At 46.6% G+C, this 109,790-nt stretch overlaps 2 protein-coding genes and 1 non-coding gene across 5 annotated transcripts; 2 read left to right on the top strand and 1 right to left on the bottom strand.

The window, feature by feature from the left end:
* The first annotated feature begins 7,284 nt into the window (after window positions 1-7,284).
* On the top strand, window positions 7,285-7,390 carry LOC113181562 (U6 spliceosomal RNA). Its single transcript, XR_003300602.1, has one exon. It is a non-coding gene; the product is annotated as a U6 spliceosomal RNA (small nuclear RNA).
* A 10,126-nt stretch (window positions 7,391-17,516) lies between these two features.
* Kat7 (lysine acetyltransferase 7) lies at window positions 17,517-47,137 on the top strand. Of its 3 annotated transcripts, XM_026386853.2 has the most exons (15): window positions 17,517-17,672; window positions 20,353-20,500; window positions 23,857-24,033; window positions 25,161-25,400; window positions 28,762-28,844; window positions 32,479-32,568; window positions 34,109-34,207; window positions 35,510-35,620; window positions 37,631-37,822; window positions 40,535-40,624; window positions 40,828-40,968; window positions 42,166-42,259; window positions 44,035-44,181; window positions 44,713-44,819; window positions 45,439-47,137. In XM_026386853.2, the coding sequence occupies exons 1-15, from the start codon at window positions 17,658-17,660 to the stop codon at window positions 45,538-45,540; spliced, it is 1,836 nt and encodes a 611-aa protein (XP_026242638.1). In that variant the 5' UTR covers window positions 17,517-17,657; the 3' UTR covers window positions 45,541-47,137. The 3 variants fall into 3 exon arrangements, with proteins under 3 accessions (XP_026242638.1, XP_026242639.1, XP_026242640.1); XM_026386854.2 differs by lacking the exon at window positions 32,479-32,568; XM_026386855.2 differs by lacking the exon at window positions 44,035-44,181.
* A 7,873-nt stretch (window positions 47,138-55,010) lies between these two features.
* Window positions 55,011-62,362, bottom strand: Tac4 (tachykinin precursor 4). Its single transcript, XM_077801274.1, has 5 exons — window positions 62,190-62,362; window positions 59,298-59,391; window positions 57,423-57,452; window positions 56,202-56,261; window positions 55,011-55,042 (listed from the first exon to the last, which is right to left on the bottom strand). The coding sequence occupies exons 1-5, from the start codon at window positions 62,310-62,312 to the stop codon at window positions 55,011-55,013; spliced, it is 339 nt and encodes a 112-aa protein (XP_077657400.1). The 5' UTR covers window positions 62,313-62,362.
* Between the last annotated feature and the right edge of the window lie 47,428 nt (window positions 62,363-109,790).

Raw genomic sequence — 109,790 nt, 5'->3', positions numbered from 1 at the left:
AGAAAGGAGAGGTCATTTTGGGATTAAATACTGAAAGCAGATAATACTCAAAGTGGAAATTCAAGAGTTGGTTGAATATTAAAATCAGCCTACATACACAGAACAAATCAAGCAATAAAACATTCTGTAGAAAGGCTTTCTTTGCAAAGTCAGTAATCTCATGGGTTTGAAGGATTTGCTTCAAGATCTGACATACAAATTCATTTTTCAGTGACTGAAGAAATTCTGTACTTCTATAAAGAGGACAGACTTATCAAAGATTTTATGTACAAAAACTGCTGAACTTACAAGAACTCTGTCTTCATAAACTTAGCTCAGTTTTAAAAATAGCCTGCATTCATATTGTTTCTCAATAATTTAGTTCAAAGTTTTTATACACTTTAAAAAAATCCTCATGATGATCTGGAAGAGAAAAAAATTCTTACTGTAGTGTAAGTAGGGAAACAGGTCCTTTTGATTCCTATCTCAAATCTCTAGTATCACTGGTCTTATTGAACCACCCTGCCTCACATCTTCATTAATAAAATCAGTAATGATAGTAACTAAGATTCACTGAATTTCTTTCTCCATACTAGGAACATCTTAAGGACTGTCTATACATTATCTAATTTAATAATGCCACACCTATAAGATGGGTTATTAGTTCCTCTTCAATGAGACTTCAGAGAGAAGTAGCATGCCCAAGGCTACCTAGGCAGCCTAACTCTAGAACTGAGTTCCTAATCTCTATGCTTGTAAAACTTTCTCATGAAACAGAAGGATTACTATTTATATTATATAAACAGCCTCCAAAGATGCAAATCTGGCTATGTTAAAATTAACATTTGTCTAGTACTTTACAGTATTCATGTACAGCATCTCATTGAATCCTCACAATAAATGTGTAATGTAGAAAAATGTAAATATTATATTCTTGTCTTCATTCTATAGATTAAATCACAGAGGCTAGATGACTTACCCAAGATTGTCCACTTAGTGGTAGATTTAGGACTTACTGTCTAGGTCTTTTTACTCCAGATTCAAGTTCTTTCCCAGTAAACACTCAATTTCTAGACATTAGAACTGCCTGAAAACGAAAGGGTGAATTTGATGGTCTATTGAAATCTGTTTTTTACTTGACAGCTTTTACCATTTTAGGATCTCTCAACTTGTAGAATTTTAGATGATCTTAGGAGATGAAGAGTGCTTTTTATTGGATGAGCCTTATGATGTGTGTCAGAGGGGAAAGCCCTGGGATGAGGAATCTTGAAATATTTTGGGCAGGTGGTTTCCTTTCTCTGTGCCAGAATCAGTCCTTCTCCATCAATCTGTTCTACAGATAAAATGACACGTTATTGTACAGATGTATTCTTGCTTTGGAGAAAGGAGAAATATGGTTGGTACTGAGGATATAGGGGTTAAACTTTATTCCAAAGCCTCTGTACCAGGAGTTAAGGACCTGGACAGTGGACAAGAGCCATTGGAGGTGGCACAGCTGAAAATTTGAATCTTCTGAGTTCAGAAAGTCATGGTCTTTCCTGATAAGTTGTTGGCAAAAGACATTGAAGTTGACCCTAGCTGCAACAGTTGAAGGCAGGCATGCAGAGAATTCTGTATCTCTTCACTAGGTATCATGCCCAGCCAGATGTCTCTTGTTCCCTTCTTTATTCCTGATAGCTTCTGGTGTGGGCATGATGGAAGGAGAAGGATAAGGACCTCATCTAAAGATCAGCTTCCATTCTCCTTTAATGAAAGAAGGCATAGCCATGACTTTCAGGAAACTGCGTGCGGCTGAGGGGAGATGTCATACGTTACAAAGCATCTTCTTGCTTTTAAGAAAATCTTTCTTACCATCCCCACTATCATTCTTATCAACATGATTGTCATTTTTTAATTCCCTTATGACAAATTTACTGAAATGACCACTATGTGCCAGACATTGAGCTAAGCACTAAGGAATGACAATAATGTTCCAGACATGCTCCTCAACTTGAAGTTAACAGCCCGGTAGGTCTAGAAGCTTGTATGTGGAAGTGGAACTGGGCTAGATGCTATCCAATTAAGCGATGTGACCTGGTTTCTGCTTTCAGAGACTTTGGGTCAGAGGAAGGCCCTCAAAAACATCAAAAGTGGAGGATTTCATACACCAAATATATCAATTTTTTTTTATCTACAGAACCCTTATTTGATTTATGGGGTTCCAATAGCAAATGTACTAGACCCTTGGTCCCAGCCTGCTCCTGGGATGTCTATAACCATCACAAATAAATGAGGACTCAAGGAATGATTTTCCCTATAAGTGTGGGTCAGAAGTACAGCCACTCCCCCAGCAGTCCCTATAAGGCTTGGTGCCTTAAAAATTGCAGGACCCGGGCTGGGGCTATAACTCAGTGGCTGACCCGCTCACCTCACATGCGTGAGGCACTGGGTTCAATCCTCAGCACCACATACAAAAATAAATAAATATAAATAAATAAGACAAAGATTGTGTCCGTCTACAAATAAAAAAAAATTCTTTTTTTAAATTACAGGACCCTGAGGGACTAACAAGGACAAAAGTCTCAGGGAATTGAGGTAGTTCAGTCAGCAGGAAGGCCTTCTTCTCCTTCTGGCCACTCAATCCAGAAAGGCCAGGGTTGTCATAGCTGAGAGAAGTTTTCAGTTCTGAAGGCTCTCTAGCCCTTACACTGGGGCACCTTGAATCTGCCCTGTGCATCTTTTATGCCACAATAACCCACAAGAATGAAAGCTCTAATTTTTTACCCTTTGAAATATGACAACCAGAAGCAGTTGCTCAGAGGAGACTTGAGAAGTCTTGATATTCCTTGGTCCCTGGGGGACTCTTTCTGAACTTCCTGGTAAATTTCTACATGCTTACGTCTTTAGCCCCCTAGTACCAAAATAATCAAACAGAAATTAAGATGACGCAGACACAGTGTCTCTTTCTGACCTACCTCCTTTACTCAGCCTCTGTCTGAAATGTCAGGCCCAGCTCCTCAGGGAACAAAATCCTGAGGAAATGGGGTCAGAACTGAAGGAGCAGAGCAGCCAGAGAGGGATTGGGAAGGAGGGCTGAGGGAATGAATGAGGTCACGGGAACAGAGTAGGGAGGGGTCCTATCCTTCAGCACTTCTTCCCATTCTGGTAGCCTCCCTCTTCGGGTACCCCTTCACTTTTACTCCCAGGGTGACCAGATGGCCTGAATTTTGACCTTCCATGCTTTCTGTGACACATTTTGTCCCTTGCTGTAGCCCACAACATTCTTTTTTCTTTAGTTCTTTCATTAGTTCTTCATTTGGATTGGAGGAGATTCACTCCTTAACTCTCCTTTTGCTCTCAGTAAGAATCTAACTTTCTTATTAAACTGCAGCCTTTTAAAACTGAAGACTCCTCATTCTTTTTTAAAAACATTTAAAAAAATTATTTTAGTTGTTGATGGATCTTTAATTTATTCATATGCGGAGCTGAGACTCAAACCCAGTGCCTCGCACACTGGAGGTAAGCGCTCTACCACTGAGCCCCTCATTCGTAACAGTAAATCATAGGATGGATGGAAATTTTCAAATGGGCAAAAAGTAAATGTGGGGATCCAATACACTGAAATTTTAGAATATTGGGCCTAGTGGCACTCCATGAAAAATACAAAGTAGATAAAAAAAAAATTGGTAGAGACTATATCTGATTCAGCCTCTCCCATTCAGTTGAGATGCTGAGACATGGGAAGGACTTATGGGTCATTTAGCAAGTCAGAGGCAGGATAAGGGACCAGAACTCCTGCATTCCATTCAGTGTTGCTTCAAAACATAAATAACTTCTAAAAGAATTTAAATGGAATACTATTATCAATAAGCAGGATAGATTACTGAAACATGCTACAACATGGAGGGAACTTGAAAACATTATGCTAAGTAAAAGAAGCCATTCACAAAAGACCACATATTGTACCATTCTGTATATAGACAATGTCCAGAAAAGGCATATTTACAGAGACAGAAAGCAGATCAGTGATTGTCTAGGGTTGGGGATGGAAACAGGAATTACCTGCAAATAGACCAAATGGAAATTTCTGGGGTGGTAAAATGGTCTTAATTTGCAAAATGGTGAACTGTGAACAATTCTATTAATTTCAAAACAAACAAACATAGAATCACATAAGTATAATGTGTGAATTTTATGATATGTGAGTTATACTTCCACCAAACTGTTTTTAAAAAAGGATTTATATAAACTTGTGGATGAGAAGCTGTGTGCAGTGGGGCACACCTATAACCCCAGCTACTTGGGAGGCTAAGGCAGGAGGATTTCAAGTTTGAGGCCAGTCTGGGCAATATAACAAAACCCTGTCTCAAAAAAAAAAAAAAATAGGGCTAGAGATGTAGCTCAGTGGTAGAATGCTGCCCTGGTACTGAAAAAAAAAATTATGGATGAGAGATCCATATGTGGGAGACCTTGCTAATCTTTTTAGGGAAATATCCCAGGAATTCCAGGAAACAAGTATACCTGCCCCTTTGATATTGCTAAAAGGTCACTGTGAGAGATGGAAGATGTGGCTCTTTGGACTATGGAATACCTAAGTTAGCAGTTCTCATTTTTAAAAATAGATAAGCTTCCTAAAGAGAACAGGTGTGTCCGGGTCATCACTCCACAAGCTAGTACTGTAACTAGCATACAGATGGTGCTTCACAGAAAAATGAATTAAAATACACTCTAGTCCATTGTGCCATGTGGTCTGTGTACCTTGGGGAGCCAGCTGGTTTCTAGAGCAGTGCCTTCGGGAAACACTCTGTACCCCCTACATCTGATTTTACCAGGTACCCCCCTTTACTCCAGAGATAAAAGTCTTTGGAGAGATATTGATTTAGCACATTCCCATCAGACTGCATACAAACCAAAAGACCTGTTTGCTTCATTCCCTCTTTAGATTTCTCACTTCTCTACTATTGTTCTCTCTCTTTTTTAATTTAAAATACTTTTATTTTATTTACTTATTTTTATGTGGTGCTGAGGATGGAACCCAGGGCCTCACACATGCAAGGAGAGCGCTCTGCCCATGAGCCACAGCCCCAGTCCCTATTGTTCCCTCTTAACTCCTTTACATCTGCCTTAAAAATATTTGCCCCTGGGGAAAATCAGCTACAATACCTTTGACATTCTCCATCTAATTTCACATCCAGTTCCTCTCTCTTCCCCACACCATGCACCAAGCCAGGCATCAAGTATCATGGAAATCTAATTCAAAGATGTTATAACAGAAGGACAAGTAATTTGAAAGTTGGCCTGCCCTCTGATTTGCTTTAGACACAGGACACAAGGCTCCAGAGCTTATATTCCAGAGCTTATATTCAGCTTATATTTATATTATCTATGTAAAGGTTTTTTTTTTTTTTTTAAATAGATACCTACAAAGTGCCACTACAGATTTCTTATTCAATTGTATGCACGTGTGCCTTGGTAAAGAAATTTTCCCCCTCCCTATAACTCCATCTTCTTCACCCTAGTAGCTTTAGTTGTGTTTTGCTTTCTCCAAAGTTCCCCAACCACCCAGTAAGACACTAGATGACTCTCTCAAGACTCATAGCCCATTGTTTTATATTAACTTGTAAAGACACTTATAATTCCTCCTAAACCATTTTTAAAAATATTTATTTTTTTAGTTTTAGGTGGACACAATATCTTTATTTTATTTTTATGTGGTGCTAAGAATAGAACCCAGTGCCTCACGCATGCTAGGCGAGCGCACTACCACTTGAGCCACATCCCCAGCCCCCTCCTAAACCATTTCATATATGTTTGTCCTTTCTCTCCAGCTCAGGACCTATAAGTTCTGGTATCACTTGTCAGCAACTAGTATAAGCACTGAATCCAGCAAGGCTGACTTGATGTCATTTGGTTAAGTATTTGATGGTTTTTCTGATTAGTATTTCTGATCACTCTTGGAATTTGAGGCTAAAAACCTTGTAAACTGAAAGGAGGAAAGGCTCCAGGTTTTGTCAGGCCTGATGCTGCTGCTTTTTCCTCTTTCTTTTTTCATGTGTGTGTGTTGCTGGGGACTGAACCCAGGGTGTTGCTCATGCTAGGCAAGTGCTCTGCCTTTGGGCTACACCTCCTGCCCTTCTTCTTTAAAAATAAATAAATAAATAAATAAATAATCAATCAATCATCTTGGAGTTCCTCTTTGAGTAAAAGAGTAAGCAAATTATAAACATACAATTAGATACAGGACCCTGGAAGAGGTCTGTGAAGGTGAGGGGTTCTGACTCTGCATTTCATTAGCTTCTTTTAAATCAGCTTCTGGCTGAGACAGCGAAGCCTGGTTATATCCTGGCCAACTCTCCAGCCCTTACTGAATTAGGTGTCTATTCCTGGCTTTTCCTGTGAATTTCCTGTATCCAACACATCTATTCCACAAGATGGCTCTGGTTTAACAAAATGGCCTTGACAACCAAGTCTCTCTATCTAAGGAAAAAGTCCCAAAGGGCTGGATTGACATTCCTCCCACTTAGAAACTTGGTGGCCCTTAGAATAGTGGTCCTTTTAGAGCAGGTGGGTTCTCTTGCTGCTCATGGTGCAGGGTGAGGAAATTGTACCCAATTCTGGAAGGCCCTAATGGCTCAACGCCTAAAGGTTGTGTTGTGCCACAAAAGGGCTTGGAATGTTCCAGTACATTCTACCAGTGACCTCTGTGGCTCCTGTTTCCATTCAGTTTTGGCAAAAGCGGCATAGTCTACAGAGTAGCTGGTATTCTGCTGGGATAGGAAACAGCTTGGCCTTGCTTCTTCTATGCTACTCTGATAATATCATACAAGTTGGCACCTTCCCTGGAAGTCCCACCCAAAAGCTCCATCCAGCTCTCTGGCCTCTGAGGGTTGGTGTAGAATGTCGAGTCAGGGCTGCCATACCAAATGGCAGTTTCTTGACCTTAAACACCTAGTTCAGAATTCTTCCCAAAGAGATGAGAAATCCTGGGATTCCTTAACCGGTGGTGTGTCTGCATTCCTCAGAAAGCCCAAGAGGCCTTCATCACCTGTGGAGATAGTAAGTAACACCAGGATTCCAAGAAAAAAGCAACCTAACCACAATATTACAGGCCATGTGCCCATATTGCATAGCTTATTAGAAAGCTTCCACTTACTGGGCTCTTACAATAGGCTAAGCAATTTGCACACATTATCTCATTTAACTACCCTCCTATTTTCATGACTACTTTATACAGGTGAGGAACCTGAGACACAAAAGAAGTTAGGAAATGTACTGAAAGTGACAGCTGGAAGTGACAGGTCCACCTGCTTTCAAAGCCTATGTGCAACACTCGCTTTGGCAGTACATATACTAAAATTAGACTTATAAGAGAAGATTAGCATGGCCCCTATGCAAGGATGACATGCCAATTTGTGAAGAGTTCTCTATTTTTTTTTTTTTTGTAAAGGATATGTACATAATTGCTACTAGAGGTCTCAGGTCCTGGGTCAGAGGGATCCAGACCTAGAGGTCCCTTTCTGAACCCAAAGGTTGAAGGTCAGAGTTAGGAATACAGACCAGACCAGTCACACCACAACCCCATTTCCCCTATGTCCCTCAGCCTTAAACTTCCTAAAACTCTGATTTTGTTTATACTGCTCAAATTATGGAGGTGGGTTGGGGGCATCTAGCTGCCTCTGGCATAGGAGTTGAAATCTGTGGAAACATTATTGTGTCTGCCTCCCATGGCTAGCCTAGGACCAAATACACACCTACCTTGAGCTTCCTACCTTGTGGAATAAGACAAGGATGGGGGAGGGGTGCAGGGGAATGGGGAGAAATCAGAAAAAAGGCAAAAAGAGGTGGTGCTGCCCTTTGAAAAAGCCTGCAAGAGCTAGGAAGCCAGGATTCTTAAGAAATAGCCAGTAGTAGTGTGCCAGGGCAAATGAGAAAGTTCTTTGTAGGGTAAAAGAAAAGCCACTAGAGGAGGCCCTAGGGGAAACCTGGCAGAAAAGGGTGGGAGAGGAGGTAAGAATCTATCAAGGACTGGAGGTGTGTTTTAATTCTGAAGCTACAAACAAAAGACTCATCCTTGACAGTCTCCCCCCCCTCTGGAGTAGGGCAGCCAAGCGAGGGGAGCTCTGCCGGACTTTGCCTCAGCGCCAGGATACTGGCTGCATCACTTGCCCAGCCCACCAGAATGCTGTTGGGAAGAGTGCCTGGCCACAATGCTTGGTTGATAAGTCATGGGCACCCCTGTCTGCTACCCATTCTCTTTTCTCCCTGCTTTTAGTTTGCAGCCTCTACCTGGCAGGGAGCCTCAGAGTAGGGGGTTGGGGAGCAGAGTCCTCCAGATGGTATTTAATACTCAGTGATTTATGGGTGCTGGAAAGGGGCGGGTGGAAAGCCAGAAAGAGGAAGGCCCAAGACTAGTTTCCATGAAGCACCAGTACCTCATTGACAAGAGTTGAGGTACCTATTTCCTTGATGCCTGTGCCTCAGCTTTGAGACTGAGTACAGACTTCACCGTTCCCAGGGCCCAAGATTCTGGTACTATTTTGTATCAGACCAGTGGAACTGGCTGGAATAAGGTTAATGAACACATGTCCAAATCCTTAACCTTTTCTTTAAGCTCCAGATTACTAGGAGAGGGAAGAAATAAGTGAGGTTGAGCAGTTCCATAGCTACTGTTTTTGGAGGATTTATTTTTTTTTTAATGCATTAAAAAAATTCTTGTACACAAGAATTCTTTTGAACCCTCCATGGCTCCAAGAAAAACTGTTTGAAATGTCCTTTCTTATGGGGCCAGGGGGTTAAGTGCCAGGGATGGAAGGCTAAATGCCAGGGATGCTGGTTGCAGGGATGCTTGGGACCGAGGCTAATGGCCTCCCTGCTGTGGGCTCAGGAATACCAGGCCCAGGCACTGGTTGCCCTGAGAGATGCAGCCATTTTTACTTCTGATTGAAGGGCACCACCTTCTGGGATTTTCCCTTCTGTTGTGGGAAACAGTAGAATATATCCGAGGGTCCAACAGATTCTGTGCCCAAGAGTGCAGAGGGCAGGGAAGGAGAGAACACTGAGACATTGGGGTAGGGTGAGACCAGTTAGTGATTTATACTGTTTAGAATTTGGTCCCTGCTGGTGGAAAGAAGATGCATTTTGTGAGAACCCCTGGTAATTGCCCCTCATGAGGATGATCTCAAAAGGTCAAGGGATGGGCCTTGAATAGCCCTAATGTCCCTGAAACAGTCCATTGTGTAGCTATTGTCTATACATGTAAAGGAACTCTTCTTGACCCTATTCATACTTTCTTTTCTCTCTCTCTCTCTTTGCCTCTGGGGTTTCTCAAGCAAATAATTGCATACTACCTTATCCCTAGATCTAATACTATCTTCTTTAAGATTCAACAACAAAAAATCCAACACATATTTCTTAAGTCCCTACTATATGCCAGACATCATGCTATGTTTCGGGGATATGCAGATGAATGGCACATGGTCCCCTCTCTGGACAGCATGCAGTCTGGTTTTCAAAAAAATTTCCTTAGCAATGACCTTTGGAAAACAAATCGGTGCCTATCTCCTTTCTATGTTATACACCTGGATCATGACCTCAGGCTCCATCTTTCACATTCCTTTAAAATGTGCTCATGTGGTAATATGCACTTTGATTATTTTGGATTGACTTTTCCTGGACTCTGATGTGTCTTCCTTAGGTATAATAACAAGAATTAGACACTATATTTCATATGCAAGTATCATATGAATGTGTGTACCACTGTGTTAGCTTTCTTTATCCACTTGCCATTCATTCATACACCCAATAGTTATTACATGCCTACTAAGTGTCATGCACTCTACTAGGGTCTAGGAATGGAATATAGGTAAAATGGACACTGCTCTCCTTGAGCCTACAGTCTGGGGTACATATGGGAGGAAACAGAAGGCAAAGAATCCATATACCACAAATAAATATAAAACTATAAACTGGGACAAGTGCTAAGAAGAAAAGTACAGAGTGCTATAAGAGTGTGCAAAAGGGAACCCCTATCTAATGTGGGAGGCTCAGGGAAAGGTTTCCAAGGAAATGGCATTTAAGCCTAGATCTGAAAGAATTGTTGAAATAGGTAAAGATGAGTATGGGGAAAAACACTTAAGGCAGAGTAAAGGGTATGTGCAAAGGTCCTGAGATAGAAGAAACCAGAACATCCCTAAGAATTGCAGGAGGCCAAGTGAGACTGCATCATAGAGAATGAGGCAGAGGGTCATATGAGTCAGGCCTGCCTGGAAGGTTAGTCAGAAGATTGACCAAGAAGGTCTTCAGTCTTTATCCCACCATTGATAGGCACATAAAAAGAAAGTCAGCCCATATGACTCTTTTCCCCAGATAACTAATGTAGTTCACACTTGTATTGAAGGAACAATACTGATGGTCTGAACTGCTAGGAACTTTCCCAGTGTCCTGCATGGTGTTGCTAGGCCTGATTGGCACTTAGGAGGCCCCCAAACTGATGGATAAAAACCAGCCTACAGTCTTCATGCAAGGTATGTGCTCTGCCAATGTGGACATAGGGGCAGGGTGGAGTTCTCTGCCTGAGTATCAGCTCCACAGTGATGTTTGGAACAACCCCAACACTATAGGCCTTGTTCCTAGATAACTCTATCATATGCACCCCCCACTTACATGGTTCGCTTGCCCTACCTCCCCTCCTACAGTAGCTGTGCTCTCCACCCAATCTGGAGAAGGTTTTTGGATAAGAACTCTGACTCTGCCGAGGCTTGGATCTTGACCTAGTAAGTTGAAGCCTCAGTACTATTGGGAAGCATGTATGCATACATAGCCTTAATAGTTTTCCAGAGGTATTAATGGAAACCATGGGAAAAGAGGGCTGGAATGGTCAGACCAGGCCTTTCTGAAGCCCTTCCTTTCATCCCAGATATTATTTGGAGAATGTGGCTTGGTGCAGTGACATCTGCTGGCAAGACTGGGCAGGTGATAAAATGACCAGATGCCTACTCATTCTCATGTTTTTTCCAGACCAACAAGAATATCTTTGTTAACCCCTGAGATTGAGTTGGGCTCAGCAACTTCAGTTAGAGAAAGGCTGAGGAATCCAAGATTGTGGATTTCAACCATGTATGAGCTAGTCTGCACTGAGCAGAGAAAATGTTTTTTCCTAGTTGTAGCTTGCACCTCTCATGTTGGTCAGTTGATTCACATTTGGGTATAGTTAGTCACAAGAGAGTTTGGGTAAACATGTATAAATGACTCAGGGAAACCCATTCCTAGGAAAGCATCTTTCAACAATTAAAAAAACTCATATTTTACAAATGGCAGAATGCAATGTCACTTTTCATCCTCCTGAAGTTGATTAGTTTGGGAAATTTTTTAGTTTCTTACAGAAAAATGGTGTCTATAGAACCATCTTCATGGTTCTTATGGTAGTTAAGAGTGACTATGGCTTTTAAAGTGGTCCCTCAATACTTTCTGGGGTAGGGCATAAACTGCCTCCTGTTTTTTATCAATGTCATCTATACAGTCTGTTCAAAATTTCACTCTTCTTCAATAGCATGTTTTTTCACCCATACAGTACCAAGGCCTTGCACAGGCTAGGCAAGTGCTCTGCCACTAAGCTACAGCCCAAGTACTTTTTATTTACTTATTTATTTTTTGATACCATGGATTGAACCTAGGGGCGCTTTACCACTAAGCCACATCCCCAGCCCTTTATTTATTTTTTATTTTGAGATAGGGCCTCACTAATTTGTTGTGGCTGGCCCCCAATTCATGGTTCTCCGGCCTCAGCCTTCTGAGTTGCTGGGATTACAGATGTGCGCCACCTTGATAGGCTTCTGAGTTCTTAATAACTGACTCTATAACTGAATATGGCTCAGATAAAGCATCTCTCTTTCTCAAACTTAAAAGAAAATCATCAAGACTCCATCAGAGAAATTAGTAATGTGTACATGTTCACAGAAAAGAAAAAAAAAATACACACACAGAAGACTGGGGTATATCCTCACTAGAAATAAAACCAGAAGCACAAGTGAGGGCAGTTTTCATTTTCAAGAAAAACTGCAGAAATTTCAAAAGTAGCTAATATTTAGTTCTGGAAACAATGTCTTAAGTTAGCAGTTGTGCACTAGTGATGATGTAAATTTGTTCAAGGTTTTTTTTTTTTTGGGGGGGGGAGAAATAAAGCAATAGATCAAGGGCAGAAATAAAGATAGAAGAGAGCTATAGATGCCTGCAGATACTGACTGCAGCATTATCTGACATGAAAGACCCACAAGCCCACAACGGGAATGAGAGCACTTTATATCACAGTACTATGGCCAAAGTCACAAAGCTATTACAGTTACAATCGTGAAGATTACAGTAGAAAATGTTAAGAGTATGCCAAAAATATGAAATCTCATGTAAACAATGAATGCATATACATAAAAATGTGCATAAATAATAAAATGTGTGCAGGTGGAGTAAAATTGGGCGGCTATGTAAAACAATAAAAAGAGCTTTGTGGTAGCAGTAAGATTAAGGATGTCTTATTCTCCTAAAAAATTTACTATTATTACAATGGACAGATAATTTTTGAAAAGTTGGAGGGCACTGAGGGCAGGTGAAAGTCTTATCCCTTCTATACACACTTGTCCCAACTTAGGGAAAGGACGGTGTTGGCTTATTCATGGTGCACACTCAGCTGCCGGCCCAATGCCTAACACATATCAGATGCTCAGTAAATATTTGTTCAAATAAATAATGAAAATGACTATAATCTAAAAAGTCTCAACCCATGGTTACAGGGTACATTGCATCCTGGGGAATAACGAGGTATTTGGTTTTGGTGGAATCAAAAAACAAAGGCCCATCCATAATCGCAATTCCCTGGTCTTCTTGGTAAGTGAATTTGGGCATGGAAAACCCAGGGAGAGACCTTCTGTTAAAGCAAACCCAATTATACCGAGGAACATATGTTGCCCTGAGGCCTCTGCTGCCATAACAACATCATGTAACTATAACTACAGCCCTGAAGGGCTTTGGCCCCGTCAAATATGGAAAAAGATGTCTTCATCATAAGACAGCTTTGTGTTCAGACTGACTTCCCTAGGGGGCTTGGATCATGGAAGGGAGGTAGATAAGTGGAGGAAGGGGGAGATGAAGGGTAGGGACGGGAGAAGAATTCCTATTGAAACAGAATAGAGTGGGTTTTTTAAAGCAATTTTCAAAATGTGTTTATTTGAGTGTTTAGCTTTGGTAGTTATTTATAACCCCAGCTGCAGAGGCGGGGAGCTGTGTCTGAGCCTGCTGGGATCTATCCAATAAGTTCCCCCAGGGTGGGCTGGGGGGAGTGCTAAGAGTGATACAAGTACCAAATTAACAAGTGGCCAGAAGACATGAGGAGCTCCAGGCCACCTCCAGCAAGAGAAGGAAAGAAGGGTGCATTAGGACTATGCTGACTCTATTTTTAAGGCAACTGTAAATGAAAATATTTTAATATGAGTTATGATCATATCAGCAACCTTTGAGATTCTCCCAAAGGGGTAGAATAAGCCAATACTTTTATTCAAAAGTTAAAAGCTGAACCTGGCTCCCCTACCTAGCATCATCTTAAAAAGGCCCCAGCATGGTTCTCCCACATTATAAGACAGTCATTTGCACAGAGGAAATGCCAATCCCTGACCCCGCTGGGCACAAAAATGGTCACAGAGAGGCGTAGAGGAGAGAGGATAGCTGGTCTATGCAAGTCTTTCCTAACTGTCAACACCTGGCAGTGGTGTCAGGACAATTCAGTATAGTGCCACCCTAATGACTGAGCCTTTTTAGGAGTCAGGAAGCAAGGGAGAAGCTGGAGACATTGTGACCAGCCAGGCAAGGATTCCAATCTTTAGGAGCTCCTAGGCCTTTGAGGAAACAATAAACAACTACACTTGAATTTGAAATATGATACCTATCAATTCCCTGGTAAGGGATCATCTCAAAGGAAATTGAAGGATCTTTAAGGGAGTTTACAAGACAAGACTCAGAAGTATGATTTCCTGCCTTGGTCTCCCTGACACTCTGATCATTCTCCTAACAGCTGCCAGAATGAAGTCTCTAAAATGCAAGTCTGATCACAGGACTCCTTAGCTTAAAGTTATTTAGAAACTGTCCACCACCTCCAGTCCAGTCTCCTTAGCAGGGCCCTGAAAGTCCTGCATGAACTGGTTCTCAACATCAGTCCTGCTTTTTTGGCAAACACCTCATCCCTACCATGCCAAGGCAGTCACCCCCAGACACAATGCTGTTACACACATGTATTTCTGCAAATGCTGTTTCCTTTGTACCTCATTCTATCAAATTCCACTGGCTTCACTTCTTCTGTGTAAATCTACAAATCAAACACTTCGCTCTTTCCTCTGTTCCACTTCTGGACCTTGTTTATCCTTTTGTTTTGCCATGTAATACTCTACAGCATTTTGAAATTCTGAGCTTACTGAAAAGTAAGGCACTGGTCTGTCTTCCTTACTGGACTCAAAGCTCCTTCAGTAGAAAGATGGTGTTTTGTCCATCTTGGTGTGACTCAGTGTCTGCCTTATAACACCTGGGTAATCACTCTGTTTCTTGAGTTGAAGTGAGGTTGAACAGACAAAAGCAATCAATCATTGAGATTATGTAAAGATACAGTCACAAACATTAGGATGTTATAGCCATGACTAGGGTGGCTGGAAATATAAATAACAACAGCCATTTATTGAGCACTTGCTCTATTTCAGCAACTGTGATGAGTGCTTTACAAGACTAATTTCCTTCATTCCTTACAATAACTTGAGAAGTGGCCATTAGTGTTCCTACTTCACAGATGAGGGAACTAAGGCACAGATAAACTTTAAAACATGTCCAAGAGCAGATAGAAAGTGGCAGAGCTAAAGCTCACATCAAGGCCCCACACTGGACATTGGTAGAGCTGATGAATAAAACAAGATTTGTGTTACTTCTGTCTATTTGAGAAATGGGGTGGGGAACATCATCTACCAATTGTACAAGTATAAATATAGCAGTCAATGAAAAATAATATATCACTAAGCTCTAATACTTGAATAAATGAGGAGGGCTGGGATTGTAGCTCAGTGGCAGAGAGCTTGCCTTGCACGCGTGAGGCCCTGGGTTCGATCCTCAGCACCACATAAAAAAATAATTAAATAAAAATAAAGATATTGTGTCCATCTACAACACACACACACACACACACACACACACACACACACAAAGAGTAAATGAGGAAAGTCTCTCGGAAGAAAGAAAAATTTCAAGAGCGTTGGGAGGTACATCCAGGCGGTAAGAAGAGCCTGTGAAGAAGCATAAAGACAGTGGAAAGTGCCTATGTGAAGTTTGGTGGGTGAGGATGACAGGGGCTTTGAAATCAATAGCTCCTGCTTATAACTGTGTCATGATGAAAATGACTCTAAAAGATTACATGCAGTTAAGGAGAAAAATAAAAATAAATAAATAAAACAGTTTTTAAGATTCCCCTCTCTCTGGGGGGCTAGGGATGTAGCTCAGTTTGTAGAGTTCTTGCCTAGCATGCACAAGGCCCTGGGTTCAATCCCCAGCACCCACCAAAAAAAAAAAAAAAAAAGGTTCCCCTCTCTCTGTTCTAAATACACCTAGCTGATCTACTGTTGTTTTCCTTATAATCATATTTCTATCCTGGTGGTATTATCTTTTTCATCTTTCCAACAGAGCATGTACTTTCTAAAAGTAAGAAACATGTCTAAATGAAATTGTAAACTCTTCAGTGTCAGCTGCAATGTTAGAGAACCCAGTATAAGAGATTGGTACCTAATGTTGAATATCTGTAATGCTAAAAACGATAATGATATTCTGATTGACTAGCAAGCATATACTGCAGGTAAAAACACGATTGGGGGGGCTGGGGATGTGGCTCAGGCGGTAGCGCGCTCGTCTGGCATGCGTGCGCCCGGGTTCGATCCCCAGCACCACATACCAACAAAGATGTTGTGTCCGCCGAGAACTAAGAAATAAATATTAAAAAAAAAAAAAAAAAACACGATTGGGCACTATTAGAAAGTATGGTATAAACTGAGATATGTTCTTAATATGAGGTTCTTACCACTAATCAGGGATCCAGAACATCCATGAGTGACCTCAGGAGAACAGCAGTTAGTATAAAATAACAGAGTGATAATGTAAAATTAAATGCATAAAGGGACAGAAAGAAGGGGCATAAAAAAGAAATATGAGATATCTTCAAATAAGTTCAACCCAGGTAGTTATTCTAATATACTAAGCAATTAAAGCTAAATACTAAACACTAAATCTGCCTGTGTCAATAATAGCCCAGTATATCCTCAAGAATAGTGCCTGTGGGCTAAATGTCTGGCATTTTAACCCTTCAGAGTCTTCTGTTTAGCATTTCAGTCAGGTTGCTTTGTTCTAAGTTCTGTGCCTGGGGTAAGTTATCTCAGCTGGTTGAAACTGGGGTCCAATACCCTAACTTAGTGCCTGAGCTTGCTTGGATTCCACCGAGCCACTCTCAGCCAAACCTCATTCCTCTCATTCCTTCAGGGAGGTTAAATCTTGAAGCCTGATCTCCACTTTCCAACCTTATAGCTCTTCTTTCAACCTAATATCCTTGACCATTTTCTTCCTAGAAAAAGAAAACGGTCAAGGATATTTCTCATTATTAAATACCCATTCTTTTTTGGACTCCAGCTTTACTAAAAAATATTCCTTCCTCTTCCTCCCTCCCCCACAAGCACTCTTGACTCATACATCGGGATTCCAAAGTCCATTTGGGTTAAATGGGGTTCAACGTTTCTCCTACACTCAAGAAATGTTTCCCACCCTGGCCACACTGCTCTCAGACCCAAACAGTGGGGGAAGGAGGTGGGTGCTCACCACAGAGCTAAACTGAGAATTCTTTGGAACTACAGCTTTTGGAGAATAGCTTTGCCTTCTCCGGTAACGTGAACGACAAACTTATTGCTGTTCGCTTAGGGCAAGGACAATGTCTCCTCTACCACACGGGGAAACTTCCTCAGGACAGACACCACTCTTTCGTTCCTTTTTTGAATCCCTATTCCCACCCTTTTGGGACACAAATTGACTCCTAAAAAACACAAGTTTCTTGTGCAAAATTATCCCTTCCCAACTTGAGTTTATGTGATAAAAGGAATCGTCTTTTAGGCAGTTAGGCAACGAATGGGTTAAATTTCGACAACCTGATGGATTCTGGGGATTTCCTTTTTCGAGTTCAGAAATTAAAACGACCGGGAAGAGAAATTTTGCCCAAGGTAAAGATGAAAACTGTTAACTTCAAATGTCAGGCTTCTGCCCCAAAGAAGAATGGCTGCCCACGACCACGAAGGGTGCCACTTCCCTAACTAAAAATGGCTGGCCGAAAGGTCCACTACCGGTACCACTTCCAGCCCAAATCCAAAATGGCGATCACTAGCCTCACCAAAGGAAGAGAACCTCCCAGCACCCTCTCTGCTCATAACGTCAGGTGACGCGAGCTCCAGCCGGAAGTGAAGGAAAAAGCGCTTCAGCCCGCCGCGCCTGCGCAGAAAGCTCTAGACGCTGAGAGGCAGGAGGCACTTGGGATCGTCCGCTGGATTGGGACTGCTACAGAGGCCGCCACGGAGCCCGCCGGAGCCACCGTTCCTGCTGCTGCTGCCGCCGCTGCCCGAATCGGAACCGTCGGGCCGCAGCCGCCGGCAATGCCACGAAGGAAGGTGAGAAACGGGAGAGGAGGGATGGCGGGTTTTTAAGGACAGTCGATGAAGCAACGTGACGCAGTTGGCCACGCCTTGAAGTGGTCGGGTTCCAACTTCCCGCTCCCCCAAACCTAGCTCAGCCACCCTCTCTTCAGTCGGTACCCAACAGAAAAATGTGGGCCCGACCCTGGCCTCGGCCTATGCTTGCAACTATTCCCGCCCTCTACTTGCCCGGATCGGAGGCGTTCTTATTGTTAATTGGTCTCTGAAACGTCTCGGAGCACATTGATTGGCTGGTGACGCCGCCTATTTGGGCCCAACGGTCACCTCCCCGCGTGCGGGGGCGGTGTCTGGGCCAGGCCCCAGCGTTCTGCCACTGGTTGTGGTGAACGATCCCTCCTCTCTCGATTGGATAAGCTTGGCAGTCTGTCCCGTGGGGGCGCGGTTTAGTAGGGCCTGGATTGGGTGACCCGAGTCCCCGCCCTTCCGGGAGTGGAAGCTAGTAGTTGCGGAGGCGTGGTTTGTTGTGAGGTTCTCCTTCCCAGGTGGGGGGCACAACAAAGCCGAGGACCCAGGCGGTGGAAAACCAGCGCCCACTCCCAAGGGATCCCTTTCAGGCCTGTAGTGTCTAAGCTATCATCTTCCTGTATTTGCTTAGTTTGACACAAATGCTGTTCGTAGGTTGAATAAAAACTTGGCTATAATTGGAATGGTCTTATGAGATCACACAGGAACACCCGCTTCTTTTTTCTACTGAGCACACAGAAGCTTACTGGAATGTCTCAAAGCTACTCATCAGGCATTAGCAGAGCCACAACTACAAAACAAATGTAGTGCAGTTCAACAGATTTTCATTGACTGGTTGCTGGGGAGTGAAAAATTCAATAAGACTTAATCCCTGACTTAAAGATATAAATCTGATGGGTAAAACAGACATACAAGTAACCATAGAAAGATGTAGTAAGTTATTTACTTGGGAATATAAACACAGTGTTAAGAGAAGGGAAATAAGGAGCAATTAAGTCTGCTCTGGAGTTAGTTGGAAAGTAAATTGGTGAAAACCAAAAAGAAGAGTTGAGTTCTATCTACCGTAAAGCCAGGAGGAGCAAGTCAGAGGTCAGGGATTCACATATCTGGATCATTGAACTAGGTGACCTTTAAGATTTCCTTTCATCCTAGTGATTTTCTGTGACCCATTCTGATGCCTTTGTTGATATCTGGTCAGGTTACCCATGAAATATTTGGAAAGCTGGGTGGGTGGTATTCTGCTCATTTCTGGAGAAATCTCTCTTCCCACAGAGGCTTACCAGGTTAAATGTTTACACATTTAATGTCTCCTAAAATGATCTAAGTTGTTAGATGGTATTTATGCAGGAATACTGTCAGTACTTTGGAATAAATCCACAGTCTTTCTGCAGTGCCCAAATGCAATGAGTTCTCTAAAATGCAAATTTTTTTTTTTTTTTTAAGTAACTAGTTTGGCAAATCTGTCCTAAACTATCCTGAGGCTACTTATGGGTTTTGTGTGTATACCCTTTGGTGTGACTGTTTACATATTTTTCCTGTAGGAATGCTAATGTGTTTGATTATGTTTTTTTTTTCCCAAGGTATATGTGAAGTATTTCTTTTCTAAATGTGTGAGAAATTATGAATTCCAAATACTTGGTCCCAAGGGGCTTATTCTTTGAATAGAGCATTAGGATTTGGGGTACATTTCAATGGTAAGAGTGAGTGCTTAGCAAGCTTGAAGCTCTGGTTTAATTCCCAGCACCAAAGGAAAAACAAACAAACAACCAACAACAACAAAAAAACCCAATCCAAACACCGGGACTTATAGTTTGAAGCTAGATGGCACTTTTGGCAAATATTCTTCTCTTTCTGGCTTAGTAAAATGGATAGGGATAATGCACAATTGATAAACGTAATCTTTATGCCTAATTACTCTTTAGGAGGCTGACAAATAATTCTTAACTGAAATGTGATTTTATTTTATTTTTTAAATCCTGGTTCTAAATATCTTTGAATTTTCAGTACAAGGATATCTTTTTCAGCACTTTTGTCAGTCACGTAGAGAAACTTCAGTGACACATGGCATAAGATAGAAGAAGTTTTATCTCTTTCTGCTTAAGTTCTATTGGGATCAGAGTTATAGGCTATGATATTTTGAAATGATGTATGGCTTTTTAAAAATGCGATACTAAGGGGCTGGGATTGTGGCTCAACGGTAGAGTGCTTGCCTAGCACTGTGAGCCCCTGGGTTCGATCCTCAGCACCACATAAAAAAATAAATAAATAAACAAAATTACCCGAAAGTTAAGTGGAACATAGCAGCAACATTTTTCACACTACTACGATTTGTTTGTTTTGGTGTGGTATGTCAGCCAGACCATTATGAGTGGGTACTTTTATTTTCAGTTTGATACTCATCTCCAAATGGACTTGGTTCAGAATTAGTGATAATACAGTTAGAATTCTTTCTTTACTTATTCAGCAAAGGTATCTTATTTGTAAGTTGCTCCATTTAAATGTCCTAAACAAAGGGAAGCTGGCTCTGGGGCAGAGAGGAGAAATACTTGTGGAGTCCTTTCTTGGTCTGAACTTTGTATTTCCAGCATCGTGGTTCATTTTATTTCCAGTACTTATACAAACCCACAAAGTGAATGCTTCTGTGCTAATGTCTGGATCTATGGTATTACAGAGGAATGCAGGCAGTAGTTCAGATGGAACCGAAGATTCCGATTTTTCTACAGATCTCGAGCACACAGACAGTTCAGAGAGTGATGGCACATCCCGCCGATCTGCCCGAGTCACCCGCTCCTCAGCCAGGCTAAGCCAGAGTTCTCAAGGTAAAAATCTTTGTTCTTCCTGACCACTTTTCACAGTGGACTCACTGGTCATCATATTATTGTGCTAGTTAATGTGGAAACTAGACTGGTGGCTTGTAGATGACAGAATCTGGTAAAATGTAAGACAAATACAGAAGTATTAGGCCTTTAAAATGCTTCTGTTGGGGCTGGGGTTGTGGCTCAGCAGTAGAGTGCCTGCCTAGCATGTGCAAGGCCCTGGGTTCGATCCTCAGCACCACCTAAAAATAAATAAAATAAAGGTATTGTGTTCAACTACAACTAAAAAATGCTTCTGTTGGGCTTAGTGCCCAAAGCAGGTATCATGGATGCAATATGTTTGCTTTGAGTCATTTTTTTTTTTTTTTTTAGACTATGGCATTAGCATCAATTAAGTGGGAATGTTGTCTCTTCACTGTTAGAAGAGCTTAGGAGCTTAAAAGAGTCTCTTGAAGTTGTTATTGTATGAGGTCCAGTGCTTCTAAAAGCATGTTTAATTCTGGAATGTAGTTAGATACACATTTGATGGATATAACTAGTTGTACCCAAATATTGTTTTAATACTCAGAATATTGCTTTGGTAGTAAAAAAAAAACAAGAATCTCAAAGTTGGAAGATAGTTTGAAGGTTCTCTAGTATATTTACCCATCTGGGCTTAGGTTTGGAGGATATGTCTGACCCCTCATGATTCTGCTCAGAGATTGCCTAGAAATGAAAGCAAGTTATAGTTAATACAGAAAGCTTCTGATCAATCTGCCTTGAGTACTTGACTAGTGTTGATTTGATTGCTGCTACATGAGCATGTTACAAAATGAGAAAAAAAACATGAGTTTTTTAAGTAAAAAGGTAGGAATATTCTCTCAAGAACTGTTCCCACTATTGTTAAATCTAGGATGCCCTCCCACTCAGCTACATACCAGTCCTTTTATTTTTTTGAGGCAGGGTCTTGCTAAGTTGCCCTAGACTGGCCTTGAATTTTAAATTCTCCTGCCTCAGCTGAGATTATAGGTGTGCTTTACTGGCCCTGAAATTCCTCAATCTTTTTTTTTTTTTTTTTTTGTGGTGCTGGGGGTTGAACCCAGGGCCTTGTGCTTGTAAGGCAAGCTTTTTTCTTTTTTTTAAACAACAGCAGGGCTTTTGATAAATGGTTCTTATAATTTAGGCACTCTGTTATATACTGGGCTATATCCCAGTATACTGGGATACTGTAATAGAAGAATCACAGTCCCTGCACTCAAGGGGCTTAGTTTATTGTGAGATATAGATAGCTGAAATGGGGCTGGGGATGTGGCTCAAGTGGTAGCGCGCTCGCCTGGCATGCTTGCGGCCCGGGTTCGATCCTCAGCACCATATACCAACAAAGATGTTGTGTCCGCCGAGAACTAAAAAATAAATATTAAAAAAAAATTCTTTCTCTCTCTCTCTCTCTCTCTCTCCTCTCTCACTCTCTCTAAAAAAAAATAGCTGAAATGTAATGGTAATAATGTAATGTGGACAGGGCTGTGAGAAAGATTTTTTTTTTTTTTTTTTAGTTGTAAATGGACAGAATGCTTGTATTTGTTTATTTTTATGTGGTGCCTCACACATGCTAGGGAAGCACTTTGCCACTAAGCAAATAAGTCCCAACCCCGAGATGAAGCCCAGAAGTGAGGCAGCCAACTGAAGACAGGTCTTTCAGAATGTCTTCTCATGGGATCTGTAGGAATTTATAAGTTGAAAGATGGTAAAATGTTATTCTAGGAAGAGGGAACAGTATATGCAAAGAACAGGGCAAATGCTTTTAAGAAGCATAATTTGCCATGCCTCAGATACTTGAAGATTGTAAATATTCAGAACAGCTTGGAGGGGCTGGAGCAGTAGCTTGGTGGTAGATTACTTGCCTCGAATGTGTTAGGCACTGGGTTTGATCCTCAGCACCACATAAAAATAAATAAATAAAGATATCGTGTCCATCTACAACTAAAAAATAAAAATAAAAAAAAAAACGGGTAGGAAATGCATGAGCTCTGGATCTTTTTCTAGTTATTTTACTTCATGACCAGAAAGTTCCACAGTTTGGGCTGCAGATGTAGCTAGGTTGAAGAGGGCTTGTTTAGCATATATGAGGCCCTGGGTTCAATCCCCAGCACCAAAAAAGATTGCACAACTCCTAGGAGCATCATTCACATTGTACTATATGTGAGCCCATTCTCTTTAAAGTGAAATGTAGACTACCTTGTGAGCAGAGGAGTCACATCCTCAGTGCATTTTTGTGTTGTATTTAGAGACAGGGTCTCTCTGAGTTGCTCAGGACCTCTCAAGTTGCCGAGACTAACTTTGAATTCATGATCCTCCTGCCTCAGCCTTCTGAAACACTGGGATTACAGGTTCGTGCCACTGTGCCCAGTTGTCCTTGAGGAATCTTTACAATTTATACATTATTCTAGGATTTATTTTGTTGTTTAGAATATGATTTAATTTCAGCTTTGAATTTCTTTTATTTCCCATAAGTATCATCAGGTTAGAGATGTAAAAGGCCTGCTGAGTGCTTCAGAATAGGTTTTGCCATCCAAAAGAACTTAAGAAGCTATTTATCTTTGTGTCTTGTCTTTCGGGTCTAATATGATTTTGCATAAGAGTCTGAGAGTAACTGGCATGCTAGTGGTGGGGCATGCCTGTGATTCCATTGACCCAGAAGGCTGAGGCAGGAGGATCACAAGTTCAAGGTCAGCCTCAGCAACTTGGTGAGGCCCTGTCTCAAAATAAAAAAAAATTAAAAGCATTGTGAACTGTGGATAGCTCAGTGCGTTTAGTCCCCTGTACAAAAAAAAAAAAAAAAGTATGGGTAATTAGAAAGAAAAAAACAAGCCCCTCCTATTGAAGGGGAAAATATACTTAGTAATAGAATGGTACTATAACAGTAGTATAGGATACTATAATATATAATAATATTATAATTAGTAGTAGAATGTCTGTTTTATGGTAGGTTAGAGTATGGAAGGAAAGAGAGGATGAGACCAATATATGTAGAGCACTTTCTTCATACCAAGCACTACATTAAGTGCTCTCTATGCATTTTTTCACTTACTCCTTACCACAAGCTATGAGGAATGTGTTACCAGTATTTTCTTTTTTTATAGGTCAGTAAACAGGTTTGGAGGGATAGTAGAGTGGAATTGAATCAAGTTCAGTCTTGAGTCCAGAACCTAAGCAATTAATATTATACAGCTAAACTGTTTTGTTTATGTTTTTTAGTAAAATGGGTATTTTTAAAGTTTTGTTGAATTTTGTAAAATAGGAAGAAAAGGAAACTACATTTTAATAAATTATATGTTCCCTTCTTTTTTCTTTATTGTATGGTCTTTTAAAATTGGGATCAGATTCCAGCCCTGTTCGAAATTTGCAGTCTTTTGGCACTGAGGAGCCTGCCTATTCTACCAGGAGAGTGACCCGTAGTCAGCAGCAACCCACCCCAGTGACTCCAAAAAAGTATCCACTTCGGCAGACTCGTTCATCTGGCTCAGAAACTGAGCAAGTGGTTGATTTTTCAGATAGAGGTGAGTAGGTATGATGTCACTTGTACATATTACAGAGAATCTGGGCAGTTGGCTTTTAAGGAGGGCTTGGGCATTGTAGATAGATACTAATACTGAAAAAAAATCAGCCAAATGAACTCTGCTTACTTGATTCTTTTATCTTGCTGAGAACAGTTTGGTACCTCAAATCTCCTTGGTCCAGAGTAGCTGGAGTACATATTAGAACCTGTAATAGGAACAAGGGAGTCGGGCCTTCTCAACCATAGATGAAGATGGCCTGACACAAATTTTCCTGTAATTATGCATGCCTGCCAGTCTGTTTATCTCTGAATTTCTGAGTAGTATTGACCTTCATAGGACTTTTGAGGTTATGATTCACCAGCCCAAAGGCCTTAGAACAAGAGGCCTGAGAGTAGAGCTTGAAAGATGCTGAGCTTCTGGTAGCTTACCAACATGGTTGGCTGGTTTGCTTGCACTGTGTTTAAATTTTTAAAAATCTGTTGCCAGTATTTTGAAATATAAAGATTTCATATAAAAACCTAGATTACTAGTTCATTAAGAAAATAGGAAGATCTGGAAACACTGCATAGCCATTTACCCATAGTAATAATTGGCTGGAGTTGAATGGTAGCTTTTTCCTTTTGATGGACAGTGATCTCTCTGTGTGATCTTGCCTTTCCCCTGTAAGATTTGATTTACAATCCTTGATTTTGAGTCTGGAATTTCAAGATTAGATTGTTAGACTGTCTGTAAGCTAACTCAAGAGTTTTAAGTCTTGTCATATTCATACCGCATTATTCAATGTCATCCAGAAAGAACCATTTTCATTTTGTGTTTCTTCTAAAAAGAAAGTGTGATGGTTATTTTTTAAAAAATTATTTCCGTCGAGTTTTGATTACCCATGACTGTCAACTTAGGAGAAACATAAGAGAAGTGAAATGTATTAGGCAAAGCCCAAGTTTAATTTTAATCAGAATTTAAAGTTGCACAAAAGGAATTATGTCAGTATCTTATAGCAAATACATAACTAATAAGAGTTACTGGTAAAGTCATAGAGACTTTATGAGAAGCCCATAAATTCTTCTGAATAGTAAACTTCTAAATGAATGAATCCCATTCATAAGTTCTACCAATTACTTTTGCTTTAGAAACTAAAAATGCAGCTGATCATGATGAGTCACCACCTCGAACTCCAACTGGAAATGCACCTTCTTCTGAGTCTGACATAGACATCTCCAGCCCCAACGTGTCTCATGATGAGAGCATTGCCAAGGACATGTCCCTGAAGGACTCTGGCAGCGATCTCTCTCATCGCCCCAAGCGCCGTCGCTTCCATGAAAGCTATAATTTCAATATGAAGTGTCCTACACCAGGCTGTAACTCTCTAGGTTGGTGTGCCCTGGCTTCACTACTTCTTCGTTCTTTGGTTTTGTCTTTCTGAGGAATTAGGATCAGCCAGAAATATATTGTGTTCTGTTATGATCTAGCTTCTTAGATTTTTCAGTGGTTAGATGTTGAGAGTAACAGTGTGTTGCTCACTTGAATGAAAGCATTTCTGCTTCTTAGCCTGCTGTCCATAACAGCAGATCTAATGCAAGGAAATTAACTATGATGAACCACTTACTTTATCAAGAACTTTTCCAAGTGAAAAATTCCCTTCTTTTCGCATCAAAAATAAAACAGAGCTGGGCGTGGTGGTGTATGCCTATAATCCCAGCGACTCCAGAGCCTGAGGAAGGATGATCACAAGTTCAAAGCCAGCCTTAGCAAAAGTGAAGTGCTAAGCAACTTAGGGAGACCCTGTCTCTAAATAAAATACAAAATAGGGTGGGATGTGGCTCAGTGGTTGAGTGCCCCTGAGTTTAATCCCTGGTACCAAAACAATAAATAAACAAAAAATGATAACCAGCTATCTCCAATTTTCTTATTATATAGCACATAGTTCACATTGAGGAGGACTGATAGATCATAAGCTAGTGGAGAATATTGGTTGCATGGCTATGGTTGTTAAGGAAATGAGAAAAACAGATTTCTTACGAATAGGCTGTGAAACTAATAAATACATTTGAGACCCTGGCCTTTTGTGACTTCAGTAGTTTTGAATCTTGTGGCTTGTGTACTTAATAAATATAAACATGATAAAGTATTTCTTTTCACATAAATATCTTATTTTTTCTTAAGACTTAATCCTTATTCTATAACTAGGGATCCTTAGATTCTTAAATGATTTGAAGCCCATTTGTGCTACTCAGGTGACCTGAAGTACAAATATCGTGGGTTAAGCTTTTGTGTAAAGTTGGAACTCATCACTTGGGAGATAAGGTGCTTTTCACAACAAATTTTTTGAGACTTCCCAGTGCATATAATAGTTATGTCATAGAATCTAGGTATAGCTACCTAGTACAGTAGCATTAGGGTTTAAAAAAGTACATACCTTAGTTGAAAAGAGTGCTTGCCTAATATGTACAAGGCTCTGGGTTTAGTCCCAGATACGGCCAAAAAAAAAAAAAAATTAAAAAAGAAGAATACTGTATTGTTAAAAGAAAGCTAATGTTCCTATGCATTATTGGGGAAAAAAAAAATGATGCCAGTAGTCTTATTTGATGCAGAGTTGCCACAAGCCAGTATCTGCCAAGCACAGTAAAATGAAATAATGCCTGTATCTGAAAGCATGCTTGTGTAGCAGTGATGATACATTTTTATATATGGTGTTTGACCACTTGAAGGTAGTCTTTTGTGTGTTCAGGAAATAGTCATAAGTTGCTTAATGTCAGGGGTGCATTCTGAGAGAGTATGTTTATACAAATGTGGAGGGTATAGTTTACTATACTTCCAGTCTATATGGGGTGTGTGTGTTTAAAAAACAGCCAGTTGCTCCTAGGGCACTGATGAATAAAACAAGATTAAATCAAACATAAGTGAAAATGGTGCTATGGAGAGATGTGATAAACTCAAGGTGTGTGAGGCTGTTGCCCATGTCATATGGCACACTGTTTTACAGAAAACTTTTTTTCCCCCTTCAGTATTGGGGATTGAACCCAGGGGCATTAGACCACTGAGCTGTATTCCCAACCCTTTTTATTTTTATTTTGAGACAGAGTCTTGCTGAGTTGCTAAGGGTGGCCTTGAAGGTTTGAACTTGTTATTCTTCCATCTCAGTCTCCTGAGTAGCTGGTGGTGTTGGCATGCACCACCACATGGAGCTTCAATAAACATTTTTAAATAAATAGAAGGACTACATTCTTAACATGAAAGCCATATTATAGTAAATTCACAAACCAGTAACAGTTGTTTATTTTATCATTTTCAAGTATTATGTACTCTACATAATTTTATGGGCAATGCTTTTTCTATGACTGGCAATGCAGTAGGTTTATTTGCATCAGCATTATCAGAAACACATGAGTAATGGGTCTTACTACCATGTGACAATACTATGATATCACTAGGTGATAGGAATTTTTTGGCTCCATTATAATATTATGGGATTACTATCATATATATGGTCCATTGTTGACTGAAAAATTGTTTTGCAGTGTCTGACCTAAGTGCCTGGCTCTCCACAATTACATTTTTAATAATACAGTTCCAAGGATCTGGTAGTCTAAATGTCATAGAATACCACTCCCACCATTTTTGAACTACTTTTGCCCTTTGAAATGTACTCTCTGGGGCTGGGGCTTGTGGCTCAGTGGTAGTGCACTTGCCTGGCATGTGTGAGGCACTGGGTTCAATTCTCAGCACCACATATAAATAATAAAATGAGGGTCTATCAATAACTAAAAAAAATTTTTTTTAAATGTACTCTATAACATGTATAGTTTTTAGAATTGTAGCATCTCTTACTGAAAATTAAATAATTTCTTTTTTCCATGAAAGACAGGTGGAGATTTTTGTAGAAATTCAGCTTAGGTAACTTATCTTTTTACTTCATTAACAATGTTTCAGTTCTTTCACTCTCTGGTGTTTTATAAGCCTCTTATTAAAGAGATGTATAACAAGGAAATAATGTTCAGTTTCTCTGTGTGTTTTCCAAAAACCACATGAAAAATAGAAGAATAAGAGTCACTCTTTTAGATAAAAACAAACTTTCCGTGTTACTATTCCCAATGTTTAAGCTCCTAAAGAAGGCATTGTACTGCCAATTTCAAGATTTAATTATAGAAGCTTAAATCTTCAAACAAAACCAGTCATTCCTCCAAGCAGTGGTATACTTAATCCTATTCAAAATTATCAAAATGTTTATTTATATGTTATAAAAGGGCATTTTCTTTGTTTTTAAGTTTCTTTTGATTATTGAAGGGAGTTAAATTCAGATTGGATAGCATTGCATTATAGAAAGAATAATACACTTATTCATTTATATGACTTCATTAATTTAACGTGAGTTAAATTCCACCAAAGGAAAGTGTTCTTGTTTCTAATTTTGTGTCTTATTATAAATGTTTGACTTTATGACATTTGGGGATTTAATAATATTTGTATCAGAACAAAAGGAGCTGTAGTTTATATTAAACATAACAAGTATGTTCAAAGGTTGACAGATGCATTCTGTAGGAAAAAGTTTATGGTGGGTGTAAGCTATAACCCCAACATCACTTACCTTTGGTGGATTCCATTTGAGTGACATATATTTGATAAAAATATATGTTTTATATTTACCAAGAAAACAGCTTTGTTGTGGAGAATAGTCTCACTTTCTAAGCTTAAATCTTCTTTCTGGAGATAAAGTTTTCCATCCTTTAACAGGGCACCTTACAGGAAAACACGAGAGACATTTCTCCATCTCAGGATGCCCGCTCTATCATAACCTCTCAGCCGATGAATGCAAGGTAATTGTATTCTCATTTATTCAGCAGAAACTTATTGAGTGCTTGCTGTTTGTGTGGCACTTTGCTAAATACTGGGGATATGTCTGTGAACATGATGGGCAAGGTCCTGTTCTTTCTAGTGGAAGAAACAGTAAAAACAATTCTTAAAAAAAAAAAAAGTATTTATGCCAGGTATGGTTGGGCAAGCCTGTAATCCCAGCTACTTGGGAGGTTGAGGCAGGAGGATTCCAAGTTTGAGGCCAGCCTCAGCAACTTAGCTTTAAAAAAAAAAAAAAAAATCTGGGGATATAGCCCAGGTTAAAGTTTCCCTGTGTTCTATCCCCAGTACCACAAAATAAAATAAAGTACCACTTAAACAGACAAAAGAATTTCAATATGTAATGAGTGCTTTGGAAGTAATTAGCAAGGAAATTACCTGTAGGATAGTAATAGAATGCCTTGATATTTTCCATTGTGAACTCACTTCAAAAACTGTTAGGGACATATCTCTTCTATGGCATAATTTGCAAAAATTTATGATCTCTGTTTATGCATGAGATTCTCTTATGAATCTATGACATTGTCTTGCTTTTAAATTTTTTTCATAATTCTTGTCCTTTCTTCATTTCTGCAGAATACTTTCCTTTTTGTTACTCTCAATAACACCTACTTTTGGCTAATTCGTCTTTTAAATTTTTGAAAAAATATAGCTTCTAAATGACCTTTGGAATTTTGAGAAAATATTTGAGAGTAGAACCTAAGGTCCTACTCTGTATGTTCCTGCATAGATTGCTGCTACCATGGATAGAATTAATAAAAGAGAAGCAAGTTAAATAGATCGTTCAAATATCATTGGACAAGTTTTTTAAACTAAATACTCAATTAAATCAAAGTGTTAGTTTTTGTTTGTTTGTTTGTTTGTTTTGTTATTTGCTGTCAAGACCTGAATCAGGTTTATGCTTGCCTGAACAGGTTTCTTTTTTAGAAAAATTAGGTTTCCTAACCAATGTTAGTTCTCCTGATTCAGGAATTTGTTTTCTTATTTACCAGTAGGCCACACAGGCAAAAGTTTCTTGGTGTGTTTTGTCTTTCAGCAAAGTAGTATACTTCCAATGCTTGTATGGATTTTTAAGGTCAAGAACCCTACTCTTATTTTTCTTTGTTCCAAATCTTTTTTTTTTTTTTTTTTTTTGGTAGATGGACACAATACCTTGATCCTATTTATTTAGTTTTATGTGGTGCTGAGGATCAAACTGAATTGCCTCACACTTGCTAGGCAAGTGCTTTACCACAGAGCCACAACCCCAGCCCTCGTTCCAAATCTTTTTGTAAGCAAGGCTGCTGCTTCTCTTGCATAGGTTCTTCCTGCTGTCGTCCCATTGGGCTGACACATCTTTGGCTGAATAGCTCTTCCAACTTCTAATCAGAAGATGACAAGTCATTGGGTACTTCTTGCTCTGAAAACATCTGATCTCGGTGTTATGTGAATTGTCTACTGCTTGCCTTTAAATATAATGATCTGATAATGTGGTTGGTTTTACATCAAAATCTTTTTAAGGCATAACTTTAAAAAATGTTGGTTCATAGCAGTATCTGCATGTTACCTTAAGCAACCTCTTTTAGGAAAAGAAAAAATTCATTCTGGGGAATAAAATTCTGAAAAAAAGAAAACATTTATGTTCTGATTTTTTTCATCTTTGTCTCCTGTCCTTTATAAGGAGAAGGAGGCTTAGCATACATAATCCATCTTTACTTCTGGACCATGTTGCTTGGAAGATCAAGAGAATTTCTGAAAAGAATCTTTATTCCTCTTGAAATACCAAGTGGAGAGTTTAAACTGGTACTTCATGAACATTTTCAAGAAATGATAGAATCTTTTATGTTGTTTTTGTGTGAGGTTTTGTTTTGTTTTGTTTTGTTCAGAACTGGTGATCAAACTCAGGACCTTGTGAATGCTAGGCAAGCACTCCACTAAGGTCTACACACCAGCCCAGCACAAGTTCTAGAGTTTAAAAATTGCCTGCATATACATCATGACTCAGGAGTTTCTCAGTAAACCTTTGTAGTCAGCAATATTACCATTTTGATTCAGTCATGTTTCTGTGGCTGCATGTGGTAAACACTGTTACAGATATTATAGGATTCAGTGAATAATTGCGTTCAAGGAGGATACACTGTCATGGGAGGAGGCAATACAAACCTATAAATTGATAAGTAAATAAGAATTTCACGTAGAGATAAGTACTATGAGGAACAAGGACTAAAGAGAGTGACTATTTGGGGGGTAAGGATAATGTACTGCTTTTGCAAGGTGGGGGCATCAAGGAATACATTCCTGAGAAGTTGGCGTTTGATCTTGGACATGGATGATGGCACAGAGACAATTGTGTGAAGCTTTAGGAGAAGAAATAGTAATAGAAATAGCTAAGTAGAAGGAATAACAAGCACAAAGACCAGGATGTGGGGATAAATCGTTGGTTTTGAGGAATTGAAAATAGGCAGTGTGGCTGGACCATCAAGGGAAATGAGAAAGCAGGATTCGCATCTTGAAGGCCTTGTGAGTCTTGGCACAAGGAGTTATGTTTTCATTCTGATGGCAGCAGGAAGCATTTGAAGGGTCTGAACAAACATTTGATACAATTTCATGGATGTTTTGTTTAAATGACAACTTGGTAACGTGGAGAATGGACTGTTAGGGGAGAGTTCACAGGGGATAGAGCAATTGAAAGACTGCTTAGAGGGGGCTGGGGATGTGGCTCAAGCGGTAGCACGCTCGCCTGGCATGCGTGCGGCCCGGGTTCGATCCTCAGCACCACATACCAACAAAGATGTTGTGTCCACCAAAAAAATAAATAAATAAATATTTAAAAAAAAAAAAAAGAAAGAAAAAAAAAAAAGAAAGACTGCTTAGAATTCCTGGCATTAATGATACTAGATGCCTATCCTAGTGTGGCATCAGTGGAGAGTCTTCTTAATAGGTTGGATTCAGGTTGTATTTTGGAGGGAAGCAAGCTACTAGATTTACTGATGGATTCAATGTGAGTTGTGAGAAAGAAGAATTAAGGACATCCAACTTTTGGTCTGATCAGTTATTGAGATGGTGTTGCCATTTATTGGGAACATTTGGGATGGAGTAGATTGTGAGGAATGCTAGTTTTTCTCTTTTGACCTTGCTAAGTTTTAATGGTGAAATTGAGATAGGCAGTTGGAAATGAGGTCTAAGTTCCCAAGTGATGAAACTGAAACTATTGAGAGCTGATATAATTTGCTTGAGATCACATAACTACAGAGTTCAGTTCTCCTGTGGACTTGAACCCGACTTTCTTTGTCCTTCCTCAGTCTCTTGCACTTCTCACAGTTTCTTATTCATGGCACAGTGGAAAGAGTCCAGGCTCTTGAGTCATCAGACTTAATTAAAATCTTAGTTTTATCATCATTTAGCTGCAATCATTTCACTTCTTTGGTTCTCAGTTAATGGCTGAGAAAGCAAAATATGAAGCTTGCCTTATCTCTTTCTTACGGAGATTGTGATAATAAGTTGTACTTTACTTTCAAAGTACAACATAAATTCAAGGGATTATTATTGTATTTTTATACTTTAAGTGAACGTAGTCTTAGAATCAGGTGGACTTATTGACGTTGTTGATGGTTGCAGGTGAGAGCACAGAGCCGGGATAAGCAGATAGAAGAAAGGATGCTGTCCCACAGGCAAGATGACAACAACAGGCATGCAACCAGGCACCAGGTATGGGCCTTGTGAAAGCTCTGGCCGTTCACAGCTTGAGATCCATGTCTTGGATCTCCTTTGCCCCATAACTGTCTTTATAGTCATATCCATGCCTCTTGTTTCCCATGATATGTCTAAATAACTGCTCTTTCAGGTATTAAACTGAGAATCGTTTTTCTTTCTCAAATAGTAAATTTTCATCAAGCAAAACTTTTACCTCATAAGGAGTAATCAAGCTCTTTATAATAATAGTAGTTAATAACAGGTATTCTGATTATTTGAAAAGATTATACTTGGTGTTCCAGTTCCTTATTTAGCATTCCTTTTTTTTTTTTTTTAATCTCATTATAGTTTTTCTTCAGATCCCCTCCACTTTGCTAGAACATTTGCAAGATCATCATCCATTTTTCCTCAGCATTTGCCACTTGTTGACCAAGTCATTTTCCTCTTCCTATGATTTCCAGGAAGCATCCTGGCTTTGTCCTAGTCCTCCTGCCTCTGTGAACATTGAAGCCACATTGATTGCCCTAAATTCCTTGTTCTTCCTAAATGTCTTTGATCTTTACTCTTGCTGGTTTCCTGCTTGAAACTCTACGTGTACCAAGAAGAGGAGTTGATATTTTCCTTCAAGGCTTTGTGTAGCTCTTAGCTGTTGTAGGAATTCTTTTCAAATCCTTTCTGACCAATAGTGAATCTCTTCCTTATGTATTTCCATGTTATGTTCTCAAAATGTCAGCCTTTGTCTCACATTATACATAGGTCATCATCCGGGTTTGTTTTTGTAGTTACATTGTAGGTGGATAGCAAAGGAGGCATGGTGTGGTGAGGAAGAAATTTGGTTTTGCCAAACAGATCTGAATCTGAATACTGTGATTGTTTAATTGTGTTGTCTTAGGAAGTTCAGCCAATCTCCCTAAACTTTATTTCTCTTTTAATAAAAGGAGTAAACAATGCCCACCTGTCAGAGTAGAGCTAAATTATGTTTATAAAGTACCTATCCCCAGTGCTTGGCAGGTGAAGGCACTCGTAAATGGTAGCCACATTCTTTGTCATCATCTGTCTTAGGATCTAGTTTTACTCTAGTTTTTGTTTTTATTTATTTTTATATCACTTTCGATCAGATCAGTAAGCATTACTTCAAAAATTGTAAGCAGCCTTGGGATATAGATTAGTGGTACATGTTTAGCATGTGCAAGGCCCTGGGTATCAATTGCTAGTATCAAAACGAAAACAAAAACAAAACAGTAAGTATTCAATAAATACCGAGTTGAAATGATCTTTATCTTATTTCTGTTGCTTTGATGGAGACTTCTATTTTTAATTTTTATTAAAATAAATTTGCATCCCTGAACCCATATTTAACTGGCAGTTAAGGTAGTGGTTTGGGTAATGGAAAAAAACCTAATTTGGAATTACAAAATTGTCATATTATTTAGTGTGGTTATAATTGTTTCTAGCAGTATTTTTCTTTAATTTTTTTAAAAATACGATGCTTTGAAGCTTTACTTCATGATGAATTTTCTAGCTAGCTTCTCAGTTTTCTCCTTCTTCCTTTTAGGCACCATCAGAAAGGCAGCTGCGATACAAGGAAAAGGTGGCCGAACTCAGGAAGAAAAGAAATTCTGGACTGAGCAAGGAACAGAAAGAGAAATACATGGTAAGGAAAAGTTCAGTACTTAATTAGCATGAACTCCTGCTGTGGCATTTGATTTCCTTTTGCTTTCTAAGCTTTGTCAGGTTTGCTCTTTGATATTCTGTCAATTTAATACCCAGAGAAGGCTGAGTGAATGCCAAGTGACTCCTCTCTCACTCAAAACTTACTATAGGCCCCCAAACATCTGGAGTTTTGATGGATGGTGGGTTGTTAGGTGAAGTTGTAGCTGAACACCTGATGTACCAGATTGTTGGGTTTGTAGCCTAGGGAAAGCTTTAATAGTAGGCTGTAGGGTACCGGATTGTATGCCTGCCTCTGTCCTGTTCAGTATTTGTATCCCCTTGTGAGTGCATGCAGGAGCTTGGAATCCAGGGCCTCAGCATTTTGCTACTGAGCTACATCCCCAGCTTCCAGAAGAAAATTTTAAAGGGGTAAAGGTACAGGTGAATGGTTTCTTCAGATGCTAATGTATGTGGAAAACCAGGAATGTTCTTCCTGGGATGAGCCATCCACTTAATTTAACTACCATTGTCTCCTCTCCTCTGGGGGGAGAGGTGGAATCTAGAGCCCAGAGGGAAGGACTAAATCAGAGATTTAAAAGAGACATTTCCGTTGTCTGATTTCTCTCCAGAGAAACGTACTTCTAGCAAGAGCCATGGTAAGATACGAAAGTTGTCTAGAACCAAATTGTGTGCTTTTAATTCTGTGTGATTTTTCTTTTAATCTTTCTTAATTTTAATGAGACTTTTTAAAGAGGCTAGCCTGTTTTATTTCCTTGCCTTTTTGGGCTGAAGTTTTAAAGTGGGAGCTTACGTTGTCGGTGGACAATGGCAATGGTGGCTACAGCAATTCAAGGCAAAAATTTATAAAGGACTGCTTAGTCTAATGTGTTAAAACATAAAACACTAGGGCTTGGAGAATCTTTTTGTTTGTTTTTAAATCAGAGAAAATCTTTTGGGTCTCAGGGCTCCAGGATTTGTAGTGCCTCTGTGTTTGCTGTACTTCATATTTTGCACTGTGCTACGTGTTTTCTCATGAAGAAATGGAGGCAGAGTTCCTATCTTGGGGTTGCTCATGTATAGATAAACAGCACTCCATCCTGGAGCTGTAGAAGCATCTCCAGATTCTTTAGAATGGGTAGTGAGTGTGCTTTAGTATTAATCTACTAAGGAGTCTGTGCTTAGTCCCTAGCTCCTAGTATGTAGGTGCTGAGTAGACAGTTTATGGCTGTGGTCGACATCTATTGGAATGAAGTGAACTAACTTCTTAGCAGCAGAGAGTATTCCATTCTGTATCTTTTCTTAGGAACACAGACAGACCTATGGGAACACTCGGGAACCTCTCTTGGAAAACCTGACAAGCGAGTATGACTTAGATCTTTTCCGAAGAGCACAAGCCCGGGCTTCAGAGGATTTGGTGAGAGTTAAAACCTCCAAGCTGAGGACCCTTGTGAAAGGCGTTTAGAACTGCCAGGAAGAATGATTAGCCTCAGTCTGATATCCATGATACTGCTTTGCTGCTCAAGTCTCTTCTCCTCCCCTAGCTGTCCTTCTTTTGTGACTGCCCTTCCCATTCTTATTTAAAACAAACCACCCAGTAGAGCACTCACTGCTTGCCTAGCATGTGCTCCTTGCCTAGTATGTGCGAGGCCCTGGGTTCAATCCTCAGTACCACATAGAAATAAATAAATTAAATAAAGGTATTAAAAATAAATAAATAAACCACTTCTCCTCCTCTCTTCCCTATTCCTTATATTATTTCCCTACTTTCCACCCCCCACCCCACCAAGTTCTAGGCACTTTGAGTAGGTGTTCCTTTGTCTCAGTTGGGTAATTTGCAATTCTGAGAACCTAGGGACAGTGTGCATACTAGCCCATGCCCATCTCTAGCTCTAGCCGGGACCTGTCCATTTGTAAGGTTTCTTCACTGCACTTGAATAGTTATTCTGAAAGCAAGGAAATAAAAGTGAAAGGGAAATTAAGGGGGAGGGTTACTGTCAAATTATTTATTTTTAAAATATTTTTATTAGTTGTTGATGGACCTTTATTTATTTATTTACTCAAACCCAATGCCTCACACATGCTAGGCAACCGCTCTACCACTGAGCCACAACCCCAGCCCTTTTTATTTTTTTATTTTTTTGAGACAGAAGTCTTATTATGTTGCTCAGGCTGGTCTTAAACTCTGGGTTCAAATGATCCTCCTCACCTCAGCTTTCCCAGTGCTGGAACTACAGGTGCATGCCCTTCACCCACCACTTTTGTCAGATGTTTTAGAATTAAGCTTTGACACAGCCGAGTTTTATATATAAGATGGTTTCCTTTTGATTTATATGTACAATTAGTTTATAGTTAGGTTTGATGCCTGTAGCAGAATTTTAAACAAATATAGATCAAAAAATTCTGGGAATTGATTTAACAGATAAGTATGTTCAGGAAAAGCTTGTAAAAGGAATCTCATCTCCACTTTTCACTCTTATTATATCAAAATTAGAGGGGGCTTGGGTTGTGGCTCAGCGGTAGAGCACTCGCCTCACATGTGAGATCCAGGTTCGATACTCAGCACCACATAAAAATAAGTAAACAAAATAAAGATATTAAAAAAAATTAGATTGATTGAAAACTTGAAGGAGGTTTAAAGACTCTGTGCTGGGATAGGCTGCCATCACTGTTGCTGCTTTTCTTTCCTGTTCTGGAAAAGCATTACCTAGTCCTACCTTTCACAACTTTCCATCTGGTTATTGAAGTTGTAAGGTAGACAGAATGCCTTTATTTTATTTGTTTATTTTTATGTGGTGCTGGGGATCGAACCCAGTGCTTCGCACATGACAAGCGAGCACGTTACCGCTTGAGCCACATCCCCAGCCCTCTGTTTGGTTTTGACTGATAAAAACGTATCCAAGTACTCTTTTTTAAAATTTTTATGTGGTGCTAAGGATTGAACCCAGTGCCCCATGCATGCTAGGCAAGCGCTCTACCCCTGACCCACAGTCCCATCCTCTCCAAGGACTCATTCTGATGAGACCCAAAATGTTGTAGGGAGTAGCGAAGCAGTTTTATTGAAACCTGTGCTCTGAGCAATATAGGTATATGGGTGTTGTTTCTTCTTCTTCTTCTTCTTTTTTTTTTTTTTCTTTCTTTTTTTGGCAGTATCAGGGATCAAACTCAGGGCCTCATGCATGCCAGGCAAGTGCTCTTCTACTGAGCTACATCTCTAGCCCCACACAGTAAATAATCGTCTGCCTGATTTTTCCATGCCCATGTGGCCCTTTCTAGTATGAGTATCTCATACATAGAAGTAAAGTCTTTTTTTTTTTTTCCATAGCCTAGCATGGTGGCCTGCACACAAGCTTACTACTACAGGTTTTGAAAACAAAGACAGTAAATTCTAATCTTCTTTTGACTTTTGATTTCTCCTTGGCAATAGGAGAAATTAAGGCTGCAAGGCCAAATCACAGAAGGGAGCAACATGATTAAAACAATTGCATTTGGTCGCTATGAGCTTGATACTTGGTACCATTCTCCCTATCCTGAAGAATATGCACGGCTGGGACGTCTCTACATGTGTGAATTCTGTTTAAAATATATGAAGAGCCAAACTATACTCCGCCGCCACATGGTGAGTTGTCTTGGGTTCCTCTGCCTTGACTATCATAACAGTGTTACAAGATTTTTGCCCTAGAGATGACATCAGTCCTAGCAATCTTAATGGTACAAAGGCATAGGGAATTGAAAGTCACGTTTCAGGGTGAGGCATATAGCCTGTGGCCTAGCTGATACTGGTTCTACTCAGAACCGCTGAAGGCCCTTAACCACATTCTGTCATAGGCCTTGCTTTGTCTATTTTTCTTGCTTCCTACTCTTCTCTACTTGTTCCTCAGAATATGAATTACCTTTGCCCAGGGTTTTTTTTGTGTGTCTTAAACTAGATGAAAATGCATGGACTTCATTAGACAGAGTAGAGATAGAGTAGCTCACCTTTTGGGCAGTGAGTATTCAGGAAATGTATGTTGAATGAAAATATATATAAAGAAGGCAAGACTGATAATTTCAATTAACAGACCGTGTCCTGGGTGCCTCATCCTCAAGTTGTTTTAGTACTTTCTGGCTTCTGAACATTCTTCATTTTAAAATAGGAATAAGAACTTGAATCTGGTTTTGTTGTTAACAAATGTGCTTACTAGATTTTCTTCAGCTTTAAGTCATTTTTCCTTCCCTAGTTATGGTACAAAAAGCCTGGTCTTAAAGGGAATTTCTGCCATGGAGCAGGAAAAGAGAAAGGGGAAGGGGTAGAGAGTTATGAAATATTTTTGTTTCTATAGTCACAACATACTTTGGCTCTAAAGCCTTTGGGTAAAAACTCTTTTCTTCCCCATCATCTACAATCCAAGATTACTGTGATTCATGTCATGTACTGCTCCCTAGTTTGGTGGTACTGTTTTGTGTTTCCAGCTCTGGAGCACATGTAGCTTTGTGGTCCAGTCCTGACGTGATGAATTAAACCCTCCAGACTCTTATCACCCTTGCTTTGCCTGAGGTGGGTATATAATAATGGAGGGCTGGTAATGGGTGAGGACTGGCATAGACAGTAATGGTGTCAGGGGACTGAATACTGACACAGATTGTAGATCATAGAGGTAAGTAAAACTGGTATTTTTAATGATATGAACTATTTACATTTCTACCTTTTTCTTCCTGGTTATTTAGTAACATTCACCAATGAAGGTAGCCAAAAGGACAAGACAAGAAATAGAGGAAACAAAGGGTCTAAATAAATTCAGGGATCAAATAAATATTCTGCATATTTTGGGGCCTACTGTATTATATAAGTTATAAAAATCAAATTTGAGGAATTATAAACGTATTTTACTCCATGACTATTCTGAATGCCATGTAAACTGAAGTGGTCTTTCTTTGACTTGGCTTTTGTTGTAAAAGAAATTATTGTTGTGTTAGTTATTGTTGGAAAGAGCCAGCTTGAGCAAAAGGGTGGAGATGGGAGCAAACTATAGGTGGAGCTCTGAAGCAATTCCAGTTAATAATATTTGGATTTACATGTAACAAAATTAAAACATGATTCTTTTTTTTTTTTGGTACTAGGGAATTGAACCCAGGGGCGCTCAACCACTGAGCTACATCTTCCTGTGTCAACCTCCCAGCTGCTGGGAGGAACAGGATTCTTGAGTTGACAGGAAGCCAAAATAAAATTGTTTAATATAAAATGTTCCTAGGCTGGGGATGTGCCTCCATGGTAAAGCCCTCACTTAGCATGTTCAAGGTCCTGGGTTCAATCCCTAGCACTACAAAAACAAAACACATAGGGGTTGGAGTTGTGGCTCAGTGGTGGAGCACTTGCCTAGCATGTGCAGGGCCCTGGGTTTGATCCTCAGCACCACATTAAAAAATGAATAAATAAAATAAAGATATTGTGTCCAACTACAACTAAAAACAAAAAAAACCACAAAAATATTCCACATATGTACAGTTTTTTAAAACAACATTTAAAAATGTTTTTACCTGAAACCTTTCCAGAATTAACCTGTTTACACGAGTGATGGGCTACATTAAAGCTATTGGCAGGGCTGAGGTGTAGCTCAGTTGTAAAACACTTGCCTCGCATGCCCAAGGCCCTGGATTCCATCCCTAGCACCTCAAAAGAAAAACAGCAACAAATATACTGGCAATTGAGAGTGAGAAAAGAAAATGCCTTGTGCCCTCTTGTGGCCAAGTGCCCCCCAGTATCCTGCACCTCAGCCATGGTGCCTTTCCTGTTTTTTAAGCCACAGAAAGCCTTTCTCTCATATCCTTACATAACAAGGAGAATGCATTTGCCTGGAGCTGGGGCAGATAGTGGTTCATTTGGTTTTGATCACTGTGGGTCATTTTTCTAATCTGGGAAAAGACAGTAATGGTTAAGTGGTAATGAGAAGTTACTGGTAAAGGTGAGAGTGAAGTACTTACTTAGCAACTCTAAGCTCCTGCAAATAAGCTGCTTAAGAGTTTCCTGTTAGCATGAGGCATTTTATACTAAGCAAGGATATTCTTATTTATCTGGCTTTTACGTAGTAGAAGATTTTAATCTCCTGGACCGAGACACTGCCAGAATACAATCTAAAAAAACTTGTTCCAAATGGTTATAAAAATTCCACAAATGTACTACAATGACTTTAGAAGACTTTATTTGTTTTACTGGAAAAAAAAAATCTGTAATATGTGTATCCAACTTTCCCTCAGTTCAGTTAACCAGATTTGATCCGTGATGCTTTTTCCCTTTGAGGACCCTTTTCCATAGGGAGCTCTTTATCCCTGATGGGAATTCATTTTCTTGCAGGCCAAGTGTGTGTGGAAACACCCCCCTGGTGATGAGATATATCGCAAAGGCTCAATCTCTGTGTTTGAAGTAGATGGCAAGAAAAATAAGGTAAAAAGTGGCAAGTAAGAGAGAGTGGTGGGAATATGTGTTCATAGATTTCTGAAGGAGTTGGGTATTTTTCTTTTAACCACACCTTGTAAAGAAGATCAACATTTTGCATGCATAATAATGATATGATCATATTTTTAGGCCTTTATCTGATAAGTTTTGAATTCACTGGCCCTTTCATGGAATCTCTTCCTCTCTTCCAGATTTACTGCCAAAATCTGTGCCTGCTGGCCAAGCTTTTTCTGGACCACAAGACATTATATTATGATGTGGAACCCTTCCTGTTTTATGTTATGACTGAAGCAGACAACACTGGCTGTCACCTAATTGGATATTTTTCCAAGGTCAGTAGGATCTGGGGATTAAGAAGCTAATGGCTGAGGCTGGGAATATAGCTCAGTTGATAGAGTGCTTGCCTTGCATGTACAAAGCCCTGGGTTTAGTTCCCAGCACCAAAAAAAAAAAGCAGCAGCTAATGGTCAGAGCAGGGGTGATGGATGTTGGCATCTTGGGGCTCAAATCCCTGATGGGGAAGAGACCATACCCCTGGCAATGATGAAAGCCTTCCTTTAAGAAAATTAAAGACAAATGCATGTATCAAAGGTAGTTTAATGAAAATATCCAATTGTTTTATTAAAAGTTCTGGTTTATTCATTTCTGGACTTGCAGGCTGGAGCTGCCTATTAATTAGTGGCCTTGGCCTCCCTAGTAATCCAAGAGCATGCATTTTGCAGTCAAGCCAACTCTTTGGCTTCACGCTCCTCAGTGTTATTAGCTTAAAACCAGGAATATATTCCAGTTGCCTGGGGTTAGCTGGGCTCCTTCTAGCATAGTCCTATTAATGCCTCTGGGCCTTCACCGACAAAGCCTGGATTTGGCTTATGACTTTTTAGTATAGCAACTAAAATTGAAATAAAATTTATATACATTCACAAACCAAACAGTTAACCCACTTAAGTGTACAATTCAGGAATGGGGTAGAGTGCTTGCCTAATGGAAACTGTATTATATGCGATTTGATTTATTTATTTATTTGATTTATTTATTGATCCCCTTCCAGAATGAGTATTTATGTTAATTTTCTTTTCTTCTCTTCCAGTATATAGTCTCCATTTGAAAAAATTGCTTTTAAAGAGGGTGCTATAGGGCTGGGGCTATGGCTCAGTGGTAGAACACTCGCCAAGCGTATGTGAGGTACTGGATTCGATTCTCAACACCACACAGGAATAAACTTTAAAAAAAATTTTTTTAAGGGAGAATGCTGTAGAGCCACTCAGGAGTCTTAACTTTCTTGACCTATACTCTGGCTGTAAAGAACCCAGAGTTAGCCCCCTTAAAATGAACTGGAGGTCTCAGCTTGAAACCCTGGGATTAATGACTTTGGGCATCATAAAGGGTATGGATATAATAACTGAGCCTGATAGCCACTCCCCAGGACTGGTTAGTCATATTTTGTAGGCAGCTTTATTTTATATCTGTAGGAGTGTGAAAACCTTGGTCCCAAACTCTTAATGACCTGCTCATTTGTTTGCTCTTTTTAGGAAAAGAATTCATTCCTGAACTACAACGTATCCTGTATCCTTACCATGCCTCAGTACATGAGACAGGGCTATGGCAAGATGCTTATTGATTTCAGTAAGTAGGACTGCTAAAGTTGTCAGCTTCACAAGGCAGGGACCCTGTGACTATTGTCTGTCTATCTGTCCTGTGGTCTCTGCAATTCCTGGGATGTAGTAGAAGTATACTGCTTCTTAGTGAATGAATGAACAAGTGGAGAAATCCTAAACGCTGTCAGTCTACTGATAACTCAGTTAACACTCAATGAATACAGGACTCTGAGTTGGTACTTAATTAGGAGAATAAAAAATTAAGCTCTTCAGGATTATCCTAGTTTGAGACTTAAACAGAACACACACATGCATAAGGCTTAAAATCTGTTTCTTTGATGTTTGGGATTTCATTTTTCAAGGACTTGTCTAGAGGTAATCCTTATACCTGATACAGACTTTGAGTATTACACTCTATTCTCATTAATCTTGGATTCCACCTTTATGGAATTGTCTGCTCACTAAAATTTACTTGAAACCCTAACATCTTGGCACCTTTGTGGTCATCCATGGACATGCCGAGTGCAGGAAAAATTAAGGGTCATTGGATACACACATACTTAGCCACATTCAAATAAGTCGCCCTGTTTAGCTCTCATACCATGAACAAGTGTCATTATTGGTCTGTTAGTGCCACTTTTCCACATTTTTGTGCTTTTTGTTGATAATTTTTAATGGCCGCGAAGTGTGCTCAGTGCTGTTACTAAATACAGGAAGACTGATGGATCTGCAGGGATGAGATGAGTTACAGTGCTATTGGCTGGGACGAAATGTCTTTGATTCAACAGCATATATTAAACAGGGTATTTACCTTTTTAAAAAATGTGGTACTGGGGATTGAACCCAGGGGTGTTCTAGTTTTATTTTTATTTTGAGACAGGGTCTCTCTGTGTGCTGAGGTCTCATTGAGCTGCTCAGACTGGCCTTGAATTTGTGATCCAGCTGCCTCAATATTCTGAGTCACTGAGATTATAGGCATGTGCCGCCTGGCCTGGCCTGTAATTCACTTTGAATCTAAAAGTGCCTGCTCCATGTCTTTTTTTTTTTGCTCCCAGCTGTTTCTTTTGGTGACAAAAGATTAGTTGTCTAGTAGTGTTTCCCATATTATGTATTTTGCAGTCCACATTCTCATGTATATTTTGTATAAATTGAATGTTAGACATTAAAACTGGAGGTATCTTCATTTGCACTTTCCCACTCCCTACTACTACATGGGTGGTACTGAGATAATCTGTTCAAAATTTTGAATAATATAAAAATCCATATAATGAAATGGCTTCTCCTCTGTGTTCTTAACCTGTTTGGAACATATCACAACATAGAGTCATTGTTTTTAAAATTCTAGTAAAGGCTTCCAGAGGTTTTTTTTTGTTTGTTTGTTTGTTTTTTTTTTGGTGTCATTATAAGTAACTGTAAATACACCTTCTTCCCCTTTTGTTTATACAAAGGCAGCATATTATATTTAACAGCTACACAGTACATATTCCATTGAATGGCTGATCCCTAATTGATACTGCAGAGCAAATTGTACTTCTTAAACTTTCTTCCTTAGCATTATTCTTTTCTATTAGGATGAAATATAGTGTTGGTAGAAAAAGTCTGTATTTGGGCTGGGGCTGGGGCTGGGGCTGTGGCTCAGCAATAGCACACTTGCCTGGCATGTGTGAGGTACTGGATTAAATTCTCAGCACCACACATAAATAAGTAAATATTGGCACAATAAATAAATAGATAGATAGATAAAGGTCTACCAGCAACTTAAAAATTAAAAAAAAGAAAAAGTCTGTATTTGTTCCCTGGCAGGTTATTTACTTTCCAAAGTGGAAGAAAAAGTTGGCTCTCCAGAACGTCCACTCTCAGATCTGGGGCTCATAAGCTATCGTAGTTACTGGAAAGAAGTGCTTCTCCGTTACCTCCATAATTTTCAAGGCAAAGAGATTTCTATCAAAGGTTGGTTTTTAATTCTTTGATGTTTCATTATTAGTTCCACTATATGTCCTACCTTTTCCACTTGGCCCCTGTTCATTTTTTTTGTCACCTGCAAAGCTGTGCCCCATTCTGTCTTTCTTCTAAATATGAAGACCACTGATATGGACCATTACAGAGAGCCTCACTAGAGTGCCTAGGGATTCTAGAGCGGTTGACCCCTGGGAATGGCTATGAACTGGTTTCTTAAAAATGAAGAAGAAAAACAAATATTTTGACACATGCAAGAGCTTTTAAGATATCCCTTTTATGCAAAGGTAGGATTCATTTTGGTCTGTTTGACCTTGATATCTCTAATTAACCAAGAGTAGCTTCTTACTATAATATCCTTTTTCACTCTTATTTGGACTGGTCAAATTCTTTGTATACATTTTCCGAACAGGTAGGGTTGAATCAGAGATTCTAGCCCTTTGAATTTCTCCTAAGAGAAAGGAAACCTCAAAAAGGGTGGGGGTCTGTGCTTTGACCAGGTTCTCAGTGACTCTTCTGTTTCAGAAATTAGTCAGGAGACCGCTGTGAATCCCGTGGACATTGTCAGCACTCTGCAAGCCCTTCAGATGCTCAAGTATTGGAAAGGCAAACACCTAGTTTTAAAGAGACAGGTGAGGTTTTTAATCAGCTGCTTGCTCCTTGCTGACCATCTCTTGAGCAGAGCCCAGTAGGGGTCTTACCACCCATCCTTTCACAGAGGAGCTCAAATATTATGCCTTCATTTCTTTAACTGGCAGTGTGAAGCCCGAGTGACCTTTGATATTAAGCTTATTTCCTACTTTGTCCTTATCGGAGCTTTTGTTAAGCTCCTGTCTCAAAGTTGGATGACACCAGTTAAGCAGCTTTATGTTGCATAGCACTTTTATCATTTAATGATTTTCTTAGATTAGGAAGAATGGCCCCAGCTGTAGAGGGGAATCTTCACAGACTCCAGGGCTTTCAGAATGGTTTTAAATGCCATCTCAACTAATGCCCACTTTTAATTTTTTTAGTTGATATCATACGTATAATAAAGATAGGTGAATAATGATTCCCGTTCTTACTATGGGCAAAATTGGAAGTAATTTATTAGGTAGGAAAGCTGTTTGCAAATCAAAGGATATTTTCTTAAACCTTAATAAATTGTTAACCTTTTGGTGATTTCTTCTTGGCTAGTAGTTATTTTAAAATCTGTATGTCAAGGCATGCTGATTGAACGAGTCTAACAGTTGTTCCCATTGTTCTTCCCAGGACCTGATTGATGAGTGGATAGCCAAAGAGGCCAAAAGGTCCAACTCCAATAAAACCATGGATCCAAGCTGCTTAAAATGGACCCCTCCCAAGGGCACTTAAAGTGACCTGTCATTCCGAGCCAGCGAACCCCAGCAGTAGGAATCCGTACCCTAGGGATCTGTCTGTCATTTCTGTTGCTCTTGTGATTGGCAAGTACAGTATCCTTTGGGAAGGCCATCCCCCTCAGGACTGTCCTGGCTCCGACCTTCATTTACACTGCAGACGCTGGTTCTGAGGAACTGTTGTTTCGGCCTCAGTGAGGTTGCCTGGATGAGATCTGTATTAGACTCAAGTGCAGATCCCTCATAGCACTGACCCAAGGAGTTCTGTTATGGTACTGTACCTGTCCAGTCACTGGTTCCCTCCTCATGTTCTCTTGCCCCATGAGGTGTGTCTTGTCCTCTGAACTTTGTACTAGTGCTTCTTGCCGCCTCGTCACCAGACCTCCAAATATGGTTGCCACTACCAAGACCTTTCCGGTTACTCTTTACAAGTGTTTTTGTGGAGGGGCAGGGAAGAGGCAGCACTTTTGAGGGGGTGTGTATGTGTACTGGGAGGGGTCCATTCACATGAGATTTCATCTTGCTTTATTTAACCTTTCTTCCTCCATTTTTATTGAAAGACTTGTTTTTGATCAGTATTGGGCTGCCCAGAACCAAATACTTCTTAAGAGTTTCCCAGAGATTAGTTTTGGTAACAGTACAATAATCCATCCAAATGATATGGCGAGAGCAATAAGATGTGGTGATTTTGTATTTTGGTTTGAGTTCACCTGTGGGCAGTGGGCATTGTGGAAGGGAATGGATAATTCTTTTGCCTCACCACAAAGTGCCCAGAAGTAAATGTTTTCTTCTCTCTTTACTCCCTGCCCCTTTTACATTCACAGGTGCCAAAATAATTTCCAGTTCTCCCTTTCATGCTTCATGTTAACTAGTTTAATAGTACTGCAAAACCTTTTCCCTCATACCAGTTTTAATAGGACCCCTGTACTTCCACATAAGTTACACTGATTTTGTCCAAAGCATCTTGGGAGAAGTTGAAAGTGATTGAAAATGATTTTCTGTCTCAGCCCATGGCTTTCAGCAAGGCAGAGTGGCCACCTGTCAAGGTTTGCTTCTCTTTTCAACAGTTACTCACCCTCTTCTAGGACTAAAGTGCTTCTGCCCTTCCAAGAACTCCTCCTCCATTTCCTTTTTGGGATTTGACACCATCCTATATTCTCTGGTCTCCTATTTTTGGTGTTGTTCAAGTGAAGGAAGAGTTGTTCCCTCTAATTTCTCCCTAGCCCGTTATAACCTGCTATCTTGGGGCAGCTTTTGATGTCTGACATGTCACCCTTCCCAACTTGGTCTCCTACAACACTGCTGTCTTCATGTGGCACCCTTACCACACTCCCGACTCTGGTCATTTGTGCCTTTCTCTTGTCATCTCTGTACACTACTTATATTCACTGTGGGTTGGGGGGAGCTGATTTTAAGCATGTTCAGTGGCAGCTCCCCTCCAGTTTCAGTGTCACTGTTAAAATTTATCCAAAAGCAGCTTCACTGGGGGTTTTCTTAAGGGGTAAAGGCCTTTTACAGATGCTAAACCCTTCCCCACATGTGGTAGAATGTGCTCTTCTATATCTATTCCTCAATAAAGCATGTTCTCTGCTCAAGTCCATTTTATCTGGGGCTTTCATTTGTGTATGAAAATGACGCAGCTGACCTGCTCTAATAGTAAGTGCGTGGGGACTTGTTTTTTCTAGCAGTAGACTGTTGAGGGATGTGGTTTGTGGCTGTGAAATTGTTTTTCCCTGTGGTGCTAGCCATAGAGGGAGTGCTGAGTCTGAACTTGTGTAGTTGGGATGAATTCAAACTGCCTTCTTTTTGGTGCCAGCAGTGGCTACTTGGTATTACACATACTTTTTTATTGAGTTCATTTTTGTCTGGTTTTAGGGGCAAAGGAATCAGTGGGAAGTGAGTATAGGTAGCGTATAATGGATACTTTTTTGCGGGGCGGCGGGTGGTAACCAGGGATTGAATTCAGGGGCACTTGACCACTGAGCCACATCCCCAGCTCCATTTTCTATTTTATTTAAAGACAAGGTGTCAACTGAGTTGCTTAGTGCCTCAGTGTTGCTGAGGCTGGCTTTGAACTCACGATCCTCCTGTCTTAGCCTCTGGATCCACTGGGATCATAGAAGTGTACCACAGTCCCCAGCTACGATGGATACTGAAGGGAGTCAGAAACAGATGTCTCATCTATCTCTAAGCACATTTGCCAGTAGTGAATTGTGTCACCTCTAATCATTCCTTCTCTTCCAGATTGTCTGCAACTTTTATCCAGTGGCAGGAAAGGAAGCTGGGCACTTTCCATCTGTCTGGTAGAAAGGGAGGAGGGTGGGAGTTGTTTTGTTGCTGAGATGGTTTTGTTTACTGTGGCTGGGAGTGTTGAGACCCTATACCTCTGGGCACACCAAGAGTCCTTTGCAAGGCTAGAGTCCTTGGGTGCCACTTATTAGGGTAAGCGTGGGGTGAAGAGAAGCTGAAGTTTTTTTATAAAAAGACTTGTCTCATCTTTTCTTAGAATGATGCATGCCAGAGTCTCCCTGTTATAAATGTTTGCCTCAAAGGGAAATTTTGCTTTTCTTTACATTTTGAAAAAAGAATTGAATTAGGTAATATGGGAATGAAATGCTCAGAGGAAAATGTGCTTGGAGTTTTGTGCACAGTCCTGGTCCTAGTCCTCTAAACTGGTTGCTACCCCTTTTAGTAAAAGGAAGACTTTTCTGGTTTGAACCTTTTACAACTATGGGAACAGAGTGTTTACTTTCCTGCACAACATTGAGTGGGACTCGCTATCCCCTTTGAAGTTCTCTAACCCCTGTGCATAAAAGAAGTTCAGCTGCTCCTTCATTAGAAGTTGACAGTCCTGGATCTAACTCCTGACATCCAGTGGAGTCACCTACACCATTTTGGGAGGAAGTAGCCTCTAGCATGTACTCCCCATATGCTTGGTGGCATTGCTGCCTCGCAATAGCCCCATGCAGCTGATGTTCACATTGGTTTTGCAGGGAAACCTGGAACCCACGGTGACACCAGAAGCAGTGAAGCCCCACACCTTTCTTCTAGCTTTTTTGATTCCTTAATGATTAATCATCCTCTCCCTGCTAGCTAGATGCCCTGGCTACAGGCACCCATGTTTCTAAAGCTTCCATTACAAGATTATTAAGGAAGCTAGTAAATACTTTGAGACAAGAGTTGATTTTGGTTGATTGTAGAGGTAGCAAGTTGGGCCAGAGTGGGAAACCAGGGAAGCAGAAGATATGCCTCACTTGGGACTGCTGATGAATTAGGTACAAACTGCCCCTTTGCCTGCACAGTGCCCTTATAGCACTGGAAGATGGGTTTTAGATGCTTTTTCCAGAAGAGAAGTTTTGATGTTCAGAGAGTTCTTGGCAGCTAATAGCAACAGGATGAGAGCCTTGCTCCTCTAGTTCCAAATCTTATATTTAGATAATGCTCTCCTGCGGGCTGGTGACCTGATGCCTGTATTGTTTTCCCATTTCTTTCTTTCTTTCTTTTTTTTTAGGTTGACACAATGTCTTTAATTTGTTTGTTTATTTTTATGTGGTGCTGAGGATCGAACCCAGTGCCTCACACATGCTAGGTGAGCACTCTACCACTGAGCCACAACCCCAGTCCTGTTTCCCTATAGTTCTGGATAGGTTAGGAGGGGCCTGGAATGGAGTTGACCATGTCAGGCCAGTTAGTTGAGATGAAGGTGGGGGCTACATAACATCTAAAATGAGTATATAAAAAGCCACAGCTTGCTTATAGTACACATTCCTTCTGGAACATGAAGCAAACGAAAACCAGTCTTTTCTGGATGTATGTTAGTAACTTTCCAAGGGCAGTCCTTGACCTCCCTGCCTTTTCCTCCTTTGATGAGCAATCAGTGTCAAATGGCACTAAAACAGTGGTTTCATGAGGTGGAGGATCAAGCAGCAGAGTTCTTAGCTACATCTTTACTCCCCTTTGTTTTCTTCTGACCTTTTGAAATCTGATCAAAACACTGGATTTGACTTTTTTTTTTCTCTTAATGCACCTGTGCAGATCTGTACACACTTATCTACAGCTCAGGAAATCACCTTTGAAGGCCATATCTGGACCTGGGGTTAAGAAAGCCTGGTTTGAGAAGCCTCAGTGAGAATAGGAGTCTTGCTCTCGGCCTGCCTTCACTCTTAGCCCAAGGCCCTAAGCTGGTTCTTGAGTGTGAGTGGACTCCACAACTAATTCCATCTAGTGTAGCGAAATGGGATGGCAAAGGCATGCCTTACTGTCTCTCAACATTGGCTTCCCTCTTCCCTGTGAGACTCACAGGTATGTATACGTACAAAATGTATAGAATTGCACATGTCATAACAATAAAATATGAAAACCTCTTTGTTAAGTAATAGCACATGTTGAATTCAGAAATGACCCTTTGCTGTTCATCAGGATCATGAAATTCTAGAATTGGACCTCAACTGGTTTTGCTCCAGCACTTTTTGCCACAAACATGTAAGACTGCTTCTTCCAGACTATCTCCTGCTGATGGGAGCAGTGTAATTGCTCACTTCCTTTGTGGTGTCTTCAACAATGCCAATAAATGTCACTAAGAAAGAAACAAAAGGATTGCCTGGTGGTGAAAAATGCCCCTGGTGCCAAAATATCAGACTGCCTCTTCACTCTTGTGCAATACCTTTAGACACAGGTCCTGCCATCGCCATTTAGGGGCTTAGAAGTTTGTTTACTTGTGCCCAAGAGTGGAGAGAATAACCTGTGCTGTTGTACAAGTCTAGCTTCATGGTACCTGCCAAGTGTTCCATGTAGAGAGAAATACCTTTTTTCTTAACCAAGTCACGTTCATTCCAAGAAGCCAGTCTTTGTTCTTAACTGGTATTTGTTTCTGGAAACATCTTGCTTTATAAAAGTTTATTCCAAAGTTACCAGAAACTTATACTCTTGGATATCTTCAAAGATGGCTACCAACAATTGCTCCCATCCCCGTAAGTATGTGCTGCTCCTTCCTATCAGTGGTCCACTTTTACCTATGACTCATTTTGACTGACTGGTAAAATGATATGGAAGTGCTTCTGATAGCTTCCACCTTTGCTGTTGGACATGTGCTGACATGTTTTCAAGCTAGAAGCTTGGGCTAAACTACCAGGGAAAGGGAGACCAAGTAAAAGACCATGTGTAGGACAACTGGGTTACTTTAGCTGGTAGCTACACAAGTCCACACTTGGATTTCTTGAAAGTTTCAATTTCAGACAAACTCCTCACTGCAGCTTTGTGAATGGTCCCTGCTGTCACCATAGGAAGCTAACGAAACATCCAGCTTTAAGTCCCGCCACCCCAGAGAAATATTCTTCTAAGCCATGTTTTGGAATTGTTTGACACAGTAAAGGGTAAGCGAGACAGGACTTAATGAGGGCTGGGGGTATAGCTTAATGGTAAAAGCACTTGCCTAGCATGTGTAAGGCTCTTGGTTCCATTCCATTGGGGGCAGAATAAAAAAAAAGGATTTCTGAAGGGCTAGAATTCAGTTTGATCCTATAGTTTCCATTTATTTCCTTCTTGTAATTGGAAGGTGCACAGGGGAGGATCCCCATCTTGGGCAACTCTTATGTGAATGGCACCCTCAGTCAATTCAGCCCCAGTGTGGTCATTTAGCACATCCCAACTCTCAAATTGTTTCTGAGGCCTCTGGCTTTAGAATTCTCACCCACTTCCTTAGAAGTGGATTAATGTGCTTCTACAACTGACACACAGCCTGTCACTTCCCTGTTCAAGAATTCATGTGACCTCCTGTGCTCCTTGGATTAAGTTCGTATTTATCCTGGCTTTCAAGTTTTTCCATAAGCTGACTCAGCCCTCATAGCCTTCATCATTCCCTTCCACGTAGCCTCAGCATGCAGCTGAATTAGCCCATTATCCCCTTCTCTGTGTTTACTGGGAAAGCCTCCACTTCAACATTCCCCAGAAGTCTTCCATTAAATACAAAAGTATGAACAAAGAGTGCTGTGGTAAAATAAATTTGGAAAACACTGTAAGTACCAGTATATGTCTTGACTTCTGGACTTCTCAAAACCTCTAGTAAGCTAATGCATACTAGAATTTTCCAAAGAGGAGGGAGAATGTAACATTTCTGAAATGATTTGATCTGGATGGAGCTTCTTGAGATTCTGGTATGCTGGGGTCAGACATATTGGGAATTTTTTTTTTCCCCTACCCAAATAGGTCCAGTTAAAAAGGGATTCCTTTGAGGCCCCACTTATAATTTCACCTGAGGCTTGTAAGCGTCAGGTTTGAGCATGTGGAGTGAAGCTGCCTTGACTCAAATCTCGGCTCTGCCATTTCCTGTGTAACTTCAAGAAAGTGGCTTATACTCATCTGCAGACCAGGAATCGTGGTTGTGAAGGTGAATTGTCTTGCAAAGTGCCTGACATTCATTCAGTACGCAAATATTCATAAGTGTCATTAGGTCCCGGGACAGGAGATTTAGTGCTACACGAGTGACTAGCAATCTCCTGGATGAGGCGAATTATTTTCAATTGTGATCAGTGTAACAGGAATAGGACCAAAAAAAAAGCAAAAGAGAATTGGTTGAACTTGAACTAAGAAGCCCTGTCTTTAAAAGGGCCTTTATCCTAGAACCTGAAAGATAACCCAGGAGAGAAGTAGAGTAACTGGGGCAGTATCCAGTTGGGGAAGCCTGAGAACCTGGTAATGAGCTTGAGGAATGAGAGGAGAGAACAGAGAGCACAGGACCTTGGAGGCGTTGACAAGATTGTTGTGCTTATCTCAGGGCAGCACTGAACTGGTCAGGGATGGGTACAATCCATTTTCCTTTTTTGAAAGGCATGGGGAAGAATGGGGATATAGCTCAGTTGGTAGAGCGCTTGCCTTGCATGTGTAAGACCCTGGGTTCAATCCCCAGCACCACATACACACACAAAAAAAGTAGTGGATGGCAGCAAGATGAAAGCAGAGACTGTGGGGAGGCCACTCCCTTCCAAGAAGGGCCAAGGGTGGCTTATGTTAATGGAGCTAGCGGAGATGGCCAGAAGTGGAAGAATTTGACATCCTCCATAGCTAGAGGATGCATCAGAGGTGAAGAGTAACTCCCAGCTTTCTTTGGCATCTGGGTATACTAATGTGTATCGATGCAGATCAGAAGTTCATTGTCGGACATGCAGAGTTCAAGGACTACCCACTGTGTTCACTAAGCAGTGGCTGCTGTTATTTACTTCAGTTACTTGCATTAACTTTGGCTCCCTCGAGACAGACTCCTTGTGGACAGGAAACGTGAGCCCTCCAACCCACTCCCCGAGGACCACTTATGCATCAAGCACTACTGTTTGAGCTGAGGGTATAAAGATAATTAAGGTGAGGTTCCTGACCTTGAGGCAAACTAATTAGAGCAACACATTTTCTATTGAGTGTGAATGGAAGAAAGTGTATAAGGTGCTTTGGGAACACTGAGCAGGCAATGAATGGGTAGTTTCCCAAGGGGGAAGCTTTATGGAGAAATTGACCTGTGAATAAGAACCCACAAAATGGAAAGGGAATGGCATGTGCTGGAACTGGAGCTTGAGGGAACATGGTGGGTTCCAAAGAGATGATTGGCAAGAAGGCTGTGGGCTTTCCAGAGTGAGTGCATCTTGGTTCTCTTCTAAGGACCTTAGGTCATCAGAGCAAATTCCTATCTCACTTCTTTCATATTCCCAGTCCTATCTGAGGTTCCAGGGAAGTGCTAGCATATTGAGCAAACTTATTAAATGTTTGGTTTTTCCTAAACCTCCCAAACTTCAAACACATGGATAAAGTCATAAACCCCTTTGCTGCTCCTTGAGTTGGGTTATTGAAGCAACCCATCCCTTGGGACCAACCATTGGATAGGGGGGCTAGGGCGAAATGGGCACTGGGGAGGCTAGGAAACTCCTTGACGGGGGAGTTCGGCAGTGTAAGACTCCTAGGACGCCTGCACTGTCCCCTGCTCCCATATGCATCATTGGACATGACAGGTATGAGATAAAACAGAGGTTCAGGAGCCGGGCATGGTGGTGCACACCTGTAATCCCAGCAGTTTGGAAGATTGAGACAGGAGGATCTTGAGTTCAAAGCCAGCCTCAGCAACTTACCGAGGTACTAAGTGACTATGTGACTCTGCCTCTAAATAAAATACAAAATAGGGCTGGGGGTGTGGCTCAGTGGTGGAGTGCCCCTGAGTTCAATCCCCGGTACCAGGTACCAGCTCCTGCCAAAAAAAAAAAAAAAAAGGCTCAGGGTGTGTTTTGGGTTTACAATGAGCAGGCAGTCTTAGGACAGAGTCACTACAGGTCAGATGGAAGGAGCCACAGGTTGTGCTGGCACCATTTGGCTTCCCCTTATCAGCCTTCCTATCACTTCCCTGGCACCTAGATGAAGGTCCTGCCCTCCATCAAGGCCTGCTTTCCCCTCCTTTTAAATATAACCTACTCCCACTCACATTCCCTGACAAGACTCAAATGTCCAGAAAAACTAACCTTTTTTTTTTTTTTTTTTTGAGTGACAGAAGCTTAACGTCTTGTGGCCTGGTGAATGAATGGATCTCCTTTACAGCTGAACCTCCCCACATAATTCCCAACTCACTCCTGGTTCAGAACCTCTCGTTGCTTAGGTTTCCCCTGGGGCTTCGTTCTGGCTAATAGGCTTCTTTCTAGGCATTCTGGGTTCCTCTGTGTCCCACTTGCCTCAAACTGCAAGGGCAGGGACAAGGGTCCCCCCAACACACTGGGGACCTCCTGAGGCTGGAAGCTGTTCTGTTCCCCTAGTGCTCTTTCCAAGACTCAGAAATGGGATCACTGTGTCTTAAAGGCAAAGGGGCCACCTTATACAAAGGAATTGATGAGTGGCCTGGGACCCAGTTCTCCAAATCAGGAGATGTGTGGGTTTGAACCCTTGAGGTCATGGTTGGGGTAGAGAAGATGAGGAGCCTAAAGGGAAAAGTCTCCCTTGCCCTCAGTCTCTCCCACTCCAAAATACCTGCTGCATCTCCTCACCCTGAGGTCTCTTCCCTGTTTCTCTGTGTAGGACCTCATTACCTGTGTCCCAAGCCTGTTTTCCCATCTGAGAACTGGACCTGGGCTTAGTAGGCTTCCTTTGCAATTCTGATAAAAGCTTGGTGGCCTGCTGACATCCTGCCCTCTACCCCCACCCCCCACCCCAACACACACCACAGAGGAAGCCATTCAGTGGTCATTCATTTATTGAGTCCCTGCTTGTGTGCTGTGAAGCTAACTCTGGTGATGCACAACATGTGGGGGAGGGCAGGGCCACTCCTGCTCATCAGGGTGACCACAGTGCATCTGTGTACCACAGCTTGTCACTGAGAGTCCTGGAAGAAGCCCAGTGAGTTCAGTGCAGGGCTGGTGTGGATTGCCAGCATGCAGGACTGAAGACCCGGGAGGAGAGAGTCAGCAGTGAGATCCAGGGAAGAGGTCTTGCATCCTCTGGAGGCTCTCACTCTGAACCTGGGTCCTCATCCTCTGTGCCTGGGGAGAGTTTTGTACACAGATGGTGGTTAGGGGGCTCTTATGTCTCCCCTACTCTGAAAGGCCTTCCCTAGTCACTGCCCAGGGCCCTCCATTTCCCTCTCATGTTTCTTCTGTCCGTAGCTATCTAGGGTGGCAGAATTACAGACCTGCTGCCATATCTTCCATTATTCAATCATAAGTGCCTCCAGAACAGGGATGGAGCCAATCCTTAGTTATACTCTAAAGAAGAGGAAGCGGCATTCAAAAGTCCCAAAGGCCTGCCTGGGGACATGGGAGGTGCCATGGATCAGGAAATTGGAGACATAGCTTTTAGTCCTGGCTCTGTTATTAGCTTACTTGTGACTTGGAACAAATTGCTTTCCATCTCCAAAAAACAACAGCTTCTAAGCTTCCTGTGCACAGCATTCCTGTGGCACTCGTTTCTATTTGTTGTTGGGGTGACTTCCAGGGTCTTTTAAATGGAGTGGTTCAAACATATCAAGAAAATCTCAGGAGAAAATAGAGACCTTTCCCAAGCAGATGTTCTATTTAGGGAGTAAGGGAGGAACCCCAAAGTCTGCAGCTCAGAGGAAGAGGTTAGGCACTAGGGAAGGGAGCCTAGAGCTCAGGTTCATAAGTATCTTTGACCTCTGGGGCACCCATTGACTCACTTCTTGTGTGGGCTCTCCAGACCTGTGACTTTTCCCTGCCCAATTCACTTACCAGCCTCCATGCCTGACTCCTGCCAGAGGTATAAACTAGTAACTGTTTAGGATAGTACCCATCTCAGAATGATGTGCACTTAATGACATTTGATGAAGGCAGTGAATCTCTTAAGACTGAAAGACACCACCCTCTCAATAGGAAGGACTAGGACTTTATGGACAGTGAGGGAGTAAGGGCATGTTTCAGGATGGAGAACTACACATCACTGTGGGTTCAGCTGGCCCCGGGGGGCAGAGCAGAGTGTGCTGGGGCATGTTGGGGTGGGGAGGGCACAGTTTCAGAGCCATGTTATTTCTGTTCTGAATCATCAGGGGTCACCTCCCTACACCCCTACCCTCTCCCAAGGGGCTACTGCTGGTGGCTTGTGGAAGCCTGTTCTGTCTGATTGGCAGCAAAATGCAAGGCCACTTTCCTATGATGTCCCTGTGGCCCACCAGGGGCTTTCGCTTACCTTCCATGGATGATCCCCTCCTGCTCAGGAGGGCCTGGACCATTTGTCCCAGCTTATACCCTGGTGAGGGAGAAAGATGAGGGAGAGAAGAGAGAGGCAACAGAGAACCACTGTCGTGGATACCAGTGAAGGGCAGGACCGGAGCCAAAGCTGGGACCTTGAAAATGGAGTCATTTCTCAATCATCTTGCAGTTGAGGGATACCCTGGATTGTTTCATTCTTTCATGTCTTCATTCATGATTTCTTCTTTTTTTATTTAATTTTTTTTTTGTAGTTGTAGATGGACAGCATGCCTTTATTTTATTTATTTATTTTTATGTGGTGCTGAGGATTGAACCCAGTGCCTCATGCATGCTAGGCAAGCAGCTCTGCCACTAAGCTACAGCCCCAACCCTGATTTCTTCTTTTTCTTCCATTCTCCCATCTGTTTTTCCTAGCACCTAGTGTGGGGTGTGTGTGTGGGGATGTTGGGGATCAAACCCAGTGCCTTGTGCATACAAGGCAAGTGCTCTACCAACTGAGCTATATCCCCAGCCCAATAGTGGGTGCTTCTTTTGGAAGAAACCAGACTGTGTATCTGGGATACCGAGCACTGGAGGGCTGGGAACACCAGCTGTGTGACCTGGCAGGACAGCACAGTGTACTATGCCAAGGAGAATCTAGTGCCCAGGCTGAGGAGACCACACTGGCTGGGCAGGGCAGGTGGTCAGGGAGGACAGCAGCCAGGGATGGGCCAGAGTCAAGTCAGTGAGGCCCAAAAAGTATGCTGGGGTTGGGCTTGATCCCGAGAGCACTCAGGGGTCATGGGTACAGGCTGGTTTGCTTTCTTTTGATTTTGTTTTTCCCTTTCAGCTGAAAGGTTTTAGCAGGGTAATGGCTAATCAGATTTTCACTTTTAAGATCCTGCAGTATGCAGGGGATTGAAGCTTTGAGCACTTCTGATCTTTGATTCACTTTTCCAACTCTAGGATTTAGATCGAAAGTGATTTTGAAATTTGGCAGAACTAGACACCCCTGTCTCCTCCCAGCCCTGCAAGCATTCCCGAGGCATGCATGGACCACCCTCTATGGAAACAACCAGAAAGCCCAGCACTTGGCCAAACCACACTGGCCCCACCCTCTACACTGCAATGCCAGCCTTGCATTTCTGATTTGCTAGTGGCTGGGACAGCCTGCCCATCCCCAGACAGCATGCGGAGAGAAGGTCTAGGCAACACTTACCTGCTCTCTCTGGCTGGATGGGAGGTATTCCTGGGGGAAGGAAAAAGAAGGAATGAAGACTGTGCCACCCCTTTTGGGGGCTTGGGGAGGTAGGGCGGGGGGGTCTTCATTGGAGCTATAGTCATTCCCCTGGTGTCATCAAGTGACAGCAGGAGTGTTCTGGGCAGGAGGCAGTGAGGAGTAATGTGATATACACACTTTGGCCTCATTGGTGCCTGGCACCTGCTGGGTGGGCATCCTTGGGGAAGGGACTTCCCCCACTGGAAGCTGAGTCCCCACTGGTGATAAGGAGATTAAACTGTCATACTCAGGAAATCTTTCTTTTCCATCCCCTGCTCTTCCTGGGCTGTTGGATTGTAAAAGAGGAAACTAAGGCCAAAACTGGTCACAAGTTGGTTTTCTCTATTTTTATATGCATACTTTTTTTTTTAACTGCAGAAGTAGTCCTTGAATACTCGCCCACTGTTTTAAAACCCAAGCCATGTAAAGGTTTGTACAGTAAAAATTAAAGTTCCTCTTCATTCTATCCCCCTCATTCTCTACTTCCTGTCCTTGATACAACCACTACTTACAGTTTGATGTTTATCCTTCTAGAACTTTTCCTGAGTTTGCATATATGTGTAAGTATGTAATTTTTTTAAACAAGTAGGCTTTTATCATGTATATTTGTTCTGTAACTTGCTTTTTCCTTTTAACCATATATCTTAGAGCTCTTTCCATATCTGCCCACAAATCTGCCTCTTTTTTTTTTTTTGAACTGGAGATTGAACCCAGCGGACACTGAGACACATCACTAGCCCTTTTTATGTTTTTTAATTTAGAGACAGGTTCTCACTAAGTTGCTCAGGACTTTGCTAAGTTGCTGAGGCTGGCTTTGAACTTGCAATCCTCCTTCCTCAGCCTCCCAAGATGCTGGGATTACAGGCATGCACTATTGTGCTCGGCTGCCTCATCTTTTTAAATGTCTTTGAGGTTATGTATGTGCCTAATATATTTCAGTCTTTCCCCCATGATGGCCTTTATGTTATTTCCAAATTCTCCCTATTACAAAAGAGTTAAAAAGAATTCTTTGATCAGTGGCATGCACATTTTCTATTTTGATGGATATAGACAGTGAATAAAAATGCCAGTTTCCTCATGTCCTCATCAACACTGAGCATGACCACTTAAGAAATAGGATGCACACCTGTAATCCATCAACTACAGAGGCTGAGGCAGGAGGATTGCAAGTTCAAAGCCAGCTTCAGCAACAGCAAGGCACTAAGCAACTCAGTGAGATCCTGTCTCTAAATAAAATATAAAAAGGGCTGGGGATGGTACTCAGTGGTTGAGTGCCCCTGAGTTTAATCTCTGGTACCCCCTCACCCCCCCAATAGGATGTTGACAATAAGCAAGGAGAAAACCGCTTGCAACCTCCTTTCCCCCCTAGGCAGGACTCCCACGTTGGCAGTGTCCTTGGGAAACAGAGGTTTATTTTAGTAATTCTATTTGAGCCAAAGAAACAACTAAAAAGCTTGGCTGGTTGCTTTGCTCGTGTGTTGACTTTGGCCTCTAGCTTTACTGCTGCTCCCCAAAGTCACCCAGGAATGGAAGCCAGGGACACCAGATAGAGTGCAAGGTGTTTGCCCAACCATTAAGGTGTCTGTGCTCCCCATATGCCAGGAAAGTCTCTATTTACATCTGTTGCCTGTTGTCATTGTTAACACTCCCCAAGGATGGTAATTTACATGAATGGTCTACCCCACCTCATCTCAGGAGTGACCCCTTCTGGACTGGAGTAACCGATCCAAGCTTCACTGCTTTAACCTAGGGCCCCTTCTCAGGACCTACTCAGAACCACACTTTGCTGGGCTCCTGCATGCGACTGTCACTCACCTTCCACCTGCTTCCCCATCAGCCCAAAGAACTGGTTTGCCTTGCTCCTCTTCCCCTCCTGCGGCTGGAGCTGAATGCTGGGGACAACAACCTCCTGAAGAAGCAGAGTTAACAGTAGGGTGGGGTGTGCTGTCGAGGAGGAAATCCTCAGCAGTAACAATCTCAATAACAGCAGCTCAGTCACAGGACACTTGCTGTGTGCTGGCACTGAGCTCATTTGCATATTTCCATCCTATTGTGCATTATAATATTTACCAGCTAACATGTTACCTACTAAGTTACTGACACTGTTCTGAGGGTTTTACTGTACCAACTAATTTAATGCTCACCAAACCCCTATGAAAACACTACCCAGTACTTTTACTGTTACCATTTTACAGATGAAAACACAGAGGTAGAGAGAGATTAAATATGTCCAAAATCACCCAGCTAGAAAGTGAGAGATGAACCCAGGCCATCTAAGATGTAAGGTGAGTAAGTGACTTGTCCAAGGTCACACAAGTGGCTGAATCAGAATTCAAAAGTCTGACTCCCAGAATTCTGCTCTGGAAAACATCCCCAACACAGGCAAGGAAGGGATCCCCATTAAACTCAGGGGCACCAAGGAGACAGGGTGGGACTGCTTCTACTCTAACTCTGGCTCTCTTCCTTGCCCTTGGCACTTCCCCTATTGTCCCAGATTTACCTACCCTGGGGTCTGTGCCTTCCAGCAGCATGTGGTGGTGGGGGGGGGGGCGGAGGCTGTTACCGTGGGCAGTCATTTTAATCCTTGAGCTGACAGGACAAACATCTAGACCCATGTCGGTGGATTTAAGTTCTCCCTCCTTTGTTACCTCCGTGACCTTGGCTAAAGCACTTTCTCTCTCCCTTAGCCTGAGCCCCAGAAGTGGTGGTCCTTTCTATAACCCAGAATAGGATCCTTCTGGGAACAGGGAAAGGGATGGGACCTCCTTTTCCAGGAAGACAGGCAGAAAGGGCCCAGAGTAATGCAGGCACCTTCCCAGAGACTGGGAGCTGAGGTCGGATCAGGGGCTGGAGCCCCCACTCTAGCAGGACCAGCATGGACCTGTCTGGGGGCAATGGGAACCCACAGGCCTTTCACAGTCTTTTTTGTCCCTACTTTTGGGATCAAGAGTGGATTGTTTTCTAATTGTGGACTAATTCATTCACTTCCCATCTGTCTCCTCCCTGGGTCCTCAGTGGCTGGAGCAGCTGTCTCAGGCTGGAGTCGCCCAGCCTGGCCAGAAACCAGAGAAGTCTCTTTGGAGATTTGGACCCATTTCTGAGAAGCTCATGAAAACCACTTTGCCTTGGTAAAAGGCAGCCTTCAAATGCAAGTGGGAGAGAATGGCCCTTTAAAGTTTAAATAGGACTGACCCTTTTCCTAGCCACTGGGTTTCTGCAGGGACATTAGAAGGCATCCATTCCTTTTCACTCAGGAAGATCTTTCCCTCAGTGGAGCCCTCCATACTGTTTAACCCAAATCCCCAGCTCCAGAGAAGACAGCAGGCAGGGAGCCCTAAACTGGGGAGCGAGCAGATCATTGGGAAGGTGTCTCCAAGCGCCAGCCTCCTATAGTAATGCTTAGCAACCCACAGTGTTTGGAAGTTTCTCCAGCTTTTTAACTGGGTCTCTCCACCTGTACTCCAAGTCCTGCATCTTGGGAGGCAGAGGAAAGTGAAAGGAGACTAAGGATGAGAACGGCTGCAGGATGAGTTGTGGGTGGGCAGAAAGCCCGCAGAACTTGCTGGAGTTTTTGACAACTGTCCCCACACGGCTCCATCCAGAGTGCCCCCTCACACAGCCGGGCTTCTCATATCGTCGGGTTCCCCACCATTTGGCATAGATGCCCGAAATCGGTCAAAGCTCAAGGAAGATCTTGGGTATCATGCCTACTCCCCACTTTGCAAGTAAAGAAACAGGTCTAGAGAGAAGTAGGTGCCGGTGGAGAAGCTGACTTGAGCCCATGTCTCCCAGGCCCACTGCCCTCTTGCTATCCACAGTTCCATGTTTAAACCAGAAAGGAAACCATCACTGATTGCCATGTCACAAGTCTTCCTTCCTTTGGCCCCATTTTCTAAGCGCTTCCAAGGACCTCAGCATGGCCCTGGACCATGCTGTGCTTCACCATACCTAGCTCTGAGCACTAGTCTCTTATTTACCTGTTTGTCTCTGGTCTATTAGCCCCTCTCCCTGGTTGAATTGGGAGCTCCAAGATCAAAGGTCTTTGTCTTCTGAATCAGATCAGATCAGATTTTGGTTGTGGTTGGGGTGGTAGCAATGTTGGGTCTCCAGTTTTTAGATTTCTCCCTAGTGACAGTGCTCAGGGGAGTAGACAAGACTGCTATCATATCAGTACTGGTCAGGAAATAAAAGTGTTTCTACATGTGTGACAAAACAGTGACCTTGCCCAAAGTTGATCCCCTCAAAAGGATATTCTAGAAAATTTCTGATACAGAGATACACAAAATAAGATCTTGGACAAGATGCGCAGTTGTGCTTTTGAAGCTATGCAACTTTGGACAAACTACTTGACCTCTCTGTCTCTGCTTCCTTATCTGTGAAATAGGGATGATAATGGTACTCTCCCCATGAGGTTGAAATACAGATTAAATGTGTTTAGTGTTTATAACGCATTTAGTCAGTACTAGGAATACAATATGTGTTAAATAAGTGTTTACACACATACATTACACACACACACACAGCTAATGCTCTCAGTCGTCTGAGCCGTGACCTCTTTGGTCATGGCCTTGAAGCTAGTCACAGAGGGGAGTCAGCTGACCTGCCTTGCAGTGAACCGCCAGCTCTCCAAGCAGGTGTGGAAAGGATCTTCCGCCCCTCCACCATGGGTCACCCCCTGCCCTGCACAGAACCTCTCCCCAAAGTTACCTCTAGGATCAGAGTCACCCAGGGCCCTGCTTCGGCGCTGAGTGCCAGTTCCTCTCCACTGTCACCTGTTGTGTTGCATACGGACGGCCCTATCAGGAAAAGCAGGGTGAGGCAGGGCAGCATGGTGCGCGTGCTCTGATTGAGAACCCTCTGGGAGCCCGTCTCGGCCTGAAGATACCGTCTCCAGTGGCTGCCTTTTGGCTGCTTGAGTGTAGGAGGGGGAAATTCCCCTGTCCTCTGGTCCTTCCAGCTGTTCTGCTTTCCTTTCTCAGCTTATTTGACCCTGTGCTGCCTCTGGTCTGGGAAGGCCAATGATGGGCCGAGCTGCTCAGGAGGAGGGATCAGACCTCTCCCTGCTGTGCCCCCAACATTTGATCCAGGGCTTAGCACTCTGATGCAACACCAGCCTCACCTCTGACTGTCTCCCTCCAGGGGCAGTGCACAATGGCATAGTGTGTTGGGTGTGCAGCGTCCAGCTCCAGGCCCACAACCCCCAGGGGACCTCATGTTGGAAAGAGGAAGAAACAGGCAGGTGGCTCCTCCCTATGGCTCCTCCCCCTTTGATGCCTGCTCCCCTGTACAGAGTCTTCCTCCCAGAACTTAGTACCCCATCATCTAGCTCCCCTTCTGCTGGGGATTGAACCCAGGGGTCTTGTTCATGCAAGGCAAGCACTCTACCAGCTGAGCTATATCACAAACCTTCCCTGTTCAGTTCCTCCCTCTTTCACCGAGGCATCCATTCATCCATCTGTCTGTCCACCCATCAGAAGTCTAGAACCAGGGCTTGTTCAGAGACCTGAATTCCAATTCTAGCTTCCTCTCTGAATGACTGTGAGACCTTATAACCCTCATGTAAAACAGGATTAACGATAGCACTCTTTCCAAAATTTGGTGTAATGAGATAACGCATGCGGAACACTTAGCACAGTGCTTGATGGTAAATATGTAAATGCCTGTTTACTATTATTGGTGGCAGATAGGCTAAATTCTGTTTGGCATGTGCCAGCCTCTCTTGCCCTGCCTGAGACTCCAACCCACCACCTGCTCCCAGGACAGGATGAGACTTCCCACCTTCATGGTTTAGCCTGTCATTGCCTCTGCCTGGATGTTCCTTTCCACTGGTAAACTCCCAATCATCCTTCAAGTTTGGTCCCACTTACCTTGTTAGGGTTTTTCTGTCTCTAATCCCGTCTCTAGCAAGAATTAATTGGCCTCTTTTCCAATACATCTCTTATGGTTCTCCAAAGACTGCTGTGAGAGGCTGTGCAGGTTGTGTACTGAACAAGGGTAGTGCTTGAGGGGAGAGTGGAACTCAGCCTGTTTTGATCACTGAGCAACAGATCCTCCACAGATCCTCGAGGGAGGCTGCACACCCTGGAAGAAGGAGGTTGGCTCCAGTTCTCCCAAATGGGCCAGCTGGGCACAAGGCAGCCCTGCTAGTTGGCTATGTGGTTGTTGATTGTGCTGTGAGCTCTTTGAGAAGGGGGCTGTGAAAGACAGTACTTGGCATGCAAATGGTCCTTAATAACTGTGCATTCACTCTGAGTCCAGGCCAGCTAAGACAGAGCTAAATAAGGGCTAGCATCGAGTATTTGGAGGGGACTCCCCTCATCCAGAAATCTCTTTGGTGGGTCCCAGCCAGGATGGCTTCAGAATCCCAGAATTTGCTACAGTTCTCTGGTTCAGCCTATTTCTCCCAAGCCTGGGCTGGCCTATGGTCCTTCTCAGCACTCCAGAGAGGTATCTTGTTGACTCTTAAGTCTAAGGGCAGGATGCTTAATGCCTCACGTTCTCTTTTGGGCTTTCCACTGTTGTTATCAAGTTCTTTCATACAAATGGGGTTTTACTGGGCTGGGGATATAGCTCAGTTGGTAGAGTGCTTTCCTTGCACACACAAGGCCCTGGGTTCAATCCCCAGTACCACAATTAAAAAAAAAACTGATGGAGTTTTGCTTTTCATCCTCTTCATTTTATTACAGATACTGAAACTGAGGCAGTCTGGGCTTGCTCTAGATGACACTGAGAAGTAGTGGCAGACCAGCTTCCCAGTCAGTGAGTTCCCATCTTCCCTGGGGCCTGACTGGGAAGAAGGGTGCAGGCAGACCCAGCATGGGCCTTTGGACAGAAGAGATGGCCTTCCATTTGCAGATGTAAAGGGGGTGACTTTAGCCCCTAAAGAATAAGTCTCAGTTTCACCATTTGCAAATTGAAGCTGCCCCTCATAGGGCAAGGTAAACATTTCATGAAGGCCTGCTAGGAAAGTGCTCTGCACAGTATTTAATAAACTCTAACTTAATTGTGACTCTTAGCCTCAGGAGCTCTGGACCTTGATGCAGGTCTCCTGGCCCCGGTGCCAGCTCTGGTCCTCGCGGGCGCAGGAACCACCCCGTGGGGGGCAGGATGTGGTGGGCGCCCAGCGGGTCGAGGCAGGAGGCATCTGGCCGAGCAGAGAGGGCGGCGGAAAGCAGGGAGAGAAAACCCCAAAGGTCCGGAAGGCCGGGAGGCAGGCAGGGCACCGGCTGGAAACCGCGGCTATTTGCAGCGTCGCCCTCGGGCTGCGGTCAGGCTGGGGCTTTCAGTCCTGGCGGCCGAGCCCGCCGCCCCGCCCGGTGCCCTCGGCCACCCGGGCACGGCCTTGGCCGCTGCGTCCCGCTTCGCCTCGTCCTCGCGGCAGCTGGGACTGGGCGCCGCTGCCAGCGGGGAGGACGAGGACAGGGAGGAGGGCAGGACGCGGGATGGCGGGTTTGGGTGTGACCCCGGGTGGACAGGGTAGGTTGAGGTGGGGCACGACCTCCGGTAAGGCGGGCCGGGGCAGGTTCGGGTTCGGGCGACCCCGCCAGCGGGCAGTCTGGCAGGCTGCGTCCCGGGGACCGGCCTGGGGTGGCGCGAGGGCGGGGTGGGGGGCGGGGTGGCCGCGGGCGGGTGGCGGCCGCCTGGAGGCTCCCTGGGCGCCGGGCGGGCGCGCAGGATTGCTAAAGGCTGCGGTTTGGCTAGGACTGCTGAGCTGAGAAGAAAAAGGGCGCAGGAGGGAGGGACAGAAAAAAAGAAAAAAAGAAAGAAGAAAAAGGAGCGGAGGGGGACGGAGAAGGAAACACGAGCAGAGGGCGGGATGCGCGGGAGACCCACATCCAAGCGCCCGCCCCAGCCAGAGGAGGTGGGGTCATTGGCCCATTTTACAGGTCATTTGGGGAGGTGGAGAGCCTTGGGTAAGGTCCCCACCTGTTGACTAGCAGAGGCGGGATTCCAATCCTGATCATCTGCCGCTTGCGTGCTTTTCCACTTTGACTGGGAGCCCCAAAGAGCAATAGAGGAGAAGCAGAAGAGTGAGGGGGTCTTGGCTGCCTCTTGGGGACCCTCAGGGGACAGGGAGCTGTTAGCTAACAATCTGGTTCTGCCACCTGGGTGACTGAGCCTCTGAGCGCTGCTTTCCTCTCTCCTGCGCTCTTCCAGCACCCCCATGTGGAAGGTTCTGTCTGGCTGCCTCTGCTTTCCTAGAACTCCCCGAGGTGCAAGAGCTGGGTCCTGGGCTCCCTCCCATGGCCTGTCCCTTGTATAGAGGGACAGGAGGTAAATGAGGGATTGGGCTGCCAGAGACAGGGCGGGGGGGGGGGGTCCCCTGGGGCCGGAAGTGCAGTCCTACTATTAGCCAGGTAGTGGGTAAACACACCAGAGCCCAGGGCTGGGAGAATACTCTGTACCCTGTGCTTGGACCTTTTCAGCTGTCATGGCTTTTGGGGATCTCTTTGGGGTTACATTGGGGCTCCCAGTCCTTGATTATGGATTTATTGAGCACAGGTAAGATGAGAGTTGTCAGAGAACTGAGATGAAGGAAGGGGACACGCAAGACAGTTTTAACACAGTGTGGAGAGTGCCACGCAGACAGCTCCAGGGAGGAGCAAGAATCCCCAGGAGACTTTAATGCATTCCTGATGCAGGACACGCTGGTCCTTCTAAACCCACTTGGGGTTTAGAAGTAGAACTGTAAGCCCATTGCATAGATAGACCTAACCCTTGTCCCTGAGGCCCAGAGATTGTGTGGGCAGACTTCTCTGCCCACATTGGTGGCCAGCCTGCCTTGCTTCTTGGCATTTCTAGCTCCTCAGCTATGCCCATAGGAAGGGTCTGAAGGCATCGCCCAATTTCAGAAATAGATTGTCACTGCTAGCTGATCAGAGTTAACAGTCCCTATCCCTATCTTATTACCAGGCCCTGCCCTGCCATCACATGCACAGCTGGCCCAGGAGTGCAGGGACCTGGGGTTGCTCACCCTGGCTCCTTCTTTCTCTATCGACTTCCTCTGAAAGGCCCACACTCACCCTCATCTTTAGCAGTCAGGTTCCATAAGGAAAAACGAACATGACCAGTGGAATTACTTGTCCACACGAAGGTTTTAAGTCAAGAGAAGTGAAGCAGAGCAGAGTGGTTAAGAATATTCTGGATTGGAAGCTGGAGATTGTAGCTCATCCATACAGCACTTACCTAGCCGACGGGAGGCCCAGAGTTCAATCCCTAACACTGGGGTGGGGGGAGGGGGGGATTAGATTGGAATTCTGCCCCCACCACTCACCATCCTTGACCTTGGGCAAGTTATTTAACCATTATGAACTCCCTAAGCTCCTTCACCTTATTCATACAAAGGGAAAAATTATATACAGATCAGAGCAAGTGGATCAGAGGAGGAAGAGAGGAAGGGAAGGTACAGGGAAAGAGGTTGATGAAGTTATGTGCGTGGATGAATATGGCATAATGAAACCCACTATTATATACCAAAAAGTAAATGAAAAAATTAAAAAATGACAGGGTAAGGGCATATATTTAAGTTTTAATTCTTATTGTTCATTTCATAAAGTTGTCAGATTGAAAATAGTAAAAGTAGAATTTTTTTTAAGAGAGAGAGGGAGAGAGAGAGAGAGAGAGAAAGAGAGAGAAAGAGAGAGAATTTTTATTTATTCTTTTTTTTTAGTTTTCAGCGGACACAACATCTTTTTGGTATGTGGTGCTGAGGATTGAACCCGGGCTGCACGCATGCCAGGCGAGTGCGCTACCGCTTGAGCCACATCCCCAGCCCAAAAGTAGAATATTTTAAAAGAAAACATAAAATCTTATTTTACATATAAACTTAAAATGTCATCAAAAAGTACATTTTTTTCCGGGATGGTGGTTTGTGCTTGTAATCCCAGGGGCTTCGGAGGCTGAAACAGAAGAATCTCAAGTTCAAAGCCAGCCTTAGCAATGGCAAGGTACTAAGACTCAGTGAGACCCTGTCTCTAAATAAAATAAAAACTAGGGCTGGGGATGTGGCTCAGTGGCTGAGTGTCCCTGAATTTAATCCCCAGTACCCCCCACCAAAACAATACATTTTCATTGAAAAAATTAATAAATATACAGTGCTCATGTCAAAGGGTTGTTGGGGATTAAATAAGAAAATGTATAAAAGAACTTCATGCAGCATCTGGCACATTAATAAATGACATAATTATTATTTCTGTTAATAATATAATTAAATGATAATATCCATCCGTGCGTGATCCATGGGAAAGCCCAGATTGAGGAAAGTCGTTTTAGGTATTCCCTGATATTTTGCCATCAGGCCAAGTTTCCTAAAGACAGGAACTAGGTGTCTCCCATCAGATTAGGAGCTCCCTGTGGCTGGTCTTTTCTGTAGACAAGGTCTGATGTACCAGACCTTAGCAGTGGATTTAGAAGCCTTGGGCTGAGGCTGAGGGAGGCTGGTGCAGCCCTGTTTTGGGAGTGGGTCCCAGTCCTGCCCCTTGCCTCGAATGTGGCGCTGAAGAATTCTCCCTGGGGCGGGGGTGCTTTCTTCTCCCTGAGTCTGCATGCAATAATGGTACCTGACTCTGACCCCATTAATGAATGCAGAGAAACTCATGATTAAAATCAGCCTTTTCTTCCTGGATCTTGGTTAGTGAGTGCAGGAGAAAAGTGAAGGGCTAATTGAAAATATAATTATAATGCACTGTCTTTTGTCTACCGAGTGGAGCCTCCAGACCCCACTGTCTGCAGAACAGTTTGTTTCTCCTGTCGGGGAGGACTCCAGAGACAGCCACGTGGAGACAGTGCCGGTGGGCGGGGAACTGGGCTGGTTGGCGGGGCGTGAGGGGCTTGAGCTGCCCATTCGGGGTTGATCCTCTGCTCTGCTCTTCTGACCACTGTCTGGGATACCTGAGCTGACAGAACTGGCCGGGGAGGGCAACTGTGGAGGATGAGGTGCTGCCCATGCCCTTCTTTCCCCTCCCTGGAGGTACCCAAGCTCACCTGTGGTCTGGGTAGAATAGGGGTCGGTCTAGGGGTGGGGAAGGAAGAACTTCAGTCCCCTTTTGGTCTGATGTATGAGCCCTGGAGCAGGGAGCAGAGATGCATATAGAGGGCAAGATAAAGATTCTGAGTCCTGTCAGGTGCAGTGGCCCACGCCTGTAATTCCAGTGGCTCAGGAGGCTGAGGCAGGAGGATCATGTGTTCAAAGCCAGCCTCAACAAAATAAAGGCGCTAAGCAACTCAGTGAGACCCTGTCTCTAATAAAATACAAAATAGGGCTGGGGATGGGGCTCAGTGGTTGAGTGCCCCTGAATTCAATCCCTGGTACCCCCCCCCCCCAGTGTGATCCCAGGAAGAGCCCAGGACTGGAGCCGTGCCCTCGGCTCTGCTCCTCCTGGCTGGGCCTGCTCCCTGTTCCTGCACTCTGATCCTGCAGACAAAAGAGCAAGGTGTTAGGGCACTCGTGATCTATGCCTGGCACTAGAGGTGGCAATTAAGGAACTTGCCATTAGGAACTGTCCCATCTCTCCATCTCAGCAAGCACCCTCCTCTGTCTCCAGTCTCCTCCCTGTTCACTCTCTGATGTCTGTTTCTCCTTCTGCTCTGAGTGACCCTGGGGAAGAGCCTTTGCTCTGGGATCACCTGGAAAACAGACAAGTTTGTTGAATGGAAAGATCTGAGATTCTAAGCGAGGTGGATGGAGATGCCATTGGAGTATGGGCATGTGTGGGATGGTGAGTGAGGATGCGGTTAGGGCATGAGAGGAGTCGGCTGAGTTCTGCCTTGATGGTGAAGTAAACCATCAGAGTCAGGGCTGCCCTATGCAGTGGTGCAGGTTGAGTACAAGGATACTTTGTGTCTCTGTGCACAAGGATACTTTGCTGAGGCCGAAGATAGAAGCTGAAATTTGGTCCCTGCTCAGGCACCAAACCAACTACTTGGGCTTGACTGCACCCCTGGAAAAACTTTCTCTAGTTCTCACAGAGATGCCTGTGCGCTAGCACATGCCTGGGTAAAACCAAAGAGGATGGTGAAATATATACCTCAGAGCACTCCTTGTCCCCAAGAAGGTATTGAAGTGCCTGTACCAGGCACAGAATGTCAGGTAAAAATAAGATGTGTCACACTCCCTCGGAAACTCCCGTGAGTCTGGGGAGAGAGGCATGTGGCTGAGATGAAGCACTTTGACCGTCCATCAGAACACAGCATGTGGCAGTATAAGAGGCATCTGGGGCTCATAAAAAGGGACCTTTGTCATGAGAGGTTTCTGGTCAACCTGAGCCCTTTGGTCTTCAGGAGAACTTTGTACTGTGCATGGTGGATGCACAGAGGGGGGGATTTTGCTGGGAGGGTCAGGAAGAGTCCTCAGAGGAGATGTGGACTAGTGGACACAGAGCAGCACTGATGGGGTGGGTGGCCTAGGCGGGGGGGATGGCACAAACAGAGGCATAGAGGCTGGAGACAGGGTTCTGTTCACAGGGCAGCTGATTCAGGGAGGCTGCTGGGCCCTGTGCAGGGAAGATGGCGAGGCTACAGGTGCCATCAGGGGACCGTGGGTGGCAAGGCTGTGGAGTTTAAGGAGATCAGGGTACCAGGCTGGTGAATTCTGGGGAGACCAAGAAAACCAAAGGAAATTGAGACTCAACAGGCTGAATCTGGAGACCTAGGCAGGCTATGGATAGGGGTGGACTGAGGAAGACGGAGAAGGAGACGTGAGAAAGAGGGTGCATCAGGAGAGCAGTGGGGTGCAGCGATCAGAGAGAGAGACGTGGTGGAGGGTGCATAAATGTGAGAACAGACATATGTAGGGAAGCTCTGGAATGAGGACTGGAAGGAGGCTCTAGAGCAGTTCACTGTGGTTCCTTCCGAGATGAGTGATAGGTCCAGGGAAGCGTCCATCATCTACTCTACATCCTGTATTATTTGAATATATTTAAAATTTTTTTTCATTGTAGATGGACACAATACCTTTATTTTATTTATTTTTATGAGGTGCTGAGGATCGAACCCAGAGCCTCGCACTCAGTAGGCAAGACTTCTGCCGCTGAGCTCCACCCCAGCCCTTATGTGAATATTTTACAATGAGAATATGAGCATGTGTTACCAGCACAATTAAAACCAAAGAGATAGAAGTCAACGAAATGTGGCTTAGCACGCACCCTGCATTCAGGATCAAGCACCACACACACACACACACACACACGCACACACATACACACACAAGGAAAAAAAGAAGAAGGAGGAAGAGGAGGAGAAGAAAGCTGTCCATTAAGATGTCCATTAATAAGGGAACAGGTAGGTCATTGTGACCGTGGAGTACTATCGGGAAAACGAATGAGTTAGAATACTTGCAACCAACATGGATACAACTCACAAGATGTTGAGCAAACAATACAAGGAACCGGAGCTAGGGGTACAGCGCAGTGGTGGAGCACTGGCCTAGCATGCTTGAAGGACTGGGTTCAATTTGAAATTCTAGGTAGAATTTGAAAATGTGAAAAAACATTATATGTATTTAAAATGGATACATACATATGTCACAAAAGTATAAAAAACTCCTGGGAATAGTGGATAAATTCAAGAAGGATCTTACTACTGGGGAAGGAAAGAGGGAGGGAAGATGGAGGAGACACAGGCGTTTTCCATTTTCTCTGTAACAATGTATTTATTATTGTTGTTGTCATCATTTGCAGTAGTGGGGATTGAACCCAGGGGTGCTTTACCACTGAGCTACATCCCCAACCCTTTTTATTATTTTATTTTGAGATCTCTCTTAGTCGCTGAGGCTTGCCTCCAACTTGGGATCCTCCTGCCTCAGCCTCTGGAGTAACTGTGATTCCAGGTGTCTGCCACCACACCCAGTTTGTTATCTATACTTTTTGATGTGCCTTACCCACTTGGAAAAAGAAGACTAGAAGAGATCTATGGGAAACCATGAGCAGAGGGTTTTAAGAATGAAGGTAGGCCGGGTGAGGTGGCATGTGCTTATAATCCCAGCAGTTTGGGAGGCTAAGGCAGGAGGATCACAAGTTCAAAGCCAGCCTTAGGCAAAAGTCATGTGCTAAGCAATTCAGTGAGACCCTGTCTCTAAACAAAATACAAAATAGGGCTGGGGATGTGGCTTAGTAGCTGAGTGCCACTGAGTTCAATCCCTGGTACACTCCCCACCCCTACCCCCCAAAATGAAGGAGGTCAGCAGTGTGGAATGAGGAAGAAGGTCTCTCAGTGAGCTAGTGGGGTGGGCAGGCTCTGGGCTGCCCTGGAGTAGCAGGGCTACCAGGGGACTGGGCCTCAGGCGGAGATATGCTTGAAGTCTTCCTCCTGACTAGGGGGCCCTGAAATGCCACCATTAGCCAACCTTGGGGGTTTCCCAGTGCTGGGAAGCACCAAGCTGGAACCGAGCTGGAAGTTGTTGACGGAGATGCAGGCGAGTTGTCCTCCTCTGTCTCCACCCTGTTGTCACCCTATGAGAGACTCCCTGGGGACCCGAGGACATGACAGTGGCCCTCCCAGCCACGGCTGCCGGAGGTGGGTGTAGGCAGGCAGATGACCGGTCCGACTTTTGCAGGAGCCAGTGAGTCTCCAGAGCCGGGGGATGGGTGGGCGAGGACAGTGTTGAGGCTTGAAGATTTGGGGAGGCCAAAGCCAAACCCCGGTGCCCTGGCATGGAGAGTGGGTGATGGCCAGGCTTGGCAGACAGCAGGCTGAAAGATGCAGTGCCAAGCTGGGGAGAGGGCCGCCAGGGCAGGAGATCAGAGGAGCAGATGGGGGCAGGGCACTGTTGGGGCTTGAAGCAGGAGGCCGCCTGGGGTGGAGTGTGGGGGATCAGTGAAGTGGGGGGGCGGGGGGTGCTGGAGGAAGCAGGCATTGCCAGAGGAGCAGTGAGAAAGAGTCAGTGCCAGCTCGGGGCTGGGGCCAGGGGGGCAGGAGGAAGGAGCCCTGGTACTTGCTTTCTCCCCAGGTCTCCTCTGTAACTGTTTTGGAACACGCACAGCTGCCTCTGCTGCCAACTGTAAAAATTCTAGAGTCCCTTGGCTTAGGGGGCCCTGGGGGTCCAGTTTTCCAGTCACCTCTGTACACATGGGGCAGTCATGCCCAGAGGTGGGGACTGAGTGGTGCAAAGTCAACCAGCGAGCCTAGTGACAGGGGCTGCACTGGACCCACCAAGCCACCAGGTCTATACCCACACCTGGCTGTTGGAGGGCTGGGGCAGGGTGAGGCAGGTCCAGAATGAGGGCTCTGGCCTCGACCATCAGGAGCCACGAGTCCTGTTGGGGAGGGAGGTGAGGCCCCCCCACACCCCAACCCAGGCCGCAGTCAGGAGTAGCACTGGGAGATGTCCTGGGGCAGAGCCTGTGAGCTAGGACCTGGGGTCCCCAGGGGCTGCAGCAACAGTGGCCTTACAACTGCACTAAGAGGCACTTTCCAATGGAAACCAAACTCCCTCAGTACTATACCAGAAAAACTTCAGAAGACAAAGATATATTACAAAGGAGAGATTGTGGCTGTGTCTAAGGCTGACCTTGGTTACTCATGCTGTCTGAAGAGAGCCAGGGTCTCGCTCTATAACCAGCAAATAACCCGGAGGGCCTCGGTCTGTTGGGGGACAGGTGAAGACCTCCTTTTGGCTTTCATCAACCATGGCACTACTGGTCAAGGGCAGAAGTCACCCTGGTCATGACCCTGGAGGATGTCAGGCCCCCTCCTTGTATTACCACAGAGCAGACTGAGGCCCAGGGAGAAGTCACATAATGTCAACATTTCATTTATTTCTGACATGTGTTTGGAGACTTGCATGTGACTAAAGGAGTGTGTGACATTCTAAGAGGGTGGTGACCTGAGCTAGGATATCCCAGAGGGCAGTGAATGGCCCTGGGATGGGTGCTCAGGGGAGCGGGCCTGGTTGGGGATCAGCCCAGTCGTCCTCTGGTCAGGGGAGGGGCCAGCAGTGGTGGCCTGAACTTTGAACCCTCTCCACCCTCTCTTTGGCCTAGGAGTGCCTGACCCCTTTGGAAGGGTAGCCCACTCTTGGGGTAAGGGTGGGGTGTCCAGCAGCTCCCGGGGGCTGCAGGATGGGACCTATTTAACCTCTGCAGTCATCTGACCCCCATGACTCAGGCCTGGCCCTGCCCGTGGAGGGCATGGGGCCAGTCTGAGCTCATCACCACTGCCCGGAGCAGAAGTGGTAAACAAGTTCACCCTGCGCTTCCCACCCCTGTGAGGGAGCAGAGCACAGGGTGAGGTGGATCCCATGAGCACTTCCCAGCCATCTGCACAACACAGGTGCATATCTTGGGTTCCCCGGGGGCTGGTGGCATGTGCTGTGGGCTCCTGTTTGTGGGTGAAATGCATAGAATGTGCTCCATGCCGGAGCCTTTAGCCAGTCTCTCCAGGGACTAAGCTCATGGGGATGGCCTGGGCCATGGGAATGATTTTACCCCATCCCTACTGTCTGGGGGTCATGAGTCTGAGGTCCCCATGGAGCGACACCTGATTTTACCTGCTGCGTCCCCCCATCCTGCCCTTCGTGCCTCCTGGCTCACAGCCACATGCTACAGGTCCCCCATGGCCTCTGGGAGCCCCTGAAACACCACAGAGAAACATTCTGGTACATGGCTGTCACCTGCCTGGCCCAAGGCAAATTCTGAGGGCTCAGCCTTCTTCATCTCCCCTCATGCTGAGGCCTCTGGACCTCCCTCCTTCCCTGTCCCCCCTCCTTCTCTCCTTCAGGGCTTTCTCTGTCTTCCTCCTTTCCTTTCACACCCTCTCCTCCATTTCTTCCTCCTCCCACTCTCCCCAGGGAGCGCTCATTGCTATTTATAGCCACCAGATGGCACCAGCGCACCATGTGTCCCCTCCTTGCTGGGGGTGCTCACCCAACCACACACACCCATGCCCACGGTCCATCCTTACCCCTCTCCACGTCTGCACCTTGCCAGTGCCCACCCCCACTGGGACTCAACACATAGAGGAGGACAAACAGCAGAGTTCCTGCAAGTCAAGGGTGGAGACAAGAGCCCCCTGTCCCCTTCAGGTGACACCTGCCAACAGTGTCACAGCACTTAACTCCTCACAGCCCTGTGAGGTATGGTTCTTGTCCCCACTTGCATACAAAGGGAATCAAACAGAGATGGAGTCACTTGCTGAAGGTGGGACAGCAACTGTATAGCAGGAGGGACCTCAAGTCCAGGATTTGCAGGTGCCAAACCCTGGGGGTTCCTGGATAGGGGTCAGGGAGTGCAAAGGTCTCCAGAGCAGGTCACAGTCCACCACGCTCAGTCCCTGACACCATCTTTCTGTCTCTGGGGTTGTTTTCTTTAAACCTGTTCCACGATGCTCCCGAGACCAGGGACCTTAGATCCTTAGACCTTCAATCTTCCAGGATGTAGACATCTCTCCACGAACCAGCTTTTCTTGTGTTCTTTGGTCTCTCTATGTACCCTGATGTTAATGAGGCTGAAAAGTAGAGGGGGCAGCCCCTGTGCTTTGTCAGGGAACCCCAGGCTGGGGGGCCAGCTGGATGGTGAGGACAGAGGTGCAGCCTTCTGGGAGGGCCCCCTGTGGGTGCCAGCGTGAGCTAGGGAGAGTACTGGAGGAGCCCGGGGACTGGAGGGAGGAGGGGAAGGTGGCTGAGTGAGGGCGCACCCTCAGTGGCCCTCTGAGGCCAGGAGTTGCTCAATGACCCTCATGTATGGGGGGCAAAAGGGGTGGGGCTGTCACAGTCCTGGAGTCAGGGCAGGGCACTGCGTGGGCCCTAACTTGGGCTAAGCTCCCCTACTGTCCCATCTCCTCCCCCTCGCTCCTGTTCCACTGGGAGGCTGGCTGTGGGCTGGGGCCAGGGGCACCAGGGTGGGGTCCCTTCCCTAGGGCCTGAGCAGGATCCCGAGCAGGCTGTGGCAGTGCCCAGGAGCCAGAGAGGAGCCGCCACCCCCCACCCCCTTGGGCCCCTCTGTAATTAGGACTATTTTTAGGCCCCTCTTCCTTCCTATTTCAGGCCTCTGGACTGGGCCAGAGAGTGGGCTGTCCTGGGGCCGAGGGCTGGAGCCGCTAAACTGGGCCGAGGCGTGGGAGCTGCAGCCACAGGACAGACCACAGGCCGGGGAGGAGTCCTAGCGGGGGAGGGGAGCCAGGACGTGGCCAGGCCAGGGCTGGGGGTGGGGGTGTGTCTTGGCTCATGGACCCCTCCCTGGGTCTCTCACTGGTGTGCTCTACCCTGGCCCATCCCTGTGTTCGTGTGTGTGTGTGTGTGTGTGTGTGTGTGTGGTGGGGACACTCCTGCTGATGTGAGCCCTGGACCTGCATCTCTGGGTGTCTAAGATTGGGCAACCAGCAGCTTTAGGACAGTGTCAGCCCCAGGAGAGATTCTCAGAATCTTACAGCAATGACCAACGTGTGCTCACTGTGTGCCAGGTGCCTGTATTCACTCACGTTTAAGGCACTCTGAGGTCGGGGTTATTTTATTCCTATTGTATAGTTTAGGAAAATTGAGGCTCAGAGGTACTTCATTGTCACATGCCAGGCTTGGTCTCAGGTGACCTGCTTTGAAGGAGCACCCTGGTCCTTAAAGGGGTTTTGGAGGAAAGGGGTGCTGAGATGTGGGCTTCTCTGGTCGGTTTCTGAGCTATTTCTTGGGTCCTTCGCTGTCAGGCATGGCTTTCAGGCAGGCGTCTGCAGATGGCCTGCCTGTCCATCAAGTGCTGGTCCACGGCTTGTCCTGCAGGCGGAAGGGTGGGTCTTGCCCAGCTGGTTCCAGTTAGGCACAAGAAAGCAGGCGAGGGGTATATTTAGCCCTGGTTTCTGGAGGAGCCAGAGGTCTTTCATCCTTGGAGGCGCCGGCCACAGTGGGCCTCAGCTTGCCAACGCCGGGCTCCTGGGCTGCAGGGTAGCCAGGCTGCAGGGCAGCCAGGCTGCAGGCAGGGAGCAGGGTCAGGGAGGAAGAAGGGCACAAGTGATCCTGCCCACCCCTGGAGCTGGGTTGCGGGTTGGCAAGTTGACGCCAGTCGAGTCAACGTCGTCTTCATGGCAATGGTAAAAATATGTCCTCAAAGCTCCAAGGTCCCGCAGGTATCAGAGACAATGCCAGCACCTGCTTCCCGTACCCAGGCCCAGCCTAGACCTAGCACATCCCTGACTTGGGACTTATTCTCTGGCATTTAGCCTCAACCGGAGAATCCAGGGTTCTTCCTTAGGTGAGGTGGGCAGAGGGCAGAGTTCAGACAACAGGAAGGGAGTGGCTTTTTTCGCTTTCCAAGAAGAAAGACTGACTGATCTTGGGCATTTATGTTTGGCGAATGTTAGAGGGTTGGGGGCAGGCATATGGGTGCAGGGGAAAAGAAGTCACCCAGCGCCACCATGACACATCCAGTGTGTTGGTGTCTGTGAAAGGCCACAGCATTTGATCTGCACCCTGCACTGTGGCCTTGTGAATCTGAACTTGGCGGCAGGGAGCTGGGACACGGGGGCCCTGGGGAAGTGGGGGGTTGCATTGCTGGGTTCTGATGCTGTGTGGGTATGAGGTGGCCCACAGTGACTGTGGCATTGCCCGCTGATGGCAGCTAGGATAGCAGGGACTCCATCCCGGTGTTCCTGGGGGGCAGCCGGTGAGCAGAGGAGCAGAGGAGGACGAGGGCTGTTTTAAACTGCACCGCTGTGATCTTGTGGGGCTGTGTAATTATCCCCTGGAGGCTGGCCTCTGTGTGTGAGACTGTTAGTAAACACATGTATGGAAGCAGTTTGGGACTGTGTGTGTGTGATTCTGAGTGTGACTGGGCCTGTGGATGTGCGGCTGCATCTCGGCTTCCCACTGCAAACAAGGCCTGTTCCCCGCTGAGGTTCATGCCCCATTGCCCTTCCGGGGACCCCCCACCCCAAAGCCACAGGGCCCCTGGGCCTGAGGGAGGGAACCCTAGGAGTTGCAAGCGCCTGTCTCTCCCCTAATCCTTTCACCCCCACTCCCTCCGACCCGTCCCCACTGAAGGCAGGCTCCTACCTGCCCTGGGGCGGAGGCAGGGGAGAGAAAGAGGAGCCGGCTGCCTGCCCGCCTGCCCGCCGCCCTCTGTCGTCTCCGTGTGCAGACAAAGAGCTCACCCTGGTCTCTGTGGGCGTCTGGGAGACGCTGGGGGGATTAGCTCCCCGCGCCGCCCTCTCCCCACCTCGTGCCAGCCCACCCGGCTGGCACCAACACCTGGAGCCCTGGGCGGTGCCCTCACCCCTCACCGCAGCCTCTCCAGCAGGGAGTCTGTGTGTGTCCCCTGCCCAGCACTGCTGTGGAAGCAGGGGTGCAAGCCAATGCCTTGGTGGCACCCTAATGTCTGAGTCTACCCAAGCCCCCCCTCCTGTGGCCATAGCTCAGACCTCCCGTTCTTTCCTCTGCTTTCTTGAGGGAGGTCATAATCCTGCCAGAAAGCTCTGAGCAGAGAGAGAAGGGAGTGGGCTCCCCTCTAGGGAGGGCTCTGCACCCCAGAGAGACAAGGCTGTGTCAACTTGGGTTCTGGAGGGATGGCGTTCCATGAGGGGAATTGGCAATGACATTGAGTCTGGGTTTTTCATTGTGTTTCTGGAGAGCTCCATGTGGCTTCACCTGTATCTGGAGGGTGACTAGAATGGTTTAGAGTAACTGCCCCCCTGACTTTGAGACCTTACGTCTAGCACTTTCTTTGTATTGTGCAAAACTAGAAATGGTTCTCCAAGTCCTTTCATAGGCACTCATCAGATTTTGCAAGATCGGGCAGGGATTGCTGCTTTTCCCATTTCACGGGGGTTTAAACCAAGGTCTCAAGGAGCTCAAGATTTATTCGCAGCCCCACAACTGGTGAGCAACAGAGGCGTGCTGGAGCCCAGGGTCTTGCTCTCTGAAGTGTCAAGAAGACGCTCCTAATTCTTATTGCCTGACCTTTGCCTGCTCCGTGCCCTGTTCCTTCCACCCCTGAGTCTGCTGTTTTGAGAAACTGGAATGGAAACAGGCCAGTGGGAGCTGGGTGAGATGGCTGGCCCATCCCTGAGTCACACCCGATCCTTAAGCAATCAGGGGCCCATTCTGTGGACAGTTCTTGCCACCCGTTCATGCTTTGGGGATATTGATGGAAATCTTCCTGCCTAATGGGTTGGAGTCTCTTTTGTTCTTAGGACCCCTCCATATTCTTCTCTTCTATCAAAATGTCAGTGCATGATAAACGCACACTCATGTGTGTTTGTGCACACACACACGCGCATGCTGCAGACGAGGTCTGTTTTGTTTGGCCTTCTGTGGAGGTGGTGAGGTGCCAGCCTTAGTCCTTTAGGGGAGTGTGCTGCCGAGGAGGCTGGGATTTCCCAATAACAGAGGCCATGGGGGTTAGGATCTGGGTCAGTGTCTGGGATAAAAGAGATAAAAATAGACAGGGGTGAATAGGTGGGTAAAAATGTAGAAGCAGGTGCTGGACAGGTAGGTGAGCGGGGGGAGCAAGCTCCTGGGGTGGGTTGGTGAGTGGATGGATGGGTAAGTAAGCGGGTGTGGTGTGTGGATGGGGAGTGTGTGGTCCGCGGATGGATGGGTGGATACATGATTGAATGGGTGAATGAATAGATTGAAAGGTGGAGGGAGGGTGGATGGATGGGCATAAGAAAGGAAGAGTAGATGGAAGGGTGGGTACGTGGATGAGAGTGCAGGTGGACAGGCATGTGAGTAGATTTGTGGCAGGGACTGAAGAAACTGGAGAAGTCTTTGGAAGACAGGCTACCTATAGGGAAGGAGTTTTTCACAACTACATCAGGTTTTATCAGCTGTCAATCATCTGGACTGACGGAGAGAAACCATATGGGAAATCTAGAAGATGCTGGCTGATTCCAACCTGATTTATGTCACATTCAGGAATGAGTTTGGGCCCTGGTCTGTGAGTTCTGCAGGTCTGAGCATTGGGACATGCAGCCTTGTACACAGAGCTCTGGCTCTCTGGCTAGCTTTGGGAGTCCTGCTCCTTGCCTGACTCTCCACCTGGCCTGCCACTGCCCCCTGCCTCCCATACTGGGAGGACAGCTTCTGCCCAGACAGAGATTCTCCTGCACACCCCACCAGCTCAGTTCTTCCCTAGGGAAACATGAGTGCCTCTCTGAGCATTGGAGGCTGCTCCTTTGGGTGTCCCTGAGCAGGGGAGGGTGCAGAGTAACAGAGATTGACCTAGCACTTAAAGAGTAGTGTGACGCTCACAAAGCATCAATGGTGGCAAAGCTGCTGTGTAACAGGGGTGGACACAGGCAAGAACACTCTGACCTTCTCCCATCCCCCATGGAGGGGGCAAACGGAAGCTGTAACAGGACATGGGAGGTCAGCTAGGGGGGCGTGTGAATGCTTGGTGGGAGGTGCTTGGGGCAGGCTGTGGAATCACTTCTCAGTCCTTCCTGGGGATCACCTCCCTGGCTTTCTGCTTGGTTCAGTTTTCCAGATAATTACAGGAGCCATCAGGCACTGAGCCCCTGCTGGATGCCAGGCGCCTCGTGGGCATTATTGTATTCAATTCTCACTACCATCCCTTGGAGGTTATCGAGGATAGGGAGGACTCACCCCTTTACAGATAAAGAAACTGAAGCTCAGAAAGATTAAAGGGTGCCCAGTGTTACCCACAGAGAAGGGGGCGGGATCAGGATTCCTATTCGAGTCGGCCCAGTTCCTCTGCCTCATACCCCCTCTCAGTTCTGAACCCACTGTCCCTCTCCGAAGTCCTAGGTCCAGCCACAGAGAATGGGTCTGAGGAGCAGCAGCTGGAAGGACACATTAAAGAGGAATAGGTGAGGCCTCCAGAAAATGACAAAGCCAGATGACAAGGACATAGGACTTAGTGGGGGCTCTTCAAGGTTTCCAGGGCTCTTATGCAGAGTCCAATTGACCTCTATCTGAAATACGGGGCAGCATGAAGAATTTGGGTGAGATCATCAGAAGGACTTTCTGGCTTGGAGGGATATAAAACTCTAGAGAGGCAGAAGGGAGAAGCCATAAAGACCAATTCCTTGGAGAAGCATCATCTGATGCTTATGATGAGGCTGACTTCTGACCTGAGTCAGGGGATTGTCCCAGGGGGTCATCTTGGGACATCCCCTTGCTATCAAAAAAAAAAAAAAAAAGTGGGCATCCCCCACCTGGGTGGGAGTTGGAGATCTTGAGAGTTGGGTTTTTCTGGATCCAAGGAAAGGCTAATTCTGGGGACCAGTTCTAGGATACTAAAGCTGGAATGAGTTGGAACCCACCCCAGGACCCCAAGCATGGGGACTGGGAGATACCAGGACATATTTTCCGGGAGACAGGGAGGTGGCAGCTACAGGAACCATAAGTGAAATCCATCTGCATCCCCGGGCCAGGGCTGACCCTGAGCCAGAAGTCTGCCTTGCTCCTGGGGAGGACAGCTTCAACCAGAGCCCAGCTCTCTGCACATGACCAGGTGGCCCTGGACAGCTGACCATGGTGAGCAGCCGGGCATAGGAGCGCTGCGGGCTGGGCGGGCTGGGAGGCCCGGGGTGGCCCTCCCGCGTCTCTCTTGCCTCTGGCTGCCTTCAGGCCCTTTGATGCTCTCTCACCACAGACTTCAAACAGGCTGCCCTCTGCTCTGCCACCGCCCTGCCCGCCTGCCCTAATTACACTCTCCAGCCCCTCGCAGCGCTCCCTGCTCTCCACCAGCGCGGGCTCTCCTGGATCCCTCCTGCTCTTCTTCTCCCCCACCTCTCTTCCCCTCTGTTCTTGGTTCTCTCTCTCTGTCTGCATCAGGGACCAGCTCTGGACTGGTCCCTCTGACTCCCTGGGCTGCAGTTTCCCCAGGATGCTGGGCCGGGGGTGACTAACTTAGAAGGCATGACTAACCCTTCGGTTGGACATGATGTTTGCCAGTTAGTGTCCCTCCTGGGTCACTTGGGAACCTCATGACATCCAACATGGGCATGGAATGAATGACCACATCCTTGTTACAGATGGGGACACTGAAGCATGAAGTAGGCCAGGTGCTCCTCTCCAAGGTCCCTCTTGGAGGGGGCTGCCATGGCGGGGACTCAGCACCCTGAAGGAGATGAGGCTCCAGAGAGTGAGCACCAGGCAGGACACTTGCCCCTGGCTGGGACCTCACTGGCCCTCAGGCCTGGGTAGTTCCAGGTGGCAAAAATGGCTGCCCATTGTATAGGAAGCTGAGACGTTGAGGCACTGCAGCAGGGACCCTGATTTTTATTGGGCACTTCTGGATGAGCCCAAAGAGGCCATGCCTGGGTGGTGCCCAGGAGATCAGGAGCCAGACAGGCTGTGGGGGAGCCCTTCCTAAATTGGCCAGAGCTGGGGAAGAGAGGACTGGGCCTGGCAACCCCCCAAAAATGTCTAAGTCTGGGTGCAGTGGCGCTTATCTGTAATCCCAGTGACTTGGGAGGCTGAAGCAGGAGGATCATGAGTTCAAAGCCAGCCTCAGCAACTTAGTGAGGCCCTAAGCAACTCAGCAAGACCACCCTGTCTCTAAATAAAATATTAAAAAGGGCTGGGGATTTGGCTCAGTGATTAAGTGCCCCTGGGTTCAATTCCCAGTACCAAAAAAAAAAAAAAAAAAAGAAGAAGAAAAAGTGTGTAAGTGTGTGTGAAAAAGTGTGTAAGTGTGTGTGCACATGATTGTGAGGGATGCGGGATGATGGGGGGGGGCGTGAGTGACTGTGTGTGGGCTGTGCCTGTGTGCACATGTGGCTGAGGGCTTGCGACGACATGGGTACATGCCTCTGGGTGCTATGTGACTGAATGGCTGCTGTGTTAGCATCCGAGCCTTGAATGTTCATGACTGTGTGTGAAAGTGTGTGTGTGTGAGTGTGAGACGCAGGCAGAGCAGCGTGGTAAAGATGTTGAGCCCATGTGGCGAGGAGGCTGGCTTTGAACTCATAATCCTCCTGCTTCAGCCTCCCAAGTGTGTATGTGTTGGGCTTTTCTACTGTCTTTAGGCTCCACAGCATCAGCCTTCTCCCGCCCTCCCTCCCTTTCTTTCCTTCTCCCCTCCCTTTTCAGCCACCACTGTGGACTAGGTTCCAGGACCATTCCTCAATTCTGAAAGCACCTGATGCCACTCTTTCTCCCTTTAGCAGGAGGGTGTCCCCAAGCCCAGGCTGGGGAGGTGGGTTCAGGACGGAGGATCCTGAGACATCAGTTTGCGGGGCCTGAGACATCGGGGTGAGGTGCAGAAGAGGAGTGGGGGGACGTGGCCTCCTCCATCTTCCTCTCCTCCTACCATCCTGGGGCCTAGCTTTGGGACACTGTCAGCCTCTGAGGCCTGAGAGTGTGACCATGTCCAGTCAGAAAGGTAGCTGCCCTGTGGCCTGAGAAGCCCCTGTCTCTCTGGGCCCTGTTCCTCACCTGAGAGGGCCTCTCCTGCTTCTTCTAACACCTGGCTGCCTGGCTCTCACTCTCTCCCCCACCTCAACAACACTGGCCTGTTTTCCTGGCTCTGCCAACTTGGCAGGGCCTGCGGTCTGAGGCTCTTGGCTGAGGAGAAGGCCTGGAGGAGTGAGCGAGTTTATTTTGCCTTTAGAAATCGGGGATTTGGGTTGAGGTTGGCTTGCTCCAGACAGACTTGTCCGAGCACACCTCTGCTGCAGGGAAAGAGGGTTCCAGTGTGTAGCCACTGCCCACCCCTCCCGCCACCGCCCTGGGGTGGCTATCTGAGGGGACATGTAATACTTGCTCTGGGGAGCCCTAGTTTGAGGGCCAAGGCACAGCCTGGCCTGAGGACCCCTCAGTTTGGTGGGAGAGACAAGACATATGGGACACCAGAGAGCTGGACACAGTGAAACCAGGATGTAGCTTCTAGTCAGGCGGAACCACCATGGTGCTTAACCCAGGGCTGGACAGAAAGTAGACTCCATTCTTTGAATCAATGAGTAAATGAAGAAAAAAGGCAGGGAGGGAGGGAGGAAGAGAGGGAGGCCATCAGAGCCACAGGAAGAAGGATACAGAAGGCTTTGAGCTGAGCCGGGACCTGCAGCTTCTGGAAGGTGCCAGATGCAGAGATGATGAAAGCTCTTCCCTGAGACTGCACAGTTAAGGCCTCTGCTCCTGACCCAGGGCCTCTCCACTCCCCTGGAACCAAGGCCTCAGGGGATCCCCTTCTTGGTTCTCCTTCCACCTCAGTCCCCCACTAATACTATTTTGGGGAACCCTCTTCTCAGCGGCCCAGAGCATGTGAAGGGATTTCCTCAGTGCTCCAGTGGAGAGATTGCCCAGCTTTCCAGGAGGAACCATGGTCCTCAGCAGCAGAAAAGGGCGGCTAGGGCTCCCAATTGCCTCAACATCTGGTTCATTCCCCTTTGGCTCAGCTCCCTCCCTCTCCAGATCCTGGGCATCACTGGCTCTTCTCTGGCACCATCCCAGTCTCCTGGGCAGCAGGGGACGTGGGGGTGGGGCTGGATTATGGCTAGAAGAACCGTCCCTGTGTCCAGCCCTGGGCAAAAGGGCTGCTGTGGGAAAGATCAGGAGGACAGGAGCCTCTGGGGGGTGTCAGGGATCTTCCCATGCCAGGGACCAGCAGGGCTGCAGTTTCAAAAATCAGTCTTGCCTGAAAACCCAGTGACTCAGGAGGCTAAGGCAGGAGGATTGTAAATTCGAGGCCAACCTCAGCAACTTAGTGAGCTCCTGTCTTAAAACAAAAAATAAAAAGGGCTAGGGATATAGCTCAATGGCAAAGCACCCCTGGGCTCAATCCCCAGTGCCCCTCAAAAAATGGTTCCCAAAGAAACCCAGAGGAGAGTGTGTGGGTGGAATCGATTCCAGAGCACTCTCTTCTTTCATGTTCTGACCCCTCCATGTGGACCTAATGTGTCTCCCTGAGCCCTGATCTGTCTCCAGAATCAGGAGAGGGCGGGTGCAGAGGGTCCTGGGACATGAGGCTGGTTGGTGTCTCCCATTAACTGAGGGGCACTTGGGAGCAGGGGTGTGTATCCAAACCCAATTGCTTCCAGCCTCAAGGCAGGGAGATGGTGGGTATAACCAAGAATAGACAGATTTAGAATTAAGCACTGATGATAGGACCTGCTTCCCCATCCCCTCCTTGTTTGAAGATTGTGGTCTGGAGGGCCAAGAGTGGGTCATTTTTTGATGGGAGTTGAACAGTCCATCTGACATAACCATCCCTTGTGGCAATTGCTCTAAGAGCTATATTAAAAACTGATGGACACAGGGCTGGGGATGTGGCTCAAGCGGTAGCGTGCTTGCCTGGCATGTGTGCGGCCTGGGTTCGATCCTCAGCACCACATACAAAGATGTTGTGTCCGCCGAGAACTAAAAAAAAAAAAAAAAAAAAAATATATATTAAAATTCTCTCTCTCTCTTCAAAAAAAAATCACATAAAAAAAAAACACTGATGGACACAAACACATCTCAAATAAGGGCTGCCTGAGTTTTTGAGCACTTCATAGTTTGCCCATTCATGTACCTGTTCCTATTTGGAGTCTCCTGGCCATTGCCAGGTGCAGGCAGGATCGGGTCAAGCATTTCTGCCATTCACAGGTGAGGACACAGGAAGAGCCGCACCGGCTGTTCACAAGTGAGTGAGGTCACTGGACCCCAGCCCAGATTCCAGGACCCAGCCCCTATCTCTACCACTCTGCCTTGTTGTCTGTCTCATTCATGGGATAATTGTGTTCTCTTAGATTCCTTGTGGGTAACTGCATCTTATTCTGACCAAAGAGAAAGGGCCAGCCGTGAGGAATGGATGGGCTGGTTTTGCTGAGTTTAGACCCTGCTTCATCCCAGCCCAGCTGCTGACCCCTCCATGCCAGGCCTGCAGCTGCCTCAACATCAGGCTTCCTTCTGGGGAAGTTCCTGAGGTCCCTGCCCTCCCTCTCTCCCCCAGGGACGAGGCCTGGCAGGGACAGCCACTATGGGCTACACCATGGCTCTGGGGCATGCTGCCGGCTGATAGGAGGCAGAGGATCTGGTCTGACCCCCGAGAGGGCTGGCCCTCCATGGATGAGTGGGAGACAGGTGTGGGAGCCTTTTGATCTAGGGTCATCTTACCCCCAGGAGCTTGAGTGCCAGTGTAACCCTGCTGGTGACTGGCCAGGCCACTCTGGGTATCAGCCACTCCCTACCACGGACCCTGGGAAGAGACTCCTTCCCTCCATGCCCATCCATCAGCCTGGATAGCTTCCCTCAGCATCTCAGAATCCCTCCCCTCCTACCCCCTCCTCTTCCCTCCTTCTTCTCTGTACAAGGCAGTTACTATGAGCTCTCAGGCTCTTGACCCAGGCAGTCTCCTTGAGTCTGCCCAAGACTAGGTATCATCATCCCCCATTTAGGGATGAGGAGCTGAGGCCCAGGAAGCTAGAGCAACTCGCCCAAGGTCATACAGGTAGGAATTCTGGGGCATTTGGTCTCCAAGTAGGGCATAGCCAAGGAAGGGACTTTGAGTGGGAAGGGCTGTGAGTGTCTTATGGAGGGGAGAGGCTCAGCTGGATTTTGTAGATGAGGGTTTTTCAAGCAAGAAAGTTACACAGTGAGAACTGAGAACCAGACTGCCTGGGTTTGAATTCTGTCTTGAACACCTAGTTGTGTGGCCTCAGGCAAGTTTCTAAATCTCTCTGTGCCTCTCTTTCTCATCTGCAAAAAGGGAATGGCTACAGAGTCTACCTCATAGGCTTGCTTTAAGGAGGAAGCAAGTGAATGAGCCTTAGGCACTCTGGTCACAGAGCAATGTGACGCACAGCTAGTGCTGGTTTGTGCAAGCGTTGGTGGCTCCTAACTGGACTCGTCCCTTCTCTCTTCTCCCCTTTTTGCCAACTCCCACCCCTGCCCACCCTCTTCTCTGGGAGGGAATGTGTGACGCTGCCTTAAGGAAGGAGATGGGCCTGCGACCTGCGTGGGCAGTGAAGCTACCAGAAACCCTTGCCCATGTCCTGCTGCAGCCGGGGGCACCTGATCCGGGAAGGGATGGGCATTTGAGGGGGGCCAAGTGGAGCAGTCTCAAGTGACCTGAGAGTCTCTCCCCATGCACATTCTCCCTGTGCCTTCTACTGTCTGAATGTAGCTCAGGGTGCAATCCGAGGCATCTAGTTAGGTGTGAAGGAGGCCACCTCTCCTTGTCCCTGCTGTGGGGATGGGGTAGGGAGAGGGTTTCCACGTGGCTTCCAGCAAGTGAGCCAGGAGGTCCTGGGCTGAGGGGGCATTGGGAGGCACTACCATGACCAGGTGGCAGTTGGGGGAGGGCTGAAAACCACAGGGGTGGGGTGGGGAGAGCAGGCCTGCCAATGGGGGCCTCCTCGCCCAGGTGGGGAGATGAAAGCATCTGCAGGCTCCTGCATTGTCCCCTACTCCCTGCTTGCTGGGCAGAGGCTGGGGCACTGGCCTCAGAGCTCTACAGCTGACCCCAGCCTGCCCCTGCTCTGTGCTCCAGAGCAGTAGTAGCCCCTAGTCCCTCCACCCACCCCGCCACAGTCTCTGCTGGAGCCAGGGATGGGCTGTGGGCAGGGCAGACAGAACCCACAAATCAAACAGGTGTCTCCCGGGCAATCTGGGTTAGAGGGGTGTACCAAGGCCTAAGAGAGAGGGGACAGCAAGAGAAGGCAGGAGGAGCCACAGCTTAGCCATGGGTGAAGGGGGCATCTGCTGGGTGGAAGTAATCTAAGAAAAAAATGGTGCTTCCTTTCTTTTCCCCATTCCTTCCTCCTTGCCTCTCTTTTGTTCTAGAACTGATCTCAGGGCCCCACACATACATTAACTCTCTCATAAGCAGAGGAAAGATGCATGGTGGGTTGGGGATGTGGCTCAAGTGGTAGCGCTCTCACCTGGCATGCGTGCGGCCCGGGTTCGATCCTCAGCACCACATACAAACAAGGATGTTGTGTCCGCCGAAAACTAAAAAATAAATATTAAAAAATTCTCTCTCTCTCTCTCTCTCTCTCTCTCTCTCTCTCTCTCTCTCTCTCTCTCTCTTTAAAAAAAAATGCATGGTGTGTGGTTTCTGCTGATGACCTAATGCCAAGGTCAGCTTCTGGAGACAGGTGGGGATGGAATGAGGCAGGAGCTGGCTAAGGGAGGGGCCACAGGGAGGGGTGCACCCAGCTAGAGACCTTCCAGGAACATGAGCCACTGGCCCTGGGTCTTTTCACATCAGCTAACAGGGGCCAAGGAGAGTAAGGGAAATAGCCAGGGGTCAAAATAAGCATGGGGATATGGGAGGAAACAGTCTTTTACTTTTAAATGAATTCCCACACACAATTACCCAGATAAATAATTAGACATAAAATTCCAATTGATGTCCCTTGCATACAGTGCTTCCCTGTGATTCTTCTGTAGGAACACCACCATGGCAAATTTTGTATCCTGGGAACTTTAAAGTCAACAGATTTTGTTTGTTTTATAAAAAAATATTTATTTAGTTGTAGATGGACACAATATCTTTATTTATTCATTTTTATGTGGTGCTGAGGACCGAAACCAGGGCCCCACACGTGCAAGGCAGGTGCCCCACCACTGAGCTACAGCCCCAGCCCCATCAACAGATTTTATAACAATCCATTTTTAAAACAGTGCACAGAACCAGGTGCAGTGACTCTGGAGGCTGAGGCAGAAGGATCGAAAGTGTGAGGCCAGCCTCAGAAACTGAGTGAGACCCTGTCTCAAGAGGAAAAATAAAAAGGGCTGGGGATATGGCTCAGTGGTCTAGCTACATGGAACTCCAATCCACCTGGGTTCAATCTGCAGTACCACAAACAAAACTTTAGTTCTACCACTTACGAGCTGTGAGACTCCGGCAAGTCCCCTAATTTCCGTGTGCCTGTTTCCTCCCTCGTGAGATGGGCTTAAGAATATTTATCTCGGGGCTGGGGATGTGGCTCAGCGGTAGCGCGCTCGCCTGGCATGCGTGCGGCCCGGGTTCGATCCTCAGCACCACATACCAACAAAGATGTTGTGTCCGCCGAGAACTAAGAAATAAATATTAAAATTCTCTCTCTCTCTCTCTCTCTCCCTCTCTCTCTCTCTCTCTCCCTCCCTCTCTCTCTCTCTCTCTCTCTCTCTCTCTCCCTCCCTCCCTCCCTCCCTCCCTCTCTCATTCTCTCTTTAAAAAAAAAAAAAAAAGAATATTTATCTCGGGCTGGGGATGTGGCTCAAGCGGTAGCGGTAGCGCGCTCGCCTGGTATGTGTGCGACCCGGGTTCGATCCTCAGCACCACATACCAACAAAGATGTTGTGTCCGCCGAGAACTAAAAAATAAATATTAAAAATTCTTTCTCTCTCTCTCTCTCCTCTCTCACTCTCTCTTAAAAAAAAAAAAAAAAAAAAGAATATTTATCCCCAAGGGTTATTGTGAGGATTGTACCAGTTAGTATTGGTAAAGTGACTAGAAGTTGCCTGGCATATAGAAAACTTTCTATGAGTGTTGGTTAAATAGAATAAGCAGGGCTGGGGATGTGGCTCAAGCGGTAGCGCGCTCGCCTGACATGCTTGCGGCCCGGGTTCGATCCTCAGCACCACATACAGACAAAGATGTTGTGTCCGCCGAGAACTAAAAAATAAATGTTGAAATTCTCTCTCTCTCTTTAAAAAAAAAAAAAGAATAAGCAAATAAATATTTTTGAGTGATAACATCTGTAAAACCATGGTTTAGTGTTCTGATTTTATTTCCTCACACACGTTAAAGTAAAGAACTCTTAACTGGCACCGTGCCTAAAGTCATCTTCCTGCGACCCATGGGACTGTCCCAGATGAACCCTCTGCTGCTGTGTATTCAGGTGGCATCTTATGTGGCCTCGTCCCTCCCAGCCTCACCCCATACTCTCTTCCTCTTTATTGGCCTCATTACTTTGGCTTTGCCCAGCTCCTCTATCATGGGACAGCAGGGCCATTTGTACCCTATGTTTTCTGTTGAAAATGACACTGTTCCCAATAAAGCATCACGTAGGTAGCCAGTGTCTGAGAACTCTCCCTGGAGGTGTACTCCAGCATCCTGGAGACTGGCACAAAGTCCTGGGTTTCAACATTTTGCCTTTCATAAGCCTGCAAATAAAGTAAGCCTGGGAACAAAGAATGGGGACAGGAGAGTTCCTAGGCTCAGGTACCCTGCCTTCAGTTGACCCTCCTATTCTTTGGGTTTCAGGACCTTAATTTGCCTACTGTTTGAGGTTAAACTCCTTCCTGGAGAAGGCTGGGGATGGAGCCAGCAGATGGGAAGAGAAAGCCCCAGAGGGACGGGATGCGAGGCTCCTGCTTGGCAGTCTAGGATGGGGATATGGAAGGTGAAAGGGGGAAGGTGCCTGCTCTCTTCCATCTCCTGTCCCCAGGGAGGGCAGGGAGCATTCTCATAGGCTTTGGGGTGAAGGTCTCCCTTTCATTGCCCTCCCCTCCTCTTCCTTCTCCCCAGACTCTGCCCAGAGGCAGGGCTTCATGACAGGAAGCTGGGACCGCAGCAGAAGTCAGGGGCAGGCACCAGGAAAGACCTTCCACCAGTCCTGATGCGGGTAGAGGGGCTGATGGGAGGTTCTGGGCACAGTCATGTTGGTGAGGCACCTGGGAACTTAGGTGACCAGTATGCAGTGAGTCCTCAGGCTCTGCTGCGGGCTCAGGTCAGGATGGTAGAGTCAGAGAGAAGGGATGGCCCTTCCTCAGCCTGCATTCTGAGGTCTACAGCTACCGTGTGCTCAGGAGTCAGCTTCCACGTTCATGGCCTGGTGTGTCTGTGTGTGTCAGAGCGGGAGAGACCTCCCCCATCAAAAGGGGATAATGTGACAGGGTTGTCTTCCCTGGGAAGTAACTGGGAGCTACTTGAAGCCAGGGGCAGTGCTGTTGGTGCCCACAGAGGTTTCCCTGGGGTCTTGGGTCCTGAGCCCCACCCTGTTCTCAGGTGCCCACTCTTCCTCCTGCACATGCGTGCCCTGGAGTCAGGCCAACAGCAGAGCCACCTCATTTGCTACTGTAATGAGGGACAAACTGGGAGACTGACATCCAGGCCTGGATGGGCAAGGGGCACCTGCCTTTCCAATCTGGCTGAGAAGAGCCTTGTGACCATGTGATGTCCAGGGTCCTATAAGGTCTTGTGTCCATAAAAGCCTGAGGACTGTCCCTCCCACCTCTAAATGAAGGCAGGGACCATGGCTGCCTCTCTCATTCTGTTGAGAGTCTCTGTCATGCTGTTGGAGAAAAGAGTTGGGACAGACATCAAGAGGAACTTCCCAGGTCAGACCAGTGCATGACTCTTAGCCTCAGGAGATCCCACGCTCCAGGCTTTGGAGGGACACTCTGCGGGGATGGCATGTGGCAATGTATGGGGTGGACAGGGCATAATTCTCAGGTCACATAAAAATGTCGGAAAGAGAAGGGCCGACAGTGAGATGTGCAAAGGCTGATGTCTCAGAGATGATGGGGAGAGGGGCCCAGTCCAGCCCTGGGGGAATGTACCAGCAGCCTCAGGCATCCATGCAGGTCACTCCATCACCCGCTTAAGGAGGGGATCCCAGGCAGGAGGTCATCCCAGGTCTGCTCTCCTTTTAGATTCATTGCTCCTCGGCTGCACGAGGAGGTGGCCCCTGGAGTCAGAGTCGCTAATCTTGAGTCCTGGCATCTCTACTCGCTTATCAAGTGTGATCTTGGACAAATGGTTGCCTCAGTTTCCCCATCTGTAAAATGAAGATAATAATTATAGTGTCTCTACCTGTCATTGGGGCAATGGATGAGATCATTCCTGTAAAGTCCTTAACGCATACTTGGCACATAACTAGTGTGCAAAGGGCACTGGAAATTCCTCCAAAGGCCCCTTTCGATCATTTTCATGGTTCTCTGGGAAGTTCTCTCTGCTGCCTGTCCTCCATTCCACCTGGGGGCAACCGAGGCTGGGGAATACATCCACCTGGGATGACGCAGTGTCACCTTTCTAGTTTACAAGGGAAGAAGGGCAGGTGGATGTCCCTTCTGGCCTCAGTTTCTCCCTTCTTAAGTGCTGCCTCTCCATTTGTTTCCCCCTCCCTTCTTCCCTCCCTCCCACCCACCCACCAAGCCTGCACGGTGAGATAATGTCTAAGAGATACTTGGAGTTACTTGGAGGAAGAGGCCAGACAGTGAGTGACCAGAGGTGATTATCTTGCGTGACTAAGGCAGTGGTTTCCTTCCCCCAGCCTAGGCAGAGGGAGGGGACATCTGAGGCTGCCTCCAGGGGGAGCTACCCAAGGGGTAGCCCTGGGGCAGTATAAGTTGGGGATGGGGTGGGGGGAGAAGAAGGGAAGAAGCTGGAGGCTCTTTGCTCCAGATGGATTTCCACAGAACACAAACAACACAAAACTCATCCCATTTTGAAATGGCTTGGAGGCAGGGGGCTGGCCAAAATGGCCTCCCCCAACATCTCGGTTCTATTAGTCTTCCCGTCCTGTCTCCAGCCCTGGAGAGTCTGTCTCCACTACCGAAACAGCTGCCCTCACCCTCCCATCTTCCCTACCGTGATGTTTCAGCTTAGATCTAACCATGTCCCCATCCTGCCCCTGCGGGGGTGGGGGCAGCTACCAGGCCCAGACACTTGTGAGACGGGAGCTCCCCGCAGGTGGAAGACCCAGACTCCGCCCCTCCAGCCCTTCCCTGCGGCCCCGCCCCTAGAGCTCAGCAGGGAGCCCGAGCTCCGGCCGCGGTGGGGCGGGCCGGCTGCTGCCCGCCTCCTCTCGGCCGTGCGGCGTCGGCGGGGGAAAGCGTGCAGTTCCCGCTCAGGCCTCTAGGTGCTGCTCGACAGCTGCGGTTGGTCCCTCCCCCGAAGCCCCCGTCCCCGGCTGGTACTCATCTTCACTCAATCCTCTCTCCTGTCCCCCCCCACCACCACCAGGGGCTGCTTGCTTTAAGAAAAAGAGAAACAACCATGAATATTAAATATTTTCACAAACATTTCGTTCGATCCTTGGTTATTGGTAGTGTTGATTCTCATATTACCCTCGGGGAAACTGAGGCACGCAGAGGCGAGGAGGCCTGCCTCACAGCAGAGCGAGGAAATCCAGACGCAGCCTTAGCGAGACCGGAATGAGCAGGGCAGGGGTGTAGCTGAGAGGTAGAATGAGCCAGGTCCTGGTTCTCATCCCCTGTACAGAAAAAAAAAAAAAAAAAAAGGAATGCATCCAGGAGCTGTGGGGGCGGGGTGCCCTCTGACGCCGGGTGTGGGAGCCGTCCTGCAGCTTGTTTTGGGACCCTGGAGAGAACCAAAGAGGAGGCCTGGGGCGGTTTCCTGCTCAGCCTTTTCTGTGGTCCTTTGAGGTCTTACCTTGGGCAAGGCCCCTCTCAGATCTTTCTTTCCATCAGAATTCCAGAAGGACTTTTCCATCTACAGGTGTGCAGGGAAAATCTCACTGAGAGGGTGAAAAGGAACAAACTGAAAACCACCCATGGACCTTTGGGGCAGTTAAGGGCAAGTTTCCTGAGGAATCTTGTTCTCTCCCATGATCAGCGACAGGATTCCTGCACTATCCCTGTCCCCTGCGGTCCCTACCAGACCCTATCCTGGGGCTGTATGAGGGAAGAATGGAGGGGAAGGAGGCCTGTTTGGGCCCTGGAAGGGAATGCAGAGAGGGGAACCCTGAGGGAGGGGCTCGTTTGCAGGGGTTGCAGGTGGCAGGGACACACACACACACACACACACACACACACACATACACGGTGGGGCATACCTTTCCTTGAGGTTAGACTAAACAGCCCCAGAAGTCAGGCCTCCATTCTATTGCCTTAAGGACTGGGCAGGACCTTCCCTTACCTGCCCTGTCCTTTCCCATCTGCCCCCTAAGTTATATTTATTTTTTTAAAAAAATGTTTTGGGGCTGGGGATGTGACTCTGGTAGAGCACTTTCCTTGGGTGTGCAAGGTCCTGATTTAGATTCCCAACAGGGGAAACAAAGCAAACAAATGAAGAAGGAGGAGAAGGAGAAAATGTTTCATTTAAGAAGTTACAAAAGCGCTACATGCTTGCTATAAACTTCTAATACAGAAGTCAATAGAATACAAAGTATTCCATAAGCCCATCCTGTCCTTAGAGGAAACTGGCTAACAGTTGGTGTGCCTTCTTCCAGATCTTTCTAACATTAAAAAAGATACATTTAAACACAAATAGATTTTTACAAACAGTTCATCAACGTGTTTTTCCATAGTTCCCCATCTATACGCACAGAGAGATCTCACTTTTAGGGGCTGCAGAGCATCTATCTTTGTGGTGATGAACTTTCACTTGTTCTGCTTCTCAAGGGACATCTGGGCAGACTCTAATTTTCCATCATCACAGATAATGTTGGAGCAAGGCAGCTGGTAGAGTCCCCTTTGTGTGAACATGAGCATGTGTCTGTCCAACTGGCTCCTTGGAGGCAGAACCACTATACCCACAGCATGTGTGTTCAGCCTCCTGAGGGAGCCTGCCAATGTCCTTCCTCAAGACAGACCCAAAACCTCTCAAAAGGAAGCTGAGCTATTTCCTTGCCAAATCCTCTGGCCAGGGTCCTCTTCTTTGGGGCGATATTCAGCTGTCTGGGTAGGTTGCTCTCTCCCTACAGATGGTATTTGTTGGGGAGTAGAGGAGCATTGCTCTCCTCACCTCTCCTCTCCTTTTAGGACACATCTTGCAAAAAGAGGAGAAATTTCTGGAAAGGACCAAAGAAGTCAGGACAATCAGCACTGACTTTCCAAGAGTTGCAGGTGGTGGTCCCAAGAAGCACTTTCTGTGTCCCAGGTCTTAATGTTTGGGAAGTGCATGAAGTCCTCTGCGTGAGAAATTTCTAGAAATTTCAGATTACTTCCCAGATACATATAAAAGCTTTTCTCAGGAAGTAGGTGACTGTGGCTTCCACAATGCTGGGGCTGAGGGGAGAATAGGCAGATTTGGGAGAGGACTCAGGTGTCCCTTCTTCCTTCTTGCCTTGAGTGCTGGTTCCTGTCCCCTGCCCCTCTGGTCAGGCTGGAATGCTATGTGGAGGTCACTCTGTTCGTGAGTGTCTGTCTCCACATTCACTTGACAGCTCAGAATACCTGGGTCCTTGGGACTAAGAGGGTCAGTGAAATCAGCGTTAATGCTTTTGGGTTCACCTGATTCACAGACTGTGGGTTCTCACCCCAAATCCAGGTAATAGATGGAATCAAAGCTGGAACCTTAGGGCAACACCCAACTCTTTCTCCAGGCTGTTGCTGATTTTGCTGTTTGTACTCTGAGCACTTAGAACCCCTTCCTGCACCCACACTGTCCTGCATGTGTGTACGATGTTGTCAGGGCAGACAAGACACCAAGCCCACACACCACGATGGGCGCTTAGATTGAGGAAGCAGCAGCAGGAGAAATTGCCCATTAGAAACTCACTAGAGTCTGATGTGTTATTACCTCAATTACCCCTAATTGACACTGTTCTTGGCTCTCTCACAAGCCAGGGACTGTCCCAGGCACAAGGGGCATGGTACATTGAGAGGACTGCAAAGCCCTTGCCCTTTATGTCACTTTGCCTCTGACCAAGGCACCAGTGGAGCCATCAGGCTAGCGCGGCTGGTGTTTCCTGGGTGAATGATGAGCCAACGGCCGACTGCCCGAACACCCTGGGTCATGTTCTACTGGGTGACTTTTCTCTGAGGCTGTGTGCATCTCTTGGTGGCACAGAGTGTACCAACCTTCTTTATGTTGAAAGTCCTCATCTGGAACAGAGGAGGGGCCAGTGAATAAAGGAATGTGTGGATGAATGACGAAGCCATCAATCAGCTCTACCTTTACTCCTCGGGAAGACTCCCAAGCTGCCACCATCTGTCCCAGCAGGAAACAAGACCACAGGGTTAGAAGCCTCTTTCCCTCCAGGAGGCTCAGCTTCTTCAAGAGGCTCTGTGGCATCTGCACTGGGCAGTGCCATGGGAGGAAAGAGTCCAGCCCGGCCAGTTGCCTTGCCCCACCCCTATGCTGAAAGCTGGGAGGGAAAGGCCTGGCCAGGGACACCTCTGAATCCCTAGGGGACTTTAGGGGCCCATGATGTTCATTCTGCTCCATGCCAACTCCCGCCCATCCTTAGCCCCCAGGCAAGCAGCCGAACCTCTTCTGAGATGACTGACCTGTAGCATGGCGCCCAGCACTTAGAGGGTTCATGGCCAATGCTAGACAAGTGAGGGCCAAATGAAAATGAAGGTGAAGGGACAGAAAGAAACAGGGGAAGGATGTCCATGACTCAGGCCACTTGCCATAGGCACATCTTCTCTCCAATCTTTGCAAGGGATCAGAGGTGTCCCTGTCCAGAGATCTTCCCCTGACCCCCCACCTGCCCCAGGAATGGCTCACTGGGCTGGTCCCTTGCAGGGATTCTTAAATTGCTCTGAATCATGTTTGACCTTGGATGGGGAAAGCTCCTAAATACAGGTTCCTGGGCCCAGAGTTAGAGTGGGGGATGATGAGGTCTGCACTTGATTCTGAGGCAGGTGAATGATCTGTGCCTACATTTTGAGAAACAAGAGCTCAGGGCCTATTTCCCTCAATGCTGGAAGTTGACCTTGAGCACACAGCTGGTCTTTTTCTGTCCAAGCAGGGCTGGGGTTTGTTTCCAGGGGAGAGGATCCATGGAGCCTCGGGAGCTTAGACTGTTTCTTATAATCTCCTCTGTCCTTACTGAGCAGCTACTCTGGCCAGCGAAGTAGAAGACCCCAGGAAAGGAATGGGGGACAGGGGACAGCTCAATCCAGAGAGGAGGAAAGGAACCAGGTAACAGCGGGCATGTTCTGAGAAGAGCTGGATCCATTTTGGGGACTTAACAAGCCTGACCTTTTGTTGGAGGGGGAAGTACTGGGGAATGACCCGAGGGGTACTTGATCACTGAGCCCCATCCCCAGCCCTATTTTGTATTTTATTTAGAAACAGGGTCTCACTGAGTTGCTTAGCAACTCGCTTTTGCTGAGGCTGGCTTTGAACTCATGATCCTCCTGCCTCAGCCTCCCAAGCTACTGGAATTACAGGTGTGTGCCACTGCTGAGCCTGGCAGAAGCTTACCTTTGGCTCCTAGGATTCCTTCTTTTCTACATTAAGTCTCTTTGCTCCAAAAGAATATTCTCATAGAAATAGCTGGTAAGTGTCCCCCCCCCCCCAGGGACCTGGGCAGCAGGAGGACTCCATGAAGTAAATGGGACAGAACCCCATCCTGAGCACCGGCTTGCAGCCCTGCCCAGGGGAAGAAGCCCTGCCTGGGGCCTAAGTACAACCTAAGGTTGTACCTTCTAGCTCATCCCAGGTGAGAGCCACTCTCTCCTTTTCTCCATAGAGAATACTTTAATCCTCCCTCACAGTCATCCCATTTTGCCCATTGGAGAAGTCTTTCTTGATGTCTAACTTCAGGTCTGCCTGCTGACAAGAAAGGAATCTTCCTTCTCAGACGGGGAAGGAAAGGGATTGTGACGCACATCTGTCCTACTTCTGAAGTTGATGAAAAATACCCCACCCTCCGGTGCAGTCAAGTTCCTGGCTAGCAGGAGAAGCTTCTAGCTCACTTGTCTCTGTCCCCCTTCCCACACTTTATGCTTTTCCTTGCCTCCTCTCCTCCCCAACTCCTCTCCCATTCCCATCCCATGTGGAATGTAGGGAACCTCCTGTTCCTGCTGACACCCTCTCCTCCAACTCCAGGCTGCTGGGGGGGTGGGCAGGAAGACCAGTTTTTCCAGCCCTGGGACAGTAGAGAGACCTGCCCGTCCCCAGGGGCTCTTCTGAGCCCAGTCGGAAGGCAACTCAGGACTCCCAGGAATGCTGCGGATCCGGCTCTTGCTGCCACCGACAGAGGGAGGTCGAAGGTAGCCAGAGTCCAGGGCCCGCAGGGTCCAAAGACGATCCCTCCCACTCAGGCCAGGCCCGGTGCCAGCTCAGTCCGACTTGTCCAGAGGCCCTGGGGCCTTTCAGATCCCACTTTTCTGACTTAGGCCTCCTTTTCTGGCTCCTGTTGGGGACCTTGCTGTTGGTTCTGTCCGCCCTCTCACATTTTCTTCTCCAACCGAGGCCCCCTCCTCCTGCCCTTGCTTTTCTTGTCCTGACAACTGCCCAGTCTGTCCTTGCCAGAGAGGGCCTGAAAAGGGGCCTGTAAGGATCCCTGCTGGCTCCTTCTGTTTCCCGTCCACCCCTGGCCCAGGACATAGCCACTGCCCTTGCTTATTCCCACTGTTCTTGGTCTCAGAGGCCTTCCCAAACCCTGTTGGCTGAGAATCGTTCTCTAGAGCCCTTTTCTCCCTCAGTCCTTGCCCTATGTGGCCATGGGTCAGGAGCCTCCTCCAGCCATTCCTACCTCTCACTGGGGGCTGGAGTCCCTCCAGTCAATGGGTGGGTCAATCTGAGTCTTGGGGTCATCCTGGGGCGAGATGGAGGTGAAGAAGCTGGTGCAGGGGGAGGAGCTGGGGCCAAGGCTAGATTCATACAAGGCCAGTACCCACTCAGTTCTTGCAGGTCCCGTCCCGTCCATAGTGTCTATGGGTCTCTAGTCTAGTCTCCCCTTCTAGAGTAATATCATTGTTAGTAACAATGACACCGGCACCTATTGAGCACCTACCATATGCCAGGTACTAAGAACATTCAATCATTTCTTTTCAATATTTATTTTTTACAACTATAACTACAACTATGGTTGTAGTTGGACACAATACCTTTATTTTACTTATTTATTTTTATGTGGTGCTGAGGATCAAACCCAGGGCCTCGCACGTGCTAGGCTTGCGCTCTACCACTGAGCCCCAACCCCAGCCCTCAATCATTTTTTTTATTTAATCTTCACAGCAACTTTATGGGTGGGTACTATTTGTTGTTTCCCATTTTACAGGTAAGCAAACTAAGGCTATTAGCTCCCTATTTGAAGGGGAACACCTCAGACTTTTTCTAAGCCCCAGTGCCTTGCATGATCCTAACCACCCTGTGCAGCCATGCGTGGGAACCTGCCGAGGCTCACCTACCACATGGCCTGCTTAGGAGGCAGAGGGCTCTATACAGAGAGGGGAGTCGGAGCCAGAATAGAGACTGGGTGACCCTCTGCTTGTTCTCTACAGATTCAAGGAAGAGATGATGGCAGGAGGCACTTTGGGGCAAAGGGAGATGTAGTCTTTGAGGCCGTGGAGCCCAACTGTTCCTCCCAGGCCATGTTTATGCATGTGTGCGACAAGGCAGGACAGGAGGCACTGGGCACAGGAGGGAGAATTCACAGAGGACCCGGCAGGCCCTCAGTGCCTTGGATCCTGGATCCTGAGTCCCAGGTCTTCCTCTTGCACCCTGCGGGAGTCCCCAGTGGGTGGGGCTGCTCTGCTGTCAGGCCTGTGTTGTGATGTTCTGGGCAGGAGGGCGGGGTGCTCCACAGGCCCTGACCTGGTTGGGCTGGTTGGCCCGCCCTGAGTGGCACCTGTGACCAGGCGCCAACCCCACCTACCGCCCTTTGAAGTCACCCAGCCTGCACTCAAGGCCCAGCCCCTCTTTTGAGTTGCCTCCCTAAAAAGAACTGGGGTCCTCTTAAGAGAAGCTTCATTTGCCTGGGGCTGCATGCCATGGGGGTAGGGCAGGCCTGGGCCTGGCCACAGGAGGTGGCCGGCCCCTCTCTCACATTAGCAGTCACTTTGGAGTTTGGGATTGGTATTTGCAGGGATTGACAGGAGCCCAGGGAAGGAGGGATCTGTGGAGGGAGGGGACTAATGAAGGGAGAGGGCTGAAAGGGGGGAGCTCATTGAGGCAGAGGAGTTCTGCCAGGTGAAGAACACTTGCTGAGGGACCCCCCATCTTCACCCAGTGTCCCTCGCCCTGCCCCTGCTTTACTCTGCAGTTGGCATTTCGGTCTTACAGAAAGCGCTGCTGTGATCATAGCTTAAGGCCACCTCCCCCACCTGGCCTGCATCTGCATCCGCCCTCAGGGGTTTACAGGCATCCCATTGGGTTAGCACAAAAAGCCACTTGTCGTGTGCAGAGTCCTGTCCTTATCCCGCTCCAAATCCCAAGTCGCCTCCTGCACAGCCCAGCGGCCCAGGGCAGCCCAGCTGCAAGTGGGGCGCCAGGATCCGCTGTCCTTCCTGCGCCTGTGCCTCCTGGGGCTGGGAGCGACCTCTAATCCCCCAGGAGCCTCTGAAAACCATTAGGCAGCCCCGCCTGCGGCCTCCGACCCGCCCTCCTCCTGACCCGGCAGCTCCAGGTGCCTCCTGCCCCCTCCCAGCAGTCCTGGGTGCAGGGCCCAGCCCGCTCCTCTATTTTAGCTTCTCTGCTGCCTGATTTCTACTGCAGGCAATGTCTTCTTAGACTCGAGGCCCCTTGGCTGGCCCCATGGCTGGTCCTTTGGCTGGCCAGGTGCTTCCAGGACCACACCTCTCCTCTAGGGCCCTGAGTGTCTGCGGAGGGGAGGGGAGCCCTTACAGCTAGCCTCTGAGTCTCCGCCACTTCCTGCCCTCCTCCTTCCAGTTTAGAGGTGTCCTAGGACTCACTGGCCTCCTTTTGCCTCTGGGGATGAGGTACAGGTCATGAAGCAGGCTACAGCGGCAGTGCTGGTGGCATGGTGTCCCCTCCCAGGCAGGAGTCCAACCCTGCTCTGCCTTCCAATCTGAGGTGGGCGCAGGGTCGCATCCCAACCCTTCCTCCTGCCACCACCTCTGTCTTCAGCCTGGCCCTGGGTTTCCAGATGTTCCCCCCTCCTCTTCCTCCTTCTCTGGGAAGCCTGTCCTGAAGGTCACACCTCCTCGCCTTCTTCTGGTTAGCTCTTGTTTCTACCCACCTCAAAGGTGAGCCTGCAGCCCCAGTGGCAGAGACCAGGGTTGTACTCTGGCCCTGGTCAAGGCCCTTGACCTCTCCAAGGTAAATAGGTCTGTTAACTCCACCTTGCGACATTAGGGTGTTAGTGGTGACCTTATAGTGTGGCCACCAAGGAAGGGCAGGGACCTATCTCTCCCTTCAGACTGGGTAGGGACTGTGCCTTTGGCCTGGGCCCAGGGGCCTCTAGGAGAGCAAAAGGGCCACCAGTGACCTCCCTGCCTTGCAAGTCACAGAGACACCAGAAGCCCTTCGCCAGGCCTGTACCAGGAAAAGGACAGAAAACATGAGGATGGGATCCACTGGGGTGGGGCGGTGTGGCCAGGCTCTCCTGGAGCGCTAGGCCGACAGGACGCAAGGGGGAAGCTTCCCAGGCGACACAGGAGCTGGCCCGCGGCACTTCCTAGTAGGGCCTCTTTCTTCCTCCTCTCTCTGCTTAGGGCCCTGGGAGGGGACAGACTTCCCTTACTAGTGCTGGTGGTGTCCCAGGCTCTGCTGTGGGGAGGGTCTCCTCATAGGCTCAGGTGACCATGGCAATGACACATCATAAGTGGTCCAAGTCGATGAGGGGGATCAGGGTTGCTCTAGGAAGATCAAGACCTGGCAATGGCTGGGCAGGGTGAATTTTTGGAGCAGACACAGTAGAGTAAGTCATCTTTTAATCAAGATGGATGACAGACATGACAGCAGAAATATTTATTGAATGGAGCAATAGATGTAATTCTGGCTGAATTTTGCTTTTCTCCTTGTGAAATTCTAGTCTTTTCTAGTCAAGCTCATTGGAGCGTGCTTAATAACAATTTCCATTTACTGTGGCTTACCATGCACCAGAGACCGTGCAAAGCTCTTCACAAGCTTTAGCTAGTCTCCTTTCCACATCTCCACTATTCACTTATGCAAGATTAATCTAAGATTTTTTTGTACCAGGGATTGAACCCAGTGGGGTGCTTAACCACTGACCCACCCAACACTTATTTATATTTCATTTAGAGACAGGGTCTTGCTGAGTTGCTTAGGGCTTTGCTAAGTTACTGAGGCTGGCTTTGAACATTCAATCCTCCTGCTGCAGCCTCCTAAGCCACTGGGAATAGTGGCATGTGCCACCATGCCCAGCTCAAGGGAATGTTTATTGAGCATGTACTTTGTGCCAGGTATCATTCTGATACAGGGACTGAGGATACAGCAGCAACCACAGCAACAAAAATAGGACAAGATCTCTGCCCTCTTGGAGCTGATATTCTAGTGAGTGAGGGAGGAAAGCAACAAGAAAAACGGAAATATAATGCCAGGTGCTGATAAGTGCTTTAAAGAAACGTGGGCAGGATAAGGGGACAGAGTTACACGGAGGACCTCCTGGAAGTGGTGATATGGAGCAGAGGCCTGAATAAAATGAGGGAGCCAGTCATTTGAATGCGGGGCTCAGCAATCCAGGCAAGAGGAACAGCAAGTTGAGCGGGCATTCTCTTGCTTGGCACGTGGGTGCAGCTGACATGTGTGGGAGCAGAGAGCACAGGTGAACCCCCGTGACAGGAGTCTAGGTAGGATGACAGAACAGCAGCAGAGGAGTCTACCAGGAAGGTCTAGTGGTGTTCATTGTCCTCACCTGGAAACTGAGGAATGAGAGGTGCAGGAATAAATGCAAAGGCTGCATCCAGACCAGGCTGCCTGGGTTTCAGGGAACCCTTACTGACGGAACTGTCCCATGTCCTCCTGAGCATGCTGTGTTCACTCATGGCAGGGAGAGGGGGAGGGCTGGGTCACCTGGCCAGGTGTTCTGAGGCTCTGTTATAGTTAACATTTGCTGACTGTAAGAGCTGGGGATGTGGCTCTGTGGGACAGCACTTGTTTAGTATCTACAAGGCCCTGAGTTCAATCCCAGTACCATAAAAAAAAAAAAAAAAAAAAATTGCCCAGTGCATGCAATAAAAAAAAAAAAAAAAAAAAAAAAAAAAAAAGCAGACTCCAACATAACACAAATCCCCACATTTGAGTTTTATGCGGACGGGAACTCCACTTTCTTTACTCATAGCCACAGCACTTCTGAGCAGGGCACATGGTATTGCTCAACTAATATTTGTGCAATGATAGAGGGTGAGGTGGCACACGCCAGTAATCCCAGCTCCTCAGGAGACTGCGGCAGGAGGATGACAAGTTCAAGGCCAGCCTGAACAACTTCGTGAGAACTTGCCTCTAAATAAAAATAAGTCAGCTGCAGTGGTGCATGCTTGTAATCCCAGTGGTTTAGGAGGCTGAGACAGGAGAATTGCAAGTTCAAAGCCAGGCTCAGCAATGGCAAGGTGCTACGCAGCTCAGTGAGACCCTGTCTCTAAATAAAATTGTGGCTCAAGCGGTAGCGCACTCGCCTGGCATGCGTGCGGCCCGGGTTCGATCCTCAGCACCACATACAAACAAAGATGTTGTGTCCGCCGAGAACTAAAAAATAAATGTTAAAAATTCTCTCTCTCTCTCTCCTCTCTCACTCTCTCTTTAAAAAAAAAAAAATTCAAAATAGGGCCGGGGATGTGGCTCAGTGGTCGAGTGCCTCTGAGTTCAATCCCCGGTTACCCCCCACCCCACCAAAAAATAAATAAATAAAAATAAGGTCTGAGTATAACTCAGTGGTAGAACACTCCTGAGTTCAACTCCCCAGTACCTGTGCCCCTAAAGTTTACAAATGAATGGAAGAATAAAGCTGAGATAGATTTTCTATTAGGAGATTAGGATTCTTGTCGCAGGAGAGGTCCTTGGAGTCCTAAATTGAACCCAACTGGTTTGCAGATGAGGAAACAGGTGCAGAGAGGCAGCTGATGGGGATGCTGTCATGTGGGAGGTGAGGTTGGGTACTCCCCAGAATCAGAACTGCCAAGGGTTCTTCTCTGGGTAGGAGCAAAGGTTGGATGGGATGGAATTGGGAAGGGTGAAGCAGGAAGGAATCCATGCTTATCCCCATCATGGAAAAATGTGAGATACACGGGCATATTTGGGAGTTAGGGCTGGAGGCCTTGGTCTCCGATAAAGGTCAGATTAGCAGATGAGGGAAAGAAATGATGGTCAGGTCAGGCCCCAAGGAGAGGTACCAGAGTTTTCGCCAACACCCCTTGCCCACCTGTTCACTTTCTCCACCCTGACCTCCTTCTTCATCTCTTCCCTATTTTCTCAGTTCCAGCTTCTCAAAGGGAGACAACAAAGCCAGCAATGGAGGTACACGCCCTTAATCCCAGGTGCTCAGGAAGCTGAGGTAGGAGGGTGGCAAGTTCACAGGCAGCCTCAGCGATGTAGTGAGACCCTGACTCAAAAAAATAAAAAGGACTGGGGATGTATCTCAGTGAGAAAGTGCTCCTGAGTTCAATGCTCAGCACCAAATAAATAAATAAATAAATAACTAAAAAAAGGGGGCTGGGGGTGCATAATAGCTGGGTGGTCAAACATCCTTGAGTTCAATTCCCAGTACTGCAAAAAAAAAAAAAAAAAAGACAGGGATATGCCCCAGGGCACATGAGGTGTGCTAGGAGATGCCCAAAGCCACTGCCTGTTTTCTGATTTATCTGTTTGATTCAAGGACTTTCGGAGAACAAAAAAACAATTCAACTAGAAATATTTTGGAATATCTCTTTATATTAAACACACTTGGAGATAACATGGAGTAAAATGTACACGTACCCCAATGGACACCACAAAACAGGCACCGTCTCCCTGCCTGACCCCTGCTTGGGGAGACACCCCAGGCAGAACTTTGAGACCTACGGATCACCAATAGCCCTCTTCTTTCTTCTTCTATCCTTTGGGGCAGGGGTCACTCAAGAATAAATGTAGATCAGATGGGTGGAGGGTCAGAAAGGGTCAGAGTCCAGGTTACGATGATGGGTGCCACCCCTGGTGACACGCTGGCAGGGCCCTCCCAGGATGGGAGCGAGGTAGGGAGTGTTGGTTTCTAGGTAAGGTTGTTTGGAGCTCGGAGCTTCCCAGCGGCTGCGGAAGGGGATGAGTGTGTGTCCGCGGGGCGTTGGGAGGTGGCAGGTTTCAGCAGGAGGAGGCCTGAGCCGCTGGCAGAGACTGGTCCTGGCACCCAGTGCTCTGCCAAGGTCTGCTGAGAGCTCAGTCTGCACGCCACCACCATGTCACCCTGGAGAGAGGAGCCTGGGTGCCACCCAGAGGGACAGCAAGAGAGGAAGAGGGAAGTCACTGGTTGAGAGCAGGGCAGGGACACTGGAAGGATCAGTCCTGGAGACAGAAGTGGGAGGGGAGGGTGGCGTCGCCAGCCAGGGCCAGGGTGGTGACAGGAGGGCTCTGAGGAACAGCTGGAACCAGTCTTGGAAAGAGTATTACAAGAGAGTTTATGTAGGAAAGAGCTTTCCGATCACTGAGGCAGGAGGTCACAGGACTGGGGGAGAGAGGAGAGCCCCTGGGCAGTGCTGTCCTCAGCCATGTGACCATAGTGTGGTGCTGGTTTGAGGAAGGGTCTTACTCTGGGTATTGGGGGCTGTACAAATGACTTTAGTCTGACAACACACGTTCACTGGACTCAGTAACAAATACCACTCTCTGATCTTCACCTAGACTAACTCATTTAATCCCCAGGATATAAGTACTTAGATTAGTCCCCATTTTATATATGAGGACATTGAGACATAGAGGGGTTAAATCCATTATTATTATTATTATTATTTTGGTACCAGGGATTGAACCCAGAGGTGCTTAACCATTAAGCCACACCCCCAGCCCCTTTCTATATTTTATTTTGAGACAAGGTCTCGCTAAGTTGCTTAGGGCCTCACTAAGTTGCTGAGGCTGGCTTTGATCTTGTGATCCTCCAGCTTCAGCCTCCCAAGTACTGGGATTACAGGTGTGTGCCGCCGTGCCTAAATAAGTTCCTGTTCTGTTGGAGAATCAGGCACATGTTCCAGATGGTGCTTCAGAATCTATAAAATAACACCTGGAAAAAAAAAAAAAAGATAGACAAGTCCATTTGGTCATTCATCCATTGCAGGTATGGCCGGAGCCAGCTCAGTGTGCTGGTGTCCCTGTGCAGACAGTCCTCACAGTGATCTGAGGTAGATTTCCCACTTTGCAGATGAGGAAACTGATTCTCAGAGGGATTACATAATATCTCAAGATGATGTAATAACAGGTATTGGTCACACAGCAAAGAAGTAGCAGAACGAGAATTCATACCCACGATGGCATGACTTTTGGGGCCTGAGAAAGAGCTGTTTGGGAAGATTAGTCCACAAATCAGCTAGGAACTGTGCAGGGGACTGGAGGGTAGAAGGTGTTTCTAAAAATAAATTCAGGGACTTTCTCGCATTCCTCCCTATCTGTGCTTGGCTCTCTGGAATCCAGGTCTATAACCCAACCAGGAGGGGGCGCTCTGCACAGCCCCCTGGGAAAACTAGCAGGGACTAAGGGCTTTGATTTAGGGAGGTATTTATTTTGGGATTGAACGCAGGGGTGCTTTACCACTGAGCAAAATCCCAGCCCTTTTTATTCTATTTTTTTTTTTTTTATTTTGAGGCAGGGTCCCACTAAGTTGCCCTCAAACTTGAGATCCTCCTAAATCAGCCTTCAGGGTACCTGGGATTACAGGCATGTGCCACCTGCTCTGTGGGCTTTTCCTTGGTACAGCACGTGCCTAGCATGTGCGAGAGACTCTGGTATCATCCCGGGGAATTGGAGGGAAAAGAAAAAGGTCAAATCAAGCCAGGCACACCTGTAATCACAGCTACTCAGGAGGTTGAGGGAGGAGGATCACAGGTTCGAGGCCAGCCTGGGCAATTTAGCGAGACCCTTTCTTGGAAAAAAAAAAAAAATGGGACATGGAAATAGCTCAGTGGGGAACACTTGCATAACATGAGCAAGGACCTGGGTTCCATCCCCAGTATCAGGAAAAAAAAAAAAAGGGGGGGGCTGGGGATGTAGCTCAAGCGGTAGCGCGCTCGCCTGGCATGCGTGCGGCCCGGGTTCGATCCTCAGCACCACATACCAACAAACATGTTGTGTCCGCCGAGAACTAAAAAATAAATATTAAAAAAATTCTCTCTCTCTCTCCCCTCTCTCACTCTCTCTTTAAAAAAAAAAAAAAAAAAAAAAAAAAAGGAAGGAAGGAAGGAAGGAAATCAAATTAGTGAAGAAGCAGAATGGAGTCTGTTGTGCATATTTCTCTTTCTTTCCCAGGATCCCTCTGCCTTCCCTTGCAGGGTCAGCTGCCTCTGTTCTCCAGGTCCTCAGCCCCCAGCTTCCAGCTCTGTCCTGCTCCACCCTCCAGGAGCAGGCCCCACCTGGCCCCACAGGTTATCACACCAGGTGTGGTTGCCGCCTTCCAAGGAGCTGGTGGCCCCCCTCCCCCTCAGGGCTGCCCACCCCTGGGGTGTTCCTGAGTGGAATGCCCCCTAAGGGAAGAACACTGAATGCAAAGGACTGGGCCTTGGGAAAGTTTGGGATTTGGGGTGAAAGGTGACCTGAGAAAGTTCTTAAGAGCCGTTCCTGAGGGCAAGAACGGCTTGGCCCTGGGGTGGGAGAAAGAATAAGTGGAGAAGGGGCTGGGGGGATGGGCAGAGCTTCTGTTCTCCAGAGCTAGCCAGACTGGACACCCTGAGGTCTTTACCTGCTCCCCAGCCCTCAGGCAGGAATTGGGGGCCCTCAGCAGGGCTATTCTTAGCCTGGGCTCTGGGTCCCTGATTTGGGCCTCAAGGCTCAACAGCTGTGTTCTGACCATTTTCCAGCAAACTCTTTTCTTCCCCAAGAGTGAGGGCTCTAGGAAGCCACAGGGGATTCTGTACTACTCTTTCTAGACCACAGAACCCCAGAATTCCTACCTAAACTGCCCTGAGCCACAGTCAGGGTCTTGCATGGGCTTTTTCCTATACTGTCCTCCCTAGGCCCAGCGCACTGAAACCCTTGGACCTCAAATGACCGTGTCAGGAATGAGGTCAGGGAGAGAGAGGGTGTGGGGAGGATGGACCTTGGATGGCAGACCAGTACACCCAGCCTCGGGGGAGCTCCCTTCCTGGCACAGGGCAGAGCAGTACCGCAGAGGCCAGGGACCTCCACATGGCCTTCTTCCCCGGCTGACTCCCACCAACACTCCAAGCCCACCTCCTGGGACCCCTAGCCCCAGAAGAAGCATCACCCCCTCATTTCCTCTCTGTCAGCATGGGAGAAGGAGAGGCCCTAGCGAGGTGGAAGGCGCCCAGTTTCTCCAAGTGCCCCTGCAGCCCTTCCGCCGTGCTCCCAGCCTTTGCACGTGTTTTCGGAGCACACATTCAAGGAGTGAGTTTGGTTCAGATGTGAGGGGAGAGGTGAAGGCTCTCTTGCCCCCCACCAGCCTGTGAGTTGGGCCCTGGTGGGACCTGAGGAACTCTGCGGCCTCTAAGAGGTGACATGGTCTTGCCTTAAAACACCCTCTAGTCTCTCTCGAGACCCCTTCCTGCTCTTCCTGAGAATGTCCCAATTCCCCAGTTCTTGCCTAGGTCACCCATTTCCAAGGGAGCAGATGCCCCGTCCCCTTTCTCTTTCTCCCCCTCCTCCTCCGTGTCCCTAAATGGTGTGACCCTTGCAGTTAGAGCTCAGGGGACTGGCAAAAGCAGAGGGGAGGCAAGCCCAGGCCAGCTCCTGGGTCTATAGGGAGGGAAGGTGTGTAGATCTTGCCTCACCCCCCTGCTGTCAGCTGGCCAGCCCCATCTCTGAGCAAAAGTGCTTCCATGCGGGAGGGAGAGAAGCCTGCTCAGTGGGAGAAAGATGAAGCTGGTCCCCCCACGTGTCAGTGAACAAATTGGGCCAATTTGGTGTGATTAGTGAAGAATTCACATCTGGCCAGCAGAGGCCTCCCCCCAGCCCAGCCCAGCCTGGCTCCTGCTCCCCATTAGAAGCTATTTTCTCTGACGGCTCCATTTGTCTCTGTAGTGGGGGATTTGACAGCTCTCTGGCCAGCCTGGGGGGCCTGGCTCTGAATGAGAGGCCCAAGGCCAGGCTGCTTACCCACCCTCTTGACTGGATGAGACAGGGGGTGCCAGGCAACAGGGCCCAGGCACCTGTCCGTCTCATCCCTGGGCTGCTCGCAGAGACCCACAGCAGAGTGGGGGCCTGGGGAGCACTGCTCACTGAGCTCCCCCACCCAGGTCTCCCTTGGACCTTGGTTTCTAGTCTTGCACAATGATGGTTGTGTTTTAAGATCAACGGAGATTTGTATGTGTGTGCCTGGTGGTGGTGGAGGCAGGGGTCTGGTGTTTTCTAAAAGAAAACAGCTGGGCATGTGTAAAGGCGGGCCTGCCCCCCCCCACTTCCTTCACCCCTTCCGCAAGCCCTCCTTCCCCCAGAAAGCCTCTGCTGCAGCCACCCTTCAGGAATGCTGCGGGCGGCTGTTGCACAGCTGGAAGGACTGCCCCTAGAAGTGGCTTCAAGGTAGTGCCATTGGGGGTGTGGCCTTCAAAGTCTTGGGTCTTCCTCCCCCAGGAGTGCCCCCAGGTTGCCTGTGTCAAAGACAATTTAGGCTATTTAAAGGAGCCCGACCTAGGGGTCACCTGGGTAAATCTCCTCCCTGAGGAATTACCACCAGATGGCAACCTGGGGCTTGTCTCCTCTAAGGTTCTCCCTGGTTGGCTGGGAGCCCCAGGGTGTGTGTGTGTGTGTGTGTTCTCATGCACACACAGGGGGAGATCCAGGACTTCAGTCCTTGCACTGAATGAGAATTCCTAGTGGAGGCAGGATCCCTGGGAGAGGGGTTCCACACTTCAGTGAGGGGTGGTGGGTCGCTCTTTGTTATGATGTCGCATGGTTTGGGGGATAGGCAGAGTGAGCTTCTCAGGTCTCCAGTATTTTTCATTGACATGGATACTACAGAAAACCAGGCAGAGTGGAAGAAAGTGGATATCTGTGGTCTCTCTCCAGTCTCCAAAACTGTCCTGAGATAGGGTCTGCAACTGTCGCACTTTACCCCAGAATGAAGGGTTTCCAGGGATGTGGGACTTGCAGTGCTAAAGTCAGGACAGTCCTGGGCAAACTGGGATAGCTGGTCACCCTATCTAAGCATAAACCCCAGAGGCCAGGCAGAGGGGTGGAGGAGAAACCAGTTCTTCTGAGATCTGCTCTCTGATTTCTTATTTGATCTTATTCAGTCCTTACCAGAGTTTAGCCTGATGCTTTACAGTTTGTAGAGCCTCAGCCTCCCCCCCACCCCCCCACCCCCAAGGTAATGCCTGGGATGTTGGAAAGATGTCCTGACTTGGGGTGGGGAAGCAGTAGGGCTGGGGGAGGATGGCTTGGTGCTTTATCTCATTCACACTGAGAACCACAGGTTTGCGGTGTGAACACAGCAGCTAGCGCGACCTGCCCTCCCAAGGCGCCGACCACCCAGCACCCACCACTAATTAAAAGATGAACTTACAGAACACCCACTGTGTGGTTGCTAGAGTTATTATCCCATTTTAGAGATGGGATAACTGAGGTGGAGTCATAGGCCCCAGGGCTGAGTTGGGGGACAGTGAAACAGGGTCTTCTGGATGGTGTACCCTCTTCCCTCTCCGCTCCTCACCGGGTCTCCAGTTTAGGCCTAAGGAGGTCAGGAGTACGCCCAGGACCCCAGGGATGGGCAGTCTAGTCTTCCTCTAAGAGGTGCCCTCAGACCCATTCTCCAGACATC

Source organism: Urocitellus parryii, chromosome 7, assembly GCF_045843805.1.
Source record: "Urocitellus parryii isolate mUroPar1 chromosome 7, mUroPar1.hap1, whole genome shotgun sequence".
Classification (NCBI taxonomy): Eukaryota; Metazoa; Chordata; class Mammalia; order Rodentia; family Sciuridae; genus Urocitellus; species Urocitellus parryii.
This window is presented reverse-complemented; position numbering and strand designations above follow the sequence as displayed.

Excerpts from the sequence above, each read along its gene's own strand:
- Kat7 (XM_026386853.2), top strand. Across the intron at positions 28,845-32,478 it reads TCTCAGCCGATGAATGCAAG|GTGAGAGCACAGAGCCGGGA; the intron begins GTAATTGTATTC and ends TGATGGTTGCAG. Across the intron at positions 32,569-34,108 it reads GGCATGCAACCAGGCACCAG|GCACCATCAGAAAGGCAGCT; the intron begins GTATGGGCCTTG and ends TCTTCCTTTTAG.
- Tac4 (XM_077801274.1), bottom strand. The coding sequence starts at position 62,312 with ATGCTGCCCTGCCTCACCCTGCTTTTCCTGATAGGGCCGTCCGTATGC. Across the intron at positions 59,392-62,189 it reads GGGTGACTCTGATCCTAGAG|GAGGTTGTTGTCCCCAGCAT; the intron begins GTAACTTTGGGG and ends CTGCTTCTTCAG. Across the intron at positions 55,043-56,201 it reads GAGGGGATCATCCATGGAAG|GCACAGAGGATGAGGACCCA; the intron begins GTAAGCGAAAGC and ends AACTCTCCCCAG.